This window comes from Nuphar pumila, chromosome 2, assembly GCF_984573655.1.
Source record: "Nuphar pumila chromosome 2, dmNupPumi1.hap1.1, whole genome shotgun sequence".
Lineage (NCBI taxonomy): Eukaryota > Viridiplantae > Streptophyta > Magnoliopsida > Nymphaeales > Nymphaeaceae > Nuphar > Nuphar pumila.
Genome location: NC_143250.1, coordinates 113,158,577 through 113,302,755, shown reverse-complemented (window position 1 = coordinate 113,302,755; position 144,179 = coordinate 113,158,577). Strand labels below are relative to the sequence as shown.

The following is a 144,179-nucleotide window of genomic DNA, read 5'->3' as shown; positions in this document are numbered from 1 at the left end:
CATATTAATCTAGCGACGGCATAGCGACGAAAGTAATTCCGTCGCCAAGCCGTGATCGCCGTTTAGTACCGGCGGATTGGCGACGGAATATAGCGCTCGTTATTCCGTCGCAATTAGCGACGGACCTGGCGACAGAATAATTCCGTCGCCAGTTAGCGTCGAAATATTCGCGACGTAAGCATACTGTCGCCTCGTTGTCGCTAATCCGTCGCTAACCATGTTAGCGACGGATTAGCGACGGAATGTGGTCATCGCTAATCTACTGCTTTGTTGTAGTGATACTTGACCCTCGATCGATATCAGGAATCAACATCATTCATCGAAACATTAAAAATCAACATCTAATGTCAGGACAGGAGAAAAATAAACATCCACTTATGCGACTTTCTTGGTATACTAAAACAACATATGTGTCTACACACCACCCTCAGGCAAAGTGGCAGAAACTCTCTAAAACAGTTGTTGGGTGGTGAACCACCATATCGGGTTCAAGGGCACAATCACACACAGAGTTTTAGTATCTGCACGGTTCCCTCACACAGTCGAAGGGACATCCAGAAAGAAACATTAATTACATTTTTTGTCACTTTTATCTTTTATCAAAAGACAGATTCTTTATAAAAGATTTATTTTGCAAATCAACATGCACAACACAACACGGGACCCTGGTCCGTCTCAATATTTGACAGTGCTATTAATTTAGAAAACCAATAATTTTATATAGATTTTTCCAATACACTCAACAAAACTTAGAGCAACACCTACTCGCGACACACACGGCCTACAGTGGTGCAAATTTTGACCACTAACGTATCACATGCAAAAACTACAGAGAACATGTAATTTATGCAATCATTCAACATGCTAAAAAATGCACATATATTCACATACATTACGAATGTACAAGTATAACAATTTTATTTGCATATGAATACATTCTTGGAGGACACATTTTGTTCTCATATTTTGTCCCATGCATAGCATTCAAGCATGCACATGATTATTTATGATGCAACAACAAGCAACTTAAGATTTTAAAGTGTTCATAATATGCAGATCTATGCCATTATTGTATTAGATCTCATGATCATGAAAACAACAATTACTTTTGTCAAATCAGGCAACTCGGGCTATGACACATATCTACCGAGCCTGAAGCTATATTGCTCGCACATGGGACAACACTGGCACTCCATTGGCAATCTCATGTTATTTTTTGCATATACATGTTGCTCCATTGTTACAATAAAGCACATACGCTTAGTGAGATTTTAAGTCTCATGAACCGTCACATAAAAGTATGCATGGTAGTAAGAAAATATTCCTAACAATTGCATGAAAGCATGCATAATAATCATATGAAAACATGCATAATAATCCAATTATAAAAATACATAATCTGGACATTGGCAGACACATAAATGTGCGCATTCAACATGTATAGATATGAACATTTAACATGTAAAATCCAAACATTTAATTTGCATAAATCTGAGCATTTAACATGTGAAATTCTGAATATTTAACATGTAAAAATATGAATATGTAACATGTGTAAGTCTGAATATCTAACATGTAAAAATTTGAACATATAACATGTAAAAATCTGAACATTTAACACGTCAAAATCAACATATGTGACATGTATAAATCTGGACTTTTAACATGTATGAATCTAAGCATCTAACATGGGACACATATATATATATATATATATATATATATATATATATATATATATATATTGACCAACCTACCCAGCGAACTACAGTCGGCTGGGCAGAAAAGCTTTTTAAGTCTGTCCAGCTGACTACAGTCCATTGGGCTGACATTATTTAGAAATTGCCTAGCCGACTGCAGGTCGGCTGGGCTAAACATCCTTAGGAACTGCCCAACCGACAAAAGTCGGCTGGGCTTAACAAAATCCATTTTTGTTCCTTTTTTTTTCTTTTATAAAACATGCTTACCAGTTTTGTTTTTGTAAAACCTGCCCATATATGTCGGGTCTGACCAGTACTCGAACACAATACATTTTTGGGTCTGGTCAGCGCCCAGTTCTGCACAAAATTTGGCTCTGGTTAGTACCCAAAATTAGTTAAATTTTTTGGTCTGATCAAGACCCATCCCTGTGCATGAAAGGGGTCTGATCAGACCCGAAAATTGATCAGCACCCGAAATCAATATGTTTTCGGGTCTGATCAATACCGTATAACATCATGCATAGTACAAAAAAAAAGAAAAACATTCAATATGATAGTTCACAGGTAACCCATTTGATAGACGGAATCTTAATAACACATTTCATACGACCGGTAAAAAAACAGAAAAGGAATATATATATATATATATATATATATATATATATATATATATATATATATATATATATATATATATTCGACTGTCATAAATAACATGTGGGGGATCTAATGTTGGATTCACATGCACCCATCAATACGCAGATCTGCACCCGATCTGTGCACCCCCTCAAAATCGGTAGATCAGTCCAGATTTGTCCACACGCACAGTGGCACGGATCTATCCAGATCTGCCCTTTTAAATAGTGGAGCAGATTCCATTATGTGCACAGAAATCAACAGCCTGCATCGTCATTCTGAATTTTTATTTCATGTATATATAAATAAATAAAAATATATATATATAATATATATATATATATATATATATATAAGATGGCATCTCATATGCATATTTGTATATAAATATATAGATACATAACCATTGTAACACTATGTATGTATATATTACATATTTTAAAATGGATTCTCATTCTTTTCCTTTCCACCAAAAATATTACATAGAAGTTACATACACTACTTCTTTTAGTTCGACTCGAGAGAAGAACCCGTACCTTTTTTGAAGCTAAAAAATGATCAAAAAATCTCGAATGACCGGAGAGGAAGAAGGCTTCTCCTTTTTTTATCCTTTTTTTTCTCTTCTCTTCCTCACCCACGTTCTCTCTCTCACTCTCTCTCTTTCTCCCTTTTTTTTGAGCTTTTATAATAAGGAGGGCCTCTAGAGAGTGATGCCCCCCTCTAAGGTTTCTCGAGCGAGATAAAATTTTCATACAAAATTCTACCTCCAACTACTTTCCTAATTTTTATCAACTCTCTTTTTTTTTTTTTCAACTCCTAACTTTTTTTAAGGACTTAACTTTTTGGTTTACTCAACTAGATGGGGCTCTTCTAGAGAACCCTAATTAATTTTTAACTATCTTATCTAAATTTTTTAGAATTTAATAAATTTAAATATTAATTTAATTAATTATTAATTAATAAATATCCAAAAAAATCCAGAGGGTGCCTTATTCATTTGGGAGTCTTTTTAACTTTAAATTTCCTTAAATTAAACCTTTATACCGAATCTAAAGCTTTAATTTTAAAGGACCAAGATTTTGGATCTAGATCCATATTCAAGATCCAAATCAATTTCCAAAATCCATATGAACATTGAGCTGGATCGGATCCTAATTAATATGGGTCTTGGATTGAGTCTAAATCCATATTAACTTGGATCATATGGATCAAATCGGGTTCGATCCAATCCAGACCCAGTCCCATCGAGGCGGGCCTTTTTTTTAAAAATATGATTTTTGAGCCAACCGTAAACTGAATTCAGAAAAATAAAATGTCATTGAACTCAGAATTTTGAGGCACATTTAATGATATATAATTTGAATTCTGCCTAAATTTAACCTAAATTACACTTAAATTTTGCTTAATTTTAATGGTCAAAAATAAAAGTTTTTATCGCCTATAAATTGGCTCGTTTAGGTCTTGTCGATGAGACCTGAAATAAGCCCAGACTCAAATATCATAACCTAGCATCGGGCATTTTACTAATGTTTTTACAACACATGGCCAAAGTTTCAAAAATTTCAAAGTTTAACATTGTATAAAAATACACGATATTACATCACTACCACCTTAAAATAATTTCATCCATGAAATTAAAATGTACTGAAGAGGTGTGGGTAGTGCTCACGCATGTCAGCCTCAGGCTCCCAGGTGCACTTGTCTAGTCGGTGATGTTGCCAATGCACCTTCATGAACGAGATCGTTCGACTGCACAGTGTCTTCTCCTGAAGATCCTCTCCTCTATCGTCAAGTCAGGCTGTACCTCAATCGCCTCGCAATGGATTACATGTGAGGGGTCAGACACATATTTTCTCAACATCGAGACGTGAAAGACATTGTTAATCTAAGAAAACTGAGGAGTAAGTTCCATATAGTATGCAGTCTCCCCAACACGCTCATGGATCTCGAAGGGTCTGACATACCAAAGACTCAACTTTCCCTTCTTCCCGAACCGAAAAACACTCATCGTAGGCGAAATTCGTACAAACATGTGATCACCCACGGCAAAGCTGAGCTCCCTACGTCGTTGATTGATGTAGCACTTTTGCTTGCTTTGCGTTGCAACCAACCTCCGTGAGATTAATCGCACCTAGTCTGAGTAGTGTGGAGGACCTCGGGAGACTCCACTGCTCTCACTCCAACCTCGACCCAGCAAACCAGGAATTCGCATGATCTGCCATAGAAAGCTTCATACGTGGCCATACCTATACTGGCACGGTAACTATTGTTGTACGAGAACTCTGCAAGCTTTACATGCCTATCCCACTCTCCTGCCCAATCCAACGTGCATGCTCTAAGCATTTCCTTGAATGTCTGTATCGGGCACTCTGTCTGCCCGTCTGTCTGTGGGTGGAAAGCCGTAATGAACTTCAACGTGGTACAAAAGGCTTTTTGTAACTGACACCAGAACGAGATGTAAAAAGAAGGTCTCGGTCTAACACTATCGAACGTGGCACCCCATGAAGTCGAACTATCCAAGCTCTGATTGATCTTGATCGGCAGAAAATTGACACTCTTCATTAATCTTTCCACTACCACCCAGATGGCATCGTGCTGATGACGGGTTCTCGACAATCCTGCAATGAAGTCTATCGAGATGTCATTCCACTTTCACTCTGAAATATCTAGTGGTTGAAGGAGTCCACCAGGTCTCTAATGCTCGTTTTTCACCTGTTGGCTGTTGAGACACGAACTTCATGATATTCCACTTCATCCTGTTCCACCAAAAAGTCCTCTGGAGATCCTTGAACATCTTGGTAGAACCACGATGAACAAAATACCTCAACCTGTGGGCCTCACTCATCAATTCCTCCTGCAGTGCCTTTGGAACAAACCATCTGTCTCCGAACATAATGGTTATGTCTTCCTCACGGTGAAATTGCGCATCATTTTTCTGGGAACTCATGCATAACCTCTTGAACTTCGGATTAGCCGACTGTATCTTCTTGATAGAGTTTATAATCTCAGGCCACGCCTTCTTCCCAACATAAAGGATGCACCCAGAATCGCCTGCAAATGGCTACCATCGAACAAACTCCTTGATCAGATCTCAATTGCGCCCAATCAAATAGGCTGCAGTGACAAAAGTCTTCCTACTTAGTGCATTTGTCATTACATTCGTCTTACCAAGGTTATAGGCAGTGGAGAACTCGTAGTCCTTCATGAACTCCAACCACCTGTGTTGCCTCAAATTCAAAACACGTTGTGTGAATATGTACTTGAGGCTCTTGTGATAAGAGAGGACCTCAAATTGTTCTCCATACAAGTAGTGATGTCAGATCTTCAGTGCAAAGACAACTATCGCTAACTCCAAGTTGTGTGTGGGGTAATTCTTCTCGTACACCTTCAATTGCCGAGAAGCGTACGCGATGACCTTTTCGTGCTCCATTAAGACACAGCCTAGTTCGGTCCCTAAATCATTTTTGTACACCACAAATTCGCCCATCCCAAAAGGCAATGTCAAAACTGTGGCTATGGTCAACCTCCTCTTCAGCTCCTAAAAGTTATCCTCGCACCGAGGTGACCAATCAAATTTCACCCCCTTCTACAATAGTCGAGTCATCAGAGCAGCTATACATGAGAAGTTTTGTATGAATTGATGGTAGTAGCCTGCCAATCCCAAGAAACTCTTGTTCTCTGAAACTATCTTTGGTTGCTCCCAAGACAATACAGACTCTACCTTGGCTGGATTGACCTCAATGCCTTTCTCGGAGATCACGTGGCAGAGAAACATCACCCTGTCGAGCCAAAACCCACACTTCGAGAACTTAGCATAAAGCTAGTGTTCTCTCAATGTCTGCAACACAATCCGTAGATACTCTCAGTACTCCTCCACACTCTCAGAGTGGATAAGAATGTCATCGATGAATACAATGACAAAAGAATCCAACCATCGACTGAAGACCTGATTCATTAGCTCCATGATTGTTGCAGGGGCATTGGTGAGTCCAAAAGACATCACCAAAAACTCATGGTGCCTATATTTGGACCTGAATGCGATCTTTGGAACATCCTCTACCATGATCTACAATTGATGGTACCCGAAATGAAGATCGATCTTGGAGAACACATTTGCCTTTCTTAGCTGATCAAACAAATCATCAATCTTAGGCAAAGGGTACTTGCTCTTCACTGTTACCTAGTTCAGCATGTGGTAGTCAATGCAGAGCCGCATGGACTCATCCTTCTTCTTGACAAAAGGAATAGGTGCACCCCAAGGGGACACACACGATCTGATGAAGCCCTTGTCAAGAAGCTCCTGCAGTTGCTTCTTCAGTTCAACCAACTCTGCAGGTGCCATGCGATAAGGCACTCGTGAAACTAGTGTCGTGCTAGGCACTAGCTCGATCAAGAACTCGATCTCTCTATGAGGTGGCAAACTTGGCAAGTCCTTGGGAAAGACATCCGGAAACTCATGAACCACATCCAACTGGTCCAAAGGTGTCGCCTGAGTATCTGTCGCAGATACATTGGTCAAGAACACCATACATCCTTGCTTGTGGTACTTGGAGATATTCGACGTCAAGACGATCTTCACCTCACTCATCGGTCTGGTCGTCTGGAACACAGTGCAGATAAATAAAGGTGTTCCAACAGAACCTTCTTTCCCCAACACTGAAGGGTAGCATTGTGTTTGTACAACCAATCCATACCCAGAATGACATCGTAGAAAGTCATGTCTAGTATGATCAGGTCAGAAGACAACTCATGCCCCTTGATAACCACACGAACTGCAAAAAAATATTTTCCACAAGAAGAGAATGTACCCATCAGAGACATCACATCAAACACCTTCTCGAGGATAGATAGACTAAGATCAAGCAAACTCACAAATAAAGATGAAATAAAGGAATGGGTAGCACCCGAATCGAACATCAAACGAGCATAGTGGTCAGTGACTACAAAAATATCATCGATCAGGTCATTCTAATCGCCCTGTGTAGCAGCTATGGAAGCGTACACTATCTCGTTGGTCCTTTATTGTACCTGTTATTGAGGTCTTTGTTGCTATTGTTGTCCTCCTTGAGCGATTGGCTTGTTCGGACAGTAGGTAGCGATATGCCCGAGTTGCTGGCACTGATAGCAGACCCCCCTGAAGAGTAGACAAGAGCCCTGAGGATTACTCTTGTTGCACCTCTGACATACGAATGGAGTCTTCTGCTGTTGCAGCCTCTGTTGGGCTTCCTGATGGTGCCCCTGATGTGTCCTCTACATCTTAACCCCCTACGCCCTACCACCCGCAGGTGGGTTCTTCCTCTTTCTGCCATTGGTGTTGCCTCCATTGTCACCCCTCTTCTGCAATCCACCCTTGAACCTCTCTTATTCCTCATTTAGGATGGATGAAGACTCGATAGCATCACTAAAGGTAGTACGGTGACTCATCATCACACGAACCCGGAGTTTGACTTTCAGTCCATACACGTACTTCGCTGCCCTTACCTTATCATCAACAAAAAGGTTCAGGCAGTAGAACTCCAAACTCCTCAATTTGGTGGAGTAGTCCACCAAACTCATGTTTCCCTAGATCAGCTCGATGAATTGTTACTACATACATTCTCACGCATAGGCAGAAAAGTATGCATCTAAAAACTCATCCCTGAAAGTCTCTTAGGGAATGACCTTCACTTCGTCATACTTCACCCGTAGCAGGGTATCTCACCATTTCTTGCCATCGCCTTTCAACCGGTATGTGCCAAAGTTTGTCTGCCTGATTTCGGGCACAAGAAAGATGCAAAATGCTCTCTCAGTCTCTTCAACCCAGCACTCAGCAACCTCTGGGTCGGCCTACATGGAAAAGGTTGACGGATCCAACTTCAAAAATTTCTCGTACGTGACAACGCCGAGGTTTGGAGTGACCTCAGTAGGATGGACACACTCGGTCTGTTGCGCCGCCTGCGCCTGAACGTGTGTAGTTACTATCGCAGCCAAGGTGTTGAGGGCATTCAGCATAAAGTCTTTCTACGCTTGCCAGTCAGCGGGAGAACATGAGGTCGAAGCTCAGGAGCAGGTATATATGTAAAACATAGAAAGGTTATTAGGAAATTATACCATGATCAAATCTACCACTTAGGATTGATACCCATGACAATCATAATCACACAATTACATAAATTCTTAACTCACACAAAAAGAAATTGAATTAAGCTACTCTCACAGTATATCATATAAAATTTAAACAAATTTGTATTAGTAAAAAAAATATTAGATAGCCCTTACCAGTGAAGGAGACTGCTCTATAGTACGAGTCGTGATGTCCTGACATTTTAGGCAAGGCTGAACTACCAAAAAGGAAATTTTGGTACACAAAAGGGTTAAAATGTAAGATTTTATGGCCTGCTTTGATACCAAACCTGCAACGGCCCCAACTCATCCCTGTTGAAAAGTGATTTTTTTTTTAACAATTGCGGGAACCATACCCATAGATATGGGGCCTTATAGACATAACACAATCCAAACCGCAAGGATTTTACATTAACCATAAACCAAGCTAAAATAACTTTATTCATCAATAATTCAAGTTTAAGAACATAATCAAATAGATATCAATAAAAAAAATGAAGCCACATTGGCCCAAACAAGATGTCAGAAAGTAGCCATGCAGGTCTCATAGGCTTCCTGTGACACTCGGTCTCATCACTGGGCTTCAGAGGCTATGAAAAACATAAAGAACATAGGGTCAAATTCAAAGATCCTACATACGAATTCCTCTAACAATTCAAATGAGAAAGAAAAGCATAAATCAAATTCATCTAACATTTTTAGAACATAACTACAACAATTTCATAATTCATTTACCATTTAAGCATTTAAAATCACATATCATGCATTAACAATAAATAACAGAGAATAAAACAAGTAACATTTGCATGAACTAATGCAAAATAGTAAATATAAATAAAATCATTGCACATGTATGAATAACTTATTAAGTTATTATTAGAGTTTTCTTTTGTATGCACGTCCTTATTAAATGCACACAATTTTAGTTCCACTTTTCATTAAAACCCATGGATACTAAAAACGGGCACAACAATTCCTAAAGTTCAAGATAGGTTTTCAATTGTAGCTTAACACACAATTTGTATTTTATTACAGGGTTCTATACTTGACCCTCGACCGATATAAGGAATCAATATCATCCATCGAAATATTAGAAATCAACATCTAATGTCGGGACACCAGGGAAATAAACATTCACTTATGCCACTTTCTTGGTATACCAAAACAACATATGTGTCTACACACCACCCCCAGGTAAAGTGACAGAAACTCTCTAAAATCATGGTTGTGAGGTGAACTACCATATCGGATTCAGGGGCACAATCGCACACAGAGTTTTAGTATCCTCATGGTTCCCCAAAACTGTCATCCAAGATTCTCATACTGTCGAAGGGATATCCAAGAAGAAACATTAATTACAATGTTTTGTTTCTTTAATCTTTTATCAAAAGACAAATTCTTTACAAAAGATTTATTTTATAAATCAACATGCAAAACACAACACGGGACCCTGGCCCATCTCAATATTTGACAGTGCCATTAATTTAGAAAACCAATAATTTTATATGGATTTTTGTAATGCACTCGACAAAACTTATAGCAACACCTGCTTGAGGCCCACATGGCCTATGGTGGTGCACATTTCAACCACTCATGTATCACATGCAAAAACCACAATAAACATATAATTTATGCAATCATTCAACATGCTCACAAATGCACATACATTCACACACATTACGAATGTACATGTATAATAATTTTATATGCATATAAACACACACTTGGAATGCACATTTTGTTCTCATATTTTGTCTCATGCATATCATTCAAGCATGCACATGATTATTGATGGGCCAAAAGTAAGCAACTTAAAAATTTCCGTGTTCATAATATGCATATCTATGCCATTATTGTATTAATTCTCATGATCATGAAAACAATAATTACTTTTATCAAATCAAAAAACTTGGGAACTCCATTAGCAATCTCATGTTATTTTTTTGTGTATATGTGCTGCCCCTTTTCTACACTAAAGCACATACTCTTAGTGAGATTTCAAGTCTCATGAACTCTCACATAAAAGTATGCATAGTAGTCACATGAAAATATTCCTAACAATTACATTAAAGCATGCATAACAATCATATGAAAACATGCATAACACTCCTGTCATAAAAATACATAATCTAGACATGGGAAGACACATAAATCTGAATATTTAATATACAAAAATATGCACATTCAACATGTATAGATATTAACATTTAACATGTAAAATCTGAACATTTAACTTGCAAAAAATTGAGCATTTAACATATAAAATTCTAAATATTTAACATGTAGAAATCTGAACATATAACATGTGTAAGTATGAATATCTAACATATAAAAATCTGAACATGTAACATGTAAAAATATGAATATTTAACATGAAAAAATCAACATATGTGACATGTATAAATTTGAACATTCGACAAGTATAAATTTAGACTTTTAACATGTACAAATCTAAGCATCTAACATGGGATATATATATATATATATTTATATATAGACCAACCCACCCAACTGACTGCAGTCGGATGGGAGGAAAAGCTTTTTAAGTTTGCCTAACCGACTGCAGTCAACTAATTTGGCAGTGTTTAAAAACTGCCCAGCTGACTGCACGTCGGCTGGGCTAAACATCCTTAGGAACTGCATTCCTTTTTTTTTTATAAAACTTGTATACCAGTCTATTTTTTTTTGTAAAACTTGGCCATATATGTTGGGTCTGACCAGTACCCAAACATAATACATTTTTGGGTCTGGTCAGCACTCGATTCGGTACAAAGTTTGAGTCTTATAAGTACCCAAAATTAGTCAATTTTTTTGGTATAATCAACACCCATCCCTGTGCATGATAGGGGTCAGATCAACACCCATCCTTGCGCCTGACAAGGGTCTGATCAGCACCTGAAATCAATTAGTTTTTGGGTCTGATCAACACCCCATAACGTCACACATAGTACAAAAAAAAAGCATTCTATATGATATTTCACAGGAAACCCACTCGATAGACAGAATCTTAATAGCACGTTTCATACGCCAGATAAAAAAAATAGAAAAAGAACAATATATATATATATATATATATATTCGGCTGTCATAAACAGCATGCGGGGGATCTAACGTTGGATTCATATGCACCCATCAATACACAGATCTAGACCCGATCTGTACACCCCCTTAAAATTGATAGATCTGTCCAGATCTGCCCTTTTGAACAGTGGGACAGATTCCATTATGTGTACAGAAATCAACAACCTGCATCGTCATTCTGAATTTTTATTTCATATATATATATATATATATATATATATATATATATATATATATATATATGGGTAGGGAACGACAAGACGACATCTGATATGCATATATGTATAGAAATATATAACCATTGTAACGTTATGTATGTATATATTACACATTTTAAATTAGATTCTCATTTTTTTCCCTTTCCACCAAAAATATTACATAGAATTTACTTACACTACTTCTTCGCGTTCGAGTCGAGAGAGGAACCCATTCCTTTTTCGAAGCTAAAAAATGATCGAAAAATCTCGGAAGACCAAAGAGGAAGAAGGCTTTTCCTCTCTCTCTCTCTCTCATTTTGAGATTTTATAATAAGGAGGGCCTCTAGAGGGTAACGCCCCCCTCTAGGGTTTCTTGAGGGCTTGATATAGAATTTTCATATGAAATTCTATCTCACACCTACTTTCTTACTTTTTCTCAACTTTTTTTTTTTTACTTTTCCAACTCCTACCTTTTTGTAAAGATTTATCTTTTTTGTTTACTCAACCAGATGGGGCGCTTCTAGAGAACCCCGATTACTTTTTAACTGCCTTATCTAAACAATTTAGAATTTAATAAAATTTAATATTAATTAAATTAATTATTTATTAATTAATAAATATCCAAACAAATTTAGAGGGTGCCTTATCACGCTAGGAGTCTTTTTAACTTTAAATTCCCTTAAATTAAGCCTTTATACTGAATCTAAGGCTTTAATTTCGTGAAACCTGGATTTTAGATCTAGATCTAGATCTGAATCCAAAATTCAAATTAATATCCAAAATCTATATGGATTTTGAGCTGGATCGAATTCTAATTAATATGGGTCTTAGACTGATTCTATATCCATATTAACAAGGATCATATGGATCGAATCCAATCCAATCAAGACTCGGTCCTATCGAGACAGGTCTTTTTTAAAAAAAAAATGATTTTCAAGCCAACTGTAGGCCGAATTCAGAACAATATAGTATCATTGAACTCACAATGTTGAGGCGCATCTAATGATATATAACTCAAATTTTTCATCTAAATTTTACCTAAATTTTGTTTGATTTTAAAGGTCAAAAATAAAAGTTTTTATCACCAATTCATTGACTCGTTTAGGTCTTGTCGATGAGACCTAAACTAAGCCCAAACTCAAATATCATAATCGAGCATTTTAACAGTGTTTCTACAATACCTAGCCAAAATTTCAAAAATTTCAAAGTTTAACACAATATAAAAACGCACGATATTTCACGCAGCTATGCATTTTTTGTCTATTCTATGATATATGTGATTTTTTTCTTAAACATATAATTTTCTAAGTGATGTTCACACTTATTTTTATGCAAACTTTCTCATTTTATGCGATATTTTTATTGACTTTCTCTTTTTATGCGGATTTCCTCGTCCTCGTGTATATTTTATGCAGACTTTCTCATCATCGCGTATATTTTTTGCAAACTTCATCATCCACGCATATATTTTATGTAGACTTCCTTATCCTTGCTTATATTAAACAATTTATTTTTCAGATAATGTTTCTCCCAAACTGCTCATTAGATTAAGGTGATCTTAGTGACATTGAAAAGCTAATGTCTCAATCTGTCTCTCTTTATTTTTCTGTTTTTTTTTTTCAATTTTTAGTGCAGGTAGCTGAAAAATAGCATACAACAAACAAAAAGGTATAACCACGACTTTTCCAATCTTATTAAAAAACTTATATTCAAGTTTTGAAAATAAAAAACGAAAACCCTAGAGAGATTTTAAGTTCTAACTCAAAACAGAAAAATTACAAGCCTATGTCTCAGCTTACGCATGTTTTAAACATCGAAGATACAAATATGAGAATAAAAACTTATGAAAAAGTCATATATTTAAGAAGAAATTTGCATATATTTAAAAAACCAGAATGTAGAGTAAAAAGGACATTTTAAAACCAAATATTTACAATTTTGGACAAGTGAAGAATAGCAAAAATTGCAAGGCATTTCAAAAAATGTGTCAAATTAGACATACAGTACAATCATTTTCCATTTAAAAAAATATGAAGCAAAAATCACAAATGCATGTTTTCATTTAAAAGATAAATCCTGATATTTTGAAATTAGCTGTCATGTACCCTACAAAAATGTTCATTAATATGAATCAAATATTTTGCCAATAGCGTGCTGATATAACTGTAAAAATCACAAAATTATGTTTTCATTTAAAAGATAAATCCTCATATTTTGAAGAAAAAAAACGTCATTTGTCTTATTGAATGGTTAGTAAAACGCCACGCAGTTTTCAAAATATCACTGTAACTAAGAGGCTTTGGTTTCAGCTCTCCCTCTGTATCCTCACAGAAAAAAGTCAGGGAAAGTTTTAGAATAACACCGAAACTTTTCCCCCTTGTATGACCGCCATCTTCATTTCTTGCTACTCTGAGCATGAGAAGGAAAACTAAGAACTCCCCATAATTAAGGATAGTGGCAAACATCAATTCTTTTAGCAGATCCTGATTCCTAAAACAGTTTCGCTACATTGATTGCAAACAAAAATTGCAAGGGATTAGAATATTCCAACCATAAATGGTCAGCAAGGCAGCACCAGCATTATCATTGAAATGACTGGCAATCAGATAAATAGTTCAAAATAATTAACAAGGCCAGATCTAGTTATTTGGTGGAACAACTTATTTTGATACAGACAAGAATGCATCGGAAAGTTCAAACAAAATCATCATCAATGTCAGCAGACGTCCTTTTGACTGGCAACTGAATCTTTTGAGAAACGCTTTGCCTTCCTAGTGAATTTACATTGGTAATACTGTGCTTTAATGCTTTTCTAGGAATTTTAGGCACCTGCAAAGAAGGAATCCGAGGGGTTGTTCTGTAGAACATTGAGCCTTCAATTTTATGGGAAGATGCATTATTTTTATGGGATGAAACCTCAGAATTAGGGCTGAGAGGCTTCATTGGGATGCAGTCGGTACTTTGTGACTTTCTCTCCATTGGTTCAATTGGAACCAGTTTTCCATCAACTTGATTGGTAAAGACAAATGTGACCTGCAGCAGTAAGAAATGCCAAACAATTGCAAAGATGAAGTGATACGCGAGTGATAAAACAGGTTGGATTATGTTGTGAGAGATAAGAGGATGGAATGATTAAATCTCAATTTCAAAATAACACAAAGAAACTACAGAGAATGCATAAAAACAACCTTTACTCCTTAAAATGTGTGCAATAGATATAAAGCATGCGCATGGAAGGAACATTGCTATTGGAGGGAGAAAAGAAAAGAAACATTGTGAACATGAATAGACAATATATACCAAACATTAAACAGGGGGACATGGCAGCAGGACTAGCTAATCCGGATGAGGGAGATGCCAGAAACCAAGACAAATACCTCATAATTCATATGCATTACACATTGTCTCCGAGTATCAAAACAGTAAGAGTAATTGGCTGGCAAACATGAGTTCCACCATCTTAAAAAAGCAGATACAGGAAGTAACTGAAATAGGTATCAAAGAAGATCCTGTCGGCAAGTTTTGTTGAGGGACGAATGGTTCAAAAACAGAGGTGGTGGGCAGTGATGTCATGGTGGCAAGTCCAGTTTACATGCCATACACACAAGGAGGTGACATCCATGGAGGCAATAAGGTGTCAAACCATCATCATTTAGAAGCCACATCAACCACAGTTCAGAGCATAGTATTTGTAATAGATTTTGCTACAACATGTCGTTTGTGGCTTGTCAAAATAAAATAAAATGAAATGAAAAAAACCATATATATATATATATATATATATATATATATATCAAGAACAAGCTTCACAGAGACCTGACTCCTGACAAATGGAGTGTCTGGTGGTGGAATTATCTGCAGATGGCATCTCAACCTACATAATCCACCTTAAATTTCGAAAATACAATGTCATGCCATTGGTTAACCATAACTCAAAACCAACATCCCAAATTATTTTCAGATCCTTCTCCTGTTCCAATGTTATCAATACAGCTTCTATCAAATATAGTAATATACACTTTATCAAACACAAATGAGCCTTTGTAGTCTTATAGATTGCACAATCAAATACCAAAAGTAAAGTTTAAAAATCATAGTAGGTAGTAAATCTTGAATTGAAAGATTTTGATGTAGCATTAGGCTCTGATTTCAACATTTTCAGTCGTCTTAAGTCTGTAGATCGAGCTGCATGAATTAGTCCTTGCAACGATTTGATTAGGGAAAATCACTAAAATTTCTAATCTTTGAGAAGTTGGAAAGCCAAGAACGAACTCTGCTACTATTTTCAGCATAAAAAGAGAGGTCTCCCGTCTTCCGCACCTATTCACATCTATAATTGCCTTTGGTTTAAGTGGGCAGCCTAGCAAATAGAAATCAACGAGAATTAACTTATAGACTCCCCAAACAATATTATAAGAATCAATACAGAACATTCCTCCTATAATAGTGCAGGCTCCCATAGCAATTGCATATTTTTGTTCCAGCATCTGCTCATATAGTCTTACTAAGGAATCATTTGCATTGTTACTGAACCGGTTGTTAAGATAAGGTCGGGTTGGCTAGCACTTGACCTTGACACTAATCCATAATGATCAAAGTCGAACCGAGAACCTATTAATGAAGCAATAACTGGTACTATAGAGAAGCGGCCATAAACTGGAAAGGCTTGACAATTTGAAATATCATTCAACATAATTGAAATAACTGAATTGGGGGTCATTAGGTCAATGAACGGAAACTCCATAGAATTCATAATGGTGTCAATGGAACCCTTTCCTTCTTTTATATTGTTGAAATATTCAAGAGCTAAGACCATTCCAATGCTCCTTTTTGTCATGCATAAACAAAACCAACAACTGGAATAAGCATGAAAATCAAAGGTTCTGTAAATAAGAATATGCCCAGTACATCAAAGTTCACAGCCCATGGATCATTAAATACCATTTCAACATCAAAAGCAACAAAAACAAGTGCAAACATGTAATAGTGGATTCGGAAATGTATCCAAGAATCACCTATTGGTTCTATACCCAACTCATAACTGGGCGCTTCTCTAGTCCCTCACTAATTGGGGTTAAAACACCAAAATTATAAATACTAAAATAGGAATAAAACTTGATATCATTAGAAATGCCTAGAAAATTGTAATGAAGTATGCGGAATTACAAAACAAAGTGCATAAGCACATACACAAGTCCAAGAAATCACAATACAAAGGCACAACACAAGCACAAAAGTACATACAAAGACTTCAAAGAGTCTAGAACATAAACACAAAAGTAAAAAATATTATCTTTGTTGAATAGAAATGCTTAAGAAAAGCATTGAGAACAAAAGAGAGGCTCAACCCCTATTTATACACAAAGAAGAGCTTTGGGCTCTACTGGGGAGCTCCCAACGACTCTATGGTCCTTTGACCATAGAGCCCATACTCTTTTTAATAAAAGCAATAAACAAAAACAAAATCTATTCCTAGTGAACAATACTATTACATGATAGTGAAAAGACCAAAATGCCCTTAAGGGCAATACAAATTAAAAAAATGTATAATATATATAACCTATTTTAACACTCCTCAAACTTGTGGTGTGGTCATCAAAAGTTTGTTGAGAAGAAACAAAAAACAAGGTACAGCAAGAGCTTTAGTGAAAAAATTTACAAGCTGATATTTTGATGAGACATACGAAAACTTAATACTACCTCTCAAGAACTCATCACAAGCATAGTGACAATCCATCTCAATATGTTTAGTGCGCTTATGGAAGGTGTGGTTGTTGGCAATATAAATTGAGATTTTATTATTGCAACACATCTTCGAAGGTTTGGATATGTTGACCCCATATCTCTGAAAAGATTTTGTAACCATGAAAGCTTCATGTTTGTTGTGGCCATAGCTTTATATTCAACTTCTTTTGACGATAGCGATACCTTCTATTGTTTTTTCATCAACAAGCAATCAATGAATCTCTTAAGAAAACACAAAAACCAGTAATTGAGATTCTATCATTGAGATTTCCTTTCCAATCTGCATCAATATAAGCAAGTAAACTCAAAGAAGAAGATGAAGATAAGAAAAACCCTTTAATTATAATATTTTTTATATATCTGACAATTCTTAGTATAACACTCATATGTATTGTAGTTGGAGCATGCTGAAATTGACTGGCAGAATGAATAACGTGAGCTATGTCTGGTCTGGTGATAGATAAGTAGGTGAGTGATCTGATTAGTTGACGATAAGGTGTAAAATCTTTGATAAGAGTCTCATCTTCAAGACATAATTTTGCATTAATCACTTCAAGGGTCTCCACTTTCTTATCATCTGAAATGCCCGACTTAGCACAAATATCGGCAGCAAACTTCATTTGATAAAGAATATACCTTCTGAGAGAGTAACTTTAATACCTAAGAAATATCTTAGAAAACCCAAATCAGACATATCAAAATTTTCTTTTAAAACATTTTTAATATCACTAACCCCCTGTTTGTCACTTTCAATAATTATCATGTCATCTATGTACAATAGAAGAATAATAACCTTAGAACCTGTACTTTTGACAAAAAGAACAAGAATGAAAACTCAAATGAGTCATTACATTACTAAATTTATCATATCAGGCCTTAAGAACCTATTTAAGACCATAAAAGGCCTTCTTAAGTCTAAGAGTTTTACCTTTTTTTAATACCAAATCCCGGCGAAGGATCCATATAAACCTCCTTTAATTCTCCATTGAGAAACGCATTTTTAAAATCAAGTTGGATATGGGTCATTTTTAATAGATGCAACGGCTATGAGTCCTAACCAGTGTTGTGAAAAGTGTTGAGGCGTAGCGAAGCACTCTACCAAAAACTGAGGCGAGGCGTAAAGCGTAAGCCTCAAATAATTTTTTTGAAAACTTTAAAAAAATATCTTCAAAAATATCTAAAAATACAAATAAATAAAGAAATGCTTTATTGATGAAATAACAAACAATAAGAAATAGAAAATCTCAAATAAGTACTAAAAAATATGAGATTAACATATAAAAGTAACTAAAACTGATTAATAACTGAAAAATATATGAGATTAACCAAAAAAAGTTAAAATATACTAAGAAACTGATTACATAACTGAAATAACTGGAAAATATATGAGATTAACCTACAAAAGTTAAAATATATGAGATTATTGTAAAAAATATGAGATTAACATATAAAAGTAACTAAAAACTGATTACATAACTGGAAAATATATGAGATTAACCAACAAAAGATAAAATATACAAAGAAACTGATTACATAACTGAAATAACTGGAAAATATATGAGATAAAACTACAAAAGTTAAAATATATGATATTATTCTAAAAAATATGAGATTAACATATAAACGTAACTAAAAACTGATTACACAATTGGAAAATATATGAGATTAACCAACAAAAGTTAAAATATATTAAGAACCTAATTACATAACTGAAATAATTGAAAAATATACAAGATTAACCAACAAAAGTTAAAAGATAGTAATATACTAAGAAACTGATTACATAACTGAAATAACTGGAAAATATATGAGATTAACCGACAAAAATCTTTTAGATCATGTCTCAAAAATCTTGTTGTAAAAAAAAATTGTGCCTCAGGCTTGCGCCTTGAGGCACAGAGGGCCGCGCCTCAAGGCGCATTTTTTATAACAATGGTCCTAACACTAATCATCTTAGTTATTGGTGCAAAAGTTTTCGCATATTCAATTTTGTATTTCTGGGAATATCCTTTGGCCACTAACCGAGTTTTATATCTTTCTAGTGTCTCATCACTCTTGGTTTTGACCTTAAAACCCATAAAGCTACTTCCCAAGTTTTGGCTATTTTAAGGGCATCTAGTTATACGTTCATGGTTTAAACCTATTGTGAAATGTTTTTGGCTTCATTATAATTTGACGGTTCATAATAGGAGTGTCAAAGTATCATAAGATATAACCCAACTTGGTGGGATAGAAACACGATTGGATCTTCTAAGTGGGGTTTCTTTTATAGAAGAGTCAAGTGTATATTTTTCTAAAGCACTTAGAGGATTTCTTTGCTCACGGCGGGTATCTACTTGTATGGGTCTTGCAACAATATCATCATTACTTAATAGTGATTTGGCATTCTCATCATTAGGATGCTCATCACTATCATACAAAAGAAATATCACAAGAAGAATTTGTAAAGAAGTATGCGGAAATACAAAAGCAAAGTGCACATGCACTATTGCAAACCCAATATGGGATAATACACAAATCACAAAGTGCATACAAGACTTCAAAGAGTCAAAAAGATCAACACAACAACATAAAAAGTATATCCTTTATTGCTCATAAGTTCTTAAGGGAAGCATTAACAAATGGGGACTTGAAGTCCCATATTTATAGGCAACATGCATGAAGTGGGAGCTCTCAACGACTCTATGGTCTCAATGACCATAGAGCACCTACACGAATACCTAAATACAAAAGGGAAGGAAATAAAGGAAAAAGATAAGAATATCCCTAGTGGACAACAACTATTACAATAAGTGAAAAGACAAAAATACCCTTGGTAGGTATTACTTATTACACACACACACACACACACACACACACACATATATATATATATATATATATATATATATATTATATATATATATATATATAGTAACAAGAATATGAGAATTAGAATATGAGAACTAGAAATATGGGCATTTCCAACACTTATTTTACAAATCCAACCATGTGGATGTGCTTGGCATGGTGAATTTGCTATGAATCAACCATTGGATCATGTATTTTTGATGAAAAAAGTATGATTTCTGAATGCTTGAATATTTATGAAGATTGTGATTGATTGATTTTAAAACCTTAAAAAAATCATGTTTATGTATCAAAATCGGATGATTCAAGAGCGGGTTCTTATAAATCCAAGCATGTAGATCACATATGATGATCCTGATTACGGCTGCCAAGTGGACTGATCTAGGAGCACTCATAAACTGACTCACTACATAAACTGCATGAGTTATGTCAGATCTGGATATAGTCAAATAAATAAGGCTCTCAACTAACTACCCGTCTATGTCACACGGACTCGGCTCCAAGGTCGCCGCACCCGCGTCGACACGCACCGACACGGGTGCGGACACGGGTGCGGCTCGGACTCGGTCAACCCGACCCTGGGTGTGGTCAACGCACCCAGGGTCATTTTGGTCCATTTTTTGGATTTTTTTTTTAAATTTTCTGGGCTACAGCTGTAAGGAAAAAAACCCATCACAACTAAAAAAACTGTACACTTTCACGTTTTAAGTACAGAATGGGCACAACTCAAGTTTTTGTGGTTTTTTCCTGTATGAAGAAAGTGAATTATTACAGTGTATGAAGAAAGTGCCCAAAAGTGAATTATTCCTGTATGAAGAAAGTGTACAGAATGCCTTCACAACTCATCAGCTGTCCCCTAATGGGCACAACTTTGACCGAGTCTTATATATATATATATATATAGCCGAGTCCCCGTGTCCAAAATTTTTGAAATTGCGCCGCACCCGTGTCGCACCCGCACCCATGTGACATAGCTACCCGTATACTACAGGATCCTCTAGCTCAACACCATCAGTTACCCTCATCTTCATGTTTGCCTCCATGAGGGAATTTACATGTTTTGAGTCATCTGTCAATCTTGCTTTCACAACCAAATCCATAGCATACTTATCTCAAGGGAGTAGGTTATCTCAAGCCCAAAGAAAGACTTCAAACACTCCAAGTCTTTCATCTCGTACATATTGGTCAGCTTCTTTTTGGTCTCTTTAAGATGTTTTACTAGCTCCCATGCCTGTATTCTTTCAAGTGCATTCACTCCATCAACCATGGCTCTTTGTCACTCTTCCATTCTTGTTGTCTCTACATAGGACTCAGGCTCAACATAGGAATTGTATTAAAAAGTTTCAAACTATGATATGTCAAAGGTGTTTGGTTTTCTATGTTTTGTTTTGCTAGCTGACAGATATAGAGACAAGTTATCTCTTAAAGATGTCAAATGTTGCTTTCTTAGTTTTGCTGAGGGTCAAAAAGGACATAAGTGCTATGATCCGGTTGGAAAGAGCGTGTGGGCATCCAGGCATATGTTTTTTCAAGAGAATATGTTATACTTTAGTCAGTACAGAGAAATGAGACAGAACTATTCTTTTTTGTTCCTTTTGAAGAAAGGGAAGGTGGGAGAGAGAGGATAGAGAGTCAAGAGGAGTAAGTTCTAGCTAGAGAAGATAGGTTTGGTCAAACCTATTCAAGGAGACATGAAGGTGTGATTGAAATTTCATTTTTTGATCAAGTGGAAGAGCAGGGTAGTGAAGAGGCCAATCTTGATCTCATTCTTACAATAGCTGATCCAGGATATCAACAAAAAAGCTTAGAGTCACCATCATCTTCTTTCACATCTTTTCAGGTACGTAAAAATTTTAAACCTTTTGTACTTTCATCTCGTTTTATGTCTTATAAGTCATTTGCTCCTCATCATCGTGTTTTCCTAACCTTAATTCATTCCTATGTTGAGCCTGAGTCCTATGCAAAGGCAGATTTGGTTGTGAAAGCGAGGTTGATAGATGACTCCAAACAAGTAAATTCTCCCATGGAGGCAAACTTGAAGATGAAGGTAACTGATAGTGTTAAACTAGAGGAGTATACTAACAGTTGATTGGGAACCTTATATATTTGACTATATCTAGACCAGATATAACTCATGCAGTTCACATAGTCAGTCAATTTATGAGTGCTCTTAGATCAATTCACTTGGCAATCATACTCAGGATTATCATGTATGTCAGAGAGTCTATGCACTATAGCATGTTTTTCTCGTCTTCGTCTAACAAATAGTTAAGAGCGTTCTGTGATGATGACTTTAGAGGATCTACTAAAGATCGACTTTCTACTACAAGGTTTTGTGTTTTCCTTGGAAGCTCCCTGATCTCATGGAAAAACAAGAAACAACAAAGAGTTGCATCATCCACTACAGAAAATGAATACAAAATGATGGTTCAAGTTGTGGTTGAGATTATTTGGATCCGATGGTTATTAAAAGAATTGGGAATTCCTTGTGAAAAAGAAAACTTCGCTATATTGCAATAATACGAGTGATATTCATGTTGCAAAGAATTCAAAGTTTCATGAGCACACTAAGCACATTGAAATAGATTGTCATTATACAAGAAGGGCGTATGAAGATGGGATTATAGCTTTGGAGCATGTCAGCTCAAAAAATCAAATTGCATATGTGTTTACAAAAAGTCTCACATTTGCATTTCAGTTCCTTCCATTCCAAACTTGAAATGACTCATCTACGTCCTTCCAAGTTTGAAGGGGAGTATTGAAAGTTTGTATAATATTGTAACGCCTCAAAATCCCAAACTTGTAGCTTTTTAGGAAAAATTTGCAAGCTTTGTAATCAATCATTTTCAGAGTTCAAAATGACAATTCAGTGGAAAATAGTGTTTAAAATAACAAGTCAACGAACCTTTGGCGCATTACAGGCGAACCTTACTTTACACAAATAGATTTGTATCTACATATAAGCATTGAAACCACATATATTTAAAATAAGGTTTTTTTATATATTAAAAGTTTATATACAAACGAGGAATTTTCAAAGGTAACCCATATGCAAAATTACAAAAAAAAACGTACTCAGGAACGAAACGTCAAAGAAAGAGTGGGATCTTGATATCATCACGCCATCGCCTGTCGTTCTAACCTAATCATCACTTGTATCCCATAAAACGGGTCAGACTTATAAAAATCAGGTAGGTGCATAGATATCAAAATTCAGAACAAGGTTAACATATGTGTTGTTCCTCTCGTGATGTGCAATACAGAATAAGTAAAATGAGCATGATAATCTTTTTTGATATTAACTGTCTTGAGGGTACGTGATGATGCATTAATTACACGTAAATATAATATATTTTTATTGCATAAATGCATCATTTATAGGTTTAGAACCCACACTTAGATGCATTTAGATGTCATTGAGCTACGGTTAAAATTTCATTTGAATCGAACTTAAAACGAGAGAGATATCACATTTTCAGTGAAACGGGTCAAACCTGGATCCAAACAACCATTTGGGTCTTGGATCTGGGACAAAACATACCCAATCCAACCCATATCAAACCCAAACCCGTTCTTGAAAAATATTTACAGAAAACCCCTTCAGAAAAGGCGCCTAGCATATCTTTCTATTTTAATCCTTTTTTGGGAAATAACCAAAAATTGGGTCTTGGCTTTTAAAATTAAGTTTTGAAACCCTAATCGTTGGTTTTTCATAGGGATTTGCGCCCCCAAAGCTCTGCCTCTCCCTCTTTCACGAGTTCTCCCAGCCACCGCGCCTCACCCCTTCCTCCTTGGGTTTTTCCATGGCATCTTCTCCCTAATCGCCCCTCTTTTCCCGGATTTCCTTCTCTTTTCTTCACACCTTCCATTTCTTTTCTTCTTTGGTGCGTAGTAACCTCTTTTGCTGATGTTTTGCAGGTGTGGGAATGAGATGGAGGCATCTACCATGGTTGGGGTGTTGTCTGCCCTACCAAGGTAGGCCGGCTCTACCTTCATCTGGCCCTCTTTCCACCCGAGGCATTCGATTCTTACATCCACCGATCGATGCACTCCCAGCCTTCTCACTACAACAGAGCACAGCAAGAACAACGTGTTAGCAGCATCACCGAAGACCTGGAGGCGCAATTTTTGTGTTCAACCCGCTCACCCCCTACCTCCTCACTCGTCGGACGACCTCACGAGGTTCGTTTTCTCATCCCCCTTCTTCTAGTTAAAGCCCACTTGCGTGTGATTGACTTTCGGTTGTGTGCATTTTTGTTCTGTATTACAGCCTTAGTGTGCCATTGTGGTTGAAAGGAAAGTTTTATAGGACGACTATTAGGCTCGCTTTACTATATGGTACGGAATGTTGGGCTGCCAAGGGACATCATATTCAAAAAAATGAGTGTAGCTGAGATGCGTATGCTGAGATGGATGTGTGGAAATACAATAAAAGATAAGATTCGGAACGAGGAGATACGTAAGAAGGTAGGCGTTGCACCCATTGAAAATAAGATGAGAGAGAATCGTTTACGGTGGTTTGGACATATTTGACGAAGGCCTAATGATGCTCCAGTTAGAAGGATGGAGAAATGGGAAAATATATTAGTTAAAAGAGGTCGGGGTAGGCCTAGGAAGACATGGATGGAGGTGATAGGAAAGGATATGAATGCTTTGAACCTCACCGAGGACATGGCAATGGATAGAAATGAATGGAGGAGAAGGATTCATGTGGAAGACCGAGAATGATTTTCTTTGTTGGTTCATATCGCCGACCCCAATTGTTTTGGGATGAAGCCGTAGTTGTTGTTGTTGTTGTTGTTGTTGTTGTTGTTGTTGTTGTTGTTGTATTACAGCCTTAGTGTCTAGATGGTGTGTCGAACAACACCTAGATTGAGTCGAGGTTTGTGCTTCTTCCATTATTTTTGGATTGATTTGCGTTTTTAATTTCATTGGAATCGGTTTCCCCTAAGCACTCAACCGGCTAGATTGACTCTAGCCAGATGAGGTTGTTTTGCTTAAGATTGTTGGCTCACTTGATTAGCATAGGCTACTGTGTGTTTCTGAGTGGGTAGGTGTTATTTTCAATACTGTATGAATGTTTATGATTTAATTTTGTGATCCGTTTTGAGGTGCTATCAAACACCAAAAATCGGGTAGATTGCTTTTACCTGGTTTAGGCATTTTATGCACATTGGATCTATTTTGTGAAGTTGCTATTATTAGTAGATTCAGTAGTTTATATGTAATAAGTGAGATTAAATGGTGTTAGATTGATTACCTGATGTGTCTTGTTTAAATGATAGACTATCTTTAAGATTAGCATTGTTTAGAAGTCATTTCTCTCTAATCGATTTTAGCAATACATATTAAATTTGATTTGAGTAGTTTTAAGTAGTTTCCTATTTCTCCAGCCTATTCTTATCATTGACTCGTTAATCCCCTGTATGCTGCATGGTGCTGATATCCTAGATCAGCCATTAATTGTAAGTAGCTTAGTTCGGATGCTTGGTGTTGCTTAATTAGGTTTTTGTCTAGGCAACTTTGATGTTAAGCAGTTTAGTAGATTTATCTATGACCTATTATATTCGTATTATCAAGCATGTTGTAGGTGATAATTAGTTAGTATATGCTGAGCTTGGTGGCCTAGATCACCCTGTTTAATGCTTTGCTCCTGTCTCTTATCGATTTTTATGTGCATCTAGTCCGAAAGCTTAAAACCGGTTTGGCTTTGCCTACTCGGTTTAGGTTAAGTTAAAGTCATAGGCAATTAGTTAGTTGCTGTTTTGGTAACATAATAGTGTTAGTGTATTTGGTACTTGCTAAGTAAGATTAGGGTAGTCACTTTCGGTTTAGTTTTTTCTAGTTGCGAGTAGCATTGCATGGTTAATTAGCTTTGTTAATTCCTTGTTAAACTACTATTTCTGTCAAGATAACAGTATTCTTAGGTTAATAATTAGGGCATGCATGTGTTAGTGTGGTAATTAGTCTGTTAGGTTTGATTTCTGTGTAATTTCACCCTTCGCATCTGTTGATTTTCTAGATAAGCTCGCTTCGTGTTTCTAACTAAATTTGTGACACTTATATCCGGAACTCCCGAATTGATTTTCGTAGTTTGAAAGTTGCATTGGATTCATGATCAAGTTAGGAATCCAACAGAACCAAAATCATTTCAATCGGACTCCGGTTGAGTAGTACACTGTTCATTTTCTATAGGTCTGTCAGAAATTAGGGTTTCGCGAAGCGTGGGGGCAAAATAGTCATGTGCGATTTTACGTAGTTCTTCTAATTCTGGTTTTTAGTGTTTTATTAGGATTCTAACATTAGTCCAGAGTTAAGTGTAGCGTTAGGATAATTAGTTTAGAGAATTAGCGCTGGTAGTTTCTCGTTTTACGTAGAATTAGGTTAGCGATTAATTTTAGAATTAATTCAGAAATAGTCGGTTTCATTTCTATAAATAGTTTTACTAACTTTGTTTTTTGTTGTGCAGGTGATATTAAGTTGCGGATAAAGAGCTTCTTGTCCAAGCGGTATCGTATTTCATTAGCAAAATGACAAAAATGCCCTTGTGTTCTTGTTCAATTTACTTTTCATTGTAATATTTTCTGTAATTGAACAAGTTCAATATCAATAAAATGCAAAGTTTAGATTTAATTTGAGTGTATCTCGTTCCCTGTGGATTCGACCCGTACTGGCCACGAAAGTGGAAAGTTGGTTTTTATTACTTGATTGGTGATTTTTCAAAACGCTTTCAACAATAAAAATAAGGTTTAAAATAACCATCAGTACGCACAGGAGAAACGTAGAAACAACCGAGACTGCCCAGGGGTTCGTTATTCCATGTGTTTTGATACCCCAGACAACTAGTTGAGTCCACTCCTAAGGGGACAACCAGTGACCGAGAGAGAATTCCCCATAGGCAAAAATGGCAAGAGATGCATCCAACTTCCGCAGACGTCCATAGAATCAACCTCCTAGGATAATTTTTGGTAGTCCCATCCCCTAACTCCAATGATCAGGAACACTGAGTCAATTGCTACTCGAGGAGCGTAGTTATTAACAACCTGTCCATCAAAGTTTTTATACCATCTCATCATCTCTCTTGACGAAACCAAAGAGACGAATGAGTATGTCAGGTTCTATTTTTTTAACTGATGACCCATTCTATACCCTCTGGTCTTTCAAACTAAATCGAGCATTTTGCCTGTGAAGGCGAATCATCACCATTTATGTGACTTTCTTTTAACCATCGCAAAATTTCACGCTACGAGGTTACCATAAACCTCTCATCCAATCATCGTAGTACTATCATGTCGTGCATGGTTGATAGTACCACTACGATATAAGGGATATCAGTTTCTTAAAAAGAAACCCCAACATCATTTAAAGTTTTTCAAAGTCCTGTGCTTTATGCAGGGAATATTGAGTCATTTCGGATATCAAAACGAATGACTGAACATACGTACCACTTAGGGCTATGTAGTCAAAAACTTTCTGTTACGCAGGTTTGAGGAAAAGTCGCGGTTGCGAATACGCAAGTGCCAAATACTTACTTTTTTAGACAACGAATATTACGAGCTTTGAAATCTCGCATGTGAAAACCTTTTAAAAATAAACACTAGGCAAGGATGCGTAAATATGCGTCTTTAATGTAAGCAAAATACAAGGTAGGCAGGAGTGTGCAAAACTGCGTACTTTACCAAGTTATATATATATGTATATAGAATACATATATAATAAAGCATAAGCATGTGCACATTACAGCGCAGCGACAAAGTAAATGACATAAAGCAAGACCTGATGTGTGAAACCACACATCGAGCTAAATAAACAACCTAAGTGATGCGTGATGTACGAAACCGTACATCGGCTAATTAAACTACGAAGTGATGCACGATGTACGAAACCATACATCGACTAAATAAATAGCGTAAGCAGTAGCCTATGCACATTACAGAGCGGAGGCAAAGTAAATGACATTATGCAAGACCCAATGTGTGAAACCACACATCGAGCTAAATAAACAACGTAAGCGATGTACGATGTACAAAACTGTACATCTGCTAAATAAATAGCGTATGCGATGCACGATCTACGAAATCGTACATCAGCTAAATAAATAGCGTAAGCAATAACCTGTGCATATTATAGCGCGGCGGCAAAGTAAATGGCATAATTTAAATGGACAAGAATACGCAAAACTATGTCCTTGAGTTAAAATCATATATATATAATATATATAATATATATTATGTATAAGTTAGAAGTATTCCGTCATTTGTTCTCGTATGCAACTTTTCCCTACCTCGGAGATGGTCGGACTCGTTGACAATTTCGAGCATAGGTTTTTAAAGGCTCGTGCCTTAGCAAGTGTGTCGCGGCCGTTGTGTCGACATAGAGCGCTGCAAAAATGATGGTATTAAAACCTTATCGTGACGATGGTTGCATCGCAAGGGTCAAACCCGAACCCAGTTCGAGCTGACCGGGCCGAGCCGACCAGACCGAGTCGGGCTCGGCACAAGAGGCGAGGGGTAAAGTTCGATTGAGCCGGCTCGGTCTGAAAGGGGAGTCTGAGCTTAGCTCGACTAGCTACACGACCAACGGGAGGGAGTGGGCTCGGTGGTCAGGCTGAGCCTGACCTAGTCCCAGTCTTGCAACAGCAGGGGGGCTGACATGGGCTACAAGGGAGCGACAAGGGAGTCGACACCCCCTTGTCAGCTGTCCACGTAAGGTAACCACAGCTGTTAAAAAAGAAAGAGAGGAGGGTGCTTGGCACCCTCCCTTTAGGCGAGCCAGAGCCACCGCCACCGCCGTTAGGTGGCTCTGGTTAGCCTTCACCACAAAGAGAAAACAAAAGGAGAGGGTGCTTGGCACCCTCCCTTTAGGCGAACCAGAGCCACCCTCGCAGGTGGCTCTTGCCTTCCTGTCGTAAAGGCAGAACAAAAGGGGAGGGAAGAGAGAGGGAGCAACAGTCGTTCGGTTGTTGTTGCCTTCAGGGAAACAGAAGAAGAGGGGCGCAACGGCACCCGCGTGGTGTCGCTGCTCCTGGCAAAGCGGCAACACCAAGCGATGCCGCCACCATCGAGAGAGAAAAAAATAGGGGCAAGAGGGCCGCCCTCCTGCTAGCAACAGTAGTGAGAGAGGGAGAGAGGGGCAGGAGGGTGACACCTCCTGCCGGCAACAGACGAGAGAGAGAGAGAGAGAGAGGGGCAGGAGGGCGACACCCTCCTACCGACAACAGTCGTGAGAGAGAGAGGGGTGCCCTCCTGCCGACAACAGATGAGAGAGAGAGAGGGAGAGAGAGAAGGTTGTGTACCTGAGGAAGGCGGCCTTGATCCGGGTGTGTCGGAGACAGAAAGAGGAAGACGAAGGGGGAAAGAAGAGGGAGGAGAGAGGTGGGAGGCGCCGGAGCTCAGGTGAGCAGTCGGGAAGGGAAAGAATCGAGGAGCGGGAGGGGGTTTCCAATTTCGTAAAGAGAAACCCCCCCTACGGGGGTTTAAATAGGCCATGGTATGCGTGGTTGTGACCCGGATCCGGGTTGGATCCAATCTGGATTCGATTTTTTTTAAACTCGAATCTTACAAATATAGTGTATCATAAAGATAGGTAAAGTAACCTATTAGACTAGTATGTACATACCCTATTGAGAAGGGGTATACTAGACATTTTACCATTTTACTTTTTAAGGTCTCAAGGAGGTCAACCCCTTCATTTGTAAATGTCGCTCTTTCACGACATGTATGTAATAGAATACATGTTCTCTCATTTGTGTTGAGCCTCCTCTAACCCTAACCTCCCTCCCTCCTATTTTTTTGCTTTTCTAACAACTTTAAACACCGAGCATGAATTTTTCATATGCCCAAAGCTCTTACAATAATGGCATGGATGGAGCTCATACCTCCTTTAGGTCGCGGCCTCCAACTCTACCTCCACCTCTACCCCCAGACTAACGAGTCACAACACACTCTCTACAAGGGACGGACTACTAAGAGACTTAAGCTTGGTCTCTTCGAGAAGAAACTCACTCAATGTCGCAATAAAGTAGGGAGGAAAGACTGATGAAATATAATGTTGCGCACACTATCAAATTCAGGACGGAGTGCCATGAGAAGGTCAATAACCTGCTTTTGGCCCCTAGCCTCCACATTTCGATTCTTGCACTTAACACATTTACTATATTTATCACATTTCATGAAATCCATCAGGCAGTTCTCAACATATACCTTGGTCTTGGCCAAAAGCAGCCAGGACATCCATGATAGACACTAAATTCCCAATTTGTTGGGGCATCCCATGATGGAAGGTCTTTGTTAATCCTGAATTCTAACATCAAATGGAATAGACAAGTGCCCTAAAACTTTGCACTAGGCATATAAACCAAATTACACAACTCAACTGCTGTGCGAAATATCCAGTATTTGAAGGAAGTGATCTAGAAAGCAAAGACCTAAAACAGGAAACAAGAGTTTAACCACTATGTCCAACTCCAACACCATTCTTCAGGTTCTTTGCAACAATCATCTGAAATCCAACTTTATCATCAGAAAAGCACCAATTGTGTATGTAACGCCCCAAAATCGTGGACTTAAAACCTTTTATGAAAAAGGTTGAAAGCTTTGAAATCGATTATTTATCAGAGTTTGAAACAGGAGTTCAGCGAAAAATCATGTTTAAAATAGCAAGTCCTTAGACCTTGGGCGCATTACAACGCAAACACAAACTTCCCCTTACAAACCGATTTACAACTCGAATATATATTTTATTGAAATGAAAAGAAGTAAGTTTTGGTAACACAGTTTTAGTAATCCAAAGTTTCAATCAGAAGAGATGTTTTCAAAGAAACATTATATCACATCTATCAAAATGTCCTCAGGAGCGCAACATTAGGAAAGGGGTCTCGCCTTGAACGCATCACGCCATCGTGTCATCGCAAGTTGTATAACTTGTTCACCACCTACCCATGAAATGGGTCAGCCCCACAACAAATTAGTAGAGGTGCAAAAGACAAAAAAGAACAAAAACTGCAATAAGCAAGATAATCGCTAGATCAAGCAGGAAAAGCAAGACTAGCAGATCTGACAAAACGCGTTGTGGAGTAAGCAAAGCTCTAGTAAAGCAAACAGCTACATACAAGAGCAATGAGGACCATAGTACTAAACAAGCAACTATAGCAATCCGACAGATACTATAGGTGAAGAGTGACTAACTCTAACCAACAGTCAAACAAAGCAACCACATAAGTCAAGCATTTGTAACAATGTTTGTCATACATACAATTACCATTAGATGGCTCAGACCATCAGCAAGTAACTACGTTAATCGTAAGGTACAAGCTATTGCATCACAAGCAATTCATAAGCTACATATGATAAGCAATAATACGGTAGCAGTTATATCACATTACATAACAACTAGCATAATACTAGTATTATAAGCAATTGACTAGTATGAGAAGCTAGTTATTACCTAATAGAGAATTGCGCAAGCAGTTTAACCAACTAGAGTAACGCCTCGACAGGCGTACATAGCTCAACGAGTAGCCTACCGAACTACCGAGCTAACAAGCAAGAAATCAATTCACGTCACAACACGCATATCTCATAATCATGTGTGAGTCATATCTTTTCTCATTATGAGCAGGTTGTTGTGGGTACGCACAAGGCAAAAACGTAGAAACAACCAAGATCGATTCGGGGCTCCATTATGCTATGTATTTTATTATACCCCGAATGACTGACTGAGTCTGCTTCCTAAGGGGACAACCAGTGACCAAGAGAGTGAATCCCCAAAGGCAAACAAAGGCCCATGAATGCGCATCCGAACTTCTGCAGAAGTAGCCTGAAGCATTTCCCCTAACCTCCGATGACTGGGGAAGCCGGACATTTGCCCGTAATAGCCATTAATGGCCTGTCCATCGGAGTTTTGTACCATCCATCATCTCTCTTGATGAATCGTCCCGAACGAGCACGACGGGGGGTTTCTTAACCGCCGTCACATTCTACATGCTCTGGTCTTTCGACCCAATCGAGCATCATGCCTGTGAAGGTGCATGATTATCATTTATGTGAATTACACGTGCCCTTGCGCGTTCGAGGCAACCACACACCTCTCATCCTATTCATTGCAGTACGCAACGTACCTGTTCAAAAGTACAACCACGATGAGAGGGGTAGGGATCTCTTGCAGAAAATCTCCCAACACATCTGCTTACAGAAGTCCACAGTGAACTCATTCAAGTTCCGACTTATCGTGCTCGGGTCCTTTAGACAATCGCAAGCATTTTGCCTATTAGGCGAATATCAACATAACAGGATTTAGCTTAATGTATCAATACACGTTTAGAGGTTACTACAGACCTCTCGTCCTGCTCTTCGTAGTCCAAACATATCGTATGTGACTAAGGATACAACTATAAGAGGATAAACATGGATTCCTCGTAAGAAATCCAACAACAATCTCGTGAAAGAAGGGAGTGTGCCAACTATCTGGGTTTGACAAAAAAGCCTAGAGACTAAGTCTCGTATCAGAGGTGATGTAACGCCAATCTAGCGATGGCACAAATACCTTAATAGGATTCTCGCCCTACTCGTGCACAGGCTCCTAAACAAGGTTATCTGAGTCGTATCGGATAGGCGAACTGAGGTTATAACACACCTCTCCCAAATACATCGATTTGGGAGATTCAGCCGCTATCTCTGTTTTGCAAAACTATATGTTTCGAAAATAGGTTGTGCTTAAAAAGTCATTGTTTGGAGAACCAAAGTGCATAAGTGTGCATCGCGTCCTTTAAGACAAATAAGCGAAATAGTATACACCATACACTCGAAGCTGCACTCAGAGAGTGCAAGCTGACAAGGGGCAAACCCGTGCACATACTAATACAATGGCAAATCGAAGGGCAAGACTCAATGGGCGAAGTTGTACCGCGAGGGTAGAACGCTAGAGCTACACACGAGGTATGAAATCATACCTCGATCATTGAAACACACAAGCAGGCAACTACGTAAGCAACTCACGAGGTATGAGATTCTATACTGACTAAGCAAGTGTAAAGGACGACTCACGAGGCATGGGGTTGCACCTCGATTAAACGATAAGCGTAAGCAAGTAAAGGAGCATACGACAGAGATAAGAATACATGCACGAAGTGCAGCAGCAAAGTAAGGACGAACACATACAAAAAGTAAGTGCAACAGAAGTACGGCAGCAACAGGAAAGTAAGGTACGAAGAACAAAAGAAAGTAGTAAGGCCATGGCGCATAAAGCGCGCGGTAATAAAGGTAAATGCAGAAAGCAAAGTGCGAGAACGTAAAAGAGGACCAGGATTGCATCCTGGAGTAAAAAGGCATACATATACAAGTAAATGTCATGGCGCAAAGCGCGGGGCAGCAGAAAAGTAAAGTACGAAAAAGTAAAGAGGACAAGGATCGCGAAACCGCGTCCTTGAGTGTAAAGACATGAATTAAAAGCCTAGGCACATATAGCGTGGCGGCAACAGAAAAGGAAAGTGCAAGAAAAGTAAAGAGGACACGGATCACGAAACCGCGTCCTTGAATTAAAAGACATACGTATATATTTTATACGTATACATATATCATCCTCTTTTAGTTATCTTTCCTTATTTAGCATTTATCTGTTCATTGACCTTTTACACAAGAATCCCCTACCTTGAGAGGTTGCGGGTCCTCGTACGCCTGCGGCATAGGTAAGCGCAAGCACGAGCCACGAAGGCGAATTGCATCCACCGTTCAACCTGGAAAGCTTAGAACGTTAGTATATGTCGTAATATGAACGAGAAGCGGGTCCGGTAAGACCTGCAGTGGTACCGAACACCAAACACGAGAGTAGGCAGGGAGCTCAGCTCCCTGCAGAAGAGGGACATAGGCAGCAAGGCCTCCTGCCTACAGAAGGCAGATGCAGGAACTCTGCATCCTGCAGACAAGGGTGCCTCAACCCTGCTTGGCAACAGCAGCAGAGGCAGGGACCAGAAGCTCCATGTCTGCCAGAACAGAGAAAGGCAGGGGAGGGAGCAGAGGCTCCCTGCCACAACAAGACAGGGGGCGCAACCCCTTGCTGGGAAGGAGACAGGCAGGGGCTCTGCCCCTGCTGGCAGAAAGATCAAGGCAAGGTGCAAAGCCCCTTGCCGGAGAACACAAGAGAGCAGGGGGAACTTCGCCCCCTGCCGGGAAACACAAAAGCAGGGGGAGCCTCGCCCCCTGCCAGAAAACACGAGAGGGACAGGGGGAGAGAAACCCCCTGTCCACAAGACAAATGGCAGGGGGACGGAGCCCCCTACCGACACAGCAAGAAGGGTAGGGAGAAGCGAAGCCCCCTGTCGACAAAGCAAATGGCAGGGGGACGGAGCCCCCTGCCGGCACAACAAGGGCAGGGGGAAGCAGAGCCCCCCTGCCGACCCAGCAACGACAGGGGGAATGGAGCCCCTTGCCGACAAGAGGCGACGACAGGGGGCTCAGCCCCCCCTATCGACCGACTCCAAAAGGAAGGCAGGGGGTTTAACCCCCTATCGGCAAGAGGCGACGACAGGGGGCTCAGCCCCCCTGTCGACCGACTCCAAAAGGAAGGCAGGGGGGTTTAACCCCCTGCCGGCAAGAGGCGACGACAGGGGGCTCAGCCCCCCTGTCGATCAACCCCTCACAAAGGAGAAAAAGAAGGGAGAAGGGGTTTTTACCTCAGGAGACCACGACAATGGGGGAGTCCACGGACGGCGACGAAACCTCGCTCGATGGGCAAAAGGGACAAAGGAGAGTATGGCCTCGGGGTTACCAGCGTTAGGCTCCGACGAGCAGAGGGTAACAGGGTCGTCGGGGGTTTGTTCAGGGGTTGCTCCGATGCTAGGAGGAGAAGAAGGTGGCTGATGATGGGTCGCCGACACCAGCTCGGAGGGTGAGATGGCCGGCGACGGTGGACTTAAGCGGCGAGGGTCGAAAACTCCGACGTCGGGGGCTTTGGCGCAGCTGACATCAAGACGGGAGGTCGGTGGCGATGTCGTTGGTGGTCGTCGGGGAAACGAGGTCGTCGGCAACTCCGATCGCCGACGACAGCACGAGAGAGACGAAAGGGGGAAAACCGACGAGGCTATCGCCGATGGCAGCCGTCGATGGTCGCAGGGAAACAAGGCCGTCAGCCGATGGAGGTTCCTGGAGAGCGTGGGAGATGGTGGGTTACCGAAGCTCGGAAGTTGTCAACGCGATCGCTGGGGGTCACCGATCATTGCAGAAAAAGAGGGAGAAGATGGTGGCCGACGCCAGCTCGAAGGGGGAGATGGCCGACAACTACGATCGTCGGCGACGAGGAGGTCGTTGATGCATGGAAGTCGCCGGTGGCTCCGATCGCCGACGTCTGTCAGGAGGCTGCCAGAGACGGGAGAGGAGAGAGAAGGGGAACTGGTCCGGCAAGACGTAGCCGGCGTCCTGCGACACAAGGGACGGAGAGGGGGTGTCAGACTCAAGGAGAAGGCGGCCGAACAGAGTTGGTCGCCGGCATCTCCAATCGTCGGCGGCAGCGTGAGAGAGACGAAGCAGAGGAGAGAGAAGGGGTGAGGGTTTTTGCCCCTCGCCCGAGGCGCCTGCATCTTTTAAAAGACGTAGGTTCTCAAGGCTTCGAGAACCCGGGTCCAGGTCAGGCTCAGGTCCGATTCGCACCCGGATTCGGGCCCGACACTGCGGGCCAAACCCCCGACACGTGTCTGACACGTGTATGACACGATTTTTTTAAGGCTTTACAGCGTATGCACAAGATAGATGCAATTGTTAGGAATAAAGTATGGATGAAATAATCATTTTTTTGTTCCAAACAAGAAAACTAAAACACTCAAGCTTTTGAGAACATGGTCATTACAAAAAGAGCTTGCTTCATTGGACAATGTTCAAAAGGAAGTATAAAAATAAGACGGATTGATGTTTACATAAGAGAAGGAATAGCTTGCAGCACTTTTTTTTAGCAATAAGGCATAATATTATTTGCTGGATTTCTTTGACAGCTACATTACATGGATATGGCCTTGTATACGAAACATGGTCATTTTTATGGAGTTTCCAATATGACTAGTACGTAAGGATTGAGACGGAATTCAAAATAAAATATCTGTGAAACAGATTGACAAAAGTTGATAGCCTCATTTTCTATGCACACAATTCCCAAGTTTCACCAACAAACAAACAGGGAAAAAAATTCACCTCATCAGCAGCTGAAGCTTGAAGAATTAAATCGGGCACAGTAGCTGAAGAGAAATGATGTCCCCAGCTTCCTAAATCCTCTTCAAGTGGACTTCCCAGCTGAAGGAAAGGCATTAAGAGACAACTGAATTAGAATAACCATGAAGAACTTTGTAAGGAGAGACCAAGAATCTTGACCTACTTGTTTCTCTGAACTTTTCAACTTGTGGAGACATCCAGCAATCCTTGCAAATCCACCAACATCTATGTCCTCTTGATCAGCAGTACACTCATGCTTTGCCAAACCACTGTCCAGTAAATCCTCTTGCAGACTCTGCATACTATCCTCCACTTGTATACTACTAGTTTTGCAGCGTGCACAATTCATATTTTCATGAATTTCAGACCTGTGCAAGGACAAATATAAGATGTAAACTTACCCTTGTATATCATAGCAGTCGTAGATTAAACCTCTCTCTCTCTCTCCCTATATATATATATAAGCAATTGTAGATTAAACCTCTCTCTCTCCCTATATACATATATATATATATATATATATATATATATATATATATATATATATATGAGCAATTGAGCATTCAACTTATTGAAAATTTTAGGTCTTCTATTTTGGATAAAAAAGAAAATCAAACAGGATTTTGAAAATATATGAAGGATACTTCTGTATTTTAATTTAAAAAATGATTGTAACCTTAAAAAGTAACTAAAGATTTTTAAAAGTGCCACTGCTTTGAGGCTGTTTTGGTCATTGCAATAAGTTGAATGCTCATACATACAAACATATATATATATGAGCATTCAACTTCTTGAAATAACCAAAACAGCCTCAAAGTAGTGGAATTTTTAAAAACGCTGTTACTTTTCAACTGTCACATGGGTACGGGTATGGGTACGGGTACGGGTACGGGTACGGGTACGGGTACAGGTCTATGTCACATGGGTGCGGGCACGGGTGCGGCGCAATTTCTAAAATTTTGGACACGGGGACACGACTATATATATGTATATATATTTTAAAAAATATATATCTGCAAATGTTAGACTGTGCAGTTGCACAATCTGCTAAAGACTGTGTTGTTGCACAGTCAGCTAATGACAGACTGTGCAGCTGTACAGTATATATATTTTAAAAAAATATATATAAAAAGATCGATTTTTTTAGTTTTTATACATCTTTTGCCCTAAAATGGACAAAAATAGACTCGATCAAAATTGACCGAGTCCAAAATGTGGACGGACTCGCCCCTGGTGCGTTGACCGAGTCCGACACTTGGTTGGCCGTGTCCGCCCCGTGTCCGAAACTGCACCCGTGTCAGGGCGTGTCGACGTGGGTGCATCGACCTTATAGTCGAGTCTGTGTGACTTAGGTACGGGTACATAGGGTACGGCACAACAATTTTAAAAAATTGTTGGTACGGGTGTTAAATTGTACTAATAATTCATATATATATATATATATATATATATATAGTAATACCCACTAGGGGTAAATTAGTCTTTTCATATGTAACGTGCATATTCATTTGGAATATGCCTTTCCTTTTTTTCATTTTCTTTTTTACTTTTATTTATTGCATCATAGGAGGGGTCAACCATAGAGTCGTTGGACCCCTCCAACGGTCATAAATATGAACGATGGAGGGGCTCCAACGACTCTATGGGAGCCCCTCCATGGGTTCCATTTGTGTATAAATAAGGGGCTTTGCCCCATGTATTTCTTGAGCTTCTTGAAGCTTTTCTCCATAAGATTTCTTATATTTTTTAGCTCTCTTTCTCATTTTATGTTTGTCGATTGTCACTTTGTGGCTTATTATATTCTTGCCCATTAGTGGCCTATTGCTTGTGCATTTTCTAGTCACTTAGCAACATTATCTTTTCTATTTACTGTTTCATGACATAGTATCAGACCCTTGGTTGTGAAAGTATCATTGGACTTGTAATATAGTGTATTTTTACACTTAGTTAAATTTGAGATATTCTAAAATTTGGCTAAGTATAGAAGAAAAATCGTAGATTCTCGATTTTAGGTCGATGCTTTTGAGTCTGGGCTTAGCCTAGGTCTCATCGGCAAGGCATAAACGAGCCACTTATAATGTGAGAAAAACTTTTATTTTCAATCTTTAAATTCAAACGAAATTTGGATTATTTTCGAACGAATCAAAGGCGAAATTCAAGTTTTATATCGTTGGATGCGTCTCGAAATTCTGAGCATAACGGTATTTGACTTTTCTAAATTCGGGCTACGGTTGGCCCGAAAATCGTGTTTTCTCGAAAAAGGAGTAGTTTGTCGGTTCAGATCCGGATTTGGATCGGACTAAATCTAATGGATTTGATCCAAATTAATATGGATCTAGACTTTATCCAAGACCCATATTAATCTGGTAATGATCCGGCTCAAGACCCATTTGGATTTTTGGAGATGGATTTGGATCTTAGATCTGAATCCAAATTCATGCCCAATGAATTTTCAAATTTAAATTCATTATAAACCTTTAAATTGAAGTTAATTAATGTTAAAAAGTCTCCCAAGTTAATATGGAAACTTTTGAAAGCTTCTAGATATTTATTTAATATTTAATATTTAATTTATTTATTTAATTTAATTTCGAATTTTATTTGTTTGATTGTTCAGGACTTCTTAATAGAGTCCTTATATAGGCTTAAAAAGACTTAAGAAGGTTTGAGAAATTTAGATTGAATTAGAAAACAAGCTTGTAAAAGTCAATTTGGAGAATTTCAAAAATTTCGAAAACTAGAGAGAAGAGAGTCCAACATGGGGATGTACTTGCTTCTCAAGCCCAACTAGAAGGGGCTGGAGAAGGGGGGGTCACCCCCTATATGTCTATAAATACCTAAAAAAATAGAGAAAAACGTCTAGCCCATAGAAGATAGGAGAGAGAGAAAAAGGAGAGAAAAGAGAGGAAGAGGAAGGAGTCTTCTTCTCTGATCATCCGGTGTTTTCCACCATTGTTCTAGTTCTCTTTTCGATTCACGGTTAAGGTACGGGTTTTCTCTCTTGAATCAAGTGAGAAATTGAATATAGATTGAATTTTCATGCAATATTTTGGTAGAAATCCATGGAAAAAGAGTGAATATGGATGTTTACTCTAAAATACATGGAGAAAGATTCGTGAATCCTCTTCCATGGATGTGTTTTCGATTTTTTCATCTTTTCAAAAGAATAAATTTTTGTATATGTTAAAACAGAATTTTTATTTATGGTAGTATAAGTGTTCACTTAGAGCTTACTTTTGATGAATATTGATTCCCATGGATGGTCCATGTAATGGACTGTTAGATGCATGTAAGGATGTGATAGAATAATTCATATGCATGCATCCATCATTTAAAAATTTGTATAATGGCGATTCTGAATATTTTTGGAGTTGTTAGGATGCTCATGCTTGCATATTTGTTGTTGAATATGCATGTATTAGAAGGTTTATGTTCATAGGGATGCATGCTTAGAATTCTAGTTCGTATATGCATATAGACTCATATTTAAATTTTTGTATCTTGAGCTCATCGACAACCTATATGAATTTTTTTTAGTCATGAGCGTGCTCATCAAGCACCTAGCCAAGAGGTGCTCGGCTGGCCTATCATGGCATGACAGACTTGCACAAGATCAGCCTGTGCAGGGTGGCTATTGGGTTTTGCCATTTCAAAAAAAAAAAAAATAGGCTTAGTTGGGGCCCTGTGGTCTGGTCGAGAGACGTGCAAAGCCCTGCTCGGCTGGCCAGGTCTGGTCAGACCCGACCCAACTTGGACAGGCCTTGTTGTTAAAATGTAACATATATATAATAATATTATAATATTATTATTATTATATTACAGATTTATTTCATTTTTCTTTCATTTTTAATGTAATTTATATTATCTAGTTCATATTGAACTAGATAATATAGTTTGGTTAAGTTCCAACCGAAACTTAACCAAACTGTCTAGTCGTTGGAACTAGTCCAACGGCTAAATTTCTAGCCGTTAGACTAGTCCAACGACTAGAAGGGAGAGCTCCTTATGAGCTCTCCCCTTTGCTCTTGTATAAATAGGGGTGCAGCCCCCTCTTGTAAAATACTTCTAGTAATGCTTTTCAAGCATCCTTTTTACATAAATAAAATTATTTATTTATGTGTGTGTTGTTTCCATTTTACCATTTTTAAGGGCTTTGCTTAAAGTGTCTTTTAGACACTTTGTTCGATCATTCCAAGAGCGTTCATGGAAGACCACCATTTCATTACATGGTAGATCTTGGAGAAAAGTTGTTGCGGTTTCCGTTCCCTTTGCAAAAGTGTTTCGCCACTTGAAGGGAAGTGTTTTATCACTTCATTTGAAGAGCTCCCACATCTTGTATCCATTTCCTTTTTCATTTATTGTTCTTCTCTTCTATCCCTATTCTTTCTCTCCCTTTGTAATCGATGGATGACAATGATAAAGTCACCATCATTCCAATGAAGTTAAGTGATACGAACTATATAACATGGGTTTCTATCACGAAGCACCATATATGGGGAAAAGGTTTATGGGGGATTGTGGATGGTTCCGATTCGAAACCTAAACTATCTCTTACCAAAAAAGAGGGAGATAAAGAGGTTTCTCTATCGAAAGAAGAGAAAATCAAAGCACTCACCTCTTATGAGAAAAAATGGAAAAAGTGGAGAATGGCTCATGCAAAAATAATGTCATGGCTTATCAATAGCATTGACATTAAAAAGTGCTCAAGTCTTGTCAAGTTTGATCATGCCGATAAGGCATCGGAATACCTTAAAAATATATATTCTTTTAAAGATATTGCACATGTGTGCAACCTCCAAGAAAAGGTTCGAATAATTACTCAAGGAGATAAAACGATTCGTGAATACTACAATGGGTTGTCGGAACTTTGGGAGGAATTTTCTCTCTTAGAACCAAAGTGACATTGTGTCGAAGATATCGAGCTTCGCCAAAAGCAACTAGATGTTGAACACTTTTACCAGTTTACTGGATTAAGGCCGGAGTTTGAAACCACCAAATCCGCCCTTCTTCACCCGAGAAAAATTCCTTCCATTGTTGAAATTATTGAAGAATTAACAATGGAGGAGAATCGTCTCCAGAAAGGTTCATCTAAAGTTTGATGATTCCATCCTAGCTGTGTCTAGGCCTGGGAATCATACTCGCACCTACAGACCACCTCATTTTGGGAGGCAAAATGGCGAGTTTGATAAAAGAAAAGTGATTTGTCATGAAACGGGGCACTATAGGCCTCAATGTCCAAAATTAAAGAAAAGAGATGAAAAGAAGGTTGCATCAGTTGAAGAATCAAAAGATCAAGATACATCGGTTTCTATGGCTCAACTTATGGAGATTCTTCAGCCTCTTCTTCAAAAGGTCTCTTTTTTCGCTGAAGCCTCAACTGGAGCGGCAGTTGCATCTGTTTCCGGTCCAGGTAACTTTCCTTGGCTTTTAGATTTTGGTGTCTCATTTCATATGACCTCACACTATAAATGCTTATCCGAATGTTTTAAAAATAAGTCAAGTATTTCAAAAGTCTTTACAGCAGATGGAACATCTCTTGAAATAAAAGGAGTTGGGTGTTTTGAAAAAACTAAAACTTTTTGTGTTCCAGAAGTTAGATATATCCCAAAACTTAATTTGAATCTCTTATCTGTTTCTCAAATTTCTGATTATGGATGAAATATATCATTCTCTTCTGATGGTTGTTGGATACAGGATCACCAATCAGGGAAGTTGATTGGGTAAGGTCATAGAGAATGAGGACTATATTACATAGACTTTTTGGAACTACCCAAGAATGTTTTTTGCTTAAATGTTAAGAAATTGAAAACAGACTTATGACACAGAAGACTTGGTCATCCTCATATGTCTAAAATCCAATATTTTTCAAGTTTGGGAAAGTTTTGTAAATCTGAAAATTTTGCTTGTAAAGACTGCATTCTTGGAAAAATGAAAAGATTACCTTTCTCAAGTAGAACCTTTGTCTATTCAAAACCTCTTGAGTTAATACATTCGGATGTTTGGGGACCCGCACCAGTGATTTCTAAAGGTGGTTTCGCATATTATGTCATTTTTGTAGATGACTTTACTAGACATACTTGGATTTATTTTCTTAAACATAAATCCGAATTTTTTACTCACTTTTAAGTATTCCATAAAATGGTGACAAACAAATTTCAAAATAATATCTCCATTTTTCGCACTGATTCAGGGGGAGAATTTATGTCTGGAGAGTTTAAAAACTATCTTAATTCATATGGCATTATTCATCAACGATCATGCCCAAATACCCCGCAACAGAATGGTCTTGCAGAACGCAAACATCGTCACATTATAGAGGTCACTCGGACTTTGCTAATTGCGAGTCAAGTGCCAAAGGGGTTTTGGGTTGAAGCAGCTTTAACTGCTACTTATCTCATAAATCGAATGCCATCTTCTTCTTTAGAAAACATATCTCCGATTGAAAAACTTTATACCTCAGCTCCAGACTACTCCAGACTAAGAGTATTTGGTTGCAAATGTTTTGTATTTACAAACAAAAACGATAAATTCTCTCCTCGTACTATTTCATGTGCTTTTTTAAGATATGCCGAAAATAAAAAAAGATATAGATGTTACGATGTTCAAAATAATAAGTTATATGTGTAAAGAAATGTGACCTTCCTTGAAAAAGAAAATGTTTTTGAAAGTGAAAAATCTAAGGATATTACTGAATATTCTTTTTTAATTGACTTAACTTCCAAATCCAATGAAGAGGATTTTGAATGTAATATTGACAATGATCAAAGTCCTACTAGCCATGAACATGATATTGAAGTTCAAACTAGTAGGGATGTTACTCTTCAGTATTCAAGACGAAGAATTGGAGAGCAACGCCCCCCATGTGCGTTAGAAAGATTCTTTGAAGCTCCTCCTCGTAGAACTTCTAGAATCTCTAGACCCCTCGGGAAGTTTGTGTCTTATGAATCATTTTCTCCATCATATAGGGTAGCTCTTGCTTTAATTCAATCCTATGTTGAACATTCCTCATATCTTGAAGCCAAAAATCATGCAGAATGGATTAAAGCTATGAAATTAGAGCTAGATGCTTTAGAAAAAGCCAATACTTGATTCATCCAAGATCTACCTCTTGGAAAGAAACCTATAGGTTGTCGATGGATCTATAAAGTCAAAACCAAAAGTGATGGGACCCTTGAAAGATATAAGGCACGACTTGTAGTCAAAGGCTATGCTCAAGAGTATGGCATTGATTACGAAGAAACCTTTGGTCCTGTGGCTCGAATGACCACAGTTCGAACTTTAATTGCCTTAGCCTCTATTAAAAAATGGCCTATATTTCAAATGGACGTTAAAAATGCCTTCTTAAATGGGAGTCTTGTTGAAGAGGTGTACATGGAAGCTCCTCCTAGTATTAATCTTCCTAAGGGTAAAATTCTTCGTCTTGAGAAAGCACTTTATGGTCTTAAGCAGGCACCAAAAGCCTGGTATGACAGGTTTAGTCATGTTATGACTGATATTGGTTTTCGTTCTTGTTTGACTGGCATTGCCTTGTTTATTAAGCAATCTAATGCAGGTATCATCATTCTTCTTCTTTACGTGGATGATATGATCATCACTGGAGATGACAAACAGGGAGTTGCTAATATCAAAACTCTTCTTAAAACTCATTTTGAGATGTCTGATCGAGGACTATTACGATATTTCCTAGGAATAAAAGTTGTTTATTCTCCTAGAGGGTATTTGATATCTCAATCTAAATTTGTTTCTGACATTGTTTGTAGGTTTGGCATCTCAGATGAAAAGAAAGTAGATACTCCAGAAGTAGTTAATGGTAAGATGAAAATTGATGATGGAGAACGACTTGAAGATCCTACTCCATTTAGACAACTTGTTGGAGCTCTTTCCTACCTCTCTATCACTCGGCCAGACATTGCACATGTCGTCCACACGGCTAGTCAATTTCAACATGCCCCCACCTCTGTTCATATGGGAGCAGTCTTACGCATTATTAGATATTTAAAGAGTTCTCTTTTACGAGGACTCTTCTTGTCTGCATCATCCTCTTTAGATTTAATTGCTTATACTGATGTTGATTGGGGGGGTGATCCTAATAATAGGCACTCAACCACTAGTTTTTGTGTATTTTTAGGTGAATCTCTCATATCGTGGAGGTGCAAGAAGCAGAAGAAGGTTTCTCTTTCTTCCACTGAAGCCGAATATAGAGCCATGGCAACTACCACAATGGAGGTTGTTTGACTCCAAGACTGTTAGCTGACATGGGAGTTGAAGCAACACAGGCCTCGCGCATGTATTGTGACAATAAGAGTGCAATCTACATCGCAAGCAACCGGACCTTTCATGAACGCACCAAACACATAGATATGGATTGTCACTATGTCTGAGAGGGGTTCCTGCATGGCACCACTGATCTGCCATATGTTACATCAGAATACCAATTAGCAGTTTTCTTCACCAAACCTCTTGCAACTCCCAGATTTCACTTTCTTTTAGACAAATTTTCGCTCATTGTACCGTAAGTTTGAGGGGGAGTGTTAAAATGTAACATATATATATAATATTATTATTATATTATTATTAAATTATAGATTTTTCTATTTTTTATTTCATTTTTCTTTCATTTTTAATGTAATTTATATTATCTAGTTCATATTGAACTAGATAATATAGTTTGGTTAAGTTCCAATCGGAACTTAACCAAACTGTCTAGTCGTTGGAACTAGTCCAACGGCTAGATTTCTAGCCATTGGACTAGTCCAACGACTAGAAGGGAGAGCTCCTTATGAGCTCTCCCCTTTGCTCTTGTATAAATAGGGGTGCACCCCCTCTTGTAAAATACTTCTTGTAATGCTTTTCAAGCATCCTTTTTTACATAAATAAAATTATTTATTTATGTGTGTATTGTTCCCATTTTACCCTTTTAAGGGCTTTGCTTAAAGTGTCTTTTAGACACTTTGTTCGATAATTCCAAGAGCGTTCGTGGAAGACCACCATTTCATTACACTTGTCGGGCCTAATAAGTCCAGCTGGCCTAAGAGAGAGCCTGATGGGCCCAGTCGAGTGGGTTCGGCTGAGACAGCAGGTTGGAAAAAAAAAGAGGGGGGGGGGTTAAAGAGCTTTTTTTTATCAGACTCAGTGGGTGGTCTGGCCAGACCTGGACAACACCCAAGCAGGTGTTGGCAGGCCTATCAGGCCTTGTAGGCCCAGGCTCGGCTGGGCAGGTGGGTGCCCTTCAAAAAAAAAGAAACTAAAATTAAAAAGTTTTGAAAATCCTTGATGGTTGTGACAAGCGGGTGGCCTGTTACACCCGGTTGATCGGGTTCAGTTGGGTTGGGTTTGAACCCTCAGTCGACAGGGCCGACAAGGCTATTGACCTACTTCAAAAAAAATTTATATTTAACACTTTGTGTTTAAATCTGGAATTCGAATCCAGCATGCCTCTAAATTCCTAGACTTTGCTAAGTGTATGTATTATGATTTTTTTTATACATGCTAAGTAGGGGAATTTTCACGTGCTTTAACTTGATATGGCTGTTAAATTGTAATTTATAAGACAATGTATTTTCTATATATATTATATATATATATAAAAGAATATACATATACATATATATATTTCATATATGTATATGTATTCATCTACTTGTATATATAAAATATATTTTTTATTGTATTAGTTGTAGGGAACTCCGCCTGTGTAGTTATACACTGCCGGTCCCAAGCCCGGATAAAGGATGAGGGTTGCGGTAGGCCTGTGACAGCCAGCATAAAAACTTTGTCATATCCTATGAAAATGAACCAATATGAGAATTTCGTTGGGGCGTTCCCTACTGAGCGACGCGCTGTACTCTCTAGGCCCGGAGGCAGTGATAAATGTGCAAGGGTTGCTAGGTCGTCGCCCAGAAGCGACGCGTCACACCGGCGCCCGGGTGTGGTGTCAAATAGGCAAGGGTTCCCTCACTTTGTTGGACGGGTGGGGGTAAAGAAGTTAGTCCAAGACCATAAAATTAGGTTAGCCACTTGGAACATAGGGTCTTTAACTGGTAAGTTGGTAGAGTTAGTAGATGTTATGTGTAGGAGAAAGATTGATATTTTATGTCTTCAAGAGACCAAATGGGTAGGTGAGAAAGCTAAAGTGATAGAACCTTGGGGATATAAGATTTGGTATACAGGAATAAATAGGAATAGGAATGGAGTAGGGATTGTTATGAGTCGTCAGTTTATAGATAATGTAGTTGAGGTCCGCAGGAAGGGTGATAGAATTTTACTTATTAAATTAGTATTAGGTACGGATATTATTAATATTATTAGTGTTTATGCACCTCAAGTAGGTTTAGATGATTCCATTAAGCATCAATTTTGGGAAGATTTAGATGGAGTAGTACAAGAGACATCTTATAGAGAAAAGCTTTTCATCGGCGGTGACCTTAATGGACATGTAGGCATTAGTAGGGATAGATTTGAGAATATCCATGGAGGCTATGGTATAGGAGAAAGAAATGAAAGTGGAGAAAGGATTTTAGATTTTTGTTTGTCCTATGATATGATCTTAGCAAACACTTGGTTTAGGAAGAGGGAGTCTCACCTAGTAACATTTAAAAGTGGGGTTAATACGAGTCAGATAGATTTTTTCCTACTTAGAAAGAGAGATAGGGGTTGTTGCATCGATTGCAAGGTTATACCAGGAGAAAGTGTAGCTACACAACATAGAGTCTTAATTTTAGATCTTAGAATTAGACAATGCCGTAAAAGGGATAGACATAGGATAGATCCTAGAATTAAGTGGTGGGCACTGAAAGGAGCTAAACAAGGAATGTTTGTAGAGCAGGTAGTTAAGGAAGTTGATTGGTGTCTCGAGGAGGATTCAGAATCAATGTGGAATAAGATAGCGGGTGGTATGAGAAAAGTAGCTAAGGAGGTATTGGGTGAGTCTAAAGGCGGTGCACCACTAGGTAAGGATACATCATGGTGGAACGAGGATGTCAAATTAGCTATTAAGGTTAAAAGAGAGTGTTATAGAAATCTAAGTAAGAGTCGTGATAATGAGAATTTGGAGAAGTATATGATAGCAAAGAAGGAAGCTAAAAAAGTTGTTCGAAACGCGAGGGCTAAGGTATATAAGGAGGTTTATGACAAGTTGGATACCAAAGAAGGCGAGAAGGATATTTATAGGCTTGCAAAGATGAGAGATAGGAAATCGAAGGATTTGGGTATGGTTAGATGTATCAAAGATGAAACGCAAAGGGTTTTAGTCAAAGATGAGGAGATTAAGGAGAGATGGAAAGATTATTTTGATAAGCTATTTAATGATAGTCATGCTCAAGATCTTGGAGACTTCTCCATTCCTTTTCATGAGATAAATCGTGACTTCATGCGCAAGATTCAAAAGAAAGAAATTGCAGAGGCTTTGAAGAAAATGAAATCAAGAAGGGCAGTTGGCCCAGATGGTATACCTATCGAGGCTTGGAAATGCTTGGGAGAGAAAGGTTTAGAATGGTTGACAAATCTTTTTAACTTGATTTGGCGAACAAATAAGATGCCTAATGAGTGGAGGAAGAGTACTTTGGTGCCTTTATATAAGAATAAGGGTGATATACAAGATTGCACAAACTATCGTGGTATAAAACTCATGAGTCATACTATGAAACTTTGGGAGAGGGTGATTGAGTCTAGGTTGAGGAAGGTTGTCATGATATCGGAGAATCAATTTGGTTTTATGCCTGGAAGATCAACTATGGAAGCTATACATCTTCTTAGACAACTTATTGAAAGATATAGAGAGAGGAACAAAGATTTGCATATGGTTTTTATTGATTTAGAGAAGGCATACGATAGAGTACCTAGGGACGTTCTCTGGTGGACAATGATGAAGAAAGGTGTTTCTCTCAAGTACATTAGTATAATTAAAGATATGTATGAAGGAGTAGTAACCAATGTCCGCACTTGTGGAGGGGTGACAACCAATTTTCCGATAACGGTTGGGTTACATCAAGGATCTGCTTTAAGCCCTTTCCTATTTGCGATAGTGATGGATGAGCTTACGAGATCAATTCAAGAAAATGTACCGTGGTGTATGTTGTTTGCTGATGATATTGTTTTGATTGATGAGTCTAGAGCTGGGGTTAATGCTAAGTTAGAATTATGGAGACAGACATTGGAAGCTAGAGGTTTTAAGTTGAGTAAGAGTAAGACTGAATATATGGAATGTCGGTTTAGTAAGCAACGAAGTAGTGATGGGAGTGTAGTGAAGCTTGGTGAGCAAGATATACCGGTGAATGATTATTTCAAATATTTGGGATCCATCATTCAAATGTATGGAGAAATTGATGGAGATGTAAATCATAGGATAAAGGTTGGGTGGATGAAATGGAAAAGTGCTACTGGAGTGCTGTGCAATCGTAGAATGCCATTGCGGTTGAAGGGAAAGTTTTATAGGACGACTATTAGACCGGCTTTACTATATGGCACGGAATGTTGGGCTGCCAAGAGACATCATATTCAAAAAATGAGTGTAGCTGAGATGCGGATGCTTAGATGGACGTGTGGAAATACAATAAAAGATAAGATTCGGAACGAAGAGATACGTAAGAAGGTAGGTGTTGCACCCATTGAAAATAAGATGCGAGAGAATCGTTTACGGTGGTTTGGACATATTCGGCGAAGGCCTAATGATGCTCCAGTTAGAAGGTTGGAGAAATGGGAAAATATATTAGTTAAAAGAGGTCGGGGTAGGCCTAGGAAGACTTGGATGGAGATGATAGGAAAGGATATGAATGCTTTGAACCTCACCGAGGACATGGCGTTGGATAGAAATGATTGGAGGAAAAGGATTCATGTGGAAGACCCAAAATGAATTTCTTTTTTGGTTCATATCGCTGACCCCAATTGTTTTGGGATGAAGGCGTAGTTGTTGTTGTTGTTGTATTGTATTAGTTGTAGGGGTATTTTAGTCATTTCTACATTTTACGCAAATTCATGTTTTTGAATATGATTGTAATTCCTCCTTTTTATTTTTTTATTTTTGTAATTTTTTTCATTTCTTATTTTTGTTTTTGTACACAGTCAGTGGCTGACTGTGTACAGTGTACAACAGTCATCCATTGACTGTGTACACAGTTTTAAAAATATAGACGTTGGGCTGATTCCCAACGTCTCTAATAAGAGCTGTTGGGAATAGCTCAACGTCTCTTAAGTTTGCTTATAAATAAGGGCTATGTGAGCCCATCGTATGAATGTATTAGAGTAAGGAGTTGTCTCATTAAGCTTATAAACACTGTGCATTTATTGCACTTTCTTTGGTGTAAAGCTTATAAACACTGTGCATTTATTGCACTTCTTTTGTGGTGTAAAGCTTATAAACACTGTGTATTTATTTTGTGTATTGAGTATTTGAAGTATCAAGTTATTTTAAAACTTGATTGTTTGCAAGGATTCTTCAAATGGTATCAGAGCAAGGTTGGAGAAAAAAAAAGGATCGTGTGGATTCTCACTTTTTCGGGTGTCTCGAAAAGTGTGCCATCAATTTTTTTGGTGATGGAAGTGGATTCACTTGTTCATTCAATATTTTAGAAGACTCTTCTATCAAGAAAGGTCTAAAAATCCTTTGTGGTACGTATTCTTTTTAATCATCTCTCCTCTCTAATGGGTGAAAAAGACTCATTTTTCTCTCGGCTTCAAACACAATGGGTCCAACTATCACGTCTGGGCCGGAAACATAGAGGCTCGTTTTAAAGGAAAAGGGCTTTGGGGTTATGTTCAAGGCTCGATTCCCGAACCGGAGCCAAAGATAACATTGATGAAGAAAGGAGAAATAAAAATCCTTGAAGGCGAAGAAAGAGCCAAGGCTCTTGAAGACTACACCAAAAAGCATGAAGAATGGGAGATGAGGAATTTTAAAATCCTCTCATGGATTTTCTCATCCGTAGAAACAAGAATTAACGCCAATATTATCAAGTTTAAGAAGACTTCTCAAGCGTGGGAGTATCTTGAGAAGATGTACACCTCTAGGGACCTGTCTCATAAATATTACCTCCAAAAGAGAGCTCTAACTCTTCGTCAAGGAGAGATGACTATAAGGGAGTATTTTGCCGAACTCTCTTCTATTTGGAATGAGCTTGCTATGCTCGAACCCAAGTGGAGTGGAGAAGCCATAGAGCTTCGTTATAAACAATTGGAAGAAGATAGATTTTTTAATTTTTTGAATGGGCTTAGGCCTGAATTCGAACAAATCTGATCTTCTCTTTTATCCGCCTTCACTTCCCCCCTCTCTTGAAGATGTAATTACTAAACTAAGTGGGGAAGAGACTCGTATGGGTATAAGCAAGAACAACCCAAATGTTCTAGCTACACCTTCATATAATGAAGAAAATGAAGGAGTTAATGTCGTCTCAAGACCGGGAAGCAACTTAAGGACCTACAAGCCTCCTCACTTCAAGAATCAAAACTCAAGTGATCAAGGAGGGAAGAAGGATTATAGCAAGCTTTTATGTCATTTTTGTAAGGAACCGGGCCATATCAAGCCTATTTGCCCAAAGTGGAAAAAGTTACTTGCCATGGCTACTACATCCCAACCTCAAAAGGAAGAGTGCTCGTCATCTTCAAATGGAGCTCTTTCATTGCAACAAATTGTGGATGCAGTTCAACCTCTTTTAAAATGGGCTATTTTCGGAGCCGCCATGTCAACCTCTTCTCCTCTTGGTAAGACCTCTTGGCTTTTAGATTCGGGTGCTCCTTTTCACATGACCTTTTTCCGAATACTCAAAAAATCCCTCTCCATCTTTTGTTTCAACTGTGTATGGAACATCTCTTGAAGTAAAAGGAATAGGAAATTTTGAAAAACAAGGGTTCTTTATTCCAAAAAATTAGATTTATACCCAAATTAAACTTAAATTTGCTTTCTGTTTCTCAACTCTCGGATCATGGGTGTGATATAAAGTTCTCATCTAACAAATGTTGGATACAGGATCGCCGGTCCGGGAGATTGATTGGGGAAGGCTCTAGGAAGGGCGATCTATACTATGTCGATTCCCTTCAAATTCCAAAGAACCTGTTTTGTAATGTTGTCCAACAAAAGGATATTAATGTGTGGCACAAGAGACTTGGACATCCAAATATTGCAAAAATTTCTCATTTACCTTTTGTTAAAAGTCTATGTAAAAGTGATTTAACTTGTAATGACTGTATTCTTGGGAAAATGAAAAAAATTACCTTTTTGTGAAAGATCTATGTTTACAACAAGACCTTTTGAAATTATACATTCGGATGTATGGGGACCGGCACCCGTCCTATCAAAAGGAGGCTTTGCATATTATGTCATTTTTGTTGACGACTGCACGAGATATTGTTGGATTTATTTTCTTAAACACAAATATGAAGTTTTCTCAATTTTTAAAACCTATCATATGATGATTAAAAATCAATTTAATGAGAATCTAAAAATTTTTAGAACTAACTCTGGTGGAGAATACCTTTCAAGTGAATTCAAAAATTATCTTGAAAGTCATGGTATTCTTCACCAAAGATCTTGTCCCAAAACCCCTCAACAAAATGGATTACCCGAAAGGAAGCATAGACATATAATAGAGACAACTCGAACATTACTTGTTTCTCAAAACATCCCAAAAGGTTTTTGGGCTGAAGCGGCTTTAGCATCTGTCTATCTGATAAATCGGCTACCTTCTAAAAACTTGAACAATATCTCACCTTTTGAAAAATTGTATACCAAAGAACCCGACTATAGTCGGTTGAGAATTTTTGGTTGCAAATGTTTCGTTCTTACTGACAAGAATGACAAGCTTTCGCCAAAAGCCATTGCCTGTGCTTTTCTTGGATATTCTGAAACCCAAAAAGGGTTTCGTTGTTATAATATTGATAATGACAAGCTATATGTTTCCAGAAATGTGAGTTTTCTGAAAAATGTTAATGGTTTTGAAAGGAGTGAACCCTTTGAAGAAAACATCGATTACCCCTTTTTATTTGAAATGTTAGCACATGATGATGATAGTGATGACGATTTCATTCATAATGACGTCAATGATAAAGAAGATGGCTCTTCTCATCCACCTATCTCCCAATATAGAAGTGAAGGAGCATTGAGAGATCCTATAACATATACCCATAGAGATAAAAACAGTTTTAGGAGAGCAATTGAAAAATTCAGTGAACCTAGTGGGTCCAATTCAATAAATGATGAAAACCTACGAAGAACTAAGAGAAGTAGAAAGATGCCTTCTAGGTTTATTTCATATGATTCGTTTACTCCTAAACATAGAGCCTGCCTTAGCGCCATTCATTCCTATATAGAACCCAAAAACTTCGAAGAAGCCAAAAAGAATGATGAATGGCTGAAAGCAATGGAATGTGAGCTTTCAGCTCTCAAAAGGGCAAAGACTTGAGAGTTCCAAGATCTTCCTAAGGGTAAGAAAGCAATAGGGTATAGATGGGTATTTAAGGTAAAAACTAAGAGCGATGGATCTCTTGAGAGATATAAGGCTCGATTAGTTGCAAAGGGATATAGTCAAGAATACGGGATTGACTATGAAGAAACTTTTTCCCCTATGGCCCGAATGGTGACTGTCCGATGTCTCATTACTGCTGCCTCAATCAACAAATGGAACATCTATCAAATGGATGTTAAAAATGTCTTCTTAAATGGTGATATGAATGAAGATGTATATATGGATGCTCCACCAGGAATGGAGACTCCCAAAGGGAAAGTGTTTCGTCTTCGAAAAGCACTTTATGGTTTAAAACAAGCCCCTAAAGCTTGGTATGATAGATTTAACTCCCTAATGTTAGAAAATGGTTTTTCTTCCTGTTTCACTGACACTGCCTTATTTGTTAGAAAAACCAATGCAGGGATTGTCATTCTGTTCTTATATGTAGATGATATGCTTATAACCGGAAGTGATTCTAAAGGGGTTAAAAGCATAAAATCAATTTTGAAGGATAGGTTTGAAATGTCTGATTTGGGATTTCTAACTTATTTTTTGGGTATTGAAGTAGCTTACTCTCATAGAGGGTATTTTTTATCTCAAACTAAGTTTGCCTCTGCGATTATTGACCGGTCAGGTATTACAGATGATAAGGTTTGTGAAACTCCTACTATAGTAGGAGCCAAAATGAAGATTGATGATGGTATTCCTCTCTCCGATCCCACCCCCTACAGACAGCTTGTGGGATCTTTGATGTATCTGAGTATTACTAGACCAGTGATCTTTCATGCAGTTCATACTGCAAGTCAGTTCCAACATGCACCAACATCAGTTCACATGAATGTCATCTTACGGATTGTGAGATACATAAAAGGCACACTAAACAAGGGAGTATTCTTATCCTCTTCTTCTGAATTAAAATTAATTGCTTATACTGACTCAGACTGGGAAGGTGACCCAAATAACCGTCACTCCACCACTGATTTTTGTGTGTTTTTAAGAGACTCGCTGATTTCATGGAGATATAAGAAGCAGCAAAAAGTGTCTCTATCCTCAACAGAAGTTGAATATCGTGCCATGGCGACTACTACCATAAAAATTATATGGATTCATCAGCTATTAGAAGACATGGGGATCTCAATAGAAGGGTCCACCAATCTATGTTGTGATAAAAAGAGTGCAATATACATTGCCAAAAATCATATTTTTCATGAGCGGACTAAACACATTGAGATGCACCGTCACTATGTTCGGGAAGCGTATATGAAAGGAGTTATAGATCTTCCATATGTAACTTCAGAATATCAGTTGACAAATTTCTTCACTTAAGCTTTGTGTGCTCCGCGGTTCAATTTCCTCCTTGGCAAACTTTCGGTCATCTTGCCCTAAGTTTGAGGGGGGGTGTTCAATTGTAATTTATAAGACAATGTATTTTCTATATATGTTTTATATATATAAAAGAAGATACATATACATATATATATTTCATATATGTATATGTATTCATCTACTTGTATATATAAAATATATATTTCTTTATTGTATTGGTTGTAGGGGTATTTTAGTTATTTCTACATTTTACGCATATTCATGTTTTTTAATATGATTGTAATTCCTCCTTTTTATTTTTTATTTTTGTAATTTTTTTCATTTCTTATTTTTGTTTTTTTATATAATGTTTTTGTACACAGTCAGTGGCTGACTGTGTACAGTGTACAACAATCAGCCATTGACTGTGTACACAGTTTTAAAAATATAGACGTTGGGCTGATTCCCAACGTCTCTAATAAGAGTTGTTGGGAATAGCCCAACGTCTCTTAAGTTTGCTTATAAATAAGGGTTATGTGAGCCCATTGTATGAATGTATTAGAGTAAGGAGTTGTCTCCTTAAGCTTATAAACATTGTGCATTTATTGCACTTTCTTTGGTGTAAAGCTTATAAACACTGTGCATTTATTGCACTTCTTTTGTGGTGTAAAGCTTATAAACACTGTGCATTTATTTTGTGTATTAAGTATTTGAAGTATCAAGTTATTTCAAAACTTGATTGTTTGCAAGGATTCTTCACAATGGCATACTTAAGCAATATGTTATTTTAAAGTTTGTTCCAAGTACATGTGCATACATGAAATTGATATGTGTTTCACATATACGTAAATACATGAATGTTCATATGTTTTAATTGAGATGATTCATGAATGAAAGCATGTATGTAGAATGATTACATGAAAGCACATGCACATGAATAGTGAACATTTGCATATGAATGTTGTAATTCATGCACATTGTTAAATTGGCATATATAGATGTGCATCGGAAACCACGTTGACATCATTGCATATATGGCATGTTATAATTTTTGCATATAATGCATCAATGATCAAATAATAGATCATTGTGTGTGTGTGTGTGTGGGGGGGGGGGGGGTTAAAGAGCTTTTTTTTATCAGACTCAGTGGGTGGTCTGGCCAGACCTGGACAACACCCAAGCAGGTGTTGGCAGGCCTATCGGGCCTTGTAGGCCCAGGCTAGGCTGGGCAGGTGGGTGCCCTTCAAAAAAAAAGAAACTAAAATTAAAAAGTTTTGAAAATCCTTGATGGTTGTGACAGGCGGGTGGCCTGTTACACCCGGTTGATCGGGTTCAGTTGGGTTGGGTTTGAACCCTCAGTCGACAGGGTCGACAAGGCTATTGACCTACTTAAAAAAAATGTATATTTAACACTTTGTGTTTAAATCTGGAATTTGAATCCAGCATGCTTGTAAATTCCTATACTTTGCTAAGTGTATGTATTCTGATTTTTTTTATGCATGCTAAGTAGAGGATTTTTCACGTGCTTTGACTTGATATGGCATGCTTAAGCAATATGCTATTTTAAAGTTTGTTTCAAGTACATGTGCATACATGAAATTGATATGTGTTTCACATGTACGTAAATACATAAATGTTCATATGTTTTAATTGAGATGATTCATGAATGAAAGCATGTATGTGGAATGATTACATGAAAGCACATGCACATGAATAGTGAACACTTGCATATGAATGTTGTAATTCATGCACATTGTTAAATTGGCATATATGGATATGCATCGGAAAGCACGTTGACATCATTGCATGTATAGCATGTTATAATTTTTTCATATAATGCATCAATGATCAAATAATAGATCATTGTGGGTCGTGTGAGCCTTGAGCTTGGATTGCTTATTTTTTACTTGTTTTAATGCATCGCAAAAGTCATATTAATATTGTTTCACTGTATTGCATTGTTCTATGTTCTCCACAGGTTGTGGTCCCGAGATGAGCCTCGCATTTGGATATGCGAACTTGTGTTACTAATGAATGGGTATCAATAACAAGATAAACAAATAGAACAGTATAATATACGTTCTGAGATATCTCGCCTTTAAAATGGGACTCTTAGAGTTACGGTTTTGGGGAACTGTGAGGATACTAAAACTCTATGTGCGTTGTTGTTACCCCTGAACTCGATATTGAGGTTCTTCTTTTGGCCACGGTTTTAGAGAGAATCCGTCACTTTACCTGGGGGTGATGTGTAGACACAGTTTTTGTTTTGGTATACTAAAAAAGTGACACTTATGAATGTGGAAGTCCTTGGTGTCCCGACATTAGATGTGGAGGTCTAATGTTTTTGAGGTTGTTTCGGTCGAGGGCTAAGTTTAAAACCCAATAATAAAATATAACTAATGTGCTAAGTTACCCTGTGAACCCTACTTGACCTCGAAAATTCTTACTCATTTGGAGTATCTACGAGCAACGATAATTAAAAGAGGAACTTAAATTGTGTGCATTTAATAGGGACATGCATATGAAAAGAAAACTTTGATAAAAGATAATAATTTATTCATGCATGTGCACTGAAATCGTGCATATTCCTGCTATGCATTAGATCATGCATATTTACTTATTCCCTTAATTGTAATATATTAATGAATGATGATGTTTGTTCTCTAATGCATATTAAATATCTTTATTGCATAATAATTGTTCCTTCTTGTTTAGCACTTGTTCCCTATTGCTTAAATGATTACTTGAATTGTGAATTTGTCATAATTGTATCCCTCTAAACTATTGCATGAATCTTATTTATATTTTTTTTACTTATTTGTTTCATTGTTACTAAACTGCGTTGTCTAGTTCGGTTCTCTATGGGGAAGCATTACCTCGATGAAGTGTGGTGTGATGTGGCGCCCATGAGTGTGTGTCACATCCTATTAGGACGTCCCTGGCAGTTTGACCGTAAGACCATCCATGATGGCCGTAGGAATACGTACACGTTTGTCTTTCAGGGACATAGGATAGTTCTCCTTCCCACCAAGGAGACCGGGTTGCCCCGGCTAGCGGGCCTATTTGACCGATCTTCCCTCCTTGGGATGCCCGAAACTTGGCACTTTTCTCCTACATTTAAGATGTCTGATCTATATGCTTACTGTGGAGACAACAAGTCGTCAGAGCCGACTTCTTTCCCACCAGGGGAGAATGATGCAGGGCGGGATGGACCCAGGCCCTACTCCAAGACCTGTGACCCGGATCCAGATCCATCAAGAAGAAGACCCGGATCTCGTCTAGGGTCCATGACTGGATCCGAGACCCGAATCCGCCAGCTGAATGGTTAAAACCCTCTCCTAGGGTTTTACGAAGGGACAGATTACAGTTTTCCCTGACAGCAGCCTTATTCTTCAGCAGTTCCTTGTCTTTGTTTTCTTTATCATTGTTTATTCTTTAATGCATTAGTTCACGTACTTTTTTTCATTCAGTCTAATGTCTTTTATCTATTGAATCTGTTATTTTCAATAAAAAGAAGCAGGCCCACTGATTTCCAGTGGGCATTTCTCTCCTTTTCTGAATATCGTTCGACCACCCAAATCAGATCAATGCAATCAGTCGATTGGTGTTTTGCTGCCAGCATCACCACTGCGTCAAGTACTATATCCCCATTATGAGATGAACTTGCTCTTCTCGAACCACAATGGAAAGGAAGTGCTATTGCTACGAGACAAGAGCAAATGGAGGGAGAGGTTTTTTCAATTTATTCATGTGCTTGGTCCCGAATTTGAACAACTAAGAGGGTCCCTTTTTAATAGAGCTTCTACCCCTCTTAGTGAAATTTTAGCTGACTTGTGCCAAGAAGAAACTCGCTTGGCTCTAAAGAAAGATATTGATGAGGTCCATGCGGTATCAAGACCGGGAAATAATATAAGGACATATAAACCTCCTCATTTTTTTAAAAATAACAGTGGTAGAGGAAGAAAAATTATTTGTCACCATTGTAATGAACTGGGTCATCTTCGACTGAATTGTCCTAAGCTCAAAAGAATGTGGCTTTCGTTGGAAAGTATCCAAGCAATTCAAGTGAAGAATCAAAGAGAGATGGAGATATAAAAGACTCAATTGCACAACTTACTGAAACTCTCCAACAATTAATGAGGATTAATTCTTCCACACCTTCCACCACCGGTGCCAATCTCATCAATTCTCGGTATGTCCTCCTGGATTCTTGATTCGGGTGTCTCTTTCCACATGAATCCAAATGCATCTCTTTTGTCAAAACCAAGTCTCAATTCTTTTAAATCCTTCGTTTCCACGACCGATGGAACATCATTAGATGTTGAAGGAATGAGAAACCTTGAAAAAGTTTATGGTCAAAACAAAAAATTTCATGTTTCAAAAATTAGAATCATTCCAAAACTCAATTTAAATATTTTTTAGGTCTCTTAAATTACAGATTTTGGATGTAGTATCTCTTTTTCACCAACCAATTGTTATGTACAGGATCTCGGTCCCAGAAGCATATTGGGCAAGGCCATAGAAGAGGAGACCTATATTACATGGATTTTTTGTCATTGCCATCCACATCTTTTTGTAATTATATTCAATCTAAAGATCTTGAGACTGTGACAAAAGGCTTGGTGATTCTACTATTTCCAAGTTGTATCTTTTTCCATTTTTTGAAAAATTTTGTAATGAAAAAACATTTAATTGTAATGATTATATCCTTGGGAAAATGAATTCGCTTTCGTATTCACATAGTAATTTTGTTTCCAAAAGATCATTTGAACTAGTGCATCCCGTTATGTCTAAAGGAGGTTATTCCTACTATGTTGTCTTTATTGATGATTTTACTAGATACACATGGGTGTATTTTATTAAAAACAAATCTTATGTCTTTTCCAATTTTAAGGAATTTCATGTTCTCATTCAAAATCAATTTCAAAACAACATAGCTATTTTTAGATCTGATTCCAGAGGAGAATACGTGTTAAAAGAATTTCAAAACTATCTTAAACTAAACGACATTATACATCAAAGATCTTATCCAAAAACTCCTCAACAAAATGGTATTGCCAAGAGGAAACATAGGCATCTCATTCAAACAACAAGGACTCTTCTTGTTTCTAAAAATATTTCGAAGAATTTTTGGGTCGAAGCTACTCTTACCGCAACTTATCTTATAAATTATATGCCTTCCGCTTCTTTAAAAAATGTTTCTCATTTTGAGATATTGTTCAAAATATCTTCGGATTTTAAAAGATTGAGTTTTTTGATGTAAGTGCTTTGTTCTTTTTCAAGGACAAGATAAATTATCACCAAAAGCTCTTGAATGTATTTTTTATTGGCTATGGTGAAAATCAAAAAGGTTATAGATGTTATGATATACAAAACAACAAACTTTATGTCTCAAGAAATGTGGCATTTCTTGAAGAACAAAATGGTTTTGAAATTCAAAAATATAAAGAAGAGATTGATTATTCTTTTCTATTTGACTTATTACCTAGAACCAAGTCCAAAAGTGATTTAATTTGTGATCATACTTGTTATGACAATTCAAGTCAAAATGATGATTTGTCATATCCAATTGTTGATTCTGACAATGAAGACCCTAATGATATGCATGTGTATACTCGGCGTGAGGGCAGTGAACATCAAAGTGCTTTCGATAGATACTCTCCGCACATCTCCTTGGAAGATCAAGTTGAAGAAACCCAACTTAGCTGATCTTCTAGGAATAGTAGACCTCCTCAAAAATTTGTGTCATATGATTCATTTTCTCTAACATATAGAACTTATCTAATGATGATACATTTTTATCATGAGCCATCCAATTTTAAAGAGGCTAAGCAACATCCGCATTTGATTGATGCTACGAGACTTGAACTAGAAGCTCTTAACAAAGCCAGCACTTATACCATTGTAAGTCAATCATTAGGAAAAAAGGCTATTGGATGTAGATGGGTTTATAAAGTCAAAACTAAGAGCGATGGAATATTAGAAAGATACAAAGCTAGGTTAGTTGTTAAAGGATACGCCCAAGAATATGGAATTAACTTTTGCCCCGGTAGCTAGGATGACTAGTGTACGAACCTTGATAGCCTTAGCATCTATTAAACAATGGCCTATCTATCAACTAGATGCTAAAAATGCATTTTTAAATAAAAATATTTGTGAAGAAGTGTTTATGGATCCTCCGCCGGGTTTTGAGATTGGTAAAGGAAACATTCTCAAACTTAACAAAGCTCTTTATGGTCTGAAACAAGTTCCAAAAGCTTGGTATAATCTTTTTAGCAAAGTTGTTATTGCTAATGGTTTTACCTCTTGTTACACTGATACTGCTTTATTTGTTAAGACTATAGGAGATCAGATAACTATCTTATTATTATATGTTGATGATATGATCATCACTGGAAATGAAAAAAAAGGCATTAAGCTTATTAAAAATATTCTTAAAGAAAATTTTGATATGTCTGACCTTGGTTTTCTAAGGTATTTTTTTTATATGTCTGACCTTGGTTTTCTAAGGTATTTTTTAGAGATCAAAGTTGCATATTCCCCTAGGGGGTATGTTCTATCTTAGATGAAGTTTGCATCAGACATTATTGCTCGATCAGGATAAACTGACGAAAAGAAAGTGGAGACTCCAGAAGTAATCAATGCCAAGATGAGAGCCAATGATGGAACTCCTTTAGCAGATCCCACTCCTTATCGTCAATTGACTAGTTCACTAACATATTTGTCTATTATCAGGCCAAATACTACTCATGTTGTTCAAACTGCAAGCCCATTTCAGATTGCTCCTACTTCGATTTACACGGTGGCTGTCATGAGAATTATCAGATATTTAAAGGAAACCATAACAAAAGGACTTCTTATCCTCATCTTCATCTCCTAATTTAATTGTTTATACTGACTCTTGATTGGAGGGGTAACTCCGATGATCGTATTTCTACAACAGGTTATTGTGTTTTTCTTGAAGGGTCATTAATTTTTTAGAGGTATAAGAAACAACAGAAAGTCTCGCTTTCTTCCACAGAGGCTTACATTGCTAGTAACCACACCCTCCATAAACAAACAAAGCACATAGAGATGGATTGTCACTATGTTCGAGATGAGTTCTTACAGGATACCTGTAATAAATTGAAAAAAAAAATCCGTTTGGGTTCGGGTCGGATCCGGACCCGGACCCGAATGTAGGCACCGCCTCCCGTGTTTTTAACACAGGGAGGCAGGGGTTTCAAAGATAACCCCCGCCCTCCTTCTTCCTCTCTATGTCTCTCTCCCCCGACCGAGTCTTTCCCCCTCGTTCGTCCCTGCGGCCACCGACGCCGGTGACTCGCCGTCGGCAACCGCCCTCATCCCGCGTGCTGCAGGGGGCCGAAAACCTCAGGTGCCGATGTTAAAATATATTGTACATATATATATTTATATATATAGATCTCGACACATACACATATATATATTAATTATATATATGTCTATGTGTCTATCTACATATATAAATATATATATATTTATATCTTTTGTAAATAGACCCATATAGGGGTAAAACAGTCTTTTTACTTCTTATCGCATATTGTATTTTTTCTCCTTTTCTTTTATTTCCTTTTTTTCTTTCTTTTTTATTTTCTTTATTCTTTTCCTTTTCCTCCTTGGAATGGGCCCCACCTAGGGGGACGTTGGAGCATCCAACGGTCATATTTATGACCGTTGGAAGGGCTCCAACGTCCCTCTAGGAGCCCTTCCAAGGCCTCCTCTTTTGTCTATAAATAAAGGGGTTTCTCCCCATTGTAATGTATGCTTCTTTGAAGCCTTTTGAGTGGAATATATATTTTTCCTCTTCTTTTGGGTGCCTTACCACTTTAAGTGGTTGTGTTGTTCTTTTGCCCATTAGTGGCTATTTGTGTATGTGCGTGCTCTCTTGTTTTGCTCTTGGAGACTTCATCCGGCACTTCATTACATGGTATCAGAGCCTTGGTTGATAAAGCTTCATCGGATCTTCTTTTGTCAAGTAATATCCTTCTCTTTAGTGCATTTATATTCCTCTTCTACAAATGGCCAACAAGGATGCAAAAATCGACCTCTCATTCAAATTGGATGGGACCAATTATCGCATGTGGGCGGCCGCCATGGAAAACAATCTCAAAGGTAAAAAACTTTGGGGTTATGTATGTGGAACCATTCCGGAACCACAATTGAAGTTGACTAAGTTTGAAGGTAATGAGGAAAAAGCTTTGAACGAAGAGGAAAAAGAGAAGGCTATTCTTGATTACTCTTCTAAATTAGAAGATTGGGAAAGTGAGCATGCTAAAATTTTAGCATGGTTCATGAACAATGTTGAATTAAAGATTTGTGCAAATCTCGCCAAATTCAAGAAAGCTAATGAAGCTTGGTTCTTTATGAAAGGCATGTACACTCAAAGAGACCTTGCTAGGCATTTCTTCCTACAAGAAAAGGTAAGAGCTACTAAACAAGGTGATATGAGTATTAGGGACTACTATAGTGCCCTATCCTCTTTATGGGATGAACTTGTCCTTCTCGAACCCCAATGGGAGGGTAGTGCTATTGCTATGAGGCAAGAGCAAATGGAAAAAGAAAGATTTTTCCAATTTATTCATGGGCTTCGCCCCGAATTTGAGCAACTTAGAGGATCCCTTCTCCATAGGGCCTCTACTCCTCTAAGTGATATTTTGGCCGTCTTATGTCAAGAAGAGACTCGTTTGGCATTAAAACGAGATGTTGATGAAGTTCATGCCGTATCTAGACCCGGCAACAATGTAAGGCCATACAAACCTCCTCATTTCTTCAAAAATAATAGTGGTGGAGGAAGGAAAATCATTTGCCATAATTGTAATGAACCGGGCCACATTCGTCCGGATTGCCCAAGATTTAAAAAGAAGGTGGCCTCCGTTGGTGAAGTTCCTCCAAATGAAGACTCAAAGAAAGATGGTGACATAAAAGAGTCTCTTGCTCATCTTACCGAAACGCTTCAACAATTCATGAAGATGAGCTCCTCTCAGTTTTCTTCTACACCATCCACTTCCGGCGCCGCTATCTCCTCCTTCCCAGGTATGACCTCTTGGATTCTTGATTCGGGTGCCTCCTTTCATATGACTCCGAATGCATCACTCTTATCAAAAACAAGTCTCAACAAATTTAAATCTTTTGTCTCCACTGCCGATGGAACATCCTTGGATGTTGAAGGCATTGGGAATCTTGAGAAAATTTATAATGAAAACAAAGAATTTTTTGTTCCCAAAATTCGAATTATTCCAAAACTTAATTTAAATCTATTTTCCGTTTCCCAAATTACCGATTTTGAATGTAATGTCACTTTTTCACCTACCCATTGCTATGTGCAGGATCTCCGGTCCGGGAAGCGGATTGGGCAAGGCCATAGAAGAGGGGATCTTTATTATATGGATTTTTTGTCATTGCCAACCAAATCATTTTGTAATCATGTTCAATCCAAAGATATTGAGACTTGGCATAAAAGACTTGGACATCCTACTGTTTCTAAATTGTATCTCTTTCCTTTTTTGGAAAAATTTTGTAATACAAATACATTCGCATGCAATGATTGTATCCTTGGAAAAATTCATTCGCTTCTGTATTCTCATAGTAATTTTGTGTCAAAAAGACCTTTTGAACTTGTGCATTCCGATGTATGGGGACCGGCACCCGTTCTGTCCAAGGGAGGCTACTCTTACTATGTTAGTTTTGTTGATGACTTTACTAGATATACATGGGTATACATTATTAAAAATAAATCCGATGTCTTTAACAATTTTAAAGAATTTCATATTCTTATTCAAAACCAATTTCAAAACAATATAGCTATATTTAGATCCGACTCTGGAGGAGAATACATGTCTAAAGACTTTCAGAATTATTTCAAAACAAATGGAATTTTACATCAACGATCTTGTCCTAAAACCCCACAACAAAATGGTCTTGCGGAAAGAAAACATAGACATTTAATTGAAACTACAAGAACACTTCTTGTTTCTAAAAATGTTCCTAAAAACTTTTGGGCCGAAGCTCTTCTTACTGCAACATATTTAATCAATCGTATGCCCTCTGCTTCTTTAAAAAATGTATCACCTTTTGAAAAATTATTCAAAATTATTCCAGATTTTAATAGATTAAGGATATTTAGATGTAAATGTTTTGTGCTTGTTCAAGGACAAGATAAACTATCACCTAAAGCTATTGAATGTGCATTCATTGGATATGGTGAAAATCAAAAAGGTTATAGATGCTATGACACTCGAAATAATAAACTCTATATATCAAGAAATGTAAATTTTCTTGAAGAACAAAATGGATTTGATGTTCACACATCTAGAGAAAACCTTGACTATTCCTTCCTATTTGATCTTGCTCCTAGAATTGAAACACCAGATGCAAGTACTTGCGATAATACTTGTGATGGCATCTCCCATCATAATGATATACTTCAGCATGGTAATGATTCTCAAGTTGAGAATCTTAATGAAATGAATGTATATACCCGGCGGTCAGGAATTGAACATCAACCTTCTTTTGAAAGATATTCTCAAGATCTCTCATTAGAAGAACCTATTAATGCACCTAGGAGATCTTCTCGTAATAGTAGACCTCCACAAAAGTTTGTATCTTATGAATCTTTCTCACCTAATTATAGGGCTTGTCTCATGTTAATTCATTCATATCATGAGCCTACTTCCTTTAAAGAAGCTAAAGATCATCCACATTGGATTGAAGCAATGAAAGTTGAATTAGAGGCTCTTAACAAAGCTCAAACTTTGAGTATTATTCCCCAACCATCGGGAAAAAAGGCAATTGGGTGTAGATGGGTATATAAAGTTAAAACCAAGTGTGATGGATCTCTTGAGAGATACAAGGCTCGTTTGGTTGCAAAAGGCTATGCCCAAGAATATGGAATTGATTATGAGGAAACCTTTGCTCCCGTAGCTAGGATGACTAGTGTGAGAACTTTAATTGCCTTAGCCTCCATTAAACAATGGCCTATATATCAACTTGACGTTAAAAACGCTTTTTTAAATGGAAATTTATATGAAGAAGTGCTTATGGATCCTCCGCCAGGTCTTGAAATTGGTAAAGGAAATATTCTAAAGTTAAATAAAGCTCTCTATGGTCTTAAACAAGCACCTAAAGCTTGGTATGATCTTTTTAGCAAAGTAGTTCTTGATAATGGTTTCTCCTCATGTTATACTGATACTGCTTTGTTTGTTAAAAATTCTAATGATCACATTACAATTCTGTTATTATATGTTGATGACATGATTATCACAGGTAATGATAAGAAAGGTATTAACCTTATTAAGAATATTCTCAAAGAAAATTTTGATATGTCTGATCTTGGTTATCTAAGATATTTTTTAGGAATTGAAGTTGCATACTCTCCCAAAGGGTATGTCCTCTCTCAGATGAAGCTTGCCTCCGACATTATTGACAGATCTGGACTGACTGATGACAAGAAGGTGGAGACGCCAGAAATAATCAATGCCAAGATGAGAGCTAGTGATGGCACTCCTTTAGCTGATCCCACACCTTATCGTCAATTGATTGGGTCGCTCACATACTTATCCATCACTAGGCCCGATATTTCTCATGCAGTTCATAGTGCAAGTCAATTTCAGACTGCTCCCTCCACCATTCACATGGCTGCTGTCATGAGAATTATCAGATATCTGAAAGGCACCATAACAAAAGGATTATTCTTACCCTCTTCTTCACCTCTTACTTTACTTGCTTATACTGACTCTGATTGGGGTGGTAACCCCGATGATCGTATTTCTACCACAGGGTATTGTGTGTTTCTTGGAGAGTCACTTATCTCTTGGAGGTGTAAGAAGCAACAGAAAGTTTCACTCTCTTCTACTGAAGCAGAGTATCGTGCGATGGCCACTACCACCACGGAGATCGTATGGTTAAGAAGTTTGCTTAAAGATATGGGAGTCTCATTCTCAACTCCCTCAAAGTTGTGCTGCGACAACAAGAGCTCTATCTACATTGCCAGCAATCACACCTTTCATGAAAGAACAAAGCACATTGAGATGGATTGCCATTATGTTCGTGATGAGTTCCTACGAGGCACCATTCAATTGCCTTATGTTCCAACCGAGTACCAGTTGGCGGACTTCTTCACCAAAGCTTTGCCATCGCCTCGTTTCTTCTTTCTCCTTAGCAAACTCTCGGTGATCTCACCGTGTGTTTGAGGGGGGATGTTAAAATATATTGTACATATATATATTTATATATATAGATCTCGACACATACACATATATATATTAATTATATATATGTCTATGTGTCTATCTACATATATAAATATATATATATTTATATCTTTTGTAAATAGACCCATATAGGGGTAAAACAGTCTTTTTACTTCTTATCGCATATTGTATTTTTTCTCCTTTTCTTTTATTTCCTTTTTTTCTTTCTTTTTTATTTTCTTTATTCTTTTCCTTTTCCTCCTTGGAATGGGCCCCACCTAGGGGGACGTTGGAGCATCCAACGGTCATATTTATGACCGTTGGAAGGGCTCCAACGTCCCTCTAGGAGCCCTTCCAAGACCTCCTCTTTTGTCTATAAATAAAGGGGTTTCTCCCCATTGTAATGTATGCTTCTTTGAAGCCTTTTGAGTGGAATATATATTTTTCCTCTTCTTTTGGGTGCCTTACCACTTTAAGTGGTTGTGTTGTTCTTTTGCCCATTAGTGGCTATTTGTGTATGTGCGTGCTCTCTTGTTTTGCTCTTGGAGACTTCATCCGGCACTTCATTACAGCCGGCCATCTCCTTCCCTCTTTGCTGCGAAGGTGCCGGTGACCCACGGCCACTGCCTTCCGTTCCGGCGACTCTTCAGGTACGCTTCCCCTCTTTTCCCTTCCTTCCGCCTCCTCTTCTTCTTCTTCTCCGGGAGAGATCGACTGACAGGGGGGCGGAGCCCCCTGCCGTCGCCCCCCATCGGCAGGGGGGTTACCCCCCTACCTTTCTCAGGATCGGCCGACAGGGGGCTGAGTCCCCTGTCGTCGGCAGGGGGACTCCCCCCCTGTTTCTCTCGTTGGGTCGACTGACAGGGGGGCAAAGCCCCCTGTCGTCGCCATACGTCGGCAGGGGGCTTCGCCCCCCTGTCACTTGTCGTGTCGACAGGGGGCTCCGCTCCCCCTGTCCCTCTTGTTTCGCCGGCAAGGAGCGGAGCTCCTTGTGTCGGCCCACCTTTTCGACAGGGGCTTCTGCCCCCATGCCTTTTGTGGATTTCTCGGCAGGGGCAGAGCCCCTGCCTTTTCGTGGTTCTTCCGGCAGAGGAGGGGCTCGCCCCCCTCCTCTCTGTTCCTCCTGCCACGGCAGGGGAGGGGCCGAGCCCCTCCTCCCTGCCTCCTGCCACGGCAGAGGAGGGGCTCGCCCCCCTCCTCTCTGCTCCCTCTATCACGGCAGGGGAGGGGCCGAGCCCCTCCTCCCTGCCTCCTGTTACGGCAGAGGAGGGGCTCGCCCCCCTCCTCTCTGCTCCCTCTGTCACGGCAGGGGAGGGGCCGAGCCCCTCCTCCCTGCCTCCTGTTACGACAGAGGAGGGGCTCGCCCCCCTCCTCTCTGCCCTTTTGATCGGCAGGGGAGGGGCAGAGCCCCCTCCCTGCTTCGTGTTACGGTAGGGGAGGGGCTGAGCCCCCTCCCTGCTCTTTGTGTTGACAGGGGAGGGGGCTGAGCCCCTCCTCCCTGCGTCTCCTAACAGCAGGGGAGGGTCAACCCCTCCCTGCTCCCTTTGACAGCAGGGGAGGGTCGAACCCTCCCTGCTTCCTCTTTTGGTCAGGGGAGGGGTCAATCCCCCTCCCTGTGCCCTCGTCGTTCAGGGGAGGGGTCGAGCCCGCTCCCTGTGTCTTTTCTCTCTTTAGGCAGGGGCATCGCCCCTGCCTCTGTTGTTCTTCGGCAGGCAAGGCCCCCTGCCTCCCTCTTTGTATGTTGTCTGGCAGGGGCGAAGCCCCCTGCCTCCCCTTCGTTGCTGACAGGCAGGGGCTCTGCCCTTGCCTCTCTTCTACTTTGTCAGGCGGGGGCGCAACCCTGCTTGCCCTCGCTTTTTGAGGGTAGGGGTGCAACCCCCTGCCTCCTCGGAGTCCGCTAACAGCAAGTCAGCAGGGGCTCGCGGCCCCTGCTTCTTGCGCTTATAGCAGGTGCGCATGCGCACGATGCCCATGCCTCTGTTTCCCTTACGTTAGGGCGGCGATAGTGCCGCTGACTTTCTATTTTGGTATTAGCTTGCTAAGATCGTTACTTTTGCAGCTCGTACGACGGATCCCGCTCGCGCTCCGCGACTCAAGCCGCCAATCGCGTACATCTGCGAACGACAGCAAGCTTGCAACTCTCAAAGGTAGGGAAAGATTGCACAGAAGACTTGGACAATTGAATTGAGTTCAATTAACTAAAAAGGACAATTAAATAAATATATATGCATATATATATCATATATATATTTATACGAGTACACATTTAACTCAAGGACGCAGTTTCGCGATCCTTGTCCTTTACTTTGCCGTTGCGCATCGCACACAGGTTTTGTGTTGCACTCCTGTTTATAGTTCCTTTACTTTGCCGTTGCACATCGTGCAAAGGTTCTGCGTTGCACTCCTGCTTACAGTCTTTACTTGCCATCGCGCGTTGTGCGAGGGTTTGCGTTGCACTTCTGCTTACCGCCTTTACTTTGTCGTTGCGCCTAGGCTCTTGCTTTTGCATATGTGTTGGTATTGCCTTGCTTTTGCAGATGACGTGCAGGTTCTTGCTCTTTGCGTATGCCTTAAAGGCATCCTCGTGGAGGATGCAAGAGACATCTATCAGTCACTCTTACGACAAGAGTTCAGTTGGGAGCTGACGATACATCCTCGTCTAAGGAGAGGGATACCTCGCAAGGATCCTGGCTCTTCGTGCGTGCAGTCCTGCAGAGTCGACTTGAGGTTTCAGGGAGCTGCGCAAAAGCATCAAAGACTGCTCCAAATCGAAGCATTTGGAAAGATGTGACTGGCTGGTTCTGCTCGCCTTTTTGGCATATCTCGAGTGATCCCGAATTGGGGGTTCAAGCGAACTTCTTAGCGGGTGTTCTGTTAAGAAACCTGTATCCCGTTTATCGAGGCCGGTATCGAGTCATGCGAGACATGTAGATACCCCGATAGCGGATGTGATTCGAGATAATCACATGCATAATGTTGGCACAAGGTACTGTTGTTTCAAAAGATAAAGTAAAGTAGATAAACTTTACATCTTTGTGAAACACTCCTGTTGAGGCTTCTATTGAGGAGCTATACCCCCTTCATCCTAGAGTACTTGTAGTCGTAAACGACACTTCTAGTACTGCGATGATCGGATGAGACGGTCGTGCGACCTTGAACAACGCTAAATGCAAAATGTTGTAATCACATAAATGGTCTCACATTCGCCTTCACAGGCAAGATGATCGGGTGGTTTAAATACCACAGCATAGAATGGGTCGTTAGTTAAGCAACCCCTAACGCACCTATTCGCTTCTTTGTGTCTGTCAAGGGAGAGGACAGAGCGGTACAAACTCCAATGGACAGGTTGTTAACAACCACCCTACGGGCAACGATCTGGCATCCCCAGTCATTGGAGTTAGGGGAAAGGGGCTACATTAGTTAGCTCAACACTTCTGCAGAAGTTGGATGCGTCTGTGGCACAGCCTCCTTTGGGGAATCCTCTCTCGGCTAAAGCCGTCCCTTTGGAGCGAACTCAACTAGCTATTCGGGTTATTGAAAATACATAGAATAACAGACGCCCGAACTAGTTTCAGTTGGGTCTACGTTTTGCCTGCGCGTACCCGCAGGTTCGTAATTATCGAAACATAAGGTCTGTTCACACTGGTCGTTGAGTCGTGAGCTTCGCTTGCACTACTGCTTCTCTTGCACTACTGATTCGCTTGCACTACTGCTTCGCCTGCACTACTAATTCGCTTGCTTGCTCGATAGTTCAATATGCTACTCGTTGAGCTGTGTACGCCTGTCAAGGCGTTACTCTAGTTGGTTAAACTGCTTACGCAGTTCTTTGCGGAGTAATAAGGAGTTTCTCATACTAGTTAAATGCTTATAATAGTAGCATTATGCCAGTTGCTACATATTAGCATGTGACTTGCTTTATCCCTTGGACGAACTGTTTGGTGCTTATTGTAGCGTAGCACTTGTTGGCTTGCATCTCTTATGATTGATGTGATTGCATACAGCTCGTAATCTACGAACTGGTGGCAACTAGGATTGATGTGGCCGCTTGTCTTATAAGCTGCTTACATATTGTGATATAATTGTTGTCGTATGATTGCTTATGAATGGCTTGTGATGTAATGGTTTATACCTTACGATTAATTTAATTACTTGTTCATGGACTGAGCCATTTTATGGTAATTATATGTTTTACGAGCATTGTTATGAGTGCTTGTCTTATTCAGTTGTTTTGTTTGGCTGGCGGGTAGAGTTAGTTACCCTTCGCCCATAGAATCAACTGAATTGCCATATCTGCGCGTTCTCATGTGTCGTTTACACATGCTTTGAGGGCCTATTTGAGGATTGCAATATTCCTCGGGGCAATCATACGATGCGTAGGATTATATGCTTCTGCGCGGAGTGATATAATGCATATTGTTGATATACATGCTTGTGCCCATATTGTGGTTACTGACCTCGAGAGCAGTCAACTGTTCGGAGCAGTCGATTGTATAGATGCGTGTATCACCGAGTAGGGTGTCTGACGAGCACCTGATCTCCAAAGGATTATCTGCGAGGGCGTGTATGATCAAGACCAGGTACCCGGCTAGAGTGGTAGATTCTCTGTGAGGATGTACACTGTCCACGAACGGGTAGCCGCAAGGACGGTGAACTCCTGTGAGGAAGTGTATGGTCCAAGATCAGGTATACCATCTAGAGCGGAATTCCTTGTGAGGTTATACATTTCCCAGACCAGGTAATCCGGCGTTGATCTTGTTGTTGGTATTAGTAGCTATCGACCCCAAGAGCGGTCTTTTGTGTTGATGTGTGTATCGCAATGATTTTCATTGGATATGGTATATGTTGGGGATCGGTTTCCCAAAGGTTTCGCTGTGAGGTTATACATTTCCCAGATCGGGTGACCCGGCTAGAGTGGGAGATCTCTGTGACAATGTACATTGTCCACGAACGGGTAGCTGCAAAGACGGTGAACTCCTGTGAGGAAGTGTAGGGTCCAAGATCAGGTATACCCTCTAGGGCGGTAATTCCTTGTCCGGTCGTATATCTCTCGAACCGAACGATCCGACGTGGATCTTGTGTTTTCGCTTACCATAAAAAGTTATGGTGAGCTGTGACGATCTTCTGAGATTGTTTGTGATAGCCAACTATGAATTCATAGTTTCGGCTTTCTGTTTTAGCATGATTACATGCATGACTCAGATGTGAGAATCAGATCGTTAGTGATTTAAGTTAGGGATCATGTTTTGGACCTTCTACAGAAGGGTGAGCTTCTCTGAGGAAGTATGACGCCTTAGTGCGTCATAACCGGTGACGGTTAGCCGCGTAAGACTTTGAGAGATGAGGATAGATTAAGGTCGTTCAGGACAAAGCGTTGGTTAGAAGTAGGGAGTGACAAGCTATGTCCTGGTGGTGATTAGATGCAGAGATCTCGTTCTAGGAACGAGGACAAGCTTGTTGCGTAGTAGTTCACAGCTTACGATCAAATTGATCGTATGCTGCGTTGGTCAGTTGCACTGCTTACTTGCTTTGAACTGCTTACTTGCGTTGAACTGCTTATTGTTTGCACTACTTACGCATTTGCATTGCTTACTCGCTTGCACTACTTAGTCGCTCGCACACGTTTCGCTTGTACTGCTTACGTGTTTACACTATTCACCTGCTTGCATTGCTTACCTGTTTAACTGCATATCTGCTTTAAACTGCGTAGCCTACTGAATTAAATGTACTTAATTCAGTTTCTTGTAGTCTCTCTTGTGCACCTACTAGTTTTTCGCGAAACTAACCCATTCTATGGGTACAGGTGTTTATTAGGTACACTACGGGCGATGGCGCAATTGCAAGATGGCTTCAAGACTTCTTCTTCCTACTCTTAGCTCGCGTCCTGGACGCTTGAGTTCGTATCGGATTTCCCTTAGGATATCCGAATCTTGTCAGTTTTGGTTCTTTTAGCTAACGTGCCCAAAGTTGTCAGCTTGCCTTATGATTTATCAAAGAAAAATCTTCCGTTGATTTCATAAACAAACTCTGAAGGAAAGAGATATTTCTAGTCTCTTACCTGTTTTTCTGAAAAGGGTTCGCAAGTTTGAAATTTGGGGCGTTACAATACCATTCAACTACCCTATGTTACTTCAGAGTATCAGCTAGCAGGCTTCTTCACCAAAGCATTGTCATGGCCTCGCTTCTACTTTCTCCTCAGCAAACTCTTGGTGATCTCACCGTGTATTTGAGGGGGGGTGTTAAATTGTATTAATAATTCATATATATATATATATAGAGAGAGAGAGAGAGAAAGAGTTCATATATATAATACTCATTAGGGGTAAAATAATCTTTTCATATGTAACACGCATATTCATTTGGAATATGCCTTTTCTTTTTCCTTTTATTTATTGCATCATAGGAGGGGGACATGGCTATATATATATTCTGTTCCTTTTTTTAATTCTCCCCAGCACCAACAGAAGAAGATGAAGGAGAGGCAACCAGGTACTCTCTTGACGAGGAAACCACACAGAGAGAGGGAAATAGAGGGGGGAATGAGTGAGAGAGAGAGGGGTTGGAGTATCGTGGCTTTGACTGGGGTTTTAAACGTAAAAAAATAAGTTTGGGCCGGGTCTGGGTTGGACCCAACCCGGATCAATGCGGGACCCGACCCAGGGCATACCCGCACAGAGTCCGGTACCAGTACTCATGTTTTGCCGTGTCGCCACAGGTATATCACCCCAAATGGCGTGTCTATGTTACATAGCTTTTCAGGGCTGAAAGAGTTATTGTCACATTTTAAACTAAAATACAAAAAGTATCTTTTGTACAATTTTCAACTTGTGTCTGATTTTCTTTTCACCGAAAATAGAAGACCTAGAATTAGGCATGGGCAACCAGCAGGCCAGCCAGTTAAGCCAATGAACCTAGTTGGACCAGCCCACATGAAATTTTATATACATACATACATACATACACATTATATATATATATATATATATATATATATATATATATATATATTATGAGAACTGGGATCATCAGAATTATAGTGTGAACCGAGATTTTCATGGTTTTTTTTTTCTTAAACTTAACCTTATGGATGTGATCTACATGCTTGGTTTTAAAGGGACCCACTCTTAAATCATCCGATTATGGTGCATAAGCAGGATTTGTTAAGACATGAAAATCGATGGCTCATAATTTTTGTAAATATTCAAGCATTCAAAATCATATCTTTTTGTTGAAAAACATGATCCAACAATCAATTCCTAGCAAATAAACCATGCTGACACATCTGCCAGTGTTTTCTTTGCAAAAACAAAAGGTATCTGAAATGCATGTTAAAATGTATCTAATATATATATATATATATATATATATATATATATATATATATATATATATATTGAAATGAAATGGGGATCTTCGAAACACGAGCTTTGATTAACAAGAGCAAGTGTCAAGAATGACACTAAAGCATAACCCTTAAAAAAGGTATAACTGGAAACAAAATAAAAATAAAAATGTATTCTTTATTGATATGAAAAACCAATTGCTTAAGAAGCATTGGAGTAAAATACAAGAGGGGCTGCACCCCTTTATATACACAGCTGAAAGAGGACTCAATAGAGCTGTTGGGCACAGTCCAACAGCTCTATTTAGAGCTGTTGGAATGTGTCAGTCCAACAGCTCTATTAAGAGCTGTTGGACTGTGTCAGTCCAACAACTCTATTGCTAGTCAAGTCTGGACAGGACTTGACTAGCAACAGTCATTCTAGTTCAAACTGAACTAGATGACATAAAGACAAAAAATAAAAATAAAGGAAAAAAAATTCAGAAAAGAAAGAAATTAAAAATGTATTTATATATATATATATAATAATATAATATTATTATATATACATATATGTACAGTTTTACATTTTAACACTCCCCCTCAAACTTACGGTACAATGAGCGAAAGTTTGTCTAAGAGAAAGTGAAATCGGGGAGCAGCGAGAGGCTTTGTAAAGAGGTCTGCTAACTGATATTCTGAAGTGACATATGGCAGATCAATTATCCCGTGTAGATATTCCTCTCTGACGTAGTGACAATCCATTTCGATGTGTTTGGTGCGTTCGTGGAATGTTCTGTTACTGGCAATGTAGATCGCACTTTTGTTGTCACAACACATTTGTGAAGCCTTTGTTGCTTCAACTCCCATGTCAGCAAGCAGTCGTCGGAGCCAAACTACTTCCATGGTCGTGGTTGCCATGGCTCTGTATTCAGCTTCGGTGGATGAGAGAGATACCTTCTGCTGCTTTTTACACCTCCACGAGATTAATGATTCCCCTAAAAAGACACAAAAGCCAGTGGTTGAGTGTCTGTTATTGGGATCACCTCCCCAATCAGCATCAGTATATGCAATTAAATCAAGAGAAGAAGCGGAAGATAAGAAAAGTCCTCGTGAAAGAGAGGACTTGATGTATCTGATAATACGCATGACTGCTCCCATATGAACAGAAGTAGGAGCATGTTGAAATTGACTTGCTGTATGAACAGCATGTGCTATATCTGGTCTGGTAATGGATAGATAGGAAAGTGCCCCGACAAGCTGTCTGTAAGGAGTAGGGTCTGCAAGAAGTTCTCCATCATCAATCTTCATTTTAACATTAACAACTTCTGGAGTGTCAACTTTCTTATCATCAGTAATACCAGACCTGAAAACAATATCAAAAGCAAATTTAGTCTGAGATAATAAATATCCTCTAGGAGAATAAGCAACTTCAATGCTTAAAAAATATCTCAACAAGCCCAAATCAGTCATTTCAAAATGAGATTTAAGAAGTGTTTTGATTGTTTCAACTCCCTGTTTATCGCTTCCGGTGATGATCATATCATCCACATAGAGAAGAAGCACAATGATCCCTGCATCAGAATTCTTAATAAACAAAGCAGTGTCAGTTAAACAGAATTGAAAACCAATATCAATCATAACACGACTAAACCTATCATACCAAGCTTTTGGTGCTTGTTTAAGTCCATAAAGAGCTTTTTCTAAGCGAAGGACTTTACCCTTAGGAATACTTAGACCAGGAGGGGGTTCCATATATACTTCTTCAACTAGCTTTCCATTTAAAAAAGCATTTTTGACATCCATTTGAAAAATAGACCATTTTTTATAGAAGATAAGGCAATTAAGGTTCGGACAGTAGTCATACGAGCCACCGGAGCAAAGGTTTCTTCATAATCAATCCCATATTCTTGGGCATAACCTTTGGCTACTAAACGGGCTTTATATCTTTCAAGAGTACCATCACTCTTGGTTTTAATATTATAAACCCATCGACATCCTATAGTTTTCTTCCCTGGAGAAAGATCTTGAATATTCCATGTAGAAGCCTTTTCAAGTGCATCTAATTCAACTTTCATGGCTTCTATCCATTTGATATCATTTTTTGCTTGAAAATATGTGGATGGTTCTTCATATGAGTGAATTAATGCAATAACTGCCCTATATGTGGGTGAGAAAGACTCGTATGATACAAACTTTTCTGGAGGCCTCGAGATTCGGGATGATTGTCTAGTTGGAATGTTAGAATATTTCTTAAGTGCACATGGAGTATTAGCCTCTTGTCGCCTGGAATATTGAATACTAATATCTCTATGAACTTCTTCATTTTCAACATTAAGATCAATAATTCTTGGGTCATCATCAAAGTTACAATCAAGGTCATATTCATCAGATGTTGATGTTAGATCTAGCAAAAAGGAGTACTCAGTGACGTCCTTTAATTTTCTAAAATCAAAGAAGCTCTCCTTTTCAAGAAAGGAAACATTTCTAGACACATATAGTTTATTATTTTTGAAGTCAAAACATCTATAACCTTTCTGGTTTTCAGCATATCCTAAAAAGGCACAGGGAATCGCACGAGGGGAAAGTTTATCATTTTTGTCAGTAAATATGAAACATTTGCACCCAAATATTCTTAATCTAGAGTAGTCTGGAGAAATGTTCATAAGTTTTTCAATGGGAGTGATATTTTGTAACGAAGAAGATGGCATCCTATTAATGAGATAGGTGGCAGTTAAGGCAGCTTCTGCCCAAAAGTCTTTAGGGACTTGATTTGCTATTAATAAAGTTCTAGTGGTTTCTATAATATGGCGATGTTTTCGTTCTACCAGTCCATTTTGTTGAGGTGTATAAGGACAAGATCTTTGATGTGTGATGCCATGCAATTTAAGATAATTTTGAAAATCTGTGGATAAAAACTCTCCCCCTGAATCTGTGCGAAAAATAGTAATATCATTTTGAAATTTGTTTTTAACCATATTATGAAAAGTTTGAAAGTATGAAAATACTTCAGACTTATGTTTGAGAAAGTACATCCACGTATGTCGGGAGAAATCATCGACAAAAATAACATAGTAAACAAATCCTCCTTTAGAAATTACTGGTGCAGGACCCCAAACATCCGAGTGTATTAATTCAAGTGGTCTTGAAGAGAAAAAGGTTCTGTTCTGAAATGGTAATCTTTTCATTTTGCCGAGAATACAATCTTTACAATCAAATGATTCAGAGTTACAAAATTTTCCTACATTTGGAAAATGTTGGATTTTGGCTATATGTGGGTGACCAAGTCTCTTATGCCACAGTTCCAACTCCATTTTTTGAATATTATAACAAAAAGCTTTCTTCGGCATTTCCAAAAAATCCATGTAATAGAGTCCTCCTTCTCTATGGCCTTCCCCAATCAGCTTGCCTGACTGGCGATCCTGTACCCAACAACCATGAGAAGAAAAAGAAATATTACACCCATAATCAGAAATTTGAGATACAGATAAAAGATTTAAATTTAATTTGGGAACATGTCTAATTTCTGGAATAAAAAATTTTTTTGTTTTATAAATTTTTTCAAAATCTCCTATTCCTTCTATTTCAAGAGAAGTCCCATCAGCAGTAAAGACCTTTGACACACTTGTTTTATTTTTAACACATTTGGATAGACTTTGATTATTTGGGGTCATATGAAAAGATGCACCAGAGTCAAGAAGCCAAGAAATTTTACCTAAATCAGAAAAAGATGAGGCTGCTGCGCCGGTTGAAGCTTCAGATGAGGAAGAGGCACCTTTGATGAGAGGCTGAAGGATCTCCATTAGTTGGGCCAGGGAAACTGGTGCATCCTGATCTTTAGGCTCCGATCCAGCAATTGCAGCTCTTCTTTCTCTCAGCTCCTTAAGTTTAGGACATTGTGGCCTGTAGTGTCCCGGTTCATGACAGTGATGACAAATAACTTTCTTCTTATCATAGTCACCATTTTGTCGGTTAAAGTGAGGAGGCCTATATGATCGAACATGATTCCCTGGTCTAGACACGGCTAAAACGGAACCATCTTCAATTTTTAAAGAACCTTTCCGGAGACGATTTTCTTTCATTGTTAACTCTTCAATAGTTTCAACAATAGAAGGAATTTTTCCCCGGTGAAGTAGGGCCGATTTAGTGGTTTCAAATTCCGGCCTTAATCCAGTGATAAACTGGTAAAAATGTTCAACATCGAGTTGTTTCTAACGAAGCTCGATGTCTTCGGCACAATGCCACTTTGGTTCTAAAAGGGAAAGTTCTTCCCAAAGTTCGGACAACCCATTGTAATATTCACGAATAGTTTTGTCTCCTTGTGTCATCATTTGAACTTTTTCTTGGAGGTTGCACATGTGTGCAATATCTTTAAGGGAATACATATTCTTAAGGTATTCCCATGCCTTATCGGCATGATCAAATTTGGCAAGACTTGAGCATTTTTTAATGTCAACGCTATTGATAAGCCATGACATTATCTTCGCATGAGATATTCTCCATTCTTTCCATTTCTTCTCGTATGAGGCAATAGCCTTGATTTTCTCTTCTTCCGATAGAGGGACGTCTTTATCTCCCTCCTTTTTAGTAAGAGATAGCTTAGGTTCCGAATCGGAACCATCCACAATCCCCCATAAGCCTTTTCCCCATATATGGTGCTTCATGATTGAAACCCATGTTACATAGTTCGTATCGCTTAGTTTCATAGGCATGATGGTGACTTTATCATTGTCATCCATCGATTACAAGGAGAGAAAGAATAGGGATAGAAGAGAAACAAGAAGGAAAATGAGAAAGAAAGAAAAAAAAAAAAACAATACAACAAGATGTGAAATCTTCTCCAATGAAGTGATAAAACACTTCTCTTTAAGTGGCGAACACTTTTGCAAACGGGCACGGAAACCGAGGCAGCTTTTCCTCAAGATTTAGTACTTCCGCGGCTCTGATACCATGAAATGAAATGGGGATCTTCGAAACACGAGCTTTGATTAACAAGAGCAAGTGTCAAGAACGACACTAAAGCATAACCCTTAAAAAGGGTATAACTGGAAACAAAATAAAAATGTATTCTTTATTGATATGAAAAACCAATTGCTTAAGAAGCATTGGAGTAAAATACAAGAGGGGCTGCACCCCTTTATATACACAGCTGAAAGAGGACTCAATAGAGCTGTTGGGCACAGTCCAACAGCTCTATTTAGAGCTGTTGGAATGTGTCAGTCCAACAGCTCTATTAAGAGTTGTTGGACTGTGTCAGTCCAACAACTCTATTGCTAGTCAAGTCTGGACAGGACTTGACTAGCAACAGTCATTCTAGTTCAAACTGAACTAGATGACATAAAGACAAAAAATAAAAATAAAGGAAAAAAAATACAGAAAAGAAAGAAATTAAAAATGTATTTATATATATATATAATAATATAATATTATTATATATACATATATGTACAGTTTTACATTTTAACATATATTACATCAATACCTGATAGGGGTATTTTTGTAATTTCACATAGTTGTTTTAGAAAAAAACTATTTTTCTTTTTTGAATAAATGTAATTTTATTTATTTTTTTTAAATTCTTTTTTTTTGTTTATTTGAGGACCTAAAGGGGCTCCAACCTTAGAGTCGTTGGAGCCCCCAACGGTCACAAAAGTGACCGTTGGGGGCTCCCAACGACTCTATGGGAGCCCCCTTTTGGCTCTCCTTTTGAGGCCTTTTGGCCACCCCTTTGCTCCTCGCCTTTTTGTATAAATAGGGGTGAACCCCTTGTATATTATTCATTCTTGAGAGCTTTCTCTCTTCTCAATAAGAGGCTTTTTATATTGTTGCCTTCTTAAAGGCTTGTGCTTGTATTGTCCCTTTGTGGACTTGTGATATTGTCTCTTTTATTCATTGTTGTAAGTGCTTGTATGCACTCTTTATACTTCCGCAATATCTCATTACATGGTATCAGAGCCACTCGATTCTTGAAGGAAAGGTGTGGTTCGTGTATCTCATATTTAGTGAATATCTTTTCACTTCTTGGCAACATCATGGAGACAAAGATTGACCTATCTTTCAAGCTCAATGGAAAGAATTATATGATGTGGGCATCGGCAATGGAAAATAATCTCAAAGGAAAGAAGCTTTGGGGTTTTGTCATGGGTACCGTTCCGGAACCTAAGCTTATGCTCACGAAGGAAGAAGGTCAAGAAAAGGCTCTTGAAGGAGATGCTCGCCTCAAGGCCATTGAAAGTCGTCAAAAAGAAGTGGAAGATTGGGAAAGCAATCACGCAAAAATCCTTGAGTGGTTTACGAATAATGTTAGCTTAAGGTATGTGCTAATATAGCTAAATTTCGTAGAGCCAATGAGGCTTGGTCCTTTATGAAGGGTATGTATACCCAAAAGGATCTTGCAAGAGCTTACTTCTTGCAAGAAAAGATTAAAACCACCAAAAAAAGGTGATTCTAGCATTCAAGACTATTATAGTGCCTTAAACCCACTATGGGATGAATTGGCTCTCTTGGAGCTAAAATGGGTTTTTGTGGAAGATATTGATTTAAGGCAAAAACAAATGGAACAAGAGCGATTGTTTCAATTTCTTTTTGGGCTACGTCCCGAATTTGAGCAAGTGAGATCTTCACTTCTCCATAGATCTTTTTTTCCTCCTACTGAGGATGCTATTGCCGAAATCACTCAAGAGGAGACAAGGCTTGGCATGAGTAAGCATGTTGATGAAGTCCTTGCCGTATCAAAACCAGGTAACAATGTTAGAACCTATAAGCCTCCTCATTTTGGAAAACAAGGAAACTATAATGGAGGAAGAAAAATGATTGTTTGTCATTATTGCAATGAGTCGAGTCACATTAGACCCGCTTGTCCAAAGCTTATTGGAACCTTCAAGCCTAAAGTGGCCTCTCTTGAAGAAACCACCACCAAAGAAGATGAAGGCAAGAACAATGACATCAAAGAAACTCTTGGACAAATATCTATGGCTCTCCAACAAATGCTAAAAGTTTCTTCCTCCACATCGGGTGCGGCTATTGCCTCGACATCATCACCCGGTACGTATTCTTGGATCCTTGACTCCGGAGCTTCTTTTCATATGACCCCTCATGAAAGTGCACTTATTGATGTTTGCACCAATTCAAAGGACTCTTGTGTCTCTACGGCCGATGAAACCTTTTTAAAAATTTCAAGTATTGGCTCTTTTAAAGATTCTCAAAATTTTTGTGTTCCAAAAGTAAGAGTTGTTCCCAAACTAAATTTAAACCTATTTTCGGTTTCTCAAATTGCCGACCATGGATGTGAAATATCTTTCTCATCTAATGGTTGCTTTGTGCAGGATCTCCGGTCCGGGAAGCGGATTGGGCAAGGCCATAGAAAGGGAGACCTCTATTATATGGACCATCTCGATCTCCTTACAAATTATTTTTGTTCTTATGTCCAAGAAAAAACCATGGAAACTTGGCATAAAAGACTTGGTCATCCAAGTTATTCTAAAATGTATCTCTTTCCTTTTGGAAACAAATTTTGTAAGGAAAAAGAAATTAATTGCAAAGATTGCATTTTTGGAAAAATTAAGTCTATTTCATTTCCAACTAGAACTTTTCTTTCATCAAGACCTTTTGAATTGGTGCATTCGGATGTTTGGGGGCCTTCTCCGGTTATGTGTAAAGGGGGCTATTCATATTATGTTACGTTTATTGATGACTTTACTCGGTATGTTTAGATTTATTTTCTTAGTCATAAATCGGAAGTATTTACTTTCTTTAAAGATTTTCATAAAAAGGTTCAAAATCAATTTCAAAATAACATATCTATTTTAAGATCTGATTCCGGTGGCGAATACTTATCTCACGAATTCCAAAACTATTTAACCCAAAATGGCATTTGCCATCAAAAGTCATGTTCTAGGACTCCCCAACAAAATGGCCTAGCGGAAAGGAAACATAGGCACATTATAGAAACCGCTAGAACATTACTTGTTTTTAGGAATATTCCAAAGAAGTTTTGGGCCGAAGCCGTTCTAACCTCAACCTATTTAATCAATAGAATGCCCTCTTCTAAGTTAAAAAATGCTCCTCTCTATGAAAAACTCTTTAAATTTTCACCCGATTTCAACCGTCTTCGTATTTTTGGTTGCAAATGTTTTGTCCTATTACATAAAAGGGATAAGTTATCTCCAAAAGCAATTGAATGTGTTTTTCTAGGATATGGTGAAAATAAAAAAGGGTATAGATGTTATGATTTTAAGAATGATAAATTATATGTTTCAAAAGTTGTAACATTTCTAGAAAAGAACGATTTTGATAAAATAGAAGAAACAAATGAAATTGATGATATATTCTTATATGATCTTATTGATGACATACAAGAAGATTTTCTTGAAAACATAGACGATACTCGTGAGGTATCCCCTCTTGACATAACACCCTCAAATGATAGTGATTCAAATATAAATGTTCATGATAGTGATACCAATATAAATGTTTACTCAAGAAGAAATCAAGAAAATCCTATTAGTGCCCTCGAAAAATACTCTCAAATTTCTGAATCCACTGAGAAACCACAAGTTAGGCATTCTTCTAGAATATCAATACCCCCAAATAGGTTTGTATCCTATGATTCATTAACTCCCAACTATCGGGCATGTTTAATAACCCTACATTCTTATTTTGAACCGGCCACTATAATCAAGCTAAATATATACCTCATTGGGTTGAAGCAATGCAAGTTGAACTAAATACTTTAAAAAAGGCTAATACTTGGGAAATAGTTAATTTACCCTCACACAAAAAACCTATTGGTTGTCACTGGGTCTTCAAAGTTAAAACTAAAAGCGATGGCTCTTTAGAACGATATAAAGCTAGATTAGTTGCTAAGGGATACTCCCAAGAATATGGCATTGATTACGAAGAAACATTCGCTCCCGTAGCTCGAATGTCTAGTGTCAGGACCTTAATAGCTGTCGCATCAACCAAAAAATGGCCTATTTATCAACTTGACGTAAAAAATGTTTTTTTAAATGGAAGTTTAAGTGAACAAGTTTATATGGATCCGCCACCCGGAATAAATATTAAGCAAGGTCAAACACTTCGGCTTTTGAAGGCATTGTATGGTCTTAAACAAGCTCCTAAGGCTTGGTATGATCGTTTCAGTGATATCATGATAAAGTTAGGATTTCACTCTTGTTATACTGACACTGCTCTTTTTGTTAAACATGCAGGTTCTAGTATCGTAATTTTGTTGCTTTATGTTGATGATATGATTATCACTGGGAATGATCAAAGTAGTATTATTAATGTTAAAAATATGTTAAAAAATAATTTGGATATGTCTGACTTAGGTTTTCTTAGATATTTTCTTGGAATTGAGGTTGCATATTCTCTTAGAGGATATATTTTGTCACAGATGAAGCTTGTTGCAGATATATGTTCTAAGTCTGGGATTTCTGATGATAAGAAAGTAGAGACTCCCGAGGTTATTAATCCCAAATTGCGGTTGGAGGATGGGGTTCTTCTGGAAGATCCCACACCTTACAAACAACTCATTGGGTCTCTTACCTATTTAACCATCACCAGACCAGATATCACTCATGCGGTTCACTCAGTTAGCCAATTTCAGCATGCTCCTACAACTGTGCATATGAGTGATGTTCTCTGAATCATCCGCTACATTCGGAATACCATCAATAAAGGGCTATTTCTATCCTCCTCTTCTTCCTTGAATCTTCTTGCTTATACTGATGCAGATTGAGGAGGTAATCCCAATGATCGAGTCTCAACTACTGGTTTTTGTGTCTTTTTAGGGGACTCTTTGATTGTCTGGCGATGCAAGAAGCAGCAGAAAGTTTCACTATCATCCACTGAAGCTGAGTACCGGGCTATGGCAACCACGACAATGGAACTTGTATGGCTTCGCAGTCTTCTTAAAGACATGGGAGTTGATATTACCGAAGCCTCAAAACTATGTTGCGACAACAAGAGTGTCATCTATATTGCGAGCAATCATACTTTTCATGAGCGTACAAAACATATCGAAATGAATTGTCACTATGTTCGTGACGAATTTTTACGAGGAACTATTGCTCTTTCATATGTCACTTCCGAATATCAGTTGGCGGACTTCTTCACTAAAGCTCTTTCGGCTCCTCGCTTCATGTTTCTTCTTGGCAAACTTTCTGTCATTTCCCCGTAAAGTTTGAGGGGGGGGGGGGGTTAAAATGTATCTAATATATATATATATATATATATATATATATATATATATATATATATATATATATATATATATATATATATATATTGTATATTACATCAATACCCGATAGGGGTATTTTTGTAATTTCACATAGTTGTTTTAGAAAACAACTATTTTTCTTTTTTGAATAAATGTAATTTTATTTATTTTTTTTAAATTCTTTTTTTAGTTTATTTGAGGACCTAAAGGGGCTCCAACCTTAGAGTCGTTGGAGCCCCCAACGGTCACAAAAGTGACCGTTGGGGGCTCCCAACGACTCTATGGGAGCCCCCTTTTGGCTCTCCTTTTGAGGCCTTTTGGCCACCCCTTTGCTCCTCTCCTTTTTGTATAAATAGGGGTGAATCCCTTGTATATTATTCATTCTTGAGAGCTTTCTCTCTTCTCAATAAGAGGCTTTTTATATTGTTGCCTTCTTAAAGGCTTGTGCTTGTATTGTCCCTTTGTGGACTTGTGATATTGTCTCTTTTATTCATTGTTGTAAGTACTTGTATGCACTCTTTATATTTCTGCAATATCACATTACAATGCCTACTCCACACTCTAGTTCTCATATTTCTGTTTTCCATATACATGCATTATAGGCTATTATATGCAATATATATGTTGGGCCAGATCGCCTGTGTCAACCTAGAGGGCTGGTCCTTACCACCTCCACTAGTAAAAGGACTGGTTTGGGCTGACCTGGGTTCCAAAAAAAAATTTATGCTGATGGGTGAAACAATTTTTTATGCTTTCCAATCAACATGTTTTTTCAATGAAATATATACAAGCATTATTACCTCATATTATCATGCAATGTGAAAAGATCCCTCAAGTCTTCCATTGAAAGAAAATTGACCTGCATTATCTCATCTTAAATATCTACAACTAAGTTTAAACATTAAGAACACAGAGCAATGACATGAATCACCTGCATTCCAAGGTTTTCTAATTGCTCTTGTTGGATCACTTTTTGAAGCCCTTCTTTTGACATTTGACGTTGATAGACCTGCATGAACCTCTAGCTCCTCTTTTATTACTTGTACACGCCCCTATTTATCATGAACACTAAACCAATCCTAAGCAAACAAAGGGCTCCTTATTTCACAATCATGACTAACCTTTTCCTCAATGCTTCCTGCAGTTAAGAATCTGTATATGTACACTCTCTTCTTCTGTCCATCTCTCCAAACTCTTGCAGCCGCCTAAATATTTGAGGTAAAAAGAAATAAAATAAAAAAGTGCACTCTCTTGGAGAAAATGAAGGAAATGCATTGCTCTTCAAGTCTAAATCAGACACCTGTTTGTCATTAGCAGGGTTCCAATCTGGATCAAATAGAACCAATCGATTTCCACCTATCAAATTAAGCCCACATCCACCAGCCTTGCTGCTTAAGAGAAACACAAATTCATCCTACAGTATAAAAAGAATGTGTTTCACACCATGAAGCATGCAAGTATACTTGGTAGGAAGGACAAAAATTGTTGAAATTAAAAACCTTTGATGGGTCATTAAACCGGTTGACAAGCTTTTGCCTTTTGCTTATTGAAGTGGTCCCATCAAGTCTCAAGAAAGGATATCTTCTTTCACGACATAACTGAGCAAAAAGGTCCAATGTCTGATATATAAAAAGAAAAGGCAGTTGAGTTCATTTGAAATGTGAAAATCTAGCAATCTGTCAATGACTTCTAATGCCAAATTGTAGGGAAAAAGGGGGGGAGGAGGAAGAGAGAGATGAACATGATGCAAGACAATTTTGAACCAATGTGCCCATTTTAAACCAATATATTGCAAATCAATCCCACTTCAGAGCATGTTAATTATGTATAACATGTAAGTTGATGTGTGTAAGTAAAAATAAAAGGAACCTGCACCCAAATGTGAAGCTGTCAAAGGGACAATTCACTTGGTACAAGTGTCCCATTTCAACACAACACTGGGACACACCATGATACTTCATGGATACTGTCAAACCAGTCTCAGACAAGTCAATATTATGTCCTTAAGTTTTGTATTTCGTTGTATGGTCTTGAATGTTTATCTTGTATTCACTTGTGTTCTTTGAAAAGAAGTCGTTTATGGATCTGGATTCAATCCAAAACCATATCCATATAGAAGCCGTGTTATGATGTAATTTTAATTGTTTATTAAAGGGTATTTCTGTACCCTAATTTTTGTAATCACTTCGTATATGTATTACTGAATAGGTCGGTCACGAATAATGAATTCAACCGTGACATTCTGCAGCCCCTCTTCTCTGTCATTCGTTTTCCTCCTTGCACAGGTAAATCTGGAGTTCATCTTTTAACATGCTATCAGAGCAGTGTTAAAGCTGGGCCTGGGATTGCTTCTCCAAAAGGAATGTCCAAAGAGATGATCTTAAGTTCCAAGCCGAGAAATCTGTGAGTTTCAATCTGCATCTTCTCTGAATCCAAAACTGTGTTTCCTTTCAATCTGCGTGTTCTTTTCCTTTCAATCTGCGTTTTCTCTTCTAAATCTAGATCTTCATTTCAATCTGCGTTTTTTCAAACCTGTGAGTTTCAATCAGCGTCTTCTTTGAATCCAAATCTACGCTTCTTTTCCATCTGTGTTTTCTTTCCTAAATCCAGATCTAGTTTCCAATCTGCGTCTTTTTCTGAATTCATATCTGCGTCTTTTTTGTTTTTCTTGCATCTTTCTTTAAATTTGTGTTTTGATCTATACCTCTCTTTAAATCCAAATCCAGATTTTCAATCTCAGATCTTCTGTGTCTTCTTATCAGTGTTTGGCTCCTCATTCTTTTCGCTCACTTCTAAAACTCCTTTCTTTGAAAATCGGGAACATCTCTCCACGTTGAAATATTGATTCTTATCTTCTTCTTCCTTTGCCAATAATCTTCATTCATTTTAAAAAGGGGATCATCGACAGGATCATCTGCTGCTAATCTGGTTTTATTTGAAATATCTTTGCTTTACATTTATCATCCTTATTATTCCATATTACAGAATTTCTTGGAGACTAATTATATTTATTCAACAAGGAACTTTATCGATTTGGAACCGATTTAGCGTTGACACAATCAGACCTGTCATGTTCGCTGGACCACGTCAGGATATAATTTTTCTGGTTTAACTTCTGCAAAACAAAAGGACAGAATATTAAAAGTGGCTTATTTTTTCAATCGACTGAATCTGGTTCAGAAATTCTCCGTTTCCTTTTAACACCAATTTCCTGTGTTTTCCTCAATGGATTCCTCCTTCCCACAAACAGCTCTTTCTTCTAACTTTCTTAGTCAACTCGTCTTTGAGAAGTTAAATAATACCAATTTCTTGACTTGGAAAAGGCAGATCGTTCCTTTTATAAGGAGTCAAGATCTCTCTTGACATTTGGATGGGTTAATTCCAACCCCTCCAGAGTTTATTTCGCAGGAAAAGGAAGATGATAAAGGGGCATCTTCCATTGTGCTTCTCAGAAATTCGAATTACATCGCTTGGATAAAGAGAGACCAAGCATTGGTGGCATACATCACCTCTACATTGTCGCAAGAGGTTCTTGTAGCCACTCCTGATGATTGTTTAGCCAGAGAGTTGTGGGACAAGTTACTTCAAACATATTCGCAAATATCCGAGGCTAGAGTTGTGTTTCTTAAGTGAGAATTTCAGATGTTGAAAAAAGATTTCATGTTTATCATAGAATACTTGAATAAAATGAAGAGCATCACGGATCAGCTGGCTATTGTGGGATGTGTCGTTAATGATAAAGATAAAGTACAGCAAACTCTAAGTGAGCTGGGGCCAAACTATCATGTTCTGACAACGTCCTTATTGTGTCTCCCAGAGCTTCCTAAGTTCGAAGATCTACGTGCAAAATTGTTGCAATATGAGATGAGTCTGAAGGGTTTCTCTAAAGAAAATTATATGCAATCAGGTACTCAAGAAATACTTGCTACAGGGCTGACTTACGGAAGAGGAAGAGGAGGTGGTGCCTTTCGAGGCAGGGTGGACAGGGAAGGCATGGCTTTGGGGGTCGTGGGCTACTTCTAACGCCCAATGTTTCTCCCAATCAACAAGGTCAAAGGCCCATTCCTACCTATTTTTTATGTAACAAAAGAGGGCATATTAAAGCAAATTGTTGGTTTAATCCCCAAAATAAAGGGAAATCTTCGCAATCAGAGGCTAAGAAAGAGACAGAAACCTCAAAGGCTGGGAGAGAAGTAAAGGAGTTACTATTGGCAGCACAGGCAGGATTGAATATGAAGCATAATGATAAAGGCATTTGGTATGTTGACTCAGGGTTAGCAACCCACGTTTCAGGTGATGCGGGTAAACTCCTAAACCTTATTCCTTATGTTTGTAAAAATAGTATAATCACAGGAGATGATTCTCACCACTCCATCTCACACATTGAAATGTTGTTATACCCATGTCTAAGTCTTCCCTCAAACTTTCACATGTTCTTCATGCACCAAATATTCAGAAAAATATTATTTTCGACTCAAAATTTGTTGATGATATTAATGTCTCAGTTGAATTTACTCATTCTTCTATTTATGTCAAGGATCTTCGCACGAGGGAGACATTCGCTGTAACGCCCCAAAAACTTAACCCAGAAACACCGAGATTTTTTTTCTTTTTTATACATACTGCAGAATTATTTTATAACTCATGGTGAAATGAATGGAGCGATACAGGTAAAAAGATCTTCAAACAATCCACACATCATTTATTCCACTTTAGTTCATGAAACTTTACAAAAGTACATTTAAAAAGAACGAATCCATGATGACATATCAGTTACAAGTTAGCTAGGGAACCAGTAGATCAAACAGATATCGAAACCTTTCATGTAACCGCTTGTGGTGACTACTCATGACCTCAGAATGTAAAAAAATAGGAACTAGACTATCACGTCTAAGCAGGAATTATGTACTGATAGTGCAAGTATATCGTGAATCGAGTGTGTGGTATGAGTGTCATGGTTGATCTTTTGTGTATATCAAAATAGGTAAGCACTATGTAACAAAGATCTAAATTCATGTACATGAGTAGGTGAGCAGTTATATAACAATAACAACTATGCCACATTAATATGCAGGTAAGCAGTTATTTAACAATAACAAATATGCAACATTGATAAGCAGGTGAGGTATGCCACACTCAATGTAATAACATGTACACTTTCAGATAACAATTTAATTACCTCGTATCCACCAAGTTAAGAATTTTACTAATTTACAAGTTGATAATATAAAGCATCTGAAATACAACTTACATATATCTCTCTAGTGTCTCCACTGGTTGTGACACCTAAATCTTCTAAATGATGTTTAATTATCTTATCCCGTGGGTACACACGGGCACAAGTGACCATCTTAGAAGAGAACGTTTGAGGGTATATTATTCCAGGTAATTTTATTAACCCGAACATTCTAACGGAGACTGAATCTTCAAGGGAGCGACCAATAGTGGAAAGAATCTCCGAAGGGCTCAACTCAAAACAGGATGCATCCCTAACTTCTGCAGAAGACGTGGAACTACCACCTAGGACACATAGGTAGTCCTGATCCCTAACTCTGAAGACGGGGACCCACGAGCCGCTTCACGCTCGACACCAACCACAAGTCCTCGAAGTCTTGTACCACCCACCCTCTTCAAGGTAGGTCTCAACTGAGTAATTGGGTTTCATTAATTTAGTTATTTTCCCAAAGTTTAGAACATTTCCACAACTTCCAATCACTGCCATAACATTAAACCTCATTCTTAGTAATACACACACACTCAAACAATGCGTCCCAATTTCCTTGTCAGGAAATATGTTCATTATTCACCATATACTAAACATGAGTACCCATCATATGTATTTATCTGATAAATATGACCCAATTGCTCTGCTAACAGAAGTATCATGTACCTTGAGAGTTTGTTCTAACCAATTTGTTTCCAGCTAGATATTTTTTTCAAAAATAACAATTAAGCTACTCGGAAATTTTGTGGTAAACTACTTTGTGATGACACTTGTTCAATATAGAATGCAGTTGAACACAGAATTAGTTCAGAAACACACCTCGATGGAGTTGAAAAGAAATATAACATTTCATACATAGGGGTGCAGTAGCTTATCGAACAATTTTTTAAAGAAAACAGATAACACATTTGGTAAGGGTTACTTCTTCAGCTAGATTTAATAATCAGTCATAAAAAAATTAAGATGAGATGTGATAATGGCTCCAAATGTGTAACGACCCCAATCCATACCCTTTAAAAATGCAGAATATTTTTTTTTCTAAGAGTTGCGGAAACCTTCCCAGAGATCTGGGGTCCTCACAGTTCCACTTTCTATTGGATAGCCCAACCACCACAAACGAAGTTGCAATCATCATCCATAAGAACCAAACTAATTCTTTTATTTATGAGTAAGAGAAAATTTCAAAGACAAGGTTTTGTTCAACTGAAAATAAAGCGACAACTGGAAAGAAGCAAGAAGAACTAAAACAAAAGAAAGAGCCACTTTGTCCCCTGCTGAAGCGGTCAAGCTCAAGTATGACTCATCCATCCCCAGATGCATGTCCAACTTCATTGTTCATCATTTCCTGTGAAAAACCAACAAAGTAGGGTGTCAGAACCGAAATTCTGAGCACAGCTACTTCTAAAGAAACAAGGTGAGAGAAAGAACATGGATAAGATTTCATGCAATGATTTGAGTGAGTGCAGATGTAAAATTTACAGCATTCAAATATTCATACCTACCAACAATTACATATGCTCACCAATCAAGAACAGTAAATCAGTACCATATATCAAGAACTAAATTTCTAAATCTTGCAGCATGGTTTCAATAAATAAATCCTATGCTACCACCAACTCATGTCATGATATAGATAACGATTCAAACATGCATGATCTAATGCATGACAGGAAAATGCATGATTATGTGAAATGCATGATTCTTTTTTTGTTATCTTTCATTTAAGTTTCATCTTTCCATATGCATGCCCTATTAAATGCACACATCTTTAAGTTCTTCTTTTTAATTACCGTGGCCCACGGATACACCAAACGGGTACAAACCCCGAGGTCAAGTAGGTTCCCAGGGTAGCTTAACACACAATTTGTATTTTATTACTGGGTTCCAACTTAGCCCTTGACCGAATCACCTTCGGAACATTAGACCTCCACATCTAATGTCGGGGACACAAGAGACACCCCACGCCCACAAATGTCACTTCCTTGGTACCATAACAACAACTGTGTCAAACACACCACTCCCGGGTAAAGTGGCGGACTCTCCCTAAAACTGTGGCCAGGAGAAAACCTCAATATCGGGTTCAGGGGACCAAATTACAGCACACGGAGTTTTTGTATCCTCACAGTCTCCCCAAGACCGGATATCCAAGATTCTCATACTCCAGATGAGATATCCCAGAATGTATATTACATTGTTCTTATTATATTTTTATTTAAGTCAATTCTTTAAGTTTGCAACACAATATGCAAAAGTAAAGTGAAAACCCGCATCCTCCACTGCGGGGACCCTTACGGAACTTCAGCCCGTATAATCAACTAGAACGGTGTAGTAATGTGCCAAACCATCTTATGTGGTTTAAGTGATGCAGTTAAAAACATATGTAAAAGAAAACCAAACCCACGGCTCTCCAGGCCGGCGATGGTCCATTTAGGCCATCAATGCATCACACAATAAAACCCAAGTAGTATTTATTCATACACTAAGCCAAAGTGTCAAATGCATGTATATTCATATAAATATAAACCCAAACATGTACATGTAATTACTCAACCATATGCACTTTCACAATGTTTGGTAGCTACTTCCTATACATGTATTAACCAATGCACATTCCTTTGAATGTGAGCGTACATGTGCAATTTCACATATTAATCAAGCGTACATGTTCAAGAAGAAAACTAGTACCCGAGTCATGTTCACACTCACGAGTACCAAAATCATAACAATAGCAGTTACATAACCTTCTTAGAAATAACAGGCATTCAAACATTTTAAGAAATATGCATTCTAATAGACATTTGAATATCCGGAAATATATAGTTTAATATGTCTTTAAACTTCAGAAAAAGTGCAGCTTAATATACATTTGAACGTTAGCCCAATATGTATTTAGCATTAGAATTATGCAGCTAGAATGCATTCTCATTCAAGAAATCTTCGTGTACAGAGGTGCACTAATCCACAGTATTCATCATGCTATAATTTGGAAATAAAATTTCAGGCAGATATACAATACATGGTTCTGTTATGCAATGTCATTTACACTTACTGGAAAATTTTCTATTTTCCATGTACAAGCTCCATACCGAGTCACAGTTCTATGTTATTAAACCCAATTTGGTTGTCATATACTTACAGAAAAGTCTCCATATCCGTGAGTATATAGCAACAATTGATTTTAGTTAATACCCCAAAAATTCAAACATTATCAATGGACTTAAAACTATAAACAGAAGTTAATGTACAGTATGTAATTACTTTGAACATCTTTATGCTTAACATTGATAATCAATGTATTCTGAAACATAGAGCAGAATCCCATTAGCTGTCATTGAACTATTTCTTCATTAGGTTGTGTACAACCCATACATCTGACCGTCAATGTTGTGATGCAACAATAAAAAAAAATCCAAAATCGGTACTAATGCCATTTCCTCAGAACAAGAGAATGTAAGTATTACATGTTATCGACATAAACAAGTATATCTAGATGTGCTAATATACTGAAATTTACACTCATTACACTGTGTATTCTTATAACAAAGAATGGTTGGCATCTCAGATATATTAAACAAGTATATATTAGACAGTTTTTTTTATCATAAGCATATACCTCGATTCCTAATCAAGAAAACCCAAATCGGCTGAATTGGGGTTTTCGTCAATCATCCCCAAATCCCTCCTTCGTGACAACCGAAACCCCAAATCAAAGATTTTGGGGTTTCCATTGTGGGATTTACCAAAACTTTTCCCCCTTAAAAATCGAAAACTGAGAACCCCACATTAGGAACCCTTAAGGAAAAATTTTAGACCTAGAATCGTTCAATAGGTTTACTAGATGAGGTCTACAACGAAAACCCCCAAATTCCCCATTCATTGTTAGGAAACCCCTTTTTCCTAAATCGGACCCCCCCCCCCTTTTTATCGATTTAGGGCCTCACCGAAACCCCATCACTGCTTGAATACAGCAAAAGAAAAGAAACTGAAATCCCTACCGAAAACCCCAAATTTCTCATAATTTTCCGGGCGTTACGAACCCCACCTCTCAAATCACTACCCAAAATCGAACTCAGGTTCGATTCCTCACCCAAATCCAAGAAGAGCCGTACCTTTTTGTAGCTTTTCCGGCGATCCTTTCGGCGATTGGAGGCTGCCATGGCGGAAGCAATGAGCTGGCTGGAGTCGCCCTTCCCTGCTACCATGACAGGGAGTGTGGTTGTTGTTTGTCGCGGCCCTTGGTGGTTGTTGGTGGCCAAAGTTCGCCAGCGACCTCCTTTCCTCCGGCGCACGCACACAGACAGAGAGAGAGGGACAAGAGAGCGAGAGACGAGTGAAGAGGGAAAATTATCCTTATTCATCAATCACTACCATGGTTTACTTAAACTAAAAGAATGGTCAAAACTTTCTTTGTCATGAACCATCATTAACTTAGCTCTGTCCTTTATAAGCATCAATGGAGATATAAAATTTAGTAAAATGATAATTGCCACATTCACAAACCCACTATTGATAATTCATTAATGCTAGATTGAATTTTCATGCATACTGTTTACAAAATGTTAAAGGCGAAGCAGGCATCTCATAAATATCTTGAAATGTTTACAATTTGTTGAAACTAACATACGTTGTCTTTATATACCACATGCAAAAACATAGCATTTTGATGTATGTCACAATATAGGCACATCTAGTACATTCTGTAAGGTCCATGGCTCATTAAAGCAGTTGGGTATATCCCACCATGCCAGCTCCAACATTGGTAGTTTTCTACTTTCAGGATTCAGAGTACTGTGTTTATTGATTTAGTTGTATATTTCATCATTTTCTGTCAAATTTGAGAAGCCTTTGACCTATACATGCATAGGTTTGCTGATATATATATATATTCTAGCTTGATTGTTTGAGTTTATGAATTTGTGCATAAATTTTCAGTCTAGAGATCCCAAATATTGTACTCTCATTAAAAAACATGAATCTTAAGCATGTTACAGTGAAACCACACTTCAACAAACAAACCTAAAGAAACATTCCCGCTCTATGTTTTCCTTGGCAACTGAGAAGGAATAAGCCATAGCGTAATGAAAGAAAATCATGATTTCATGAAAGTCGACAAACAAAATTTTTGTTTTGCATCCACTCCGCTCAAGATAATCAATATGCTACCTTTTGACCACAGGGTGCTGCTACAACCACGAAAATAATAATACTAACTAATTCAACAAAATTCGATGTTCCTACAGGAAAATCGACATCCAATAGAAATTTCATTTTATGATAAACGGTACGATGGCTAATGGAGATACCAAGACCCAATATTCCACATTTTAACCAAGGCTATAAGTATGTCTGATTACACTTATTGGATCCAAAGAGCCTGTAACTTGAGAAAAAATTTATCAGCACAACATACAATGATATAAACCTACTAAGTCGGATCACCTACGCATGCCCAGCAGAATTTTTTTTTCCTTTTTAATAGACATCCGAACCCCCCCCCAATGCTCGGATTTTGTAGCTGCCAAAACGACCAACCCACAGATTTGGGGTTTCCGGCAACCGAGAACCCAAGAGAACTCTAGGTCGATCGAGTTAGGGTTTCCTCAGCAACCCACCTCAACATGATCGAACACAGTCAATACCCAAAAGAAAATTTTCAGAAATCCTACCTTGACCGGCGTTTGGGTTGCTATTGTTGCGAGAAGGAGGTCGCCGGCGGCGGTGTCCTGCTGTCACACACGAAACGAGAGGGAGATGGGAGGAGGCTGGAAGAGGGAGGTACCGAGGCTAGCAGAGCAAGGGGTAGAGAGAGAAAAGAGATAGCGAGAGTGGGAGGAAGAGGGGTTCGGGTCCCCATTTGTAGGAGGGTGGCCTCCCAAAAATGGAGGAAACCTCCCCAGCGGCTGCGTTGTGCCCCCTCACCCCAGCAGCGTTATGGACTCCTGCTAGGGTAGACTCATGCTTACCCTGTTATATTTTTTTTTCGTTTCATGGGGCGCGGCTCGGGTCCAGACCCGAAACCCGGAAGCCCCTTTGAGTTGGATCTGTGATGACTTACCGAAGTGGGTTCGTACGACGGATCCAAATGGATCCAACCGCGGATCCACATGTTAGCTTTCATTTATGTGACATATTATATATATATATATATATGATATTCTATATGGATCCTAGATCCGAAACTTGGATCGCAGGCTCCAAATTAATAATTTCCCATTAAAATTTCAAATGGAATGCAGGAAAATTGCGGGTTTTACACCTGCCCCAATTGCTTCTGGTTCGGGAAGTAGATATTACCTTATCTTTGTTGACAGTTATTCACGTTACACATGGATATTCTTCATGAAGCATAAGTCTGAAGTCTTTGGATTATTTCGAAAGTTCTATTCTTTTATCAAAAACCATTTCTCTGAAAACATTCTACATTTTCAATGTGATGGAAGGGGAGAGTTCTCCTCTAGTGATTTTATTGAATTTCTCCAGCATAATGGAATAAGGAGAAGAGTGTCTTGCCCACACACACCTCAACAAAATGCGATTCCTGAAAGGAAGCATTGACATATTGTTGAGAGTGTCATGAGCACGATGTATGATAGTAATCTCCTTATTACTTTATGGACAGAGGCTTTCCACTCTACAGTGCATGCGATAAACCGCCTGCCCATGGCACTGTTAGAAAACAGATCGCCATATTTTACACTTTTTGGCATTCATCCCGATTACCATGAATTACGTGTTTTTTGGATCTGTTTGTTATGTGCACGTTGACAGCTCGCTGAGACATAAGTTTCAAGACAAAGCCATGAAATGCAAATTTGTGGGGTATGCAGATGAGTATAAGGAGTACAGGTGCTATGATCCTTCGAGCAAACGCATCAAAGTGTCGAGAAATGTTATTTTTTATGAGATGAACTTTGATAATCAACCAGCTAACCTCTCCAGCTCCCTGAAAATACGAAAAAAAAAATTAAATCAATTGCAGAAATCTTTTCAGAAACTCGGGGCCTTTACAGTTTCATTTTCAATTGGATAAAACAACCATCCACAACACAGAGCTTACACTTATCATTACAAACCATAGCAACTTATTATTTATTAATTATAAAAAAAAGAGTTTTTAAACAATAATTTACAAGAAATATATCAAACTTATTTAAATTACATAAAAGTAAATAAAGGAAAACTGAGTCACGTTGTCTCTCTGTGAACTGTCCAGCAAAAGTATGACACTTGTAGCTCTCCCAGAAGCTAATCGCTTCACTAATCCCTGCGGCTGCAAAAAACCATAGAAGTAGGGTATCAGAACCGAAATTCTGAGCACAGGTACCTCTAATGAAAAAAGTGAGCTAAAAATACAGATAAGATTTCATGCAATAATTTAGAGGAATGCAATTATGACAATTTCATAATTCAATTAAGCATGCATGCAACAGGGAACAATTTTCTAAGCATGAAGGAACATTTAAGCAATAGCAGGGATCACAATTTAAGTAAGCAATGTCCACCAATATGTAATAATTAAGAAAACAGATAAAATATGCATGTTCTAATACATAGCAGGAATATGCATGATTTATGTGCAATGCATGAACACTTTATTATCTTCCCTTAAAGTTTTCTTTTTCATATGCATGTCATATTAAATGCATACAATTTAAGTTCCTCTTTTTAATTACTGTTGCTCGCGGATACACCAAACGGGTAAAATTTCTTGAGGTCAAGTAGGGTTCGCAGGGTAACTTAGCACACAAGTTGTATTTTATTACTGGATTTCAAACTTAACCCTCGACCGAATCACCTTTGAAACATTAGACCTACACATCTAATGTCGGGACACTAAGGACATGCACATCCAATAGTGTCACTTTCTTGGTATACCAAACAGTTATGTCGAACACATCACCCCCAGGTAAAGTGGCGGACTCTCACTAAACTGTGGTCAGGAGAAAAACTTCAATATCGGGTTCATGGGTAATCATTAGTGCACACAGAGTTTTTGTATCCACATGGTTCCCCAAAACCGAATCTCTAAGATTCTCATTCTTCCGATAAGAGATCTCACATCGTATATTACATTGTTCTTATTCAATATCTTTTTATTAAAAGTCAATTATTGAGTTTTACAATTCAACATGCAAAAGCAAAGGCAAAAGCTCGCATCTACCCCTGCGAGAACCATCACGGAACTCTCACCCGTGGAAATACATAGAACAGTGTAATACCATGCAATAAAGATAAATGTGATTTTTGTGATGCATTTGAGATGCTTAAAGAAAGGGCAAGCCAAAGCTCAGGGCCTACCAAGCCCACGATGATTCGTTTCAATCATCGATGCACCATATGCAAAAACCATGACATTATGCCACATATAACATAATGTCAAGTGCTTTCAATGCACATTCATGTATGTCAACTTAACAATGTGCATGCAACAATAATAGTCATATACATTCCGATGCGCATCTATATATATATATATATATATATATATATATATATATATATATGAGCCAACAATATTCATATGCATGCGCATGATTTTACACATTCATGACAAGTGTATGCTCCCATCCCATACTCATATTCATATCACATGCTTTCTCTCCTTCATGATTCAATTTCATTAAACATGTGAACATGAATACAGTTATGTATATGCAAAACATATCCTTCCAAGTATGCACATGTTCAGGACTACAGTTGTACATCACATTCGAACTAGGTATGACCGACTAGATGCAATCACATAACAATACTTTAATGGAACATGAAATACCGAGTACCAACACATGAAACCTTTAGAATTTTTCATACATAAGCCAAGTCAAAAGCATATAAGTCTAAAAATTTACATGTAAATTCTGTGTTTTCATTTATGCTCAATTAGGCACAAATAGTATGCATTAACTAAAGGAATTTATCATGTATAAATTCTGTGTATAACTAGCCCAAAATCTAGACACGTAATGATAATTAAACATAACTTTCAGCTTCAGATTTTTTTTTCTTTTTTGAATGGGCTCCTGCCCACCAAACCTGGCAGAACCGATGTCGGGCTCGGTCCTGCCAGCCTAGAAGGCCCAGCTGGCGGCTCTAACAGCAAGTCACAGTTTGCAGCTTAACAGTTTTGGAATCGTAATAAAAATAAGGGTTTTATTTTTTTCATGGATTCCAGATTTCAATGCACACTAACCAGATCAAATTCACATGTTAAACTTCAACTCAAATCTCCTTTGAACAAAACTCAAGTTCCTTTTTCTTCTAAAACTCCAAATTTAGTTTGATTAGATAAATTGAAATATAGTTAAATCCACAATTAGACTTATAGGTAACTAAAATAAATCAGATTTATGAATGAATATTAAATTTGATTCATACTAACATATTTAAATTCACATAAACTAGTTCAGATTATACCAGGTTTAAATTCACACAAACAAGTTCATATTTAATCATGATGAAACAAAAAAAATCAAATTTATCCAATCCTTCAGAAACATCAGATTTGCTTGACTGAATAAAAACTCAAGTTTGTTTATATAGAACTTTAGATTTCACGTGCTTAAACAAAAAAACTAATTTATTAACCAACACAAATTTAAATGAACCAAGAATCAGTATAAACAAAAACAAATGAGGACTTGTAACTTGTATAAACACTTGATGAACACATATTCAACATCAGCACACACACAACTTCTAATAAAAGAAAACTAATCATGCTCAGTTCTGAGAATAACCCAAACAATATGTATATCACATAGTTTCACAGACACGGTCTTTATTTGCAGAACTACGAAACCAATCAGATTTCCTTTTCTTAACTGGTCAATGAACTTGAAAACAATTTCACAAACCTAATCACCACATAAGCATTGATCTTAACTATGCCTAAAAATATCAGTTTTATAAGCATCGATCAAACCATTTGAACTGCACCTAAGGAAGAGGATCTATTGATCCTCCTTCATATATGTTAAAGTATGCATATAGATCTACCCATTTTCTTATGAGTTTCCATCCAAATCAAACATGGAAAACCTATCTACATTCAATATCTCACTCGATCTCAAGAGAGGAGACCCGTACCTTTGCAAAAGTCGAAGAAAAATTGGGGCTGAGGTGCAAAAACGTGGGTCTCTCTCTCTCTCTCTCTCTCTCTCTCTCTCTCTCTCTCTCTCTCTCTCTCTCTCTCTCTCTCTCTCTCTCTCTCTCTCTCTCTCTCTCTCTCTCTATATATATATATATATATATATATATATATATATATATCCCTTCTTTTTTTTATAAAGTGAGGGAGAGGGGGTGACATTCCCCCCTTCTCCAGCCCTTTTAGAAAGGGCTGGAGAGTCTCCAATATGGGAAACTCTCCCCTAGTTTCCTAATTTTTTGAAACTCTAAAAAAAAGTTGACTTTTCCCATTTGGTTTTTTTCTTTTCTTTCTAATTCTTTTGAAAGTCTCTCTTAGGTAGGAATAAGGCCTCCTTTAAGAAGTCCTACTCAGCCCTAAACCAAAACTCAGAATTTATATTAATTAATTAATTAGTAAATATTAATTAATTAAAAATATTTAAAAAATTCCAAAAAATAACCAAATTGACCCAAACGGCTTCTCAACCTTATTAAACCCCAAAATAAAGCTTTATATTCATTTTAAAGCTAGAAAAACATGGGGCTTGGATTTGGATTCAGATCTGAATCCAAGATACAAACCCCATACCCAAAACATATATTTGAGCAAGACTTGGATCAAATCCAGATTTAAGTAGGACCCAAATAGAACCCAAATCCATAAAAATTAAGATCCTAGGCCTTGGATCCAATCTGATCCAACTCCAGATCCATTTCGACAAACTGCTAAATTTTTAGAAAAATGTGATTTTCGGGCAAACCGAAACTCGAATTCAGGAAAACAAAATATCATTGCGCTCAGAATTCCGAGACGCATCCAACGATATATTAGACGCATACCAAATTCTGAATTTCGTCCTAAAATAACTCAAATTTTGCTTGAATTTAAAGGTCTAATTTACAACTCTTTCCCACATTTCGATTGGCTCGCCTCGATCTTGTCGATGAGACTTGGGTTAAGCCCAGACTCAAAGGCATCAATCTAAAAATCGAGCCTCGAATGATTTTTCTCCCAGACTTAGCTAAATTTTTGAAAATCTCATAAAATAACTAATTTTGCTTGAATTTAAAGGTCTAATTTACAACTCTTTCCCACATTTCGATTGGCTCGCCTCGATCTTGTCGATGAGACTTGGGTTAAGCCCAGACTCAAAGGCATCAATCTAAAAATCGAGCCTCGAATGATTTTTCTCCCAGACTTAGCTAAATTTTTGAAAATCTCATAAAATAACTAAGTACCAAAATACGCGATATTACAGGATCCAATGTTGAGGTATATTATCCATGGCTAAGCTCCGAACTCTTTTCCAACATTAATAATGAATGCCCTCCGGACTATAGTAAGAAGGAAACATGTGAGGAGTCAGAAGATGCATCAGAATCAGAAGAGATTGTTGCACAACCCTTGGAAACAGGAAGGTATTAGGGCATCGTCTACACCCGATGTGAAAAGGAACCTCCACCCATCTTTACTTCCTGTACGGACCTTAATGTGCCTCCTACTTCCTCATATACGTTGGTTGTCAGGAGGTCTACTCGGGCTTGACACCCACTTGACAGATGGGTCAGCTACAAAAAAATTTCACTGGATTTTCAATTGTTTTTTACAGCTATAAACAAAGAAGATGAGCCTCTCACATTTTATCAAGTTGCCAACTCAAAGAAGTAGATTGAAGCAATGAATGAAGAAATGGAAGCCTTAAATGAATGTGATACTTGGAAGGTTGTTCCCAGACCACCTAACAGAAATGTAGTTGGATCGAAATGGGTGTACAAGATCAAATATAAACCTAATGGGAGTATTGAAAGGTAAAAAGCTAGACTTGTTGCCAAAGGGTTCACACAAGAACAAGGGCAGGATTTTGATGAAACTTTTATCCCTGTTGTGAAAATGGGGACCATTCAAATTGCACTGGGTCTAGCTATTGAACATGGATGGACATTAAGTCAGCTAGATGTTAAAAATGTCTTCTTGCATGGAGATTTAAAGGAGTAAGTTTATATGGAGCAGCCCGCAGGATATACAGAACAAGATGTTAATCAATACGTGTGTAGATTAAAAAGAGCAATATATGGTTTGAAACAGGCATCTCGTTCTTGGTTTGAAAGTTTTTCGCTTGAAATACAGAGACATGGCTTCTCTAGGTCTCTTCTAGATCATTCATTATTCATCTATAAGAAGCAGAGTGTGACCACACTCCTATTGATATATGTAGATGACATCATCATTACAGGAATCAGTGAAACTCATATTGAGGAAGTAAAGAAATTGCTGAATCAGAGATTTAAAATGAAGGATCTGAGAGATCTACGATATTTTCTTGGGGTGGAAGTCGACAAGACGTGCAATATTCTTACTCTCACTCAACACAAGTGCACAGTGGATATTCTCAGTAGAGCGGGAATGATGAATTGCAAACCCTTGGCAACTCCAAGTGTCATATATCAGAAACTGAGCTCTAAAGAGGGAGACTTATACAAAGATCCTACTAGATACTGCAGCATAGTAGGTATGTTACAATACCTAACACTCACTCGACCTGACATAGTGTATTCAGTCAATTAGGTATCTCAATTTATGCATGAGCCTCGTACATCACATATGGAGGCAGTTAAGAGAATACTAAGATATTTAAAAGGCACTGTCGGCGATGGACTTGTGTACAGAAAAAGTGGGCTGAATCAAGGTGTACATGAGATCATTGTTTATGTTGACGTTGATTGGGCAGGGGATCCAGATGAACGTCGATCGGTATCTAGTTATTGCAGTTTCCTTGGGTCAAACCTGGTTTCTTGGAGCAGTAGAAAGCAAAAAGCCATAGCTAGATCGAGCAGAGAGGCCGAATACAGATAAATGGCTACCGCGACTGCAGAGGCTACATGGATAAGACATCTCCTCACAGAGATAGGAGAATTGATTGCTCGATCATTCTTACTATGTGACAACCAAAGTGCTATCAATATGTCCTTTAATCATATCCATCATAGTCGAGCAAAACACATTGAGATAGACCAACATTTTGTAAGGCAAAAGGTTGAAGAAAAAGAGATTGAGCCCAATTTTGCCCGAACTGAAGAGCAAGTTGCATACATATTCACAAAAGGATTAACAAATGACAGGTTTTGGATGTTAAAATGCAAGTTGTTCATGATCCAAGACCATGTACAACTTGAGGGAGGGTGAAAAGAAGTCATTTATGGATCTGGATTTAATCCAGACCCATATCCATGTAGAATCCGTGTTATGTTGTAATTTTAATTGTTTATTAAAGGGTATTTCTGTACCCTAATTTTTGTAATCACTTCATATATGTATTACTGAATAGATCAATCACGAATAATGAATTCAGTCGTGACCTTCTGCAGCCCCTCTTCTCTGTCATTCGTTTTCCTCCTTGCGCAGGTAAATCTGGGGTTCATCTCATAACATTCTTTACTTCTTATCCTTTTAAAATTTGCTAACGTTATATTACATTTCAATATTTTAGTTTTATTATTTGATGTCTTAATCATAATGATTTAGAATTTTTGTTCAAGAGTTGGAACAAAAGATAGTATTCATGTTTTATTGCTTTAGATTAAGAATTTTGAATGCATATAATCACTTGTACATACACACTTATGGTTGTCTTTGGGTCCTTGCTTTACAAAACTGTCATGTTGTCCCAAGCATATGCGGATCAAGTCTTGTACCCATGCTGTGTCTGTTGACATACATGTGAAGTAGAATCCCCTTACCGGCGGTAGTGAAACCATGACATCCTCTTCTATATGGTAGTAGCAGTAACAAAATGATTCACACCACATACTCTCTAACCCCCTCATGTCATTGTATCCTCTCCATCTATACACCATAAAAATTGCAACTTTGTAAATATAGCAAAGATTCACAAAAATAAACAGCGTAGATGTTGATAATTACATGCATAGCAATCAAAAAAAGAACAAGCTTATAATTTGGAGAAAAAAATAGTTTGCATAAGAAACCAAATTTTAGATGACATACTAACTGAATCTGAAAAGGTTAGAGCATCATTTTTTATATCCAATGTGATTACTGAACTAGTTGATCCACTATGTAATATCGTGTATTTTAACATGATTTTTAAAATTGAAAAAAATATATATTTTATATTTAAGTGATAAAATCGTGGGAACATATAAGCATTTTATAGGTGACATCAGCTGGGTCTGGGCGTGGCCCAGAGCCCACTGACAAGACCTAGTTGAGCCAATTATAATTTGAGAAATTTTATGTTCTTAACCTTTAAATTCAAGCGAAAATCGAGCAAAAATCAGATTAAATTCAGGCAAAAATCAGGTATGTACACTGTTAGATGCGTCTAGGAATACTGATCACGTTGGCGGCTTGTTTTTTTCGAATTCGGATTACAGTTGGCCCAAAAATCGCATTTTTCAAAAATAACCCACCTTTATTTTTGAGTTTTTCTGGATTGGTCAGACGGGATCCGCTTCGTTTGGTTTAAGTTAATATGGATTTGGACCCAATCCATGATCCATATTGACTAAGATCTGGTCCAGGTAGGATCCATATGGATTTAGATATGAATTTGGATCTTGGATCCAGATATGGATCTGAAATCCATCCATAGCCAATTTAAAACTTTAAAATCAACTTTAAATTAAAAGATGATGAGGTAGAGTTCTACAGGTAGAACTCTACCCCCATAGAGGTCTTCCAGAGGGGGGCGACACCCTTTGGAATATTCTCAAGAATATTATATTAAATAAAATATCTAATAAAATATTGAAATAAATTTTAAATTTATCTAGAAGATAATGTAGAGTTCTACATGAAGTAGAACTCTACTTAATTAAGTTATCTAGAGAGGACGTCACCCCCCTTCTAGATTAGGATAATTTGAGTTAAAAAAATAAAAACATTAATAAAATATTATATAAAGGGGTTGGTTTCTCCCTCTCTAGAACTTGTGTTCTAGAGAAAGAGAGAGTTAGAGAGAGTAAGCTAGAGGAAAAAGAAAGGAAAACCCCAAAAATCGTGTGGGGAGAGAGAGAAAAAGAGAAGAGAGAGGAAAGAAAAGGGAGAAAAAAAATTAGTTTTCCATACATCCATGATTTTTTTTTATCTTTTTTTATGCTACGATCAAGGTACGGTTTTCTCTCTAAGTTCTTATGAGAAGAAATATGTATAAATCTGATTTTGTGTATATATATTAGAGGGAAAAAGGGAAATCTGATTTCAAAACAATATATATATATATGTATATGTATTGCCGATTTTATGTTGATAGATGCATGTGTATATTTATTCACATAGATGTCGATTTCCCTATTCCATGTGTTTGATGATACATACTGTCGATTTTGTTTTAATGGCTTTTCATGTTGTGTATATATATACAGTCCTTGTGTGATGAATTTTTAGTATGTTTCTAAAAAATATCATATGGTTCAGATTTTTTTTGTGCATGACTATTGTATATATATATATATATATATATATATATATATATATATATATATACTTTGTTCAGATCTGATAATTTCTTGACATGCATATAGTTGAATGGGTTTTATTGTTCCAGATTTATATAGATGCATAGAGACAGATCTGCTCGACTTTCACATAGTGACGGATCTGAACAGATCTGCCAAGTGCATGGGTTGACAAATTTGGTTCAAACCTGCCGAGTTTCTTAAGTGTGCAGATCTGGCCAGATTTGCTAGGTTGAGTGCATTGTTTCTGATAAGACTTGTCAAGTTTTGCTTGTCTGCAATTTTAATGAGACTTATCGAGTTTTACTTATGTGCAAATCTGATAAGACTTGCTGAATTTTTATGTAAGCAAATATGATCAGACTTGCAGAGTTTTGTTTGTGTGCAATTCTGATCGGACTTGTTAAATTTTGTTTATAAGCAAATCTGATCAGACTTGCTGAATTTTTTTAGGTGAGCAAATCTGATCAGACTTGCCAATTTCATATGTGAGCAAATCTTATCATACTTGTCGATGTTTATGTGTAAATAAATCTGATCAGACATGCCAAGTTATGCATGTGTGCAAATCTAATCAGACTTGCCAAGTTCTTTTATGTACACATATGATTAGACATGACGATTTTCTTGTGTGTGAAAACCTTATCAGACTTGCCGATTTTTATAGATATGCAAATTTGATCAGGTTTGCCCAATTTTATGTTGTGCAAATCTGATCAGAACTGCCCAGTTTTATGTTGTGCAAATCTGATCAGATCTGCCCAGTTTTATGATATGTAAATCTAATCAGATCTGCCCAGTTTTATGTTGTGCAAATCTGATCAGATCTGCCCTGTTTTATGATATAAAAATTTGATCAAATTTGTCAAGTCTCAGGTGAGCAAATCTGATCAGACTTGCCAATTTCCTTAAGTGTGCAAATCTGACCAGACTTGCTGAGTTCTTAAGTGTGCAATTCTGATATATGCATGTGAATTTGATCAAACTGGCCGAGTTTCTTGTATACACAAATATGGTTCTGGTTTACCAAGTTTTATGGGAAGGCAAATCTGATCAGTTTCGCCAAGTTTAGGTGAACTGTTATGGATCAGATATGCCGAGTGTATGCATTAAGCAGATCTCGTCCAATTCAACCGAATAGATGATTGTTTGATTTGTGAATTCAGATCTGCCCACTTGTTGGCTTTATAAAAAAATTCTGCATAGTTGATTTAGTACATAAATTTGATCATGTACATGTTTAAGATTTATGTATGCATTTTTTCTGAAATGATACGTAAACATAATTTTGATTTGATTGACTTGCAGTTGTGCATATTATACGCATGAATCTGAAATTTTATTTGATGTTTGCATAAATATGATCATATGCATGTTTGATTGTTTATGCATGAAATTGATCATGTTAATGTGTTCTACAAGCATCGATTGGCAACCATATGTGTTTGACTTCATGTGCATTCATTTTATGTGTTTAAATGTCATTGTGAACATGTTTTGAAACAATGAGTGTGTTGCATGTTCATTGAAATTTTGTAAAGATGCATAAATCATGTTTGAGATGTGTTGATGGTCAGATGTGAACCATTAAGAACCGTGTAGGCCAGGAACATGTATTGCTCCAATTATTGTTGATTTTATTTATTCATTGCAAAATTTATTTTTAAAAATTATTGATTTTTCAAATTTAATTACAATGTTAAAATGTGACGGGCCAAGGCCCGAAGTTGGTTTTGCATGTAGATTTGCAAAATGGTTCTTGTGTAGAAAACTTGAAATTGTTTAAAAGATAAAAGAGACCAAACAGTGTAATTAATCTCATCATTGATGTCCCTTCAACAATGTGGAAATCTTGGATAGCGGTCTTGAGGGGATAGTGACGATACTAAAACTTTGTATGCAATTTTGCCCCTGAACCCGATGTTGTGGTTCACTTCCCAGACACGATTTTAAGGAGATTTCAACCACTTTGCCTGGAGGGTGTTGTTGACTCATCTATAAATATTGGTATACCAAGAAAGTGGCGTCAATGGTTGAGGATTTCCATTGATAGCATTAGGTGAGGATTTCTAGCATTCCGATAGAATGTGAGAATTCTTAGTAATGAACGAGGAAGAAGTGTGGAACCCGATAATGAAATACAAATTATGTGTTAAGCTACAATTGAGAACCTAACTTGAACTTCAGAAATTTGTGCACGTTTTAAGTATTCGCGGGTTTAAGGAAAAGTAAAAATTAAACTTGTGTGCATTTAATAAGGACATGCATGCAAAAGCAACTCTGATAAATAACTTAATAAGTTATTCATGCATGTGCATTGAATCATGCATAATTAATGTTCAGCATTAGTTCATGCATTCATGTTTATTTTGTTATGCATGATATTTGGTTAAATGCTTGAATGGTAAGTTGATTTAGTAAGTTGTTAATTACGATATTCCTCTTCAATTTATACATGAATTTGATTTATACTATTTCCTTTACTGTTTGGATTTTAGAGGAATTCGTACAAAGGACTTTGGTTTTTACCCGTTTTCTTAAAATTGTTTTACATGAACGGATGCTCAGTGATGTCGTGACTAGTTGGTTGGAGACTGTGAGCCTTGTGTGACTAGTTTTTAGTTTCTAACATGATGGCTCCTTTATGATATAGACGATTTTAGTGTCTTGGTCTATGTGACATTCTGATTGAATTAATAAAGTTTGATATATTCTTCTTTTGATTCAATGCATAGTTTGGTTTGGGGTTTGGTATATTAAATCTGTGAGGCCACGAATCCTTGGATTAGTTTCCACATTTGTTTAAAAAAAATCCATTATTTTTACGAGGGTCAGTTGGGGTCGTTACACATTATCTTTAGACAAGGAATCCTATGTTCAGGTCATGCCACTATCCAAAGCCAAGCTATGAAAAAAAAAAGAAAAAAGTCACAAAAAGGTTATAGCACTAATGTAATATCTCATAATTTTTCCTATATTTTTAAGCTCGAAAATACAATTTTTAATTAAATAGTTATATTTAATATGTCAAAATTATTGAAAATAATAAATATGGATGACGTCAATGGGTGTCTGGACATGGTCCAAGGCTTATTGAAGATATCTATATATGATATGTAACAACGGCCAATTTTATTTATTTTTAACTTTTAATTTCAAGTGAAATTTAGGTTAAATTAAGGCAAAATTAAGGAGTTAAATGGATCTAGGACCATAGGTAGATCCGTTATTGAACTTAGATCTCGTAGGAGATATGATTTGGCGATTTTGGATATGGGTTGGTCCAAAAAATCTGTTTTTTCTAATTAGTCTGGCCTCTATTTTTTGGTCGGTTTCAATTTGGATCGGAATCAACCCGCTCTATATACATTTGGGTTAACATCAATATGGATCTGGACCTAATCCAAGATCCATATTAACTAGTGTCATGTACGGGCTGAAATCCAAATGGATATAGATTTGGATCATGGGTCCAACCTAGACCCATAATCCATCCTTACCTTTTAAAACAAAATGAATTTAAAACTTTAAGAAACATATATATATATATATGTATAGTTATATATATAAATATATATAAGAGAAGTTATGATAGGGTAGAGTTCTAGCAGGTAAAACTCTACCCCACACAATATCTATCTAGAAGGGGGGTGTCACCCCTTAATGTGGAAGCTTCCCTCACTATAAGAAGAGAGAGGTTAAACCTCTCTCGAAAACGTCAGCAGGAAAAAAAAATTAGAGAGAGAGAGGAAAAAGGAAAGAAAAGAGAGAGAGAGAGAGCATCTTCAACATCTCCTCCTTCCTCTATGTTTTCGCAATCCGAAGAGCAAGGTACAGGATTCTCTCTATTCCGATGAGTAGAGGGATTTGCATAGATTAAACTATGGGTTTGAGAGAGAAATCAAATCTGTATATGTTCATAAAGATTTATCAAATTTGGAACCATGTTGATTGAGTTGATCTTTCTTTTCAGCACACACACTTACAATTAAATGAGTTCTCAAATTTTTTGTGACAGCCAACATCATCAACCATTAAAGGACAACCGAGAATAAGATCCAATGTCCAGAGCAAGAACGTGATGGAACAAAAACAACAAATGCCAAGTTTTAACTCAAGTTGCTGTAAAATATCATAGATCTTTCTCCAACGTACATATGTTTACCAAAGCTCATTAAGAAAAAAAACAAAATAGAGAACAATAATGAATAAAAAAACAGCCTCAGCAAATGCTGTCCTGATTAAAGTCAACAAAATGCAAAATTGATCATAACTCTTGTACAATTTCAAACATAATCATAATGAATATTAATCTGATTTTATTAATCTAAAATGTATCAGATCGGTAGCATACAAACACACTGAACCAGTGAAAGGAATCCAGCTTCACCTCCCTATGTAGTTCATAAGCACTCAATGTGTAAATGCAAGGATCCCTCTCAGATCATTCTTTATTTCTCTCACAACTTAAAGGAATATCATATGTTCCCCAACAGGACATACAAACAAATAATAAAGTCCCACTTTATTGTTGTTCATTAGACAGTCCATTTTCATTACAAAAAAGTTCCTCTTGCTGTTCCAAAGTATTCCCCAAATAACAACTTTCAAGACAAGTCATCCAAATGCTTCATAATAAATGATTTAAAGTATAAAACATCCAACATAAGAGGACCTAAAAATTTGGTTGGAGAAGCATAGCCAACAAAAATGTAACAAAAAAGTACAAATAAAAAATCATTTTCTCTAACTCACTTGGGTGTAGTTTGAAACAAGTACAATGCGATCATCTGTTTTCTGTCGAAGATGAGCCAACAACCTTGCCAAGACATGCATTTTTCCAGACAATTCTACCCAAATACCATCACCACCAGTCCATGATCCAGATCTATCCAGAAGATTAAAAGTTATACATATGTAAGCATTGATTGATAGGCAAAATTCTTAGTTGAAATTCACGTAGACTAGATTCTGATGTAAATCAAACAGTATTGATACCATTACCAACCTCCCAGAGAACAACTCAGGTGGGAAAAGATGTAAACAATCCTCAAACCCGGAATTTGAACTCCCACTCCGAATAGTATCATAAATTAGCTACATGGCACCATCATAATTAGTAAATCAATAATAATTTTTCAAGGGTGATGTTGGAGAATCCAGGCAGGTCCAACAAGTTATCTAGTAACATGTGTGACTGTGTGCATACATCATAATCTCCCTACTTAAAGAGTACACATCTCTCAGCTGCTTCTAATTAGAAGCCTTACCCTGACTATTCATTATAGAGGCACATGTGGATTAGTTTTATTACTTCTTTCATAGGTTTGTGAATTCATTAGTTACATAAAAAGGATTGGTCATTTTTAATTGACATGCTATCTAAAGATTTGCTTACTAAATGATATTTAGAAACTTTATCTTAGTTGGTAAAACCAATATTAATCCAAAAGTCCATCTCACAATTGCAGCAAGGTCTACCTACTCTATATATTTCTCTCTTTGGAAAACCCACCCACAAATGTGACTGAAGCAAAAAATGATTATAAATTTTCCATTTACAACTAATTCACATGTGAATCCATGTATTTTTCTATAAACAGAAGGTTTTGATGTATATACTGAAAACAATTAAGAAGACGAAAAGATGGACAAAGAAACGAGAACTACACTTCTTTGTAAGCTTTTTTGTCTACTTATTTTAATATCATAGCCTTTTAATTGTTGTATAATTTTTTTTATTTGTGAAGAAAACATGCATATTTTTTTTGGATAATAAGAAAACATGCATAACTACATCAAAATGCTTTACATAATGGAGTACATGTGGCCTCAAAAGATCTGAAGCAATTGGGAATCCAAATCAAGCAAGAGGGCAGCTTGAAAATCCAATGTAATTTTTGTAAGAGGACAATTTTTGCGGAAATGTCTTTTATAAAGTATCATCTAGCTGGGGCACACCAAAATATTGCTCCTTACACGTCAAGTAGGGGTGCAAATAGATCAAATATAGTCAAATATCTGACTGGAATCCAACATGTTTTAGATTTCAGATCTTTAAAGTGAGATCTGAATGTGCATTCAGATTGGAATTTGGTTTTGCTAAATCAGATTAGTTTGGATTTGGATTGAATTCAAATCGATATTTTAGGTCGGATCAGATAAAAATCCAACTGATTGCATTTTTTATATGTAAAAGCTTTGTTTATAATCATTTCTTAATCAGATCCAATATTACCACATATATTTCGGATCTAGATTCAACTCTTCCTCATTGGAATCACACTAATTTGTATTTTGTTATTTGCATTTTGGATACAAATTTGGATCTTAACATGGTTCAGCCTGTGTCAGGTTAGTTGCACCCCAATGTCAAGAGACATATCGGAGGCTGTGAAATGGCAATGCTAAAAGATAATCAAGGATTTAAGTAAAATAAAGCAAGAAAAAAGAGATGATGAATATTGAGATCGAATATTCACAGCCAGCACAAGGAAGTAATGATCTTGATAAGGATGAAGTGATTGACCCTTGTCTATTGGACTACCATCGAAGAACTCAGAATTCACACAGCAAAGATCTATGTTATAGGGACAGCATTTTGGTGGTGTGTCCCTTATGACACAAGTGGAACACGCTCTAACACGCCAGCATGATCTGGACATGTATGACTTATTTTGATATATTGAAATAGATTTGAAATAATTTATAATAATATTTCAATAAAAATATGTTTGTATATATGAAAATACCAAAATTAAGTTTCTAGCACATCCTTGTGTTCTATTTTCAAAAAAAAAATTGAACATGCATGTCAAACTTGTCTCATAAGTTGAGCCATACCTATATCTTTCAGACATAGACTATAGCTCCTAAGCACTTAGTCGAGCAAGCGAACGTTGTAGTTGAAAGATGGTTTTATGATATTTGTGTTCTTTTCAACATTGCAAATTCATTCATTTCATGGAATGGCAGACTTCATAACTAGTATTGGTCCTAACTCCTAAGTATAGAATATGCACATATCAAGATATGATGGGAAAATGCATTGACAAAATATGAAGGAAATGAAGTATTAATATGAAAAAACAAAGCATTCTTGGAAGGACAAAAGGTGTAGCATAATGGCAAATGGATAGACAGATAAAAAGGCAAGAACCTTAACAAATTTTCTTATATATTGTCCAAAAGGAACTATCTTCTGAAATTGGCCAACTAGTCAAATTTGTCCAAGACTTCAGAGGTTCTGTGTAAAATCTTTATGAAATTGTGGAGGAATTTAATCTTTCAAATGTGGTCTAACATATCACTAATAATACAGAAAAATAGAGCTTGCACACAGATATAGAATCTTTTGGACTCCATGTGTTGCCCACTGCATTAACCTCATACTTGAGGACATTGAGAATATGGATGAAATAAAGCAAGCAATTGAATCTTGTCAAGAAATAACAATAATCATGCAAAAGTGCTGAGTTAAATGAGGCCATATATGCAAGAGGCAAACCTGATTCATAGTGCAATAACTAGAATTGAACAAATTATTTAACAGTGCAAAGTCCAGTAAAAAATAGAACTACACTAAAGCAAATATTTTCATCAAATGAATGGTATTCATATCCCCATGCATTAAAAAAATGTAGATATTATTTTCAGTAGTAGTTTTTGGGAAGCATGTGTGAAGCGCTTGAAGATGACTATTTCCTTAGAGTACTTAGAATGGTAGGATGAAGATAGACCAGTCATGGGTTATTTCTATGAGGCTAGGGACATAGCAAAAGTGGTCATCAGAGACCAGAACAAGTAATACATGTCTATATAGAGCCTCATAGATAAGAGGTGCACTAGGCAACTTCACCATCCTCTTAATGTTGTAGGTTATCATCTGAACTCTGCTTAGAGTATATTTCTAAATTCAAGTTTGATATAGAGATTAACAAAGGACTATTGGATTGCATTAAGAGATTGATCTTTGATCTTGAGATACAAAATGCAATCCATAACGAGACCAAGATATATAACAATGTTATATATGATATGAGAATATAAGTTGCAGTCAAGAATTGTACGACAACAGATTCAAGTGATTTGACTCATTTTGTATTTTTCAATTCAGATTATATGTGTTACTTATAAAGCTACATTATTTCATACTTATCATTTGCTAGTATTATTTTATATCTCTATTTAAATTTGCGGTGGAGTAGGTTTGAGACTTATGCTCACAGCCTAAAAACTTCATTTTGAGGCAGATTTGTAATGCAAGAGGATGTGAGTAAAACTAGAGTTTATTTTAGCAGTTCCACATGAAGAGAAATCAACTAAAGCACAAAAGGCTCAATGATCCAGTGTTTGCCACAACTTGCAGCTTAGAGAGAGGTATCATAAAATTTATTGACTTTTCCACAAGTATACTTGTGATTTGAGGATTATGATACTCAAAAGCAGTGTTGTGAGAGGCGTACGCCTCAGTACCTGAAGCGTACGCCTCAGAGGCGAGGTGCACACTCAAGGTACTGAGGCGTTGCTGTGATGCGCAAATTACCCCTCATCAACCTCCGACCAGTTGTGACCACCGGAGTTGCTGTGCTGCTCAGTCTTCTCCGACCACCGGACGAGCGGCATATCCCTCACTTCCGTACCAGCTGGGTGCGTAGTCCTTCTCCCACTGCCTCCCCTCCCACTGCTTCACTTCCATACCAGTGGTGAGAGGCGTACGCCTCAGAGGCGAAGCGCAGGCTCAACGCCTTGCTTCGCCTCATCGCATTTAACAACCTTGCTCAAAAGGACTAATATTAATATGCCATTTTTTCAGGCAACTACAGAAGATATCAGCATTAAGGCATAAAGAATAGTTTGATTCTATTAGCTTTATAATTCTTTATATATTAGATGAATGAGTTCAATAAGTCTGGCAAGTTTACTGAGAAGAGTGGATAATTGTTCTGATGCAGTGCTCGTCAGGGGAGGAGAGAAAACAAATGCCCACCGTGAATCGGTGTGGCTCAAGCTTCTTATTATTTTCAATAAGTTTTCAATAAACAGGGGAAGACAACCAATAGTAAGGAATGAAATGAAAACAGAGTGCGGATAACAAAAGGAATAAGCAAACTATAAAGAATGGCGGCTGAAACTTCAATCTCCCACGCAACCCTAGGAGAGGGCCTTTTAAAGGCTATTACTGGACCCGGGTCACGGGTCCAGCCTTGGACCCGAACTGCGATCCGGGTCAACTTCAATTTGTTTTTGGCTCTATGACGTGCGAACTCCACCACGCCTGGAGTAGGTGCGCAGGGGTACCTCCCTGCGTTGCGGCTCCGTACCTACAATGGGGTCATACACGTGGATCTGATCATCTGCCCTTTGTGGCAGATCGGGTGGCACGATGGGTCCAATCGGGTCCTGTCCTGCATCATTCTCCCCTGGTTGGGAAGAAGTCGGCTCTGACGACTTGTTGTTGCCACAGTAAGCATATAGATCAGTCACGTTGAAAATAGAGGAAATATGCCAATCATCGGGCAGCTCAAGGAGGTAGGCATTCAAACTCAATCGCCGAAGGATCCTAAAAGGGTCATACTTCTTAGGACTTAATTTGGTATAGGTGCCTACTGGAAAACGCTCGGGACGCAAGTAAACCCAGACAAGTTGACCGACCTGAAACTGGACATCACGACGACTCTGATCTACGAAAGCTTTGTAGGCCTCATAGCTTTCGACAAGTTTGGCACGGACCTGTCTGTGAATGTCACGCATATATTCGACGGCATCAAAAGCATCTGGAGCTAGAGCTGGAAGATCTGACACAGGGGCTAGGTCAACGACATGGGTGGGTGACCGACCATACACCACTTGGAACGGAGATTTACCTGTAGAACGGTTAATGGAATTGTTATATGCGAACTCGGCTTGAGGCAATACGAGGTCCCAAGTTTTGACATTTTCCCCTACTAGGCTCCGTAACAAGTTTCCTAAGGTGTGGTTCACAACTTCGGTTTGGCCATCGGTCTGGGGGTGGTATGCACAACTGAACTGAAGCTTGGTCTTCAATAAGGCCCATAACGATTTCCAAAAATGGCTCATAAAACGCGTGTCACGATCAGAAGTGATGGTGCGGGGTAGACCATGGAAGCGGGTAACATCCTTGAAATAATAGGACGCTACTAAAGAGGCATCGGTGGTTCGCTTACACGGGACAAAAATAGCCATTTTGGAGAACCGGTCAACGATGACTAAAATTGAATCAAAACGACATGGCGTTTGGGGAAGGCCCACGATAAAATCCATGGATACGTGCTCCCACGGCCGTTCAGGAATGGGTAACGGAGTATACAGACCACTATTCTGACGATGACCTTTGGACACATGACACCCTTGAATGAACTTGACAACATCTTTGTGCATTTTGGGCCAAAAGTATCGTTCATCTAACAGAGCGAACGTCTTATCATGTCCGAAATGCCCTGCTAACCCTCCTTCATGTAATTCAGAAATCAACTGAAGCCTAAGGGAGAAATCAGGCACACATAATTTGTTCCCACAGAAGAGGTAACCATTATAAATACTAAAACGGGGGTCAATGGTGCGATCTGAAGAGATGCACCCCGCCCAGACTTGTTGAAAATCAGGGTCTGTGGGGTATAATTCCTTGCACTGTTTGAACCTAATGACCTGCACTAACATAGTCATCAAAAGGTTGTTCTTCCTACTAAGAGCGTCAGCCACCTTGTTCAGGGTACCCGATTGATGGTGAATCGAGAAGGTGTACTCTTGCAAGAAACTGACCCACTTGGCATGACGAGCACTCAACTTATTTTGACTATTCAGATACTTCAATGCCTCATGGTCCGTGTACAAGACAAATTCCTTATAAATGAGATAATGTCTCCAATAACGAAGGGCTTGTACCACGGCATAAAACTCAACATCGTAAGTGGAATACTGGCACCTGGCCTGAGTCAGTTTCTCACTAAAGAAGGCAACAGGTCTACGATTCTGACTCAAGACTGTGCCAATTCCCACCTTGGAGGCATCGCACTCAACCTCAAATACTGCACTAAAATCAGGGAGGGCTAAGACAGAAGCACTGGTCATTTTCTCTTTGATGATCGTAAAGGCTTTTCCCGCAGTAGACGTCCACTGAAAACTAGTACCCTTGAGGCACTCCATGATGGGGGCCATGAGGGTGCTGGGGCCATGAGGGTGCTGAAGTTTCTCACAAAACGTCGGTGAAAAGTGGCTAATCCGTGAAAACTACGGATCTCTCCAATAGTCTTTGGGATAGGCCAATCTACAATCGCACGAACTTTCGTGGGGTCTGCCTTAACTCCATCAGATAACACAATAAAGCCTAGGAATACGACACTGGACATCATGAACTCACACTTTTTCGCATTGACATACAATTTTTCTCTACTTAAAATTTTTAAGACCTGACGCAAATGGTCAGATAAAGATGAACTATAAATCAAAATATCATCAAAATACACCACGACAAACTTCCCTATACAAGGGCGTAGCACTTGGGTCATCATATTCATGAAAGTACTTAGGGCATTGGATAGCCCAAATGGCATGACTAACCACTCATACAACCCATCACGTGTCTTGAATGTCGTCTTTCCACTCATCCCCCTCTCGGATACGAATCTGGTGATACCCACTTTTAAAATCGATTTTGGAGAAAATGGAAGCACCAGCCAAATATCAAACATATCATCCAAACGAGGGATGGGAAAACGGTATTTGACAGTGATGCGGTTTATGGCTCGACTATCTACACACATGCGCATGGACCCATCTTTCTTAGGGGTGAGCAGGGCAGGCACCGCGCAAGGGCTCACACTTTCACGAATAAAGCCCTTTTGTAGTAACTCCTGGACCTGCCTCAGCAACTCGGCATGCTCGGAGGGATTCATACGATACGTGGGGAGATTGGGGAGACTCGACCCTGGCACAAAATCAATAGCATGTTGTACGACACGCATGGAAGGAGGACCATCTGGGAGGTCACCTGGCATAATGTCGCTAAACTCTTCAATAAGGGGGCGGATGTCCGTAGGAACTGGTAACGACGTACTCACTGACGGCTTAGCCACCACAGCATAACAATAACCATCCTCCTGACATTGGTTCAAGAAAGACCGGTAGGATAGTCCTGCAAGTCGGGGAACTCGCTTAGGCTTATCTACCGTGGGAAACCCCGTCTCCTTGATGGGGAGAAGGATTATCTTATGACCCTTAAATATGAACGAGTATGTGTTCCTACGGCCATCATGAATGGTCTTGCGATCAAACTGCCAAGGACGACCCAACAGGATGTGACACGCACTCATAGGGGCTACATCACACCACACCTCGTCGTGGTAGTGCTCCCCCATGGAGAAGCGAACTAAACAACGCTGGGTGATGGAAACCTCGTTTCCTTTCTTGAACCACGTCATCTTGTAGGGGTGAGACAGTTTCTCGGTTCTCAGATTCAAGGTAGACACAACGCTATCGGACACCATGTTCTCACAAGCACCGGTGTCGATAATAACATCACATGTGTGACCCTCACAGTTGCATCGGGTTCTAAAGATGTTGTTCCGTAGCCATTCTGCAGGGGTCGACTCACGAGGTGCGGTCAAGACATGACGGATGGATAATAGATTGTCGACGTTGCCATCGAACTCTACGACTTCCCTCTCATCCTCATCCTCGACCAAAGACTCACTCTCACTCTCGGATGCTGACTCCACAATACCTTCGACGAGATGGGTGTTTTTGCCCACAGTGGGGCACCTAGATGCGACATGCCCTAGCTCCTAACACCTAAAACAACGGATGGTAGAATCACTAGGTTTGGCTTTAGACCGGGTATTGAATGCGGGTCCTGACTGATCAGGTTTGCTAAAGTCTGCTCTAGTCTTTGAGTCGCTAGGGGAGCTTGCTCCCCTGGTTGGGAAACCTGGCTTAGGTCGACTAGTGGGTTCACTACGGGAGGCCCTATATTCTTGCTTCCTCCTCAGCTTGTTCCCGATATTCATGGCGTAATTGCTGGCCTGATCTATTATCTCAACTGTGACACAACTAAAATCATCAGAAATGGCAGGGCGAAGACCCGAAATGTACCTTGTGACCTGTTGGCGGGCGGTTTCCTCGATCTGCACACGTAGGGAAAGACGATGGAACTCCGCGGTATACTCTGCCACAGTTCGGGTGCCTTGCCGCAGGGTCAAGTACTCCTTGTAGGCTCTTTTTGCGTGATCTGACGACACGAATTTTGACTGCATCAATCTTTGCATCTCCTCCCATGATTGCACGCGCTCTAATCCCTGCCGCTCTCTCAATCGATGCAGTTCCACCCACCACGTCTGTGCTAGGCCTCTCAGTCGAGTAGACGCTAGCGAGACACAACGGTGTTCAGCGACGGTGTGGTAATCGAAGAAGAACTGCAAGGCATACGACCAGTCGAAGAACTGCTCTGCGTCGAATCGCCCCGCAAACTCCGAAAGATCCAGCTTCACTCCGTAGGTCGAGGAGTGTTCTGGTACTTTCTGCTGTCGAGACTCCACCATTCCTGCAGGATACTCATTCCAGAAGGCGTCGTCGTCCCATACTGCTTCATCGCCCGTGGTGCGGCACTGCTCACCTGGATGTTGGTGTTGACGAACTCCACTGATGGGTGGTTGGCGCTCAGGTCGCGCTGCTCCCCGCTGATTCTGCCTCAGTCTGGCCTGCCCGTGGGCGGGAGCCATCTGCGGCCGGCGTTGGAGCACTGGAAGGACAGGAGGCCCAGGGTAAGGGGTGTGGGACGGGTGGTCTTCAGGTTCTAACCGGGTAGGAACAGGGTAATACGGGTTTAGGCTATGATAGTTTTGTTGGATCGGGTGAGGTATCGGATGTTGGGTAGGTAGGGGGTTAATGGGTTGGTTGGGATTTGGGTATCGAGCTAGGTTGGGATAGGACTGAGATAATCCACCCGATTGGATATGGATTGGGCCTAATCCTAGACTATCCATCAGAACCCAGATTTGGATAGGTTGGATCGTGGGTCGAGTTGTGGGGATAAGAGGCTCGGTCTGAACTCGATCCGCGATCCATATGGTGATGGGTTTGGTCTTGACCCGGCTCAAATCCAAACTGGAGCTCCGTCTGGGTCTGATATGGGTCTGGGTCGGTAGTGGATCCATCATGGGGATAAAATTTAACGAGTTGGATCTGGTTCGGGACAGCCCGCGAACCGGACCCAACTGAGTAAGTCGGATGAAGGGATTCTGGGTCCAGACCCGCTCCCTGAGACCCAATGGACGGTCCCAGCGACTCGGGCCTGGGCCCTGTAGTCATGAAGGTTGGACCGGACCCTCCCGGGTTCGATCCAATCAACAGGGGGGGCCCTGTTCCAGTGCGCGGGTACGCGAACGCTAGGCCTCCGCGCGCTAGGTCAGGGGGGTTGCAGGTTGTCTTCCCGGGTCGGGTCGACAGAACAGGGCCCGATGAGAGACCCAGCGAAACGCTGGGGCCCTGTCGTCCTGTCCCGACCTGTAGTGCCCCCAGTTGCCACGCGTTGGGGCCTACAGATGAGCCCAACGTAATGTTGGGGTCCCGATGATTTGGGTCGGCCTGCGACGTGGTCGCAGGGTGTTGGTACCCCAGAACCGGGCCTGCAAATGGACCCAGTGGGATGCCGAGCCCCTGCAAGGCCGGACTAGCCTGCGATGCAGCCACATTGGCTAGCTGCCTTGAGTTCGGTACCCCCACAGAGGGAAGGTCGCCCATCGAAACGCCCCGATGCAGCTGGAAAATAGCCGGATTGGTGGTGGGCGTCGGTGTCGTCGGGAGCGAAGGGATACGACTGTGCTGAAGTTGGTTGGGCGAACAGATTGAAGAAAGGTCGGGGCTCACGCCTATCGTGACGCCATCCACCAGATCTGTGCATGCTACTGTGGGTTGTGTCCTAGATGATTTAAGGGTCACCAGTCGCTCATCGAAGCCATCCATTCGTTTTGACAGACCGGCAATGTCCTTGCTCATCCGCAGCATATTTTCCTGGATTTTTGTTAGCACATCCATCACACGCAGCATCAGATCTTCGTTGCAAGCCTCCTCACGTTCCTCGCCTCGTACCGGATCGGTCCCTGCTTCAAGAGCCATCTCGCTGATGAAGGTGGGTGAGTGCTATGATACCACTTTGATGCAGTGCTCGTCGGGGGAGGAGAGAAAACAGATGCCCACCGTGAATCGGTGTGGCTCAAGCTTCTTATTATTTTTAATAAGTTTTCAATAAACAGGGGAAGACAACCAATAGTAAGGAATGAAATGAAAACAGAGTGCGGATAACAAAAGGAATAAGCAAACTATAAAGAATGACGGCTGAAACTTCAATCTCCCACGCAACCCTAGGAGAGGGCCTTTTAAAGGCTATTACTGGACCTGGGTCGCGGGTCCAGCCTTGGACCCGAACTGCGATCCGGGTCAACTTCAATCTGTTGATGGCTCTGTGACGTGCGAACTCCACCATGCCTGGAGTAGGTGCGTAGGGGTACCTCCCTGCGTCGCGGCTCCGTACCTGCAATGGGGTCATACATGTGGATCCGGTCATCTGCATTTTGTGGCGGATCGGGTGGCATGATGGGTCCAATCGGGTCCTGCCCTGCATCATGTTCTTAATGCAGTTCGTAATTCTATCCAATTTCAGGATGTTACATATTTTTGCAGTATGTGTACCACCCATCATACAAAAGGATGCATACAACTTATTTCTTCCATTAAATCCCAATTTGAGCTCCATGAGCATTTCTGATACTGACAGCATGAAAATGATAAGAGTGGGTACTTTTCCACCACAAGTTAGCGCCTTTCTGTGAGATAGTTTTTTCATGTCCTGGTGAAGTAAAAGGAAAACTATATTCCAATCAAAAAGCTCTATAGAACTACTTGCCAGTTAGTAGTTCATTTGGTTGTCTTCTGATATCGGTGTTCAATCTCTGAACCTAACTTGATGAAGTGTGGCAATGAGATGCTACTTAAACAGCAACTAGTTTTGTCTTAATAAACAACTGAAAAATAATACATAATGCATGCTTCAATAGACAATAAATTGTGAATACATCACAATGCCTTTCATGACATCCCTAAGGTTCATTGACACTTTTAAAAAGCCTCACATTACATCATTTCTTTCTGCCTTGCAATTCCTCATTATATGAACATCAGAAGTTTGAGGGGCAATATCGAGGAATGTGTGCTTAAGCCATATTGGTTACAAAAGATAGCTCTGTCAGAGTAGGGTGTTCCAGTCTTGTCACTGTCAGTTTATTTGTCAGAGATAATAGTACCACACGCCTCATAATACACGCATATACTTGGTCACCACTCTGATTAAATGAAGGTATTCAATCATCGTTCTCTCCGTAGTACTCTCCAGAGTCCAGCCTATTGTTTACAGAAACTGTTAATGGAAATATTAACACACAGCTATGTCACATAGGTGTGAATGCAAATACAGGTCCAGAGGTGTGATACAAGTCATACAACAATTTCAAAAAACATGGGTGCGGATATATGAGTTTCTGTGTGTAATATACATAAAACTGGACTTGCTTAGCATTAACCAAATCACTTTCGAACAGAAATGGACCTTAGTGCAGTTGACTTCACTTCAACAAAGGAAGCCATGTCCAAGTGTCGCACCACATCAGTGTGGGTGCAACACAGGTGCTTTGCTCTTTTAGAAGTGTCCATGTTACATAGACACACAGAAACAGTACAGGCAGCAACTTCAATGATGTTGTACCTTAGGATGATTGCACAGCTTTTTAAGAGCTGTAATGTAAGCCAAAATTTTAGATTGCTTCACGTCTTCAGTAATTGCTTGCTTAACCTGTGGCAGTTGGCAAAGCACAAGATATCATAAGAAGCACAGGATATATATATAGGGCCACCAGAATATGAGAACTAGAATGTGAACCACGATTTTCAGGGGTTTTCTTTTTTTTTCTTAAATCTGACCATACGGATGTGATCTATATGTTTGGTTTTAAAGGGATCGGCTCTTGAATCGTCTAATTCGGATGCATAAGCAAGATTTTTAAAGGCTTGAAAATTGACGGGGCCAGGCTGTGTCTATCGCACAACAGGCCTGCCACGCAGATTTTTTTTAAATATTCATGCATCAAAAAATCACTTTTTCGGAAAAAAAATTGACCCAACAGTCTATTCCTAGCAAATGGACCATGCTAAACACATCTGTGAGGTCAGGTTTGCAAAAAAAAAACATCGAAAATTCCTAATTCACACTCTAGTTCTTATGTTTCCAGTTCTCATATTCTATATATATATATATAAAAGATGCAAGACCTCTAAGAGGAAAGAACAATTAACAAAAAAAGAAACACCTACATTTTTCGACTGTATAAAATGGTTGTAGAGAGCAACTTGAAGAGGCGTCAACTTGCAACAAACCACCTCAACAATCTGCACAATTCAAGTTATGCAGTTCCTTGAACCAGTGGCAAACATATACAACTCCAGCATTAAAGGATTCAAATTCAATGAATTAAACAATCAATTTCAAGCACAAAAGGATGGTCAAAGATCTATTCTGCAACTTACAAAAACCTAACAATAAAAATATCAAAAAAAAAAATCACTTCACGTTTGTTGCCTTATTATATCAATGAGATGGTTTATAAATTGCACATGTACTATCTCCTTTAGTGCTTCTAGTACTAGTGCCACTGGTTTCTCTTGCACTTTGAAGTATGGTTTGGCAGTTGATTAGGAAAAAATGAAGTCCAAATCATTTTCATCAAAAAATAGGTATTTCAAAGGGTTTACTTCTATTTGAAGGCTAAACCATATCCTATAGATTACAGAAACAGCTGTAGGATACATTATAGAATATTGTAAATTTACAAGTTCCCATAATGCTTAGTTCGTTCTCAAAGAAATAAACCAAAAATAATTGAACTACAAGAATCAACAAGTACAATTTCTGGATCAAGTTTCAGGCCTTGCACCTTCAAGAATGATTTCCTTTTTTCTTTTGTTGAGAGGAAGTAAAGCATTCATTCATTGAAATGAATGATAATTGAGCAATCAGCTATAACTAAAGGTTCAGCTATTTGAGCTGCTTATGGCCCTACCACCAGTTCAAGGCTGCAAATGCCACATTTCACAGCTCCATTCCTCCACTATCGTCCCAAGTCTTGGCTGAATTGATATATGAGAAGGCACAAAGCCTTTTAGTGCTCAATCTCAACAGGACCGGTCATTCCTGCTTTCAGAATTACAGATGAACCAGAACATATCCAATGTAGCTCCCGTGTACATTGTTTTAGAATTCACGTCTTTCAGGTTGGAAAGAATTAGGCAGATAATAAACCTTCATGTATGAAGGTGCAGAATCAAAAGACAGAGGGCTACTTCTGAATCACCTCCCACTGATGAAGGCATCACTGCTTAATAGTGTTTCTGATCATAACAGATGTAACTACCTGTGCTAGTTATAGTACCATAATATTGTAGCCAGTAGCCACTACCACTTTGGATCAGCATCTTTTGTCTTAGGTCACCATAAGTTGAGCTTTAAACCTTCCAATGTTGTTGTTTGCTTTGTCTTTATATTATACTCCCACTTGCTGCCAACAACATTTTTATCTTTGAGACGATCCACAATCTCCCAAGTGTCACACTCCTATAAAGCCTGCATTTATACATTCATTGTCTTGAATCTATCATTTTGATGGGCTTGATAGAAGGTTGTTGGTGCTTCATTAGCAATTGCATTAATCATAAGATTTTCACATCCAACGGAAAACACATCATAGCTTACCCATCGATCTACTGGACGTCTAATCCTAGTAGATCTTCTTAGGGCATCAGTGACCAAGGAATGAGGATTAGATCCACTACTCCACTGCACATGTGAAGTATGATCAATAGGCGCATTTCCCACATCTCCAGTAACATGACTCTCGCGGCTATAATAGGCGGTGAGTGGATCATGTGTAAAACCCGCAAAAAAATTTGTTTGGACACGGGCCGGGTCTGGTCCGGACCCGACCCGGGCCCCTTTTTATTAGGGTTTTAAGTAACGCGAGCTTTCAAGCGCCGCAACCCCCCCCCCCTTTTTCTCCCCCTTTCGTTTCGGGTGAATTGGGGAAACCCACCGAGGTTTCCCCTTTCATCGCCCTCCTGGAGCTTTTAAAAGCTCTGCAGGAGAGCAATGGGAGGCACAGCCCTTCGCCCCCTGTGCCGCCTCCTCCTTCTCCGCGCTCGCCACCGCTGTCGTTGTTGTGCCCCGTGCCGACGCCGGCCACCGCCTCCCAGGTACGTCACTCCACCTTCTCCTCCTCCCCCTCCCATCTCCCTCTCTGTCACCTCGGCAGGACGCCGGCAGACGGCGCACGGCCCCTGTCGCGCCCTCCCACCTCCCTCCTTGCCCATTGGAGACCCGACAGGGGGCCTACAGGGCCCCTGTCGTCCCCTTCCCTCTTTTGGGGGTTCGCCGGAGTGCCGACAGGGGGGCCAATGGCCCCTGCGACACCCCCTCACCCCGATCTCTCTCACTCTCTCTTCGGCAGGGGTTTGTCCCCCTGCCATCGTCCTTTCGCCGGACGGCATGGGCTCGGCCCCTGTCGATTCGCTGTCGTCGGCAGGGGTGCGACCCCCTACTGTTTCAATGTTGTCGGCAGGGGAGCGACCCCTGCCGATTCATTGATGTCGGCAGGGGCTAGCCCCCTGCCGATTCGCTGTCGTCGGCAAGGGTGCGACACCCTGCCGTTTCAGTGTTGTCGGCAAGGGAGCAACCCCTGCCGATTTGTTGTTGTCGGCAGGGGCTAGCCTCCTGCCGATTCGCTGTCGTCGGCAGGGGTGCGACCCCCTGCCGTTTCAGTGTTGTCGGCAGGGGAGCGACCCCTACCGATTCGTTGTTGTCGGCAGGGGCTAGCCCCCTGCCGATTCGCTGTCGTCGGCAGGGGTGCGACCCCCTGCCGTTTCAGTGTTGTCGGCAGGGGAGCGACCCCTGCCGATTCGTTGCTGTCGGCAGGGGCTAGCCCCCTGCCGCTTTAGTGTTGTCGGTAGGGGCTAGCCCCCTGCCGATTCGTTGCTGTCGGCAGGGGCTAGCCCCCTGCCACTTCGCTGCTGTCGGCAGGGGTGCGACCCCTGCCACTTCAGTGCTGTCTGCAGGGGCTCGCCCCCTGCCGCCTCGCTATGTTTGACAATGGCGCTTTCTCTGCCACCTTGCTGTTTTCGGCAGTGGCTCGTCCCTGTCGCCTAAACCTACCCATGTCCTCGTCGCACCATTAATTATATTAGCAAAATTGAATATTTAACACTCTTGCATATTTACGCAACAGGTCCCGATCGTGCTCCACGGCTCAACCCTCGTATTATCCTCTCGCGTAGGCGTACGCAGCTGCACGACATCCCAAGGTAGGGTAAAGTCGCACAAAGGGCAATAAATGAACCTATTTAAGTTGAAATAATTAAGATGCCCATGCTAGACATGCTTAGAGTATATGGCTTCTGAAATGCGTATTTTCTTGTTTTGCATGCTCATGGGTTGAGGTTCAATTTCATTCTTCGATTATTATTTTGTGTAGTTGTTTATGAATTTGAGGTGTGGTTTCGTATTTCTTAAAATACATACGCCCTTGTTTGCTTGCACATTTCCTTTGAGTGAAGTACGACTTCGTGTCTCGTGTATTACTTATGACCTTAGGTGTTTTGCCTATCTAAGTGGTCAAGGTATGGTTTTGGTACCTCGTGTGTTACTTATGTGTTTTTCGTGCGATGTGCGGCATCGCAAGCCGAGAGTTGTATTGTGTCGATCCTGTTTTCACTTGTTTTCAAAACACTAGAAGTTGTACTTGTGCATTGCAGTTCTTTAAAAGAGGGTTTCCTCCTGTGAACCCAGTGCTCTTCAAATGGCACAACTTTTGCAAAGTTAAGTTTTAATCATCGCAGGATTTCGAAGTTGCATTTGAGTCCTCCCAAGTCCACACACTTGGGAGAAATATTTTATAACCCCGATTCGAGTTGCGACCCAATTCGAATAACCCCGATCAGGGGCATGAGCATATGAATGAGTGTGGTTCTATTGAAGGACCCATTATTTATTTATCAATCTAGTGTCACATGTCGATACTAAGATAAATTTTAAATGCGAGTTTGATAGTGTTGTGCCTTGCGTGAATGACTTAATGTGGCATTATGGCTTTTAAGGATGAATCGTGTCAAATGAGCACTCCTTTATTCTTTGGATCGTTATGAAGTTGTGTGTTGGGTGTTCCTTTTGAGAAGTCCACACACCTCCCTGGTTCAGTATAGCGTACTTTTAGACATGCACAACATGTTAAGTACTTTGTTGATCGGACGAGAGATCCGAGATGACCTTGCATCATGAAATATGAAAATTGTTGTTGAATTGAATTCAAGACTTATCTTGCCAGGATGTGTTGTATTAATTCTTTTGCAGATAAGATCTGTTGGGGTTTCTTTTGTGGAACCATTTCCCTTTCATCGTAGTTGTACTTTTGACAAGTACAACTGTACTTTTTGACAAGTACGTCTTCTTACGTTGGGATGATTGGATAAGTAGGTTGTGGCAACCTCGATGAGTGCAAATAACAAAATGTTGTGATCACCTAAATAAGTAATGTTTTCGCCTTCACCGGCAAGATACTCGAGTTGGTCGAAAGACCAGAGTATATAGAATGGGTCTTCAGTTAACTACCCCTGATGTACTCATTCGAATCACTGACTCCTGTCAGGAGAGAGGACAGGAAGGTACAAAACTTCGATGGACAGACCATTAATGGCAGTTACGAGCAAAAGACTCGGCTTCCCAGTCATCGGAGTTAGGGGAATGGGACTACCATAATTATCCTAGGTGGTAGCTCTCCATGTTTGGGATGCATCCATTGTTTATGCTGCTTTGGGGATTTCTCTCTTGGTCACCGACCGTCCCCTTAAGTGCGGACTCAGTCAGCCATCCGGGTTATCATAAAATACATAGCATAATAAACCCCCGGATCAGTCTAGATTGTTTCTAGAGTCGTGCCTTGTGCGTACCCGCTTGGCGAGTTAATATCGAAACATAAGTTAAATTTGATCGCAATGTGTTCAGTTATGCACGTATGAAAGTTATAGGGTACAACAGGTTCAATACTTATGGAATTGTGTGTGTGGTTGATGAAGCATTGTATTTTGCTAGTTAACTTTCTTGTGCAGTGCTTTGCTTGTAATAGTTAGCCTACTTGTGCCAGTAAAATGCTTGTAATAATTTTAACATTTTTTTCATGATAGTTGCTCTGTGAATCTATTGAAATTAAATTGCTATATAATTGTTTGTCTACTTGACATATTAAATTATTCTGCTTAATTATGTTCAATATTGTCATGTCTGTGCACCTACCAGTTTTTAGCGAAACTGGCCCATTTTATGGGCAGGTAATGGATAGGTAATACAGTCTGCGATGGCACGATAGCGTGATGAGGTCAAGATAGAGCTCTTTCCCTGACGTTTCGCTCATGAGGACATGTTGGTAAATTTGGTATAAAGTGTGTTTCAAAAATTCTCTTTTATTAAACCGTGAGTTGATAAAACTGTTTTGGTAAGCTTATTCTTGGTTTTAACAAGCGAATTCTCAATTATTGAAACTTTATTTCTAAACCATTTGATTTCAATGGTTGTGCGGGATTTGACAAAGGAAAGTTTACGTTGTAATGCGCTCAAGGTCCATTGACTTGTGGTTTTAAAAATATCATTTTCCGCTGAAGTATTATTTAACTCTGATTATTGTATGATTTCAAAGCTTTCTAAACTTTTCTAAAAAGTTACAAGTCCTGGATTTTTGGGGCGTTACATCATGTCACTTAGAGCTTTTTGTCTTGGGCACCATTTGGATACACTGAACATCATTGATTACTAGAGAGTAGAGACTGTGGCAAAGATATCATCAGATATGAGGCACTTGCTACTGACTGTCAATGGCCATATCATCATCATTAAGAAGTCTGCCAAAATCTAAGGCTTATAACACAAATTAGAGTATTTGTTGCACCAATCAAATCATAGCTTGTCATGAAATTATAACACAATAAAGTCTAGATTTGTAGCATCTATACTCATTGTGATTATAATCATACCCCATAAATACACTCACTTCTTCTTTAGGGAACAACTCATCCCGCAAAAAATTATGTATTTGAACATAACGCACACATCCACAAGTACATATTTGTGAGTAATCAGCTTCTTTTTCATATGAAATAGAATATGGTATATCTTCATCTAACATTCTTTATGGCAACCAATTATGCATGAAAGTGTGCAGCGCCTCCCACAATAAATTAGCATGCAGATTGCAAGCATGCCTTATAGGTAAGGAAGTCTCAATAATGTGTTGATGCTTTTCTTTTAGGATCCCTTCCTAATAGTGAATGCATACAAGTGGTTTAAAAAGTGCCTCCCAAAATACCCAGAACAAATACGTAAATAGATTGCATTTCCAGGATGAAAAGCAACTTGATGTTTAAAGGTTTAAATAATAGCTACTAGTGTACAAAGCAAAAGCAACAAGCAATGACGAAAATGAAGCAAAAAGCAATGGCTGTAAGATATGAAACACAAGAAATGAAGACACATGTAAGGAAACATTTAGGAAGTAAAGATACTGGGAAAACTAGTGGAAGTAATATGCAGATGAAAAGAACTCATTTAATCAATAGAAAGCATAACAAATAAATTACATCTATTAATCATTAAAACACTTTATTTGAAAAATAACACAACATAAGAAGCGTGATAACTTCCATAAACACTAAAAATTGCAAATATATCCCCTAAGCAGAGGGAGTCATCCTTATTACAAAGAACACAATTTCACCCATAGGCTTCATGATTAGCGCTGGTTGTGCACATGGTAATCAACTTGGTTTACATGGTGCTTGATCAATAAACACACAAATTCAGGTACTTTAACTGATATGTTCAATAGCCAGAGATGATCATTTAAATCTAGTACGGTGAACCTTCCACAGCATCCCTTGAGCAAAACAGAAACCTCTGTTTTGGTTGAAGTATTGCATTGGATCCTTGGCAAACAGGTAAAACCAACAACTAAATTGGAAGAAAGATGCAAGAGGAATAAAAAAATATTTTAAAAATTACTTGTATAATTGTATTGAACTAAACAAGTTCTATTATATCAAAATCTATTAAAATTGAAGTATGTTCAATACCAACTATTCAAGAAACGAGAGAGAGAGAGAGAGAGAGAGAGAGAGATTATGTGATAAAAATATGTTGTAGCATCAAAGCAATCCATCCAATCCATAAAAACAAGGTTTCAATCATGGATCCATCAAGACACTTGACTGAATCACAGGCATATACTAAAAATATACTATCTGCTCCTTTACAAGTAAGTGTCGTGCATAATGCAAGCTACTTTTCACTCCAAACCAGTGGAAAGTTGGAGACATCATAATAGATATGGTGGATGAACTAGCATACCTTTGGTGGTAGGTGCTCCGATAACAAGGCATTTGTTCTTCTGAGTATAAACTGCAAGAAAACTCATGGTTAAATTGCACATTAGCATATTGATCATACTTGCTCTGTGTTCAAGTTAACAAACGTCATGTTCTTCCTGTGAGGTATGATACACTTTGTCTTTTTTCACTGTATTCACAATCCCCAATTGAATCTAGACACAAGGGAGTGGTTTGAATAACTATTATAACTATCTATACACAAGCAAGCTAGAATATGACTGCAGTGAACAGATATAAGAAAATATGATTCACATTAAAACATACTTGATTTACTTTTGTACTAAGCTCAGCAGATCTCTCCAGCCCCAATTGTCTCTCATCTGCAGTTGCATTAGGCTCCCTTCCAACGATAATTGGTGCCTAGACTCAAACACGTGATGCAAATAAAAGTCTAACACAGTGGTATAAGACATAGGGAAAAAAGTACCATAACAGATGCATTTATTTAAAGAACAACTCAAGTGCATGATATGAATAAAATTAAACAAGTGAATGCAGTGGTACAGAACACATGCAAGAATGGTCAACTATAAATAGAGTTGTCTACCAATATGGGATGGTTTCTAGCCATTTAAGACTAGCATGAACATTAAAGTGATATTTTTTATACATGCTCAATATAGTCTTCCTGTTCTAATAGAAGTTTTTTCCTGTTTGATTTTCAAGGAAAGAAGAAACAAAAAGGAAGTTGAGAAATGTCCTTGCTTGTTTCATATAATCCATGGTCTTGCTTTTTCATTGCCATTAAAAAATTTGCAGTTGCCTACCAAGAGAGAATGAGGGTCGGTTAAAGCAAAAAACAGCCCCTTCACTCTATTGAAGATTAATAAAATATTTGTCATGGACTGGTATAAAATGTCCCAAGAGCAAGACATGTTTCAAAAGATAAATACTCACTTCATAATACCGACGAAAATATGCCCCATCCCCTAAAACCCCAGGATTAGTGAAGTTAACCATGGCAAAGAATTCTTCAAGGTCATTCTGCGAGTAATACAGAAACTCTGGTAAATAGTAAATAAAGAACAATAAAAAAACTTCTCACGTTCAACAATTCTAGCCATTGAGCATGGAAATGCATGTACCTGCATTGGTGTCCCCGATAAAAGAACTCGTCTTTTGCATGGAAGGGATGCTAATGCCTGATAAAGAAGCAACAAAAGCTCATCCAGAAAATTGACAATATCCAAAAGAGAGATAAATGCAGAAGACGGCCAGAAAAAAGTAGCCATCAAAAGAGAACTAGTTTATACCCTGTTTGTTAAAGTTTGATCATTTTTCAACCGATGAGCCTCATCGCAAATTAACAGGTCACAGCATCCAGGTTTTTCAAATCTTGATGAATGCATACGAAAAGTCTCATACGAGACAATTAGCATCTGAAAATAACAGATTCCTGATATCAGCAGAAGCATGAATCACAAAAGAACTTTCATGCCAGTGATGGATCCGCATAGGTTACAACTGCATTACCTCATAACGACTGCAAGGTGCCAAAAAATTGTCAATGCCCGCAACAACATCTGCCCTAGTGGTTTCACACAGAGAAATCAGTTGGACTCTCCCTTGAAGCCACTTTTTTATTTCCGATTCCCAATTACTCACAAGACTTGTTGGAGTGACAATCATTACTCTTTTTGCCAATGGCTTCCCATCAAATCCCTGGCGAAGGAGGGTATATAGCAACGTGATTGATTGCAATGTCTTCCCTAAACTACAAGAGACATGAGGACAGACGCAGCCATCATGGCATCAGCTGCTAGGAACAATCGATATACTTCTTCTCAGATAAACACGAGAAACAATAAAATAGCCTTTAATCAGTTGAAGATGCAATAAGGATGAGAAATTTACCCCATGTCATCTGCTAAAATGCACCCGTCTATACCGGGTTCTTTTGACAACCCAGCAACACACTCAAACATAAACTGTACACCTTCTCTGCATTCAGAAAGAAACAGGGAATGAGGGCATGGTGAACAATTTCATCCAGGACATCCTCATCTGCTTGATTTACAAACATGGTCATCTGAAAACCAACCTTTGGTGGGGCCGTAGAAAACGAACAAGCAGCGGATCAACCACAATTGATGGAGAAATCCCTGCATCACCGTCCAAATCCTCTGCCTGCCACAGCACCAGCGGCTCAATCCCAGGTGGCAGAGGTTGCGTCTCCTCCACAACATCCTTCGTCAGGGCCCTTGGCACGTTCAAGCAGTTTGTGATCGTAAACAATGCTGGCCTCGAAGAGCCCCATGGGACAAACCTCTTCCGAGCCCATAGCCTGCGAGTGAGCTCTCCGTTCTGATCACTATACCCATTTCTACACGGAGGCTTAAACGGCCTTCTAGCCACTGCAGCCCCTTCCGACACCGATAAAACCCTAGGTAGCAACGATTGCCTTCTTACAACCAAGTTACCTCTAAATTTGAAAGAAAACACCCAAAATCAATCAATACATTCCATTTTCTCGCACAAAACCAAGAACATGGACATATATAAGCAAAAAGTAGACAAAGATGTAAAAAAGTGCGAACCAATAGTAGCGATTCAGGAATTGAGAACCGTTTATCACATTAAACCCTAAAATCAAGGCGAATATGCAAGAACCACTTCGAAAAATAAAAGTAGGAAAGACGAAAATAATAGAGAAATTTCAATTAATTGCAACACAAGAAAGAAAAAGGCGAAGATAAGGAAAATTCGTGGAGAACGAAAGAAAGACGACACGAATTGATTCAGGGATCTATGAACGAAACAAGACGAGACTACACATTAACCCTAGATGATGAACGGAAACGAAAACAGGGACGGCGTCGTGCCTCAAGAGAGCGTCGACGTTTTGCTTCTTCCGATCGGCATCGGTTGACGACGGAGAGCCACCGGATGCATCTCGATCGTCGTCTCCATCGTCGTCCGGCCGGAATTCTTCGTCGCCGTCTTCATCTTCGTCGTCTTCGCTTTGCCGGAACTCTTCGTTGTCGTTGTCCTCGTCGTCTTCGAAGACGCCGGAGTCGGAATCGACCGGGGAGCGACCGCCTCCTCGCACCGCCATGGACGCCCTGCGGTGATTCCCTTTCGCGCGATCTTCCTCCCGCCCTTCCCTCCCCTCTCGGACGTTTAAATTCTCGCGCGAGATTTCGGTTCGGGTCCTCGTTCCCAGACCGATTGTCTGCAAAACGGATCGGATATGTGGATCCAATGCTTGGTTCCGAAATTACGCAGTCTGGACTCTGGACCTAAATCGGCAGCTGGACCGGACCGATTCATTGGTGATCTTTACGTGCTGGCCGGATATTAAAATCGGTTGACTAGGTGAATCGGTTTCTATAATAAATGAAAAAAATCAAATGGAATCGATCTTGAATCGACCCTTTTTTAATATCAGATGACACCTGTCATTAAAAAATGTTAAACATGTGAAAAATATTTTTTAACTATTTAAAAAATGAATTGAGTCGGACCGCTTTTTTAATCACCATTGGGTTGATTCTATATGAATCGGCAGATTTGGGCAACATTGTATCGGCCAAGATTGGATGATTCATTGATTCACGTGTTAAACCCAAGTGTATAACTAGCAACATGACATGCAGGCATAGCTAAAAGATCAGATGTAATATGATTGCACAAATATTTGTGCATTAAGCAGGTGTGAGCCCAAGACCTGATGGATGTAGGAATGGCAGTGGACTGGGGGAAAGTGGGGCCCCGCCTCGCCCCGTTTGGACCAGGGATGAAGGGTATGAAACGTGGATGAAGGCGGGGACGAAGGTTAAAATCCATCCCCGTCCGGGGGTGGAGGCGGGGATGGACGTGCACTTTTCCCCACCCCGCCATGATCCCCGCCTCATCCCCGCCCCAACCACTTTTCCCCGCAATATCCCCGCCCCGCCCCTCCTCATCCCAGTTTGAACCGGGGATGGAGGACATGAAACGAGGATGAAGGCGGGGGTGGAGGATAAAATCCATCCCCGCCAGGGAGGCGGGGAGGGGGTGGAGGATAAAATCTTGAGGCGAGGTGGGGGTGGAGACCTTGTCCCCCGCCCCGCCCCACTGCCATCCCTAGATGGATGGCTATCGGGTGCTTAATGCACAAATTTTTGTGCAATCATATTGCACCCGATCTTCTCTGATAGGCATAGGTATCTTGCCAACCCATTGGGCTTCTGCCTTTCATTCTAGGGACAGCCCTGGGTTGTTACCTGACATGGGATGTTTCGCAACCTATGCCAGGTGACCCTTTGTTGCAAGGTTGAAACTAGATTTACCAACGTGGTCTCTGCTTGTCTAGTAGGAGCAGCTACTGCACGTTACCTTGTTTTGGGACGTTGCAGATTCAAAACCCAATGGTATAGTTGTATGACTGGTAAGGGTGTGCCTGACCCCAGCTTGACTTTAAAAAAAAAAAAAAGGTTGAAACTAGAGCTACCCTCTTGTAGTTAAGGGGGTCCTCAAGGGCAAGTTTGGAAGAGAGAAAAAACTCACTGGAAAAGAAAGTTTTGCCTATGCCAGCTTTTGAGATAAGTTCTTCAAAAGAAAGTTTTTGACTTGTTTGTATAACATGAGAAAAATATGGTGGAAAAAAGTAAAAACAAAGGAGGAGGGTCGTGGTGGATGGTTAGAGTAAAAATAAATTTTCTCTTGGTACAAAACATTCTTCCACTTTCGTCATGGAAGAATATTTTTTATCAAAAAGTATACTTTTTAAAAATTGGAAGGCTCAAAAATCCCTATGGATTTTTCATTTTGCATCACTTTTCCAACATCTTTCTCTTTTCCAAAAGTGCCCCAAGGGTTTTACCAACTGAAGGCCCTCAAATGTGCATCAGTGATGAGTCCTCTCTTAGCCCAGCCCAAAAATAAATAAATAAATATTGTGCCAACCAGTAATTATTATAGTCGGTCGGGGCCCATCAATGTTACTTAATCAAGCATGACCCATACAAGGGTCAAGCTGAGCCAACCCTAGGCTCGGTATGTGCTGGTTCAAGGACCCAAAAGATCAATATAGACAAGCTAGTTTTTTCATCCCATTTGGATTGCTAAGCAAGCCAACCTAGCCTATGTCCTCTCACTCTTTTTTCTTTTTTACCCAAGCTTCTCACTCAATGGGCACGTTTGCAAGCAAAATGAAAAAACTTGTAAGAAAATTTTCCCTATAAAAAGTTTTGATACAAGCATTTTATTTATGAAAAATTATATCTTGTTTGTATGACATTACAAAACTGAGTAAGAAAATTGTTAGAATGTTTTGGTTAGGGGGGAATGCACACAAAAACTAAAAAAAAATTATAATAACAAATTATGTATATAATAAAACCACGAATTTTTTCTTGTCAAATTTGGGGTAAAATAGAAACATATTCCTTTGAAAGATTTCATACTGTTTGGAAAGAATGGAAAAGTTCTCATTTTTCCTATTTTCAACTTGTGTTTTTTCAAAGCTGGCCATTAGCTAACCAGAGGCTAAGTTCGAGCTCAAAATGGTAGCAAGACAGCTGATATAAAAAATAGACAGCATGTGATTAGGCCCATGGCATTATAAACTTTGACTTTTTGGGCATTTTTACTAATGTTCTCAACAAGAGTATATATATATATATATATATATTTTATTTATTTATTTATTTATTTTATTTTATTTTTGTTGGCAAGGTCAAAGTGAACCCCCCGCCTTCCCGTAACGTCACCCCCACCGCATATTGGTTGGCCCCTAGCTGGTAAAACCTTTGAGGTCGAAAAAGGGGATGAACTGCTCATCGCTTGGTGAGAAAATTGGTTTGGCTCGTAAATTGAGCTCGATGAGAAGCTATGAGCCAGCTCGTTTAGGTAAATGAGCGGAGCACGAACAATGCAAGCTCGACTTACTTAAGACCATTTTATATATTATATATTTATGTATTATATACTTTATACATAATTTTTATATTATATGCATATCATAGATATTTTATATATCACCAAGCTTTAAAACATACTTAAGAAATGAGCCAGTTCATGAACAACCTCATACTCGGCTAAGCTCGCAGCAAGTTCAACAGCTAAGCCTGAACAGCTCAAGTTTGACTCATTAGGCTTGTTTACCAGCCTTACCTTAGAGCACATCCAGCTAGGGCTGGTAAACAAGCTGAATGAACTGAACAAGGGTTGTTCGGGCTTGGCTCGTTTACAGCCATATAGTATTTGGACTCGGCTCATATGGCTTGTCTGAGCCGAGCTCAACTGGTATAGGCCAAACGAGCCCAGTCTGAGCTGACTTGCATAAATAAAATAAAAAATTTAAAGAATTCATAGCAGAATGGAACTTTAACCTCTTACATGCAAGTAAGCCCAATCACCCCATTGAACTAAAATGTTTTTTTGTCATTTATAGTGCAATAAATTCTACATATGCTATCTAAACGAGTTTATATGAGCCAAACAGAGACGAGACAAACACCCCTTGTTCATGTTCGACTCAGTTACGTATGATGACCAACTGAACAAGCTCGTGTTCAGCTCGTCATCCAAATGAGCCAAACATGAATGAGTTTGGGATGAGCTGAGCCACGAGTTGCTCGATTTGTTTACCAGCTCTAATCCAGTTTCAGTCTTTGGGGCTAAGGTCACCCCCATGTGGATATCAAACTCATGATGTCCCATAAACTTTGCATTCATAATAAGGATGGCAGTGGACTGGGGTGTAACAGGGCTCTGCCCTGCCTCGTTCAGTTTGGACCGGGGACGGAGGACATGAAACGGGGATGGATGTTAAAATCAAAACCCGTGAGAGGATGGAAACGAAGACAGACTTACGCTTTCCCCTGCCTCACCCGTCCCCAATTCCCGTTAGTAAAATAACTAAAATACCTTTAATGATTAATAAAATTTTATATAATTTGCTTATATATTCTTAATTTTTAATGCTAAAGCTAAAACGATCATCTCCTTCTTTCGGTCATGGCTTCTCCAATAAGCTCTCCTTCCTCTCATTATTCTAGTAGGTGCGGTCGACCCTTCTACAGTTTGACCTCCTTTAGAGATGGCAGTGGATAGGGGGAAAACAGGGTCATGCCTAGAATTGCCTTGTTTGGACCGGGAATGAAGGAAATGAAAAGGAGATGAAGGTTAAAATCAAAACTCATGCAGGGATGAAGGCGGGAATAGATGGTAGAATTTTGAGACAGAATGGGGGTGGAGACCTTGTCCCCCGCCCGGTCCACCATCCCTATTTCAAAAGTGCCAGTTGAGGAGAGCGTTTGTGGGAGAGCATTTTTTGTAGTTTTGTAGAATAGGATACTTGATTTGATTCACCTAATGTGCGTTGGATGATCTCGAATTCCATGCATAAGGAACTGACGTGACATGGGAAATGCTAAAGTAGTAGTCTTGAGGCAACAATGGCCTGTTTGGAATCTAGGTGCAGAGATGGGCGTACATGCGTTTGGGATGAGAAGTGAGGCCCTTTCTCCTTTGTATTTACACTAAATCCAAGATTTGGCACCTACCACCTCGGGTTCAGATCAAGTCATTTGTCAAATGAGGGTTACCTTCATCAATAATCCTGACCGTCCATGCCACCTTTATGATGATGACGTGTGACAGTCATTGTCCCGCCCAAACCATAACCTTGATTAAAGGCGTTGCACAGTTACATTTTGAAACTTAAAAAACTATGAAACTAAAAAGAAAGAGAATCTAAACTTTCCTTTCTTTCTCAACCCTATCTCTGCAAATCTTGCGGTGGTTCGATGGCTTTCGGCCGAGAAGAAACACACACACACACACTCTCTCGTATGTCAATAACACCCATGCCTCTTTCAAGCCAATGTAATGATCATTTCACATTCAATAAACTTAAAGAACTTAAAGAATTTCATTAAAGACAATGATTTCTCTACAAATGCATGAACCAAACAATTATAACCCTTTCTGTGCATGTTCTATTGTTTTAATAAAGAATGAATGAAGAAGATACGACATTAATAAGCCAAATTAAGTAAATAGTGAAGGAGACTGCTGCTGCAATGATGCTGATGACATGCATTTCACCAGAGAGATTACACTGTTGTCTAGTTCAAAACCTTTAGCAACCATGACAAGCAGCACATTGACAGCATAATAGAAACACCCATATCTAATGTATCGGATTAGCATCGTGTTCCATGAAACAGTCTCTTTCAAGAGTTTTGTCAAATAAGTACTGAATGCTTACGGTTTCGCCGCATTTTCACATTCAGGCCAATAAGGGCATCGACAAGAAATAGGTGGGCACTGTAACTCCACCTGATAATATGCATATGAATATCCTCGCCAACAGGGGTGTAGCAAAAAAAAAATGGTGTGCTAGTAGGGGGTTCGGGTGTAGCAAAAAAAAAATGGTGTGCTAGTAGGGGGTTCTGGTGTAGCGCCCCTTAATTATTATTTTTTTAGATAAAATAAAAAATGACTCAATTATTAAAAAAAATCTATTTCATATGGACAAATCAAACTATCTATTGCAATCTTTCTCAACCTTAATGAAAAGTTCTTAAACATTATCTAATGGCAATATATAACACCGGTGAGATAATTTGAAGTTCATAACAATGCATAAATTTTATTTATGACAAAATAAATCAAAATACAAAAGTACCAACTAAAATGGACCCCGACGGTTACCCGCAACATAAAATTCATCTATAAGAGAATCTATAACTAAAGTCATAGTATATTCTCGTTCGATGTACAATGTCATACAGTCAGCAAGAAAACTGTCGTCCATTTTGTTACGAATTTCCGTTTTCACATGCTTCATCACTGAAAATGTTCGTTCTATAGTGACCGTAGAAACTGATAATGTGAGTACAAGACGAAATAATATAGTTAGCATGACATAACTTTCTGACATTCTACTTGCAACCAACTTTTGATACAAATCAGGTAGAGTAGGTACTTGAAATCGAGGATAAAAAACCACATCCATCTGATAATGTTGTAACTCTGCTTTTAAGTAAATTATATCTTGGATATCAAAACATTAAAACACAAGTTAGAAGTTAGGACTTTTCTATAATTTTATATAATTTGAGTAGATAATTGATTCTATAATTCAAAAATCAGGAGTTATTCTAAAATACAAAAGTCACTGATTCACAACCTTCTCCTAGCTTTGTTCCAACTAAAATGAGTAGATAAAGTATAATTATTGCACCAAAAAACATAAATTACCATCAACAGTCAACATTCATCTTCCACTTTAATTTAATTTATGAGTCAAACAATTAACATGAGATAAAAGACTGAGAGGCATCTGCATATATGTATATACATATATACATAGAAATATATGCATAAGAGCTCATTCAGAAACAAAAAATAGGATTTGTCTCCAAAATGGGTAAATTGTTTTTTTATTTTAAATAAAATTTGATCAGAAATAAATGCAGTGAATTGTTTCAAGTCAGGATCAACCATACTTCGGAGTTGATTTGATTAAATCAACTCTAATCCACCTATAATTTGATTAAATCAAACTAACACATATTTGATTAGTCAAATTAACCAAAAGATCGGTGTCTCGTCGTCGTGCTCGGTCGGTGTCTCATCATCTTGCTCATTCAGGAGCATGGGAGCAGCGTCGGAGGCTTGGAGGAGAAGCATGGGTGGCCGGCGTCGGAGCATAAGCTCATTCGGCGTCGGAGAAGAAGTTGGGCGACGTTGGATCGATCGTCGGGAATCGGGGGATTTGGGTAAGACGAGGGCAAGGGCTAGATCACTCAAAATCAAGATCAAAGAAGAAGAGGGGCTGAAGGGTAATAAGTTAAACGGGTTGGATCTAGCACGGGCGGGTGCCCGCCCTCACCAGGTGCTGGATCCGACCCGAAAATCAGGGCTGGGCTAGGATTGGGCTTTTAAAATTATTATTTTTTAACTAGGTTGGGAGGCAAGACTGGGCTACAGCCCAGTCCTGCCCCCCCCCCCGCCCCTCCCAGCTCTGCCTTTGGAATCAGGACTGGGCTAAGACTGGGCTTTAAAAAACAAAATAAAATAATTGGGCCAGAGGACTGAGCTACAACCCAATCCTGTCCTCCCCCAAGCTCCGCCTTTGCTCACCCCTATATAATGACAAGATCCTGGTGCATGCCATGAGAATTTGAAGGAATGTGAGATTATCAGCCTCAACACCCATCTCATCCATTTAGGGTAGAGAACCATTGCATCATACTAGCCTTGTTCAACTTACCCAGATATAAGAAAATCCCACACAAATATTGTAGTTAGTTGTGCCATTTGGTAGAAGAGTTTGTGGGCATCCTCAAGACAATGAACCACATACGGCAAGTGGTTAAAAGTTAAAACCCTAAAGTTAGGGGTGGCAAAATCTGACACGACCCGTCAACCTGCTTCTTAGGCGGGTTTGGGTTTGGCTTAAGCGGGTTCATGTCGTAAACGGGTCGACCCGCCTAACCCATTTATTAAACGGGTTGGGTTCGTGTTAGGGGTATGCCAACCCGGCTGACTCGTTTAATAAACGAGTTAGGCGAGCGGGTCAACCCGTTTACCCAAACTCGTCAACCCGCAACCTGTTTACATATATGTTGCAAGGAAGATAACCCAGATGCGGTTTCCGAAAAGAATGTTTTTGCTTCTAAAGGTACAACATAGCAACTCACCATCTGGTCCTGTCTATTTAATGGATAAGTTCTTGACTCTCAACTTTTAATGACATAATAACTTATGATATTTTGTGCATTGAATGGGTTTTCACATTTTCTTTCTTTTTCTCTGCATTAACGGTACTTATATAATTTAGTGAGTCTTGAAGGTTCAGACTTCTGAGTTTGGTGCCTAGGATCAACAACTTTTGACTAAAAGAACGTTTGACAGGGGATGGATGATGAATAGTTTGGGATTTAAATTTTGTTGGTGTCAGTAATACCATTGTTTGATGCAAAGAAGACATAGGCTTTTTAGATTGGAAAGTTAGAGGCAAAAGACTGAAGCACGAGGTTGTTCTTGTTATTAAGGTTGAGTACAATGCCATCATTGCCTGAATCTCTGATTCTTTCTTGTCCTTCAGTATCTGGCAGAAATAATAAACTCAGGCGGCTCTGAGCATTTATGGTGACCATCTCTTGCATCATCAACCTATCTTGGTCACTATTTATTTTATTTTTTTTATCTGAATGCTACTAACATTTACAGTGACGAAAAGGACCTACAATGTTTCATCATTAACAAAGCATTTTAATAAGCACCATTTCTTGAAAGAAGATAGAACATAATACAAATGGAGGTGTAATCGGGTCATGTCGACCCGACCCATTTATTTAACGGGTTAACCGTGTCGTGTCATGTTACCCATTTAATAAATGGGTCATGTTTGTGTTTGCCACATCCACCCCGTTTAATAAACGGGTCGTGTTTGTGTTGAGGTATGCTGACCTGCCAACCCCACCCGATTGCCACCCCTACCTAGAGTGACACACCAGAATGAGCTTAATGGATTTGCATTTCTTGTTGGAAGGCACCCATCTAAAATATGGTCTCTGGAGAGAGAGAGAGAGAGAGAGAGAGAGAGAGAGAGAGAGAGAGAGAGAGAGAGAGAGAGAGAGAGAGAGAGAGATGGCATGCTTATGCCCCGCCTAATTCCATCGAACCATTATAAGGTTTGCAGAGAATAGGGATGGCAGTGGACTGGGGGGAATGGGGGTCCACCCCGCCTTGTCCCGTTTGGACCTGGGTTGAAGGATATGAAATTGGGATGGTGGTGAGAACGAAGGTTAAAATCAAAACTCGTGTGAGGATGGACTTACACTTTCCCCTGTCCTGTCCTGATCTTGCCTTGCCTCGCCCCATCCCCATCCCCAATCCTTCTTTACTGATGACAATGAACCGAAGGAAAATTGGGGTCCCGCCCTGTCTCACCCGCTTTGGACCAGGGATGGACGCAGGAATAGAGGCGGGGATGGAGGTTAAAATCCAAACCCATGCTGGGATGAAGGTGAGGATAGAGGTTAGGATTTTGAGATGGGGTGAAGGTAGAGACCTTGTCTCTCGCCCAGCCCTGGTCCACTGCCATCATTAGAAGAGAAATAGAGTTGAGAGAGAGAGAGAGAGAGAGAGAGAGAGACGAACTATCAACCATCAACATTACGAAATGAAAAATAGGTTCAACCAACATTGAACCTACCGGGTAACCAAACACGGGCCCAAGACATGCCAAAGAGCCCAAAAAAGAAAAAAGAAAGGTAGCGAAGCAAGGAGAAAATGAAGAAATAAACAAGAAACAAATACAATTAGGCGACGAGCATCATCCTGGATCATGAATGGTCCCTGGAGGCAGATGGTGTTGCAGATCAGGGATGTTGATGCGGAGAATGGCGTATACGTCCACCAAAATAAGGTTCACCATTTTGTTGAACACTGTCGGAATATGCCAAAAAATAGCGTTATTGTGAGTCATCCATACGACCCACCATGACAAGAGCAGCCAGGTTCGCCAAATAATACTCCATTTGTTGCAATGACGAACTTGTTGAGGACCCCACAATAAATCGTTGGCGAACGATTCCTGGCGCACGCTGACCCCCGGCTTATTACAAGTCACCTTAAAGATGTTTTGAAAAACAGAGCACTCCCAAAAAAGGTGGAAGGCAGATTCTTCAGCCGCCTCACACAACACACATTTACTCGGCAGATGAAATCCGATGGATTTGAGGAAGTTGTCAGTCTGCACCCGATCGTGTAAGATTAGCCAAGCCAGAAAAACATGATCTCGGAGTGGGACCCTTGCCCCAGATCAGGTTCGTCGGGAACCGGTCCACCCCCGATGGAAGGAGAGCGAGGTAGCCTTCTTTTGAGCGGAAAGATCTGTTCAGAGCAAGGTTACGACCAAAGAACTGAGACTGCGAGTCAACATTGCCATTATGAGACAGAACTGCAGACCATGCTTGGATCCATGATCGCCGAAGCTTTGACATAGTTCGCTGACGCACGCTTGTGGCCCCCACCAAAGATTCCACACCACCGTATTTAGCTAGGAGCACGCTTGCACACGGAGACCCAGGTTGGTGTGCAAGCCAGCTCTGCTTCACGACAATAATCATACTCCTCAGTCGGGGATCCTTGATTCCCAAACCCCCCCTATTTTGGGGTAGTCGAAGAGTGTCCCACCCTATTAGGTGGCGCTTGTTTTTGGGACCTCGCCCAGACCACAGGAAGTGCGTCACTACCTAAGCTATCTTCTTACTAACCCCCATAGGCATCAGGAACATAGGCATAAAAAATTCTGGCATAGCAGAAAGAACGTGCTTGATGAGAGTTAGTCTACCCGCGATAGAAAGGTATGACGCTTGCCAGCCCGATATTTTTTTCTGAACCCTTTGGATAGTGGTACTCCAGGCTGCCGTTGATATACGACTGATTTGAAGCGGCAGACCCAGATAAGAAAAAGAGTTATCCGAAACCGAGCATCCGAATATCCGCTGGCCCATGTCCAACATTGATGGAGGGGCGTTGACCATGGATAGACAACACTTCTCGTAGTTCAAGGATAGACCTGACATCGATTGGAAGAAAAGAAGGACGAGCTTGAATCTTAACATTTGTTGGATGGAGGCCCTTCTGAAGATAATTATGTCATCAGCGTAGGTCAGGATCTGACTACGACACTCTTGAATACCGAGAGATTCAATTAGATCACCCTCCACTGCTCTCTTAACCAAAACCACCAGGCCTTCAAAGACGACGTTAAAGAGTAACGGAGACAGAGGGCATCCTTGTCGAAGACCACGACCAAGTTTGAACTGTTTTCCTTTGACCCCATTGATCTGAAACTGAAATTGGGCATTGGTTACCAGCTCATGCACCCAGCTAGAGAAACGCCTATCAAAGCCCAAGTTTGCCAACATGTTGAAGAGAAACGGCCAATGAACCGAGTCGTAGGCTTTATGAAAGTCAAGCTTCAGGGTGAAAAAGGCATGCCCGCTGATCTTTAGGGAGTGCAATATTTTTGTGGCCAAAATGAAGGAATGTTGAAGTCTTCTGTTAGGAATGAAGGCGAACTGTTCCTCCGAAAAAATCCTAGGAGCAATTGACCGCATCCTGTTGGCTAAGACCTTTGCGATAATGCGATATAAACTCCCTAACACTGATATAGGTCTAAACCGCGAGATATCTGATGCGGCTTCCTCCTTAGGAATAAGCGACACAATTGCTAGGAGAGAATGAACCAGCAATCGGCCATTACGATGAAACTCGGCGAAGACACTAAGAATGTCACTCTTAACGCATTTCCAGAATATGCGAAAGAAATCCACAGGATACCCATTAAACCTGAAGCTTTCCACCCAGACGACTCCCGCACCGCCGAGACGATTTCTTCTTCGGTGAACAACCCCTGAATCGAGTTGGATAGCGCTCGATCCATGGACAAAAATAAAGTTGAACCCATATTGCCACCTACAGCTTGGTTGCAGGAATACAGGTTAGAAAAATAGTTGGAGACAACATTGATTACCTGATCGCCCGAAAAGGAGACACCATTGATATACAAAGTGTGAATCGCATGTCTTCGATGCCTGTGAGACGCCAAACAATGAAAGAACCTTGTATTCCCGTCACCCGCTTTAAGCCAATTCACCCTTGACCGCTGCTTCCAACGAATCTCATCCTTAAGACGCCACGATTGCACTAGAAGAGTCAACTCGGCCAATCTAGCATTGAGACATTCAATATCTGATGCATTCATATAGGGCGTATCCAAGAGAGACTGATTGATAGAAGCCAGCTCTCGCTCCCAATCCCCCAGTTTTTGGAATTTGCTTATTCTATTGGAGATAAGCCAAGA

The 144,179-nt window shown here is 39.1% G+C and overlaps 2 protein-coding genes across 2 annotated transcripts; both read right to left on the bottom strand.

The window, feature by feature from the left end:
• Nucleotides 1–4,457: 4,457 nt before the first annotated feature.
• LOC149846793 (uncharacterized) lies at nt 4,458–5,766 on the bottom strand. Its single transcript, XM_089992513.1, has 5 exons — nt 5,687–5,766; nt 5,494–5,554; nt 5,049–5,397; nt 4,818–4,954; nt 4,458–4,721 (listed from the first exon to the last, which is right to left on the bottom strand). Exons 1-5 carry the CDS (start codon nt 5,764–5,766, stop codon nt 4,458–4,460), a joined length of 891 nt encoding a protein of 296 aa, XP_089848639.1.
• Nucleotides 5,767–36,432: 30,666 nt separating this feature from the next.
• RAD54 (DNA repair/recombination protein) lies at nt 36,433–132,419 on the bottom strand. The gene is made up of 20 exons (XM_089992496.1): nt 132,145–132,419; nt 131,406–131,786; nt 131,219–131,305; nt 130,838–131,078; nt 130,618–130,743; nt 130,450–130,506; nt 130,262–130,348; nt 129,629–129,724; nt 129,324–129,374; nt 122,201–122,275; nt 121,596–121,682; nt 109,830–109,918; nt 109,577–109,709; nt 85,491–85,610; nt 85,292–85,405; nt 85,113–85,196; nt 84,923–85,000; nt 84,792–84,850; nt 36,668–36,872; nt 36,433–36,585 (listed from the first exon to the last, which is right to left on the bottom strand). Exons 1-20 carry the CDS (start codon nt 132,417–132,419, stop codon nt 36,433–36,435), a joined length of 2,598 nt encoding a protein of 865 aa, XP_089848622.1.
• Nucleotides 132,420–144,179: the final 11,760 nt, after the last annotated feature.

Bases quoted from the DNA above. Each gene is read 5' to 3' on its own strand.
- LOC149846793 (XM_089992513.1), bottom strand. From the start codon at position 5,766: ATGGAGCACGAAAAGGTCATCGCGTACGCTTCTCGGCAATTGAAGGTG. The intron at 5,398-5,493 runs GTAATGACAAAT...GTTCGATGGTAG, and splicing joins ATAACCTTGGTAAGACGAAT to CCATTTGCAGGCGATTCTGG. The intron at 4,722-4,817 runs GTTAGACCGAGA...TTCCACCCACAG, and splicing joins GGGGTGCCACGTTCGATAGT to ACAGACGGGCAGACAGAGTG.
- RAD54 (XM_089992496.1), bottom strand. From the start codon at position 132,419: ATGGCGGTGCGAGGAGGCGGTCGCTCCCCGGTCGATTCCGACTCCGGC. The intron at 130,349-130,449 runs GTACATGCATTT...TATTACTCGCAG, and splicing joins TATCGGGGACACCAATGCAG to AATGACCTTGAAGAATTCTT. The intron at 85,406-85,490 runs GTTTTTAATTTC...TTTATACTGTAG, and splicing joins GGTTTAATGACCCATCAAAG to GATGAATTTGTGTTTCTCTT.